The 104,680-nt window shown below is 39.8% G+C and overlaps 9 protein-coding genes and 1 long non-coding RNA gene across 12 annotated transcripts; 7 read left to right on the forward strand and 3 right to left on the reverse strand.

Moving 5' to 3' along the window:
• Nucleotides 1–3,085: 3,085 nt before the first annotated feature.
• On the forward strand, nucleotides 3,086–5,179 carry LOC113029730 (cystatin-B-like). Its single transcript, XM_026180722.1, has 3 exons — nucleotides 3,086–3,757; nucleotides 3,836–3,937; nucleotides 4,733–5,179. Exons 1-3 carry the CDS (start codon nucleotides 3,617–3,619, stop codon nucleotides 4,859–4,861), a joined length of 372 nt encoding a protein of 123 aa, XP_026036507.1. The 5' UTR covers nucleotides 3,086–3,616; the 3' UTR covers nucleotides 4,862–5,179.
• Nucleotides 5,180–13,491: 8,312 nt separating this feature from the next.
• Nucleotides 13,492–14,932, forward strand: LOC113029732 (cystatin-B-like). The gene is made up of 3 exons (XM_026180723.1): nucleotides 13,492–13,633; nucleotides 13,723–13,824; nucleotides 14,359–14,932. Exons 1-3 carry the CDS (start codon nucleotides 13,565–13,567, stop codon nucleotides 14,485–14,487), a joined length of 300 nt encoding a protein of 99 aa, XP_026036508.1. The 5' UTR covers nucleotides 13,492–13,564; the 3' UTR covers nucleotides 14,488–14,932.
• Nucleotides 14,933–19,732: 4,800 nt separating this feature from the next.
• LOC113029733 (uncharacterized) lies at nucleotides 19,733–20,673 on the reverse strand. The gene is made up of 2 exons (XR_003273485.1): nucleotides 20,405–20,673; nucleotides 19,733–20,284 (listed from the first exon to the last, which is right to left on the reverse strand). It is a non-coding gene; the product is annotated as an uncharacterized LOC113029733 (long non-coding RNA).
• A 5,700-nt stretch (nucleotides 20,674–26,373) lies between these two features.
• mix23 (mitochondrial matrix import factor 23) lies at nucleotides 26,374–30,216 on the reverse strand. Of its 2 annotated transcripts, none has more exons than XM_026179599.1 (5): nucleotides 29,956–30,216; nucleotides 28,444–28,569; nucleotides 27,346–27,492; nucleotides 26,779–26,838; nucleotides 26,374–26,678 (listed from the first exon to the last, which is right to left on the reverse strand). In XM_026179599.1, the coding sequence occupies exons 1-5, from the start codon at nucleotides 30,004–30,006 to the stop codon at nucleotides 26,628–26,630; spliced, it is 435 nt and encodes a 144-aa protein (XP_026035384.1). In that variant the 5' UTR covers nucleotides 30,007–30,216; the 3' UTR covers nucleotides 26,374–26,627. The 2 variants fall into 2 exon arrangements, with proteins under 2 accessions (XP_026035384.1, XP_026035385.1); XM_026179600.1 differs by lacking the exon at nucleotides 29,956–30,216 and adding an exon at nucleotides 28,969–29,209.
• Nucleotides 30,217–30,382: 166 nt separating this feature from the next.
• Nucleotides 30,383–33,773, forward strand: fam162a (family with sequence similarity 162 member A). The gene is made up of 5 exons (XM_026179598.1): nucleotides 30,383–30,587; nucleotides 31,479–31,577; nucleotides 31,952–32,063; nucleotides 32,580–32,688; nucleotides 33,112–33,773. The coding sequence occupies exons 1-5, from the start codon at nucleotides 30,545–30,547 to the stop codon at nucleotides 33,226–33,228; spliced, it is 480 nt and encodes a 159-aa protein (XP_026035383.1). The 5' UTR covers nucleotides 30,383–30,544; the 3' UTR covers nucleotides 33,229–33,773.
• Nucleotides 33,774–37,374: 3,601 nt separating this feature from the next.
• kpna1 (karyopherin alpha 1 (importin alpha 5)) lies at nucleotides 37,375–42,857 on the reverse strand. Its single transcript, XM_026179596.1, has 14 exons — nucleotides 42,781–42,857; nucleotides 42,027–42,160; nucleotides 41,765–41,878; nucleotides 41,041–41,140; nucleotides 40,661–40,755; nucleotides 40,347–40,478; nucleotides 40,120–40,208; nucleotides 39,920–40,019; nucleotides 39,591–39,754; nucleotides 39,136–39,214; nucleotides 38,917–39,042; nucleotides 38,673–38,800; nucleotides 38,071–38,246; nucleotides 37,375–37,934 (listed from the first exon to the last, which is right to left on the reverse strand). The coding sequence occupies exons 2-14, from the start codon at nucleotides 42,150–42,152 to the stop codon at nucleotides 37,747–37,749; spliced, it is 1,617 nt and encodes a 538-aa protein (XP_026035381.1). The 5' UTR covers nucleotides 42,153–42,160; nucleotides 42,781–42,857; the 3' UTR covers nucleotides 37,375–37,746.
• An 824-nt stretch (nucleotides 42,858–43,681) lies between these two features.
• Nucleotides 43,682–44,902, forward strand: nanos2 (nanos homolog 2). Its single transcript, XM_026179597.1, has one exon. The coding sequence runs from the start codon at nucleotides 44,140–44,142 to the stop codon at nucleotides 44,743–44,745; it is 606 nt and encodes a 201-aa protein (XP_026035382.1). The 5' UTR covers nucleotides 43,682–44,139; the 3' UTR covers nucleotides 44,746–44,902.
• A 3,135-nt stretch (nucleotides 44,903–48,037) lies between these two features.
• LOC113028810 (uncharacterized) lies at nucleotides 48,038–49,579 on the forward strand. Its single transcript, XM_026179261.1, has 6 exons — nucleotides 48,038–48,194; nucleotides 48,308–48,424; nucleotides 48,514–48,658; nucleotides 48,739–48,852; nucleotides 49,189–49,333; nucleotides 49,427–49,579. The coding sequence occupies exons 2-6, from the start codon at nucleotides 48,325–48,327 to the stop codon at nucleotides 49,577–49,579; spliced, it is 657 nt and encodes a 218-aa protein (XP_026035046.1). The 5' UTR covers nucleotides 48,038–48,194; nucleotides 48,308–48,324.
• A 4,091-nt stretch (nucleotides 49,580–53,670) lies between these two features.
• Nucleotides 53,671–55,811, forward strand: LOC113028811 (uncharacterized). Its single transcript, XM_026179262.1, has 7 exons — nucleotides 53,671–53,770; nucleotides 54,011–54,158; nucleotides 54,309–54,422; nucleotides 54,549–54,693; nucleotides 54,823–54,971; nucleotides 55,396–55,535; nucleotides 55,660–55,811. The coding sequence occupies exons 1-7, from the start codon at nucleotides 53,671–53,673 to the stop codon at nucleotides 55,809–55,811; spliced, it is 948 nt and encodes a 315-aa protein (XP_026035047.1).
• Nucleotides 55,812–58,153: 2,342 nt separating this feature from the next.
• LOC113029721 (histone acetyltransferase KAT6A) lies at nucleotides 58,154–70,224 on the forward strand. 2 transcript variants are annotated; one of them, XM_026180712.1, is made up of 16 exons: nucleotides 58,154–58,664; nucleotides 59,596–59,639; nucleotides 59,876–59,940; nucleotides 60,054–60,196; nucleotides 60,402–60,450; nucleotides 60,650–60,860; nucleotides 60,967–61,053; nucleotides 61,438–61,581; nucleotides 62,589–63,286; nucleotides 63,506–64,030; nucleotides 64,693–65,257; nucleotides 65,362–65,432; nucleotides 67,475–67,615; nucleotides 69,372–69,532; nucleotides 69,638–69,728; nucleotides 69,871–70,224. In XM_026180712.1, exons 1-16 carry the CDS (start codon nucleotides 58,641–58,643, stop codon nucleotides 69,951–69,953), a joined length of 3,102 nt encoding a protein of 1,033 aa, XP_026036497.1. In that variant the 5' UTR covers nucleotides 58,154–58,640; the 3' UTR covers nucleotides 69,954–70,224. The 2 variants fall into 2 exon arrangements, with proteins under 2 accessions (XP_026036497.1, XP_026036498.1); XM_026180713.1 differs by having other exon boundaries at nucleotides 59,876–59,895.
• The last annotated feature ends 34,456 nt before the right edge of the window (nucleotides 70,225–104,680 follow it).

The raw sequence follows: 104,680 nt of genomic DNA on the forward strand, positions 1-104,680 counted from the left end.
CGCACAACACGCTGCAGTCTCTGTTTGTCCCTGATAGTGGCTCCAGCGTACCACACGGTGATGGAGGAGGTGAGGATGGACTCGATGATTGCAGTGTAGAATTGCATCATCGTCCGTGTTGGCAGGTTGAATTTCTTCAGCTGCCTCAGGAAGTACATCCTCTGCTGGGCTTTCTTGATGACGGAGGTGATGGTGGGCTCCCACTTCAGGTCCTGAGTGATGGTGGTACCCAGGAAGCGGAATGAGTGATGGGGGTGTCAGATGATGGGGGGGGGGGGGGGGGGGACTGTGTGCTTCTGGGCATTCAGAAGCACACACACACACACACACACACACACACACACACACACACACACACACACACACATATACATATATATATATATATATATATATATATATATATATACACATATATATATATATACATATATATAAATATATATACACATATATATATATACATATATATACATATATATATATATACATATATATACATGATATAAATATATTATATATAAATAAATAATATATATATTAATAATAAATATTTATATATTATATATATTTATTAATATTATATATTACTAAATACACATATATATATATACATTATATGTATTTTATATATATATATATCTACATATATATATACATATATTATTAATATATATTTATATATTATATATATATATTATATTATTATATATATATATATATACACATACTATATACATATAATAACACTTTATATATATATTATATATATATCATATATTATAATATATAAATATGTGATATATATATATAGTATATATATATATTTATATATTTATTATATATATATATTATAACATACTTACATATATATATATATATATATATATATATATATATATACACACACAACACACATACAATATTATATATACCATAATAATATACACACATATTAACATATATATACATATATATATTATAAACATATATATATTACATACATTAATAGGTAAATTAATATTATATTATATATGATGTATATACGTGTGGTCAAAAGTACATACACTTGTAAATGGCTCTATAATGGCTCTACGAGTGTCCGTTATTTAAAACTCTAATTTTTCTCTTGACTATAGTATCTTTATGGCAGTACCTGTATATATAACATTTCATTATATATGTAGCCATTTTTTGGGGTTGGTTAGCCATCCACAAGCTTCTGGTGAATCTTGACCACTCCTCTTGACAGAAATTAGTGCAGTTCAGTTAAATTTGATGGCTTTCTGACATGGACTTGTTTTCTTCAGCATTGTCCACATGTTTCAATGGGGTTTAAGTCAGGACTTTGGAAGGCCATTCTAAAACCCTTATTCTAGCCTGACTTAGCCATTCCTTTACCACTTTTGATGTGTGTTTGGGATCATTGTTCCTGTTGGAACACCCAACTGTGCCCAAGACCCAACCTTCGTGCGTGATGATTTTAGTTATGTTGAAGAATGTGAAGGTAATCCTCCTTCTTCATTGTCCCATTTACTCTCTGTAAAGCACCAGTTCCATTGGCAGCAAAACAGCCCCACAGCATAATACTCCCACCACCATGCTTGATTGTAGGCATGGTGTTCTTGGGGTTAAAGGCCTCACCTTTTCTCCTCCAAACATATCGCTGGGCATTGTGGCCAAAAAGCTCGATTTTTGTTTCGTCTGACCACAGAACTTTCCTCCAGAAGGTCTTATCTTTGTCCATGTGATCAGCAGCAAACTTCAGTCGAACCTTAAGGTGCCGCTTTTGGAGCAAGGGCTTCCTTCTTGCACGGCAGCCTCTCAGTCCATGGAGATGCAAAACACGTATGACTGTGGACAATAACACCTGTGTTCCAGCAGCTTCTAATTCTTGGCAGATCTGCTTTTTGGTGATTCTTGGTTGCTCTTCACCCTCCTGACCAATTTTCTCTCAGCAGCAGGTGATAGCTTGCGTTTCTTCCTGATTCTTGGCAGTGGACGAAACAGTGCCATGCACTTTATACTTACAAACAATTGTTTGCACTGTTGCTCTTGGACATGCAGCTGCTTTTGAAATGGCCCCAAGTGACTTTCCTGACTTGTTCAAGTTAATAATTCGCTTTTTCAGATCCATGCTAAGCTCCTTGACTTTCCCATTGTAGCGTTTTGTGGGCGTTTGTATCCAATTGAGCCCTATTTTAACTGGCCTAAGAGAAGTCAGCAGCTGTAGTCACTCATAATCACTCATAAGAAGTTAAGAGGCCATGCTATGAAGCTCAGTTCACTGACAACTTTGTAAGTCACCAAAATTGCTAATTCATGTTGCTGTATGTATATTTTTGACCCAGCAGATGTGATCACTTTTTTCTGTTAAACCCATAATAAAGTCATAAAAGAACCAAACTTCATGAATGTTTTTTGTGACAAAGAAGTATCTGTTCCAATCACTCTATCAGAGAAAAATTAGAGTTTTAGAAATAACGGGACACTCGGTAGAGCCATTATATTATATTCTTTACAAGTGTATGTAAACTTTTGACCACAACTGTGTATATATATATATATATATATATACACATATATATATATATACACACATATATATATATATATACACACACATATATATACACACACACATATATACACACACACATATATATACACACACACATATATATACACACACACACATATATATATGTTTTACGACACCCAGTGATCTCACATTACTTCATCCAGCTGTACTAATCCTCAACAGCAGGTGTGTTCGGGGAACCGGAATAGCGAGCTCAGAGTTAGCGCGATGATTTGGTCTTGGATGTACATATGGATGTGTCATTTGATCTTGGATGTAGTAAGCGACGTACGAAGAACGGACCCCTGGTGTCCTGCAAGATTTAAATATCATCCTGGATCAACACACCTGAAACAAATGAATAGTTCATTACCAGGCTTCTGGAGAACGTCAAGACATGTTGAGGAGGTAATTCAGCCATTTAAATCAGCTGTGATGGATCAAGGACACATCAAAAACCTGCAGGACACCGGCCCTTGAGGCCTGGAGTTTGACACCTGTGCACTAGAGGTAGTTGGATCAATACCAACTCTAGTATTGGTATCTGATCGATACTAGCTCATTAGAATCAATACTTTGTTTCTATCTCCTTAAGCTCAGTTGGTATAATTGTATTAAATAAATAAAATTTTTGGAGATTTGGAAAGGCTGAGGTTCAGGTATCAGAAGTAGGATAACCGGAAAGGAAGAGCTAAAAGCAGTACTCAGGCTGTGATTCATGTGTGATCCTTTCCAATATTTCAATCACAGCTCACACCCTGTATTTTCACTTCCCGGCAGACTCAAGAGTATTTTGTCATACGCCCCGACAAACCCACACATGCGGTAAAAATGTGGGCAAAAGTTATTATTTTCTTGTGCTAGTCTAAGTGTGCTTGTTTTGTTTTTGATTTTTACCACCCCCTTGTTCTTGAGCTGATGGTACGGTTCAAAATGCGAAGTCATATGACTGGCTGTTGTGTTATTTGGTTTTTCACATGATCGTTTACAAATACTGTACCAACAAACACCCATCTTCCTCTGCGCTGGTCCACAATGCAGAGTCTTGTGAATTGGCGTGTGTTTATTAGCTTTTTGGTCATTTTTTACCAACAAAATGTTGTCGAAGTGGAAATGTGCGGAGGGCTGACCGAGGTGGAGCAGGCTGATGAAGCAGTTCAGAAGATCTGTGATGCAGTGAGTAGAAACGGGAGATTTTTACACTCACACACAGGGCCTGTCATTCATATTGATTTTGCTGTCATTGTTATTCAGATGAAGCCTCTCGCAGAGCAGAAAACCGGGAGAAACTTCGAGGTTTTCACTGCAGAGAACTACAAAACACAGGTCGTAGCTGGGACCAACTACTTCATTAAGGTAATGTTTGTAATGCAAGCAGTGAGCAGTGGCAACACTGCAAAGCTCTGAGGTCTTGCATGCAATAAAATATAATTAAAAAGAGCATTGATTGATAATGTGATCTGTCAGGTGAAAACTAAAGCAATGATCAGTGGGGGGGGTTTCAGTTACTATCTCTTCACATATGTAGTGATTTTAAAAGAAGGTGTGTGCAAACCTTTAACTGTTATTGATTTTCTAGCTTCATAGCTGAGGCTTTCAATCATTGTTTCCACACAAATTTCACAAATTCCACACAAAGTGCACCTCACACTCCTGGTGTGGCACAGGACGAGCATTTCCGGTTTTTCCAGTTCTTGTGAATGATCGCTTGTCACACACAACGCACACTAGGGGCGGGGGTGTTGAACTGCAGGCCTCGAGGGCTGGTGTCCTGCAGGTTTTAGATATCACCCTGTTTCAACATACCTGAATCAAATGATTAGTTCATTACCAGGCTTCTGGAGAACTTCAGGACATGTTGAGGAGGTAATTTAGACCCTCGAGGCCTGGAGTTCAACACCTGTGCACTAGGGCTTAAATAAAGAAGCATAAGCACATATTTACTTCATAAACTCTGTCAGCCATGAACAGAGCTCAACAAATGTTCTGTTTGTGAACACTACAACAATCAGGCACTCTATATATGAAGATGTGGATTCTCCTTTTCCATGCATGTTGTTTGGCCCACAGCTGTGGCTTACATTGATAAAATAAAATGATCAGGATTACTTCTATGTGCACATCAAGCATCTCCTTTAACTTTCCTTGCAGGTCTATGTGGGAGGAAACGAATATGTTCACCTCCGTGTTTATGAGAAACTCCCGGCTTATGGAGGAACGCTTGAGCTGACTGATCTGCAGCACCCCAAGACTCAGAATGACAGTATTGAGTACTTCTAATGGGACAATGAACCAGTGAAAGCATCAGTGCCTACAGCCTGTCCTCTCAATGTAATCCATTAATAACTTGCCTCTTCATGAGGGGAAAGCTTTCCTTGTTTACATATAATAACCAACTACAGATAATGGAAGGCAAAGGGAATCAGTTAAATACGAGGTGGGTGGAAAAGAATATAGCCGATTATTCAAATCACAGCAGAAAAATAGTCCTTTCATGTTTGTCTGTTTTTTGTTTTTTGTTTTTTTTTTTGGAAGACTTATTTCTGGAATGTTTTACAAAAATTAAAAACTCTGCAATTTGCAGACTTTGTATATTAATGTGGTTCAAGTCTGCTTACTTATCAAAGAGGAGTGAAACGAGTGTGACTGTGTATGTGGGACGCATATGTGAACAGTGTATTTAAAGTGTAATTTATGTCGCATAGCTGTATAAATTTGGTCAGTTTTGGACGATGTAACAGAATTAATCATGAAGGTCTGATAACCTGATTTTGAGTTCTTTTAATATCATTTCAAAGGGTGTAATTTAAAAAAACAAACAAACAAAACAGTATTTCATTTGCTAAGGTATTTGTGACCAGATTTGAATTAAAAGTTGTGCTATGTACAGGGTGGGCCATTTATATGGATACACTGTAATAAAATGGGAATGGTTGGTGATATTAAAGTCCTGTTTGTGGCACATTAGTATATGTGATGGGGCAAATTCCTAAAGATGGGTGGTGACCATAGTGGCCATTTAGAAGTCGGCCATCTTGGATACAACTTTTGTTTCATCAATAAGAAGAGGGCCATGTGACACATCAAACTTATTGGTAATGTCACAAGGAAAACAATGGTGTGCTTGGGTTCAACATAACTTTATTCTTTCATGAGACTGCAACACCAGACTGCAGATGAGCTGCATACAGGGCTGGTTTGGGACAAAAAAAATCAGCCTTTTCCATTATAGGAAAAATCATAAAGCCTTTGAATGAAAAACTGTTGTGACAGTGATGTACACGGTTTTGATGGTATATATGTATCCATCAATCGTTTGTAAGATTGATAATTATTTTTTAAAAGCTAGATATTTTAAATGTGAATAAGGAAGAAAAGTATTTCTTTGTGCCCCCCTCTCCCTGTTAATGCCCTACCTGGCCCCCCTGGCCAAACTTTGCTAGACCGCCCCTGCACAGTTACCAGCTGTCAGATACGTAGAAAAAGGATCCTGGCAAAGTGAACGATAAACAAACAAGAGATAAACGCCGATCAGCTGATCATTGATCCGTTTCATGATTGAAGTAGCAAGGGGGGGGGGGGGGGGGGGGGGGGGGGGGGGGGGGGAGAAGAGGCAGGTGTGCCGCTCCAGCAGAAGCAGACGAGGAACAGGACACCGTGGAACACAGACCAACAGGCAGGAGAACACACAGGGCTTAAATACACACACCAGTAATCAGGGGATGAGAGACAGGAGGGCAACACACCTGGGAGAAATCAGAGCTGACGGGACAGGGGAAACGTAAATTGAACACACTCACATGAGTCGGGGACCTTCAGAATAAAACAGGAAACTCAGACACGGGGAACCAGACAAGACACTAAACTAAACAGACAGATTCAGAAGCAGACAGTGTGACGCCATAGACAGACAGAGGGAACACGGAAGTGGGACCAGGGCAGGCACAGAACAGAAACCTAATAAATGGCAAATCATAACGGAATACATAATCAGAATAAACAAAAGCATAAAGAAACACAAAACACTGAGTCGGCAGACTCAGGACCATGACATAATCATTCAGTGATTTAAAGAATGTGAACTTTTAATATTCATTTTTCTAATTTACATTTTAAACGTTTTCAGCTATTTTCCAACTTCTGCTGTGTGAACATCAGCTTTCAAAAGTTCTGCACTTTGGTTTTCAGGTTAAAAAGTCTGTATTTTCCAACTCATTCAACATTTTTAGCTTAATATTCATTAATTATTTCATTTCAGTGCATACATTCAGATTTCAGCATTCACACTGCAGTTTCTTCAGAAAATGCACTTTCTAGTTGGAATATGTTTCAGTAAACAGTTAAGAGAATTATTTGAACCAAAAACTTCAAATTTGGATTCATCTCTCCATAAGAGCTGTGGCCACTGATATTCAGTGCAGTTCTTGTGTAACTTGACAAATCTCAGCCTTGCTTAAAAATGATAGAGTAGTTGGACCGACTGTGTCAGAGTTTTTTCTGGATATTTTTTTTTCTTTTCTGAAGAACATGACTTTCAGATACAGTTAATCTGTTGTAGGCTGTTCTTTTTTGTTTTGTTGTGTTGTTTGTGTTCTTTAGGTCTGCCACTTTATTTCTGTCCTTCACTTGTTGTTCAGTTTCCTAATCGTTTTAATAACTGCAGATCATACCAAGTTATACCAGCATCTTGGCTAACAGCTCATTAGAAATCACCTTCTGGTGCAAAAATACTATTTTATATTTGTCAAACGGTGCTTTTCTTGTCATTTTTCATACATTTAACAAAAGAAATGGGAACAATTTTTTTTATTTTATTTCTGGAACAGGCTGCAAGTAACAAAGTACCTACAGATAAATTAACTAGTTCCTCTCTTGGGTTAGGTGGGGTTTTTTTATGCTCGAATGATTAATATGTCAGCGTTAATTGCCCTAACAAACAAAACCATTCCTCTGAAACTGCTCAGGCACAAGGACTGGTCTGAAAATTTGTTGAAAAAACAGCCAGAGTTCAAAGAAAAACTTTAAAAGAAGGAAGACTTGAAGTAAGTCTGGAAGCAAAATATAAAGAAATGAGGATAGTCTGAGACTTTTGCACAGTACTGTACTTCTACATGACAGGTAACCAAGTGTTGACCAGCATGGGTGTAATTGGCTTCATATTAAAAAGCCTGAGCTGTGAACAGGAACACTTTCCCCTCACACACAATTCAGTCAATGCCTGATTCATCTCTGAGTCAAACTGGGCCGGTTTGAACATTTTCTGTAACCAGACAGTGGTCATTCTTTCTCTCTCCCTGCTTTTCATTCTTGTTATCCATGTCTGAGACTGAGAGCTCGTTAGAGAACTTTTTCCACCCCGTGCCCGTCCACTCCAATGAACCCACTGTGTTTGAAAACATTCAGCCCAGCAGAGGGGAGCAATGGGGAAAAAGCTCTGAAGAATTTGGCTTTGGCTACAGCAGTTTGTCACTTAAATGTCATACAGTATATTAACCTGTGTGTGTGTGTGTGTGTGTGTGTGTGTGTGTGTGTGTGTGTGTGTGTGTGTGTGTGTGTGTGTGTGCGCTCAATCCTATAGCCGCAACACTCCATGAGATTTTTCCTGCCCCAGCCTCTCAAATTCTTGTTATATGAAGTTGGAAACCAGACAATGACAATAATATTATCCAGTTCAATAGTTTTCCTCTTTTGCAGGCACATATAGTACCTTAACCTTTCCTCACATCTATGCAGTATCCCACAAATTCCTTTATAATAATATATCATCACACTACCTTCTTTACGTCTAAATCACTCCCCCCAACATACAGGGAGTGCAGAATTATTAGGCAAATGAGTATTTTGTCCACATCATCCTCTTCATGCATGTTGTTTTACTCCAAGCTGTATAGGCTCGAAAGCCTACTACCAATTAAGCATATTAGATGATGTGCATCTCTGTAATGAGAAGGGGTGTGGTCTAATGACATCAACACCCTATATCAGGTGTGCATAATTATTAGGCAACGTCAAAATGGGTCAAAAGAAGGACTTGACAGGCTCAGAAAAGTCAAAAATAGTGAGATATCTTGCAGAGGGATGCAGCAGTCTCAAAATTGCAAAGCTTCTGAAGCGCGATCATCGAACAATCAAGCGTTTCATTCAAAAGAGTCAACAGGGTCGCAAGAAGCGTGTGGAAAAACCAAGGCGCAAAATAACTGCCCATGAACTGAGAAAAGTCAAGCGTGCAGCTGCCAAGATGCCACTTACCACCAGTTTGGCCATATTTCAGAGCTGCAACATCACTGGAGTGCCCAAAAGCACAAGGTGTGCAATACTCAGAGACATGGCCAAGGTAAGAAAGGCTGAAAGACGACCACCACTGAACAAGACACACAAGCTGAAACGTCACGACTGGGCCAAGAAATATCTCAAGACTGGTTTTTCTAAGGTTTTATGGACTGATGAAATGAGAGTGAGTCTTGATGGGCCAGATGGATGGGCCCGTGGCTGGATTGGTAAAGGGCAGAGAGCTCCAGTCCGACTCAGACGCCAGCAAGGTGGAGGTGGAGTACTGGTTTGGGCTGGTATCATCAAAGATGAGCTTGTGGGGCCTTTTCGGGTTGAGGATGGAGTCAAGCTCAACTCCCAGTCCTACTGCCAGTTTCTGGAAGACACCTTCTTCAAGCAGTGGTACAGGAAGAAGTCTGCATCCTTCAAGAAAAACATGATTTTCATGCAGGACAATGCTCCATCACACGCGTCCAAGTACTCCACAGCGTGGCTGGCAAGAAAGGGTATAAAAGAAGAAAAACTAATGACATGGCCTCCTTGTTCACCTGATCTGAACCCCATTGAGAACCTGTGGTCCATCATCAAATGTGAGATTTACAAGGAGGGAAAACAGTGTCTGGGAGGCTGTGGTTGCTGCTGCACGCAATGTTGATGGAGAACAGATCAAAACACTGACAGAATCCATGGATGGCAGGCTTTTGAGTGTCCTTGCAAAGAAAGGTGGCTATATTGGTCGCTGATTTGTTTTTGTTTTGTTTTTGAATGTCAGAAATGTATATTTGTGAATGTGGAGATGTTATATTGGTGTCACTGGTAAAAATAAATAATTGAAATGGGTATATATTTGTTGTTTGTTAAGTTGCCTAATAATTATGCACAGTAATAGTCACCTGCACACACAGATATCCCCCTAAAATAGCTAAAACTAAAAACAAACTAAAAACTACTTCCAAAAACATTCAGCTTTGATATTAATGAGTTTTTCGGGTTCATTGAGAACATGGTTGTTGTTTAATAATAAAATTATTCCTCAAAAATACAACTTGCCTAATAATTCTGCACTCCCTGTATGCCCTACTTCGCCAAATTAAATTTACTGTATTTGGAATATTTGCTCCAAGTATGGGTTGATATTTAATCTTGTTAAGGGAAGCACAGCTACAACACAATCAGATTTACTTTCTGAATGAAAGTGAATCTGATTGTGTTAACAATTTATTCAAAAGACTGAATCTTTAGTTTGAAGAAATTGAGATGATCTATTAAATTCGTAGGTGAACGTGCAGGACAACGATTCTTCACTAAGCGATTGATTACATCATTGATGTGTTCAGAGAAATGAGGGAGTGAGGGAGTATCCCTGTGAATGTGATAATGTCAGCAAGTGGCTCAAGTCATGCATCTGCAGAGATAAGGTCATACAGAAGACATCTGTTCCCCTGAGACTAAACGTAATATAGACACACAAGTGCACAAATCAGGTCATGTGCACATGTCAATTCTTTGACTTCCCTTATTCACAACCTTAAACTGTTAGTCTTTCTATATGAGAGTGGGAGTGACTTAAACAACTTAAGTAAAACAGTATTTTTTTTTTTGTTAAAAGCATTCGGCTCCAGTGTTCATTGAATTCAAGACATCTGAATTGAGTCAACAGCAAAAGAACTTTGGACTCATTTGTCTCGTTTGCTCATTTTGTTCTGCAGTGTTTCTGTTCAGTGAATGGGACCATAGCCTTCATGCTGAGATGCGTGCGAAGACGGAAAATGAAGTAACTGCCGAGAAATATAAACTGTTGTAAACGTAACACACCACATCTCATCTGAAAATGCTTTTAACAGTGACATAGGAAATCCACAAGTCATGGCTAAAGCATAAGGTGTTCAACAAAATGAAGAAGATCAGATCAGGTGACACTAGTCATGTACAAAAGAGAAAAATGTGTTACATTTCAGGGAGGGCATGTGCTCGCAATGCATCTGCGCTTGTTAGTATTGTAAATGCCTGGGAGTTGCAGCACAGCTGGGCTCCTTTAAAAAAGAACATTTTAGATTCCTGCTGACCCTGAACTACTTTATATAGCCTGGCTCAGTCAATTCTGATATTAATTTGTCTTCCATTATCGAGTGTTGAATCATGGGACGAAGCTGCTGATACGCAAGGTATGCGGTAGGTTTCTCTGTGGATTAAAAACATGAACCGGCCTGTCTGCCTTTTTCAGCCACAGCTCAGGTTGAGAGGGTGCTGCCTGGTTAGCATTTATGGACAACCCATAACATTTGTCTCTTTTAATTCTATGTTGTTGTACTTTTTCAACACGTTTTTCAAGATTCAATCAATCAATCAACCCTTGAAAGTCAAAGATATTCCCCCATGTTCACTTTTCCCGGCAGCCTCGGACTCGCCCTGCCTGGAACATCGTGGTGCTTTTAAATGTTTTATAGAGACTCTCAGGGAGCCACAAGCTTTCAGAGAAGAAGCTTCACGTGCACCCTGCCTCACTGATAAGAAAGACAGTAAAAGTCAGCTGATTCACTGGAGTTGATATTCAAATTATGTTACTCAGACAAAGGGAGAAATGCTTAAAATATTTAGCAACTTATCTAATAGACCAGCATGTAGATCTGTTTAAAGACTTCAGTGTTAAATATAATCCAATATTTTATCCTTCTTATATACGCATGCTGTCTATTTGTTTGAGACATCTGTTGTCGTTGTGAAAATCAGGCTAACATGCAGTGGCTAATGTTATATAAATGCTTGAGCTAACTGAATGTAACTAATTTATACCTCATGGTAATGTTAGAAGGCTGCTCAGTGATCACCCTAACATTTCATTGTGTTTCCCTTCTGTTTCATTTTGTTATTTAAAATGACTTTCAAGAATAATAATTTTGTTTTACTGTCGAAATGATTATTGATGATTGTTTAATTTCTAGTATCTGTAGAACACAGAGAAAATAGTGTATCAACACTCAATCAAGCATCTAAGACATTAAGAAAAACAAAAAAGCAAAACAAAAAGAAGAATCCTTAAAATCTCAAAATATATGCAGTAATTAAAGTTACAAAGTATAAAGTTACCTTAAAAAGGGTTTAAATATGAGTTTTTAGCTGCTTTTTAACAGACCATCGAGTCCACATATCTAAAGCTCAGTGGGAGAGAGTTCCACAGTGTGGTGAAAAAGAAAAGTGCTACTGAAAACTAAAGATCTACAGTCTGTGGGCCCACTGTTGCAAAAGCTCTGTTTCCTTCAGTTCTCAGCTTTGTATGCTGCACAGCCAGCATGACCTGATCACATGACCTTGGGAAATGTGTGGATGTAAAACTTTATTGATGCTCTTCAATGCAGAGCTCTGAAAGTCAAAATCAGAATCTTAGGTTAAAGTTAATGGGGAATCAGTTGAATTAGCAACTGAATTAGCAACAGCGTGTTGTGAGTACTTAGAAGACTTAGTCAGAAGCCTGCAGACATCCCAATGTTTTGTTTTTTTAAGAAAAGTGAGCAATGAATTACAATAATTCAGACATGATGAAATAAAGGCATGAATAACAGTAATTCTGAGCATGACACACTAAAGTGTGACTTGGAAATATTTCTTAAGTTATAAAAGCACGATAGCTCAGAGATTTAACATCAACATCCACAGTAACAGCAGAAGGGGTTTAATGTTAGAGTTGCCCTGATTCCTGTACGCACCAGAACCATTGTGGTACCTGTTCAATAAGGAACCCAACACCTGACCTAGCTGGATAGAACACAAGCAAGTGGACACAACATAGATCATGTGCAATTACAAGACAAAGAGTAATTTTACGAGCAAATGCAGTGATGTCATGTGAGTGAGCTTGTTTGATCTATGTGTGCACTGGTTTTGCTTTTCTGTGTTATTTGTGTCTCTTTGATGTCTGTCCTCATCTTTAGGTGGCCATTGCCCATTTTGTCTGTTTGGGGTTTTTTTTTAGCTTGTGTCCAGTTTTTCATCTCTCTGTTTTATTTTGCTGCTCAAGTCTCCTTTTAGTTTTTTTTTATTTTTGCATCTAACATTAACAGCTCTAAATTTGAACTTTAAAAGAGTACTAATCAGGCAGAGGCCCTCTAAATTTTCATTGAAAGTATGTGACAAGAAGAGACCCCCAGTTTTAAAAAAAAAGTAGGTAACTGGGTAAAATCTAATTCTACTGCCATAAACAACAAATAACAGCAATAAAATAATGTCTGAACCACAGAGAGCAGTCTCCACTCGGTACTCTGGGGAACTGTGGTTTACTGAGGTTTAGGTGTCAGATGTACGATAACTAGAAAGGAAGAGCTGAAAGCAGTTTTTTAGGCCGTGATTCATGTGTGACCCTCTCCAAACATTGCAGCTCACACCCTGTATTTTCACATCCTGGCAGACTCGAGAGCACGCAGGAAAAAGGGAAGGGCCTAAATATTTGTGTATGAATATTTAAGAGATACTTAAGAGATGTATCCTATAAACACAAAATGAGTCTCTCTCTCTCTCTCTCTCTCTCTCTCTCTCTCTCTCTCTCTCTCTCTCTCTCTCTCTCTCCCTCTCTTACACTTTTTTTACATGACCTTTTACAAATACCGCCCCTCTAATCGCCCCATGACTCACTGACTCACTGAACACCCCATAAAAGCAGGCTCTGTGTACGTTTTTTCACTTTTCAGTCGTTTTCCACCACCAAAAAAACTTGTCAAAATGCTGATGTGCGGAGGGCTGACCGAGGAAAAGGAGGCTGATGAAGAAGTTCAGAAGATCTGTGATGCAGTGAGTAGAAAAGAGAGATTTTACACTCACAACTTTATGCACACACGGGGCCTGTGCTTCTTGTTGATGTTATTGTAATTTTTATTCAGATGAAACCTCACGCAGAGCAGAAAGCCGAGAGAAACTTCAAGGTTTTCATTGCACAGAGCTACAAAACACAGGTCGTAGCTGGGACCAACTACTTCATTAAGGTAATGTTTGTAATACAAGCAGTGAGCACAGTGGCAACACTACAATGCTCTTCAATATAATAAAATATCATCGATAAGAGTATTGATGGTAGATAATCTGATCTCTCAAGTGAAAACTAAAGCAATGATCAGTGATTTTTTTTCATTCTGTAGTTATGTGGTTTTATATTTATATGGAGGTTCATACAAAAGTTTTTGACTTTCTAGCCTGAAGTGTTACTCATCACTGCTGCTTCCAGCCAAATTTTGCTGAAATGTATTTAAAATTTGAGAGAAACCTATAAAAGAAAATGAAAATCCGTGTGCACTTCATACTGTCTCAGCCATGAAAAGAAATCAACAAATGTTCTGTTTGTGAACATTAGAGCCATCATGCACTCTCTATATATGAAGACATTGATTCTCCTTTTCCACATGTTAGCATGTTGTTTGGCTAGTGTGACTTACATTAATTACCACAGCTGTGTTAAAATGATCAGCACTTCTATGTGCACATTAAGCATCTCCTTTAACTTTCCATGTACTTCCTTGCAGGTCTATGTGGGAGATGAAGAATATGTTCACCTCCGTGTTTACGAGAAACTCCCATGTGATGTAGAAGAGCTCGAGCTGACCGATCTGCAGCACCCCAAGAGTCAATGGGACAGTATTGAGTACTTCTAATGGGAAGATGAACCAGCCAAAGCATCAGTGCCTACAGCCTGTGCTCTCATTGTAATCCATTAATAACCTGCTGCTTCATGTGGGGAAAGTTTTCCTTACTTATATATAATAACATACTGCAGATAATAGAAGGCAAATTACATCAGTTAAATACGAGGTGGGTAAATAAATGAAGCCGATAATTTTTCTGTTATTGTTTCTGATCTGTGAAATGCCTGCAGTTTCAGGAGCAGACTCTATTTCTTCATTTGTCACAATGAAGCCAAACGCATATCTCTTTCCTGATATGGACAATGTTTGCAGTAAAACTCAACTGCAAGCATGTCTCCAGGCTCTGAATTGATTCATGGATTTTAGCACACAATGTTATGTCTTTTCAAACTCCCAAAATAATATTTACATTCTTTATATTCAGGTTTATATGGTTTGAATACTCCTTTCATGTTTTTTTAAGACATGTTTCTGGAGTGTTTTACAAAAATTTAAGTTTCTCCAATCATGCACTTTTTCCCCCTTCAGCTAAAAAATTTGCAGACCTGTCATATTGATTTGGTTCAGGTTTGATTGCTTATCAAACATATTTTACATTCTTGTAGCAATAACCATGTGAGACTGAACTGTAAGTAATAATATAAATGATAAATTTCAATCGGCCTTCAAACAACATCACAGCACAGAATCAGCATTGCTTCGTGTTTTCAATGATCTCCTACTAATGGCTGACAACGGACGCCCCTCAGTCTTAGTGCTTTTGGATCTATCATCGGCATTTGACATGGTTGACCATAATATCTTATTAGCGAGACTTGAGCACACTGTAGGCATCAAGGGCACTGCCCTGGATTGGTTTAAATCCTATCTCTCCAATCGGCTCTCTACGGTACATCTGGCTACATCCTCTTCCTCGGCTGTACCTGTTTGCTGTGGTGTCCCCCAGGGATCTGTGCTGGGCCCTACCCTTTTCTCATTATACTTGCTTCCTTTAAGTGCCATCTTTGAGAAATACCATATTGCTTATCACTATTATGCAGATGATATCCAGCTCTATTTTGAGCTAAACGACGATCTTGCTCTGTCTCTGAATAGCCTCCGAGAATGCATGTCTGAGGCCAAGAAGTGGTTGTTGTCGAATTCTCTTATCCTTAATGAGAAGAAAACCGAGATTATGATTTTTGGTAGTAATGCCCTTCGTGCCAAACTCCGGGATGCCTTTGGTTTTCTTAGTTGTTCTCTCTCTGATACTGTCAGGAATCTGGGTGTCTTATTTGACAGCTCCTTTTCATTTGACAAACAAGTGTCTGCTGTTGTCAGATCTAGTTTTTACCAGCTTCGTCTTATCTCTAAGGCTAGGCGCTATATCCCGCATAAAGATCTCGAAAAGCTCATCCACGCCTTTGTAACGTCGAGGCTAGACTATTGTAATTCACTTTATTGTGGTCTCCACTCTTCCCTTTTACTGAGATTACAGACAGTTCAGAATGCTGCAGCTCGCATTCTAACTAAAACCAGCAAGTTTGCCCACATTACTCCTGTCCTTGCCGATCTGCACTGGTTGCCTGTCAAATATCGTATTCAATTTAAAATTTTGTTGTTTACTTTTAAAATTACTAACAACACTGCACCCAGCTACCTTAAGGACCTTTTAAACCCTTATGCTCCTGCCAGGGCTTTAAGGTCATCGTCACAGTTACTGCTGGCTCAGCCCAGATCTCGACTTAAGACTAGAGGTGATCGATCGTTTGCTCTTGTTGCACCTGTGCTGTGGAACAATCTCCCGATTGGCATCCGGGCATCTGATTCTATTCATTCTTTTAAATCACAGCTTAAAACATATCTTTTTAAACTTGCCTTCTCCACCTTTTAATTGCTGGTTTGTTTGTTTGTTTGTTTGTTTGGTTGCTGTGACCTATTGACCTCTTGTATTAATTCCCTCCCATCTTTCTATTGGTGTCTTTTATTATGGTGGTACAGCTTTTATCTTGCTATTACCCATGTGCTGTAGTCATTCTTATTGGTAGCTTTTATCTATGAACATAACTCGTTATTTTTATTTATCCGTTATCAATGTTTGAACCTTTTATTGTTTTATGTAAAGCACTTTGGTATGCCCAAGGCTTTTAAATGTGCTCTATAAATAAAGATTGTTGTTGTTGTTGTTTACCCCCCACATCCCATGTTCTTTAATGTTGGAGAGTTTATTGTAGCATCATTTGGAGAGTTATATTTCATTTAGCATGGTATCCTTTTCTGAAAGTGACCTAAAATAAAGCACAGTTCAGTCTGACCTGAGTCGAGAGTCCCTTATTGATTGAATTCAACTTTTTCGATTTTTAAGAGATGACAGAATTTCATTCCTCATCTCAAAACAATCAAAATTTATAATTTTATCTCCTGTGCTGAAACATTTCTGCCCTGAAGGGAGTTGTCCAGTGCAGCACTGCCTCCATCCACAGGGCACAAAGGGAATATTTATTGTAAGAATGGTGCTGTCCATCCAGTGGAGCTCTGCAGGCTTTCAGTGGCTAAAAGTACACATGAAAGGTGGTCAATAGGTTGTCAGCAGTATTTTATTAGCAGACTTTACCATTAGTCAGTGTTTGTTTGATCTTGTGACTGACACTTCTCTTTGTTAATCATGTGCAATTTGATTTTTGTTGTTTGTTTTTTTTTTTTCAATTTACTGAGTGAGGCGTCGTACTTAATAAATCAATGGATATGGAGGATTAAGTAATTTATTAATTAATAATTTATTTAATTCTTATTTTCATGTGGGTGACTCTACTGGTCCTGCAAAGAGTCTATGTCATACTTTATGTCATAAAGTACATGTTACTGATTATTACTTAAAGAAAATAAAGAAAGTGTTTATGGACTGAGTTACTTGTGAGATCCACTGTTGAACACCTTACTGAAGATCTTCAGTGTTCAGCAAGTACAAGTTTCCTCTGATTTGACTCATGTGGGAGGATGCAGCTACCTTCATCTGAGGGTCTGTAAGAAGCTTCCATGTTATGGAGGAGAAGCCGTAGTTACTGGTGTGGAAGACCATCATGACAAAGATCCCATCCAACCTTTTTCTTTTTTCCTTTCCTTTCCTTTCCTTTCCTTTCCTTTTTGCCTGTCCCGTTTTGGTTCTTTAGCCATCAGAATTATTGTCTGAAGGCCAAGACAGATGCCCAACAGATTTATGTTACCAAGTGGATCATCACGGCCTTGCCATATTGGTCTATTTGATTGACCTTCGTTATTACTATTTATTTATTTATTTTATTTTATTTTCAGTTGTTACAGATGGGACAGGCATGACTTCAGGATAGGAAAGGGAGAAATAAAGAAAGAGAGCGAGGGAAAGAGGGACAGTGAGAAAGGGCACTTAAAAAAATCACATGGATCACCTGTTGAGAAAAGAAAAAAGAGAGCAACAGAATAAACACAACACCGTCGCAATAATCTAGCTTAGTGTAAATAACAGTAAATACTAAATATTGAATGTTATCGTGCAGCACGCAAGACCGACAGCGCCAAGAAAGGTGTAATTTGTGTCTGTGAACAGAAAGTTCACTTTGGTAGCACTGAAGTGTTACCAAAGTACAGAGACAAAGTAACTGAACCTTCAGATGTTTTTACTCTCACAACCATCAAACAAATCTACTCAATTATCATTTTTCCACGTGTGTTTTAATGTATGTCGGTCTTTTCATGTTCCATTTAAAACCTGATAACATTTAACTGTCAGTATTCTTAAAATGTCACTAGATGGCACTGTCATTTTATTTTTCACGTTTTGTTTGGAGATGTGTTAATGACAGACATTAAAATACTCTGGTCAACCAACCAGCAGTCTGCCTGCTGTGTCGTATGAAATGCGTGGAAGGAGAGGAACCGACTGTCTGTTACATATAGATAAAAAACAAAGCTCTGACGTGACCTCGGTTCAGCCAGCCTGACGGTCAGAGAAACAGAAACGTGCTGGATTGTGGATCTCTGAGCTGCACATCAAAGATGCACATATGCACAGATCAAGTCTCAAAAGTGCCTCATATACACGTTGATGCGAAGCGCCGCCGGAGCAAACGTTTCCACTTCATTTGCAGAGGTGTTTTTAGTTTGGATTGTGTATTTATTGTTTGCAGTGTATATATATATTAGTTTGCAGCTCTTTGCACATATTAATAAAAGGTTCAACTAACTGGTCAAATAAAGTCTGTGCGGTTTAGTTGTTCCACTCATATTAAACCAAATGATGGTGTGGCGGCCTGTTCTAGTGTGAACTAAGAGAGGGTTTGAATGTAAGAGAGAGGGGGGGGGGGGGAGGAAAAGGAGACCTAAAATGTAACCCCCTGCACCTCGACTGAGGAGGTGAGTTACATTAGTGCTTCCTCTTTATTAAAAAGCGGTTCGAGTGAATTAGAAGTCTGTTTTTTTTTTTTTTTTTTTGGGGGGGGGGGTTATCTACTCATTAGTCATGCTAGGCATCCATCTGAACTCTATCAAAATAAAGGTGTATTTTAACTCATTTTAATTTTTTCTAATATCAGGGATATAGGACTATACAAAGTAGCTTGTGACATTTAAAACGACAGCACACTTAATGTGTCTTTCTTCACCTCATCACTTTTTTCTGTGTGTTTGTTTTTCCGCTGATGCCTTTCAAACAAAACTAGCCATGATATTTTCCCCCTCTGACAATTAATATCAGTTAACCCCGCCCCCTTTCAGATCTGTTCACCAAAAGAAAAGGAGAAAAAACCCGTCATTAACGCTGTACATCACTTGTCAGACCGGTTTCATTTTCATACTTTGTAAATATCTATGTTGTATGGAGCTTGAACTAAAATGTAAATATGTTTACTGTATTTGTAATAATTATAATCCATTCGCTGTATAGCATAGATGTGTCATGCAGATATCCTAATTCTCTGTATGGTAATCTTGCACCATTGAGCTGTTAGTGAATGAGACAACAATAAAAGTGCAAAACGTGCATTAGCAGATGAAGTGCTGCCTGCTTATTTCCTGCTTTGTGTGAGCTTCTGATGTAGTTTATTATGTGCTTTTAATCCCAAGAAACCACCCTTTTACTGTGGCGCACGATAACATCTTCTGATGTTTGGTGTCATCTTCCTGTGATCTCCTGTGAACAGGTGGATTCACAGCAGTCGCTGAACACTGTAAAGACTCTAGAATAATTATGGAGGAACATTTAAAGGACTAACACAGACAAAGAATTAATCATACAATGAAGTAATGTCATTTTTAAGTGTTTATTTATAAACAGGATAAAACCATTCAAGTATGGAGTGACAAATAAAACAGCAACCTCTGATCTGCTGATTGGGAAACAGAGGATGTCAGTGTATCTTTTAGTGCTAGTTGTCCAAATTGAGTGAGATGACTTTACATTTGAATAGATTTGATTACAAGTTATATTTGGCTTTAATTGAATGCAGTTCAATTTGATTTAAATCAAGCCAATTCACAACAACATTTTTCTCAATATGCTAAAATTCCCACCGAGACTAGAAAAGATTATTCTAAAACTGGTAAAAATACAATTCTCTTCATGCACAAAATCCTACCCAGTCCCACAACCCAGGATGAATATTCCTTGTGTGTTCTTGAGCTGGACAGAAATTCCTCTTGCTGAGCGGGCTCCACGCCAGCCTCATGCCAGGCAGACGAGGAGCCTCCTGTCCCAGTCTCGTCCGTCCACTGGACCCATCACATCCCAGCCCAGTTCGCATTCTGCATTGGAGTCCATCGCTCGATACCACCGCGGCTCCCCTCACGCCATCACCTGCAAGTTAAAACAAATAGGAGCCAGAACCATCATCCCAGAAGCTGCCCTGGCTTAAAGCCATGGTGACCCTCTCCCAACACGGCTGCACCCAGTGAACAACAGTGAGATGCTACTCACAAATGCAGGCAGTGGTATACATCTGCCCTGATGTCAATCACACACGTTGTCTCCTACTGCTGCCGTTCCTGCTGTCGGGACTGGGTGACCACATCACGCTGACGGGTCTCCAGATGAGGCGTCGCACCCCCACGATCACACAGCGGCTCCCTCTTTTCCACCTGGCCTTCATGCGTTCCTCTTCCAATCTAGGGCCTCTCTCCTTCCAGTGCTCAGCTTGCTTCCTTTTAATAAGGCCTTTAAACAGCTGAAAGGACACCACTGGACACACCCATGCCTCAGCAGGTGAGCACTATCAGCTCATTTGTCCCATGCCCAGCCAATCCACAGTGGATTAAAACAATGTAAAAATAAAAGACTAAAAACATGTGATACAAACAGAGTAAAATCGTGCAAATAAAAACAACGCTCACAAATAAACACTAAACTCAGATTACAACCAAAATAAATGATAAACACAGATTTCTAATGTGTGAAACTTAAATACATCACCAAATGAAATTTTTATATTAAAAGTTCAAGTTCCAACATAAATTCATTTAATTTTGCTTAGCAAAGTACTTTTCAACTCTAATAATTAGTAAGAGTATATTTCTTATCATCTATTGGTCATCTCACCTGATGAACTTCAATTAAGATTATAACACAGGAGTGATTGTCTCTAAAAGTGGGCTCCTGCACGCTTGCAGACATTTTTCCATCACAACTTATGGATGATGAATGATTTGATTAAAGCTGTGAAAACATTACTGATAACCTTCATGTGATATTACATTAAAGCCAATTTTTTATTTTCTTTAAAGTCTGTCTTTAAATACAAATGAAGTTCAACTTTAGCAAGGCTGATGGTAAACTGGCCCTAACAAGTCCACTTTATTGCGTGCTCATTGACTTTCTCCTATCAGAGCTGTTTAACAAGCCCACTTGATACATGCTGATTAATCTATCACGCGTATCAGTGGCTCATGGTTGCTTAAAGCCTATGTCTGAACTTGAGCACAGAGCCAGAGCATCATTCAATCCATTTAATCCCATCATTCAAGGATGACAAACTCCACTTTCTCTGCATCAAGACAGCTCATAACTTTTTAACAGTGTCTCTCTGTCCTTATAATTTTATGTATTCTTCTGTAATAGATAACTATACGCTATCATTGCAATCTACACTACAGCTCAAAATTTTGAAGTCAATTTTCACCTGGTTTATAACCATGTGATCAGTTCACACATCAGTGTCCAAAAGACGCTCATTTTTTAGCTGTGTCTATCATCAAAAATTGAGTTGATTGCAAACTCTCCCTAACAAGTTCACTTTATTGCGCGCTCATCAATCTCCTCTACAGCTCAAAAGTTTGAAGTCAGTTAGAAACGTCTTTTTTTCTTAAAAAAACAAGATTCTTTTTATATTTTGTAAATTAGTTGTGAATGCAAATAAATATTATTGCTTAAAACTTGCATCGATCACCAATTATGATTGATGTTTGATAAAATATTACCTGGTGTATGGATTACAACAATAATAGCGAGTGTGTAGATTATATTACCTATCCTCAGTTTATCACATTAAATCTCAGCCTACTGGTGACCCAGCATTTTTCAAAATACAGCCGCGCTAACCAACATCATTTTTTTCAAGTAAAATAAAAATCAATTTTATTTATTACCTTTTTAAACACCTGATTTTTCTTTCTAATGTCATTAAAACAAGTTTGCACATTTGTATAACAACAGTTGGACTTCCAGATCTTTTAAGCTTTCAGTTTTATTCTCAGTGAGACACATAGATTTGTTTTCGTCTCTTTCAATAAGAAAGTCAAATCTTCAAACCCTAAAGCAATCTTTGTTTCTTTCAATCATTCCAATATTTTTCATCTCCTGTTAATTGCAGTTAACCAGGGCTTAGCTACTCTGATCTACAGTGATTTTGGGGGTGTGGATACCTAATTTTTTCACAGGTGCAGAGTCTTTTTCTACAAAATTATGAACAAACTGCATTTTTTTTTAAATTACCATTAACATTAACGTAGACTGACAAGTAACTCAACATGTGACACAGTGATCAGTAGAGAAGAAAGAAAATAACCCATTTCAAAATTTCTAGTTCAGATCAAAATTATTGTTCTGATTAAGGAAACAGTAAATTTGGCCACATTATTGTTCTGATCCTCCAATTTTCCCTTTCCAATGTGAATAAATAAAATTCAACTTTTGTTGTTGTTTTTTAAATAAAAGCAGTTGCACACCCGGATATTTCTTACAGTAAAAATCCTCCAACAACCTTTCAAAAGAAACATTTTTTGTCTTTCCTCAATTTTGAGACCAACTGAACCCACAAACCTGAAGCTGCAGACCCCAAACTAACCAAATGTAATGTTTCCTTTATCAGCACAGTCATTTTTACCTCTTTGTGTGTTATGTTTACTCACAGTTTTGATGCTTGCTTCTTCGACTTGACCCACGATTAGCCCTGCACCATCGCTCTGCTGTTTCCTCTCTCCTCATGCTTCTCCTTCGTGCGTCCTGTCCTCAAATATAATCCAACCTGCCTCCTTGTTTCCTCCTTGACTTGTATTCGCAAAATTTCCAGTTAAATTAAGAGAAATCCATAAAAAGTTTTCCTGCTTCAAAAGCTCTTCCAGTTGCCTGTCTTCTTGTCCTCTTTTAAATGTGCATTTTTCTACATTTGTATTTAATTGACTTCATATTGCCATGATAACATAGCACAGAGCATCATGGTAGATTAAGGCAGGTGGTTCTGTCCTCTGCAGAAATGCTGGTGTTCCATAGTGATGTAAAAGTATGTTAATAATCTTTAAACAGACACTCACTGATCCTGTAAGAGCAGGAATTTAACTACAAACCCTCACAGTCCCCATCAGTATCATTCATTCTGCTCTGCAGCAATGGTCACAGTGGCTGCTTTAAGTACGTTTGCCCCATAGAAATCCACTGATGTTCAGTGAGTCCCTTTGACACATATTTAGACCTTCATAATTTTCGGGGTGCATGAGTGTTATATCTCCATCTCATCCTAAACATTGCACCAACATGTAAAATACAATTAATTTTAATTTAAACTTGCTTTATTCTGAATAAATGTGTGAGATGGCCCTCAGGCCTCTAAATCCACGTCCAGGTTTGGGTGACTACTTGGATTAGGGGAGTATTATTTAGAGCAATGTTTGTCACTTTGGTTAATTGCTCAACTCGGGCCGTTTTTGTTCAGTCTTTTTCTGACTGAACTTTCACATTTAACATGCTAACTGAAGCCTGTAGAGTCTGAGATGTAGCTCTTTTGTTTTCTGTATCTTACAGTCTGACTTAAGGGTGAATTTGCTGGGATTGGTGACTGTGTTGCATGTTTTGAATAATCTTCTTCAGAATAGACTTTTGGTGTAAGCTGATAGTGAATGAAAAATACTATAAAAAGCTGCTGTGGTTTTAATTTTCCAAGAGAGGTAATGCACATAATGCAGAGACGAGCGCACGGGGGATATCCAAATTCTAGGAAGGCAGCCTGCTGCTGTACACGGGCGGATTCTTCTCAGTCATAGTTCTTAACAACTTGACTGTTTTCTCAAACCACACAGAGAGTGCTGTTTCCATTCTGGGAAGTCTACTCATTCGTGTAGGCAGCTCTTCAAATTCCTGAACATCCTCAGTCTTCAACACACTACAAGCATTTCATCTCTCTTGACTCCAGGTTCATGTTGGTGGACCCAGTTACCTTCATCTGGACCTCTTTCAAAGCCTTCCAAATAACGGAGAAGAGATTAAGCTGATTAAAGTGGAGGAAAACCGCACCAAAGATGATCCAATCAACACTTTCTGATCTGATCACACTTCAGCTGCTCAATGTGACCAAATAGCTGTTCATGGGGGAAAAAAAGAAGTACTATTCCGTTAACATCAAATAATTCAATGCAATAACATATAAACAGTGTATTACTTTAAATCCACAATTATTGAGCGCAATAAGCACTGTACAGTTGAGTGAACAATTTTTTAAATGACAAATAAAGCATCGTAAAATATTTTGTTGATTGTTGATTCCTTGAGTCATGAAGTCGTATTTCTCATAGACAATGTGAATTCATGGTTTTATTGACATGAAGTAAATGTCATTGGTGGGAGAAAAAGTTGATATTTAATTAAACCTGAAAAGTGCAGAAAAACTCTTGGTGGATTTTACATCAAAAACATTGATTCTTCAAAGTTTATATTTTCATATTAGGTCATAAATAATCTGAAAAAGAGAAGACGCCCATGCCTCTCCTTACAGAAGCATAAACATGACACGGAGAAAAAATATAATGAGACAAAATAATCACAGCAGCAGGTGACTGTGCTGGATCTCACTGAAAAAAGCTGAACCGACAAATCGAACTGTAGGTAGAGATGTATGCAGACAATACTGACAGCAGCAACATGACACAGACAAAAACAGCACATGTAGCATATTTTTATTCATGGTGCAATGTTGCAGAGTGCAAAGATGTTGAAAGATGGGCTCCTCCTGAAGTCTGCTGTCATCTGTACTGTTTTGCACATATTCTGCTCTAGTTATCAAATTGTCATGGATGCATTTATTGATTCAGTTTCTTTATACACTCGTAAACAATTTCCACCTGCTTACACACGTGATATAAAATACATGGAAGCATTGCTGTTTGCAGAGTTTTCCATGCACTGTTTTATCTGAGAGAACAAATAATAAGGGTGTTGTTTCCAATGTTTCACTGGAAAGTTTCATCACACTCTGTTGTTATTTGGAAGTGTGAAAGTACTGCTCTCCCACAACTTCCTTACACATGGAAATTCACCATAAATGACTTTAGTTGTTCTGCAGTTACAGGACTTGAATACATCTGCGAGACAGAGTGTGAGAGCATGTAAAGGAGGGTAACAATAATTTACTGCAAGTTTGATTTTGATTGATTATATTCTTGTTCGTGGAATGACAATCCCAGTACCTTCAGTAAATGTTTATGACTTCTCTGCAAGTCTTTTAACATACAGCACAATGTTTTTATTTTTAACTGGCTGTGTTCATCATCTGTGTGGTTTGGTCCAAGAAATTTGAGAATTTATGTTCATAAAAGTAAGAAAAGTTTCAAGAAATATCTGCATCAGCCTAAAAATGTTTGAAAACACAGCTCACAGGAGTAAATATATTTGCTTGCTTTATTTCTGATGGTGGAAATTTTAGAAAGAAAATCTACTCAAGTGTTTTAAGAGGAGGAAGACTCAGCTTTTATTAAACCACCAATAATTAATACCATTAATACCCGTTTGTGATCAGGTGGGGCCCTCCAGTGGAAATGAAACAAACTGCAAGTACTGGACTGCTGGAGCTTGTGTGATCACTCTGCTGACAGGAGGCTGCGACAGACCGCTGCAGTGCTTCTGTTTATTCAGTCGGGAAACATTATAGTAATAGAACGTGTCATCCATGACACTACGATCAGTCACACGTCCTCCGTGAAATAGAAGTTTTAGTCCTTTCCTTGTTGAGAGATCTTTACATCTCTGATAATCAGAGAAAATGATCAGATCAAGGCAGAAGCACTAAAAACTAAAATACCAACGTACGTAGTGAATACAGCTCCTGTTGTTGAGCAAGTACAACAGATCACGTTTAACAAAGACAGCTTAGTTTGGAGGATTGGCGATTTCTTATAAGGTACACTTGAGGCTGATGGAAGTGTCGTTCTTTTTGCTGGTGCTTGGTACCAAATCAAATTTTTGGACAGATTTTTGACACTGTATGAAAACTTAAGGAATGATCAAAGCTTGTAGATCCCATCCTGAGGGATGGACTGATGAAGACTCGTCCAAAATGTCACAGTAATCCATCAACCCAGCAGTTGTTGAACCAATTCCTGATGAAGACAGTGCATAGTAAACATTTGAATTCAATACATGTAAAAAGGATGTCTAAGGTCAACAAATGATTTCAAACTCAGACAAACATTTGACTCAATTTTTAAAAAACTCTTTTTTTGTACAATAATTTTGTCTTGGAAGAAGCACACGGGCGACTGTTTTACAATGATGGTAAATTAATACAGTAATGACGCTGGAATATATTTGTGTGTCGGGGAAGAGGTCAGAGATGTCTGGGTGGTGAACAGCCTGCAGCGAGGACTCAGCAGCAGTTCAGTTTCAGCTCCAGCCTGGATTTAAACCTCGAGTGAAAGAGCTCCTTTCATGAAGCAGGACTTCATTTCACCTTTGGAGGCGTGTAGTGGATTCTGCACCTTTCGTTGAAAACCTGAACCGAGGAAACGTCAGTAAGTAACACACGATAACGACGGCTCATTTATGTGTGACTGTAGGACGAGTCAGTGATGAGAACAGCGAGCAAACTGTACCTTCAGACTTCTGTCATTTACAACTTCTTCAACGTTCAGCTCTGACTGCATCAGCTTTAACTGGGGACAGGAAAAAAAAACAAAGTACTTCTATTATTATTTTGCTCTAATAAGATAACAGGGTCTGTTTATTCAAAAAAAATTTTAAAAAGAGAAGGATTATATTTCCTCAGTGGTTACTTGATGCATTTAGCCCTGCAGGTTCAGTCAGCTGCAGCAGGTTTCCTCTATATTTTCAAATTTCAAGCTTTTTTCAAGTTTAAGATATTTGTTTACATTTCATTTATGATCCTCACAGCACAGAAAAACTAAATTAAACGCATCCACAGTGGATTCAGTGGAGATAGCTGCTAAACCTACAACAACAATGAAGCAACAGAAAGCAACATATCCTTATTTGTATTTGTTTTAATGGGCAAAAACTGCAGAAACACAGAATCCTACATCTCCCATAATGCAACTGAACAGCTATAGACAGATTTAAAGAAAAAATGACAAGAAAACTACATTAAGAATGTAAAAAAAAAACAAAAAAAAAAACATGGAATTTTTATAGACAGGACTTACTTTGGTTTGCTCCTTCCTGAGCTGTTTGATTAGTGCCATGTTTTCATTGTCTTTTGCTCTTTGCTCACGCAGCTGTCCCACCACCTCTGATGTTTGAGCTATACAAGCCTTGATAGCTTTGTCTCTGCTAAGATGAGCCTCCATCATCTGTGAGAAAACAGAAATACACACGCACACATGAGATTAATATTTCTGCATGCCTTCACAGACTTCATGCCAGCTTTCTTGTCTGTTCAGACTCTTATGGCTCCTGCAGCGAAGACTTTGGAGGACAACAGCTGATTCTCACACAAGACAATTATTCAGATATGGATGACGCTGCGAAACATGGACCAATTCTGAAACAGGGATGCTTCACACACATATACCCGGCAGCACAGCATTTCCAAAGTAAGCAACTATGACTAGTTCAGCATGCGACCAGATGTGGATTATGACATCAAGCTCTCTTCCTGAGTTTTATGGCACTGAACGCTGGTCTGTGTAGACCCTTATTTTGCCATATTGTTTGTGATCTTTTACTTCTTTGAATACAAAAATGTCATTAGTTGACCAAAATTTGGAAACTGTCATAATTAGAGTATGAATTCTTGAGTTTTGTTAAGCCACAGTAACCTTTGGCTTATCACCACATGTGCATTAGAGGGCCACACCTCCCTCAGCGTCATTTTACTTCACTGGAGTTCTTCAGGTGCTTGCTCACAGGGGATCGTCTGATTACTGAGGTTTTCCCTAATATTGTGGTGTCTTTACCTTGAGGTGAACGCTGTTTTTTGAAATGAAACTGAACTTAAATGAAAGACTGAATTTGAATCAGTTCATCCCTGACTCTATGTGAAGATTTAAGGCAAGTTTAAAGAGGCTGCTTGAAATTGTTTCTCAGACACTTGATGTTAGACTGACTTCTTAACAGGTCCCCTCTGCACCTCTCCCTGCCATTGCGTTACATAACCAAACTCCCAGGTGTTATGTTCACTGTTTAAAATATGCCATTTATTTATTCTTTATTGTTGTGGTAACGTTTTTGTTGTTTGTGTGGCAATGACAACAATGGGAATTTGAATTCACAACGTGGTGAGACCTGGTGGTCACACTCACAGATTCATAGAGCTGTTTGCAGGTTTGTGTGGCATCCACTTTGCCTGAGAAGGAGACTGTGGGCACGGTGGTGTTCAGGGCATGGACAATGCGGTCGTCTATAGTGCGCATCACCTTCAGTACCTCCTGAAATAACACACAGAAGTACACAAAAAGAGTCAGCAGTTTTACTTCAACTAAAACTAAATACATTTGTAACACGATATGCTGTCTTTTGTCTCATTAAGATGGAATCAGATTTAAATCTGATACAACTGTACCCCCCACCCAAAAATGGTGGTTCGAAACACGTTGCTTCCTTAAGGAAATAAGTTTATGTATCGTGTTTATAACAGAGGGCAAGATGGCAGGCAAGATTAACAAGGCTCATTTAGCAGCTGATATACTTTTAAGGAGGGATCCAAACATCTTTAGCCTTCTACCATGAGAGAAATACATGTTTAATATAAATTTGAACCTGTTGAACTGAATTTACATATTTGTTCAGCAAAAAGGTAAAGGGTTAATGTAATATTCTGTGCTCACAATGCTCTGTTTCCACCGCTTTCCTTATATGGTCATCTGCTATAGGAACAGCATGGCAAAGTGTAGACAGTGGGGTGGGGGGATTGCATCAGCTCTAGGAACACACTAATAGGCTGCTATTGGTTGTTGTTTATTTTCTTAACTGTGGTTTCGATGCTTTGCTCGCCAAACAAACAAACTGACAGCATGAATGATCATCTCCAAAACCACCAAGAAAAAGAAGCCAAACTTCTAAATCTTCAAATTTAATGTTAGAATAAGAGGCAAGCTTACATGTAACTAAGAACAGGGCTTTCCCCCCTTAATTTCTACAAGCTAACTCTACTTCTACATATGGTTTACTCATAAAAAGTAAAATAGCTTTGGTCTGTACCCTCCGTACTCTGAGAGGACTTCTGAGTGAAAGAATCTGAAATATGTACTTTTTTTTGTCAGCAGTAATGCATGAGGCTCTTTTTTAATCAGATACAGCTGTGTGTATTCTGGCATCCGCACATAAAAAGATAAGCGCTGCCCTTCTGCTGGCTTGCAAAAGCTGACCAATCAGAAGAAAGAGTGCTTTTGCCGCCTGGAGATAGGCGCTAAAATGACTTTCCAAAGCCTCATAAACAGCCTATATGGAATAAATAAATGTACGTGTGTTAGTTATGAATTATGCAAAGCGAGTTCAGTGAGGTTCTAGCATAAAAATATAAATCTACAAAATAAAACAATATACCAAACCATGACATCTATAAGTAGATTATGCCAGTTTAAAGAGTCAGTTATTAAAGGCTGCATGGGTATGTTGATCCACATACTGAAAGCTCTGAGTACTGTGCCTCCTTGAACTCGTGCAGGTCTTTAGTAATCAGGAGGGTCACCAATTCATTGGCTCTCGCACAAAATAAACAGCGCGGCAAATGAATTGCGGGGGAGGCGGTGATTCGACTGGCCGTCGGTGCGTGATCGGCCTGCACGGATCAATTAATCAGTCGTTAACGTTACCTGAAACATTGAATAGTCCTCACAGTTTAAACTTCCACCGGGCGCCGCCATAGTGGACTGCACGGGTCCTTCACCAGGATCACTGGTGGTGGAGGTGGCTGTCCAAGAAAGTGCCTGCACGGAAAGGCTTTAATAATGCCTAAATGCTATTTATTTGTTTTTGCCGCATTCACAAATTAACATCTGCCGCACGTATTAACGCAAAGTGAATATATTAAAATAGATAAAAGTGCAACTATAGTGAATAGCGCCATTTATACTAATACATTTTCCACTTGTTCTTCTCAACTTTAGCTTAACTCCCAGCAGCCCTGCTTGAGACTCCTAATAATTCAACCACAACCTAGCGAAAGCAAAGACCCAACCACAGCCACAGGGCTGTCACTACCCGATCCGTATGGACGCTGTCCAAATGGCATAAATACGGGCCCTAGCTTGTTTCTTTTGATCAGTCACAGGACACAGCGTCCTATCTGACGGTCCTGTTAGCTGTTTGACTTTCAGCAGCTGAGGAGGGACTGACAGATTTCCAGCGCACTTAAATGGCTTTTTAGAAACACTGGACTTTGTGTATTCAATCAGCAAAAGCATGAATTTCATCAGATCCCGCCTTTCCATCGGCAGCCTCCTCGGTTCGTATAGCTAACTTGAATTTCTGTGTTTTCGTTGCGTAATAAGTCGCTTGAATACTCTCTAATCCGATGCTTGTTGATGTTATTTGTTTTTAAATCAGCTGTGAGTGAGTTCTGTACTCGGTTATAAATACATGTTTGATGCTTTTTCGACGTCTTGCATTTATTGAAATGGTGTTTGTGCTTGTGGCAGTAAAGGCAGTTTGTGTAAATTGGTGCGTGGTGTCTCGGTAAATTAACACTTGGCCTAGTTAACTTGTTTTATTATCATTATACGCTATTCAGGCCTGGTTAACCAGGCACTCCTGCTTGGTATGAACAGTGTCTATAATTGAAGATATTCGTAGTCGTGGTTTGTTTCTTTGTTTGTAAGTAAAATTAAACAGTTGTCAGTTTTAGTCCCTTCAGGTGTGATGATTTCTGTTTTTGTCATGTAGTACTCACTTGTGTCCAATTTAGGGCTTTAGATATAGATACTTTATTGAGCCCACAAGGAAAATTGTTTTTGTATCAGGAGGATAAAGAATAACGGTATATAATAAATACACAACTTAAAGTGCTATTGTGTGTGTGTGTGTGTGTGTGTGTGTGTGTATAAATACAATTGTGTGATTGATTGATAGCTATCACGCGATTGTAAAAAATAAATGAATAAAATGAGATTAAGTTGGGGTAAACGGTAATCCTTTGATTTCGCATGAAGAGATTTTCCCCAGCGTAATTTTATTTTGAGCCTTTTAAGGGCTGTTCTAAAATTTGTAATGTTAATGTAAACGTTACTAATTTTCTTGTTTAACGTTTAATTTCTTTTTTTCAGTAGCATCAGCTAGTTCTATCGTCACTGTGACTTCCTGCTTTACTCGATGTGATACTAGTTCTGTATCTAAACAGGTCAGAGGAGACATGTCATTCAGACATGGAGCCACAGAGGGATGTGCAATAAACTGCAGGGGACCAAAGCGGAGTCCCCACCTGCAGCACCAGCACATGGTAGGGTTTGAACAACAGATGAGCTCAAAAGTCATCATAAGACAATGCACAATATTTACTGATAAACCTGAAAAAACTAAATACCAGCTTCTAAATTTGAATTTGAACTTCTAGGTTTTCATATAAATGTGTGGCATGACTTTAATGTGGAAAATGCTACACTCATAGTGATGTAAGAGTATTCTAAAAATGTTGACTTTGTGCATTACAGGGTATTTGTGATGGCTAAGTATGTGACTTTTTTTAAATCCCAAAAGACTAAGAGGGACACAGGAAGTGAGGTCGCAGTCTGCAGGTCATGATGTGAATCTCTGGCTTTTTGTTCAGGAAGCACGCAGGATTCATTATAATGCATGCTTTGTTAATTCACACAGAGCCGCGTCCCGCATTCAGACTCCCAGGCTACAGGCCCTCAGATATGGACAAGAAGATGCTGATCTGGTCAGGGCGCTTCAAGTCAGCAGACCAGATACCAGAGACTGTGTCGTAAGTAGCCTTTTCCTGTTTATACCAGACCTTCCGGCACACCGCAGTCCCACTGCCTCTGTCACATTCAGTTAAGTTACATCACAAGAACAGGGCTAACTAACAGGATGAGCGGCGGCACAGCGTGTAGCTGGTCCTCAGACAGCTGCAGTTCAAACAAGCCTTCTATTGGTGACTGGAGAGGATTATCTTGGCATCGGGGTGGAGATCACATCTGATCTGCTGCTGCGATGTAAAAACCTGCATGGCAAGCTTATAAACAGAAGCCCTCCTATGTCATGTACTCAAAAGCCCCAGTATCCAAAACAAAGCAAAATGTGTGAAGGACCCAAGAGACTATCTGCTGACAGTCACCAATGCTGCTATAACAAAAGGCCCCGTAAATATCATGCTGCTGCGCTGATCTTCAATAACAATAACAAGATTAAATGCTGAAGTCTTATGTTTCAAGCCTTCTTTTGAGCCAAGAAAACATTTCCTAATGAGTGTTCATGTGTACATGTGCTTCTTCTACAGGTTTGAGATGATTGACGCTGCCAGAAACAAAATCAGAGTAAAGGCTGCCTACGTGATGATGGCTGCCACGATAGGAGCCTGTATGATTATGGTGTTTCTGGGCAAAAGGGTAAGAATAATGAATGAGTCTTGCATGAAACTTTTTTTTTTCTCTTTTCAACGCCAGTAACTGTCAACAAGGACAGACATGTCATCACTGCTATCCAGTAATGTAAAAGAGCAGGTTTAAACCTGCCTGTTCACATAAACTCATCTACGTCATGTTATGAATAAACAGAGCAATGACTTGCAATTAAAAGTTTGGTCACAAAATGTCCCAAAGTTCCCAATGTGACATTTCAACCTATGTTTTTAAAAAAAAAAAAAAAAAAAAAAAGGATATCGAAGCGGAAAATGTATCACAACTAAGTCCCCTGCAAGAATTTTAATAATTAGTGAGTAATTCAATTCTCACTGCTTTGATTCATGCATTGCCTCTGTATTTTCATTCACATTTAAATAATGCCACATGTATTCTCCTGTTTTTCTGCAGGCTCTTGCCAGGAATGAGACCCTGACGGCACTAAACATCGAGAAGAAAGCCAGATGGAGAGAAGAACACCAGAAACCACGCGAAAGTGCCATTGCCCTGTCTGACAAGGCTCAGTGATGGAAGATGACTCATTCAGACACGCTCATTCTCGAACCCAAGTCAATAGCATCCCACTTTCTGTGTATACCACAACTTCTCCAGTCCCAACCTTTGGAGGTGTAGTGCAACCAAAAAAAAATCAGCAGTAAATTCTGAGTAGTGCTTTTGCAACAAGGAAATTGGCCTTAACAATAGTTTTGCAATAATTGAGTACCTGATGCAAAATGTATCTACTTAGTGAATGTATATAAATAACAGGGTTACAAAGTGGCACTTGATTAATGGCACAAGCCATTATTTTGGTAGTGGCATTTCATCGTCTCAGACCAGTGGAGGGTTTATTGCAGGAATGTGCAATTATGCCTTGTAAAAACATTGTCTTTCCCCTTTTTGTGGAACATTAAGTAGCTGATTGGATGTGACTTGTTCACCTGTGCAGTGGGCTGTCTGTCCTGATACCCCTCTAACTGGGCTTCTTATTTCACGGCCACTATGATGTGCTATCTGTGTTTGTATTTGGTGAGCACCAAAACTAGTTCAATAAAGCAGTGCTTCTATAAAAATGTGCAGTGTAATTTAATGACCCCTGGTTTGGGCACATGTGGGCACCTTCCAAGGCTTTTGGAAGGCTTATTTCAGGAAATATTCACCATTTGTGACCAATACCGCTTTTAATTTTCTTTTTTTTTCTTTTTTCTTTTTTCTTTTTTTTGCAGCTATCTTTACTAAAGTTTTGGAGGGTAATTTGGATACTATGGTATATTTTCCCTGCAATATCGTCACGAACTATACTGCTCAAAACTTAAAGGACCACTTTTTAATCAGCGTATCGCTTGGTGAGAAAGATTTGATTGATCTCTCCTGGCTTACCTCTCATTATATCGGCTGGGTGGTAAAAGGTCTTATCTATCATCATGGGTGAAATGATACAGAGTCCTATAATATAGTTTAGCTGTATGTGCTTTCGCCAATAGTAAATCTTTGATTAACAAAAGTTGGAGCAATGAAATTATTCTACCACCTGCCTTTATCTTTTACTGCTGTGTGTGTGTGTGTGCGTGCTGTGGTGGTTCTTACACATGCAGGGTATGTAAACATGGCACACAGCTAGGATGACTAAGCACTGAGTGAGGTTAAGTGTTTTGTTTTTGTTGTTTTGTTTTGGATAATTTTTGACTGTTTCTCTGCTTATTTTCCTGTGTTAGATCATAAATTCAACAGGATTTTGGCCTCTGCTTCTCTCCCATTGGGTTACATATCTACACAGAAGAGAAGTGCGTCAGTGGCCAAGGTGTGGTCATTCTCTCCAATCTCGGTCAAAGATTAGAACTAGATCAACATTAGCTCAGAATAGGTCATTAAGATAGGTCGTGCTTGGCTTTGCTTCTGCTAAATTGCTTTAATAAAATATCCTACATTCAAAAACCCTAAATTGTGGACATTCCCTTTTTAATAATTGTGAGTAATGGTAAAAACCCGAGTTTTAATGTTCATTGTCAGTACTGTTAGCATGAGGTGATACCTGGACCTTAGAGGGGCTGCACAGGTAGTCCAACTCCAGGATGCTGTCAGCGCCTACACTGGTACCGTGGATCCTGGTTTCACCCTGGTGCATAACAACACCTGGATTCATGAGGCGAGAGCATACAGGCAGTTCCTAGTGGATGAACGTTCAACCTTAAGAGTATTTAAAACAGATTTACAACCAAAAACTACTGTCACTCAGCACAAATTAGGAAATGTCTGTGATGCACCCATCCAGTGTAAAGTCCTTAAACAACTTTGTACTCCACTTGCATCCAAACGTAATCCTTCCTGGCTCTGAAAACACATGGAAGCAGCCAAAATATTAATAAAAGTAAAGCTTTACAAAATAGCTGCTTTCCGAAGCTGCATCCTTTAGGGGTTACCACAGCAGATCATCTGCCTACATCTCACCCCATCGATTAGCATCCTTTTTGGTCCTCCTTCATTACAACCATAAATCTTTCTATGGTCTTCCTCTTTTGCCTGTCAGCTCCATATCCATTCACCATCCCTGCTCTGCACATGTCCAAACCATCTCAGCCTTGCCTCCAAAACCCTTGACCCTTCTGATGTACTAATTTTTAATTTTGTCTATTCTGGTCCTAGCATCCTCAGCTCAACCACCTCCAGCTCAGTCTTCTGTCTATTGTCAGTACTACCATTTTCAAACCATACACAAGAGCAGGGTCTACTATTATCTTGTAGATCTTCTTTTTTACTCTCATCAAACGCTCATCTCCACCCACTCAACCCCGCCTGCACTGTCTTCTGTTTTGAATGGTTGAATCCACCTTCACTACCTTTCCACCCATCGCCCTCTCACAGCCACAGATGCATGGATTCTGTGTGGCTCCTACTGACTTTAACCGTGCAATCAGAGTGATGTCACGGTGGCTTCAGCTATCTTTTAGCAGTTATGATTCTAACATGCTTTGATATAATGACACGGAAAATAATTAGTTGCTACCTTAAACTGAAGGAAGCAAGTTAATAAAAATCTAATGAAAAAAAAACCAAAAAGACTCAGTGACTATAATGAAACCGATTAAACGTTGTAGTTCATGAAACGACTTTTATGCAAATGGCATAACAGGGGACAGATGCACAAACCCAGTACAACAAACAATAATGAACACGTAGAGCTGGTCATCTTTTGCTAAGATTTTGACAAAAATAAGCAATGTAAAGAGGACTTGGTAAACAAACATTCAGTTTTGCTAACTAAGGTGATCACCGGGGTTTTCAAGTTTTAATCTGGATTTTTCTTGAAATTATGTGGAAGGATTTCTGTAGAATAAGGATTATGGCACCATCAGCTACATGGCAGATGCTAAACCCCAAATTAAAAAAAACAAAATAAAACACTTTATTGAAAATAAGACCAACTGTGGGCCTAATAGCTGGCATACTGTATGTTTCTGATTTGGCATGATCAAATTAAAAAAAATACTACCTGAACACGTATTTGAACGTTATGTTTTACACAGCTAACAGCTAAACGGCCAATTTTCAAAATGCTGTCTGATTGGTAGAGGTTGCTTTGTTAGAATAAAAGTTCTTCTAGCTTTGCTGAGGCACCATGATCCTCGAAAGTGTGTGCTAACATTTTCAGTCCACAAACTGCTCGAGTCTCTCTGGTTAAGGGCAAAACAGTGTAAATCCTTGTCATACCAGGAGGGTGGGGGGGACAATGATAAAGACCACCTCTTTGCACCTCGCATTTTTAGGAGGGAAGAGCCGTGTCATTAACCAATTACATAGCTAATGTATAAACGGTGGTCTATTGTCAATGAGCAGGCATCAGTCCTGAACTAAAGTGCTGCAAAAGAAATGAAATTATGGTAATTAAAAAAAAAAAAAAGAAAAAAAATCCCCACTGGTCTGCTGCTGGACAGAAACCAGGGTTAAATAGTCTTTTTTGTCTTGTCCAAGTCTGTCCAGTTGTCTCAGTGCGTGGGAAGACTCAGGTTCCCATGATTCCATGGGGTTAATTCACGTCACACCAGAAGGCAGCAGGCAGTCTAAACTCTTCGGGATGGAGCCTGTGCAGGTGGAATAGTCCCATTACTGGAAAGAGGAATGCGTGATATGAGATCCAGGTGGGAATGCAAGCAGCCTGATTTGTCACCGAGGAGCTCCAACCTTCAGCAATTTCTAAAATTGTCCATCTGCGATCGGAGAGCAACCTTCACTCTTGAGTCGTGCCTTTCGTAGTGGTCAGATCAGTCTTTATTTTGGAACTAGCCATGTGGCCCAGTGTGGGCATTTCAGTCCAGTGACCACAGTCGAGTGTGCGGTCAACGTCTCATGGTCAGTCCAGTGTTTAGGTTCATTATTCTCAATGTGGAGGGGGGGGGGGGGGTTGGCTGTATGTATGTGTGTGTGTGTGTGTATATATGTGTATGTATATATATATATATATATATATATATATATATATATATATAGAAAGAAATTGAAATCATGTCCATGTTTGTCTGTCTCGAGACTCATTAATGCTTCAATCAGACAAGCAGTGCAGCCCAATACTACCACTGACTCAAGAGCTAGCAAAAGCCAATCCTACAGGACCACAAAGAGGTTCTTTTATTGGGGATAAGCTGAGGAAGAATTCCCCCCCCCCAAAAAAAAAAAAAAAAAAAAAAAGCAATAATGTGGGGATGGAGTTATAGGAAAAGTTTATAGCTGGAAATGTTGGGGCTTAACCACACAGGAGAGGTCCAGGTGCTGAGGGAAAAAATTAATTCAGCAAAAGACAGAATGAGTGAAACCTTGAACTGGCTGACAAGACTGCAGAATTCACCCGTGCTGGATGCATGAACAGAGTGTGCCCCTTTAATGGTATGCTTTTAATAATCATGATGATGATTAAACCTCTCAGACAATGAGAAGGGGAACGGGAGGGGGAGGCCGAGGTATGTCACCCTGGATCATGGCTGTAGGGATAGAGTGAGACGGGAGCAAAGGTGAGGATGAACGTGGAGCTCTGGGAAAAGGGAGGAATTAGCATTATAGCTGGAAGCCCTCCATCGGGGCCTCGCACTGCTGGAAGAGGAACTGCTGCTGCTGCAGGTCGACGGCTGGAGCCAAAGATGGATCCTCATCTTCAGTGTTGAAGTAGCGCTCAATCAGGTCAAAGGCTTTCTGGTAGATTTCCTGGTTCTCATGGCTCTGCAGGAACTCCAGTTTGTCCAGACCTGTAAAGATAAAAGGTGGAGAGTAGTGCTAAAATAGAGGAGGCACACTCCAGAAAATAAAAGATTAGCCAGTGACCAGGGTTGCTGACTAGTACCGTTACTTTCCTATTTCCTTCGTCCGGATTTAATTACTTACCATAGGCTTCCTCAATGAGTGCACAGTAGGGGTTGATGCCTCCTCCCCTCTTGGCCTCCAATTCTCCCAGTCGCAGGATGTTCTCCAGGCCATTTAGAGCCACCTGAACTATTTTGGAGTCCATGAGTGTGAGCAAGTCACACAGAGGTTTTATACACCCAAGTTCCACTAAGTGCCTGCAGATGGCAGCACACACACAGAGTAGACATTAATAGTCATCGAAGAAAAATACCTTTTTAAGACGCAACATATTAATCAGTGAACAACACAGTGCACTGAAAGAAATGCAGACATGCAAGGCTACAAGCTGAATGGCAACTTCCCTAATCCCTCTCCAAGTCACTGTCTTGAAAAATGATTCAAATAAACCTGTTTGAAGTCACATTTGCTACATATAATATTTAGATTTTATGCACTTTAAAGTATGAAAACAAAATAATAGTTTCGAGTCTTGAATGATACAACAATGAAAAACAGAAGTAGGTTTGTTTATAATAGAAGAGTCTGTATAATTTAAAATCAGTGGCATCAGTTGACTTCTTCACTCAAGACAAGTGTGACTATTATGGGTATACTGGCTGTATACTGTGCACAGTTTGTACCTGATTTGCTCTGCAGAACCCCCTGAGGTGGCATTGGTAATGGCCCACGCTGCCTCCTTCCTTGTGCGAAACTCTGCTACTTGCAGGATATTGATGAGCGGAGGCAGCAGACCTGCATCTATCACCATCTACAAGAAGTGGGAAACAATTTGTTAGCAGCTCCAATAGTTAGCTTTTCAATCTCAGGGAACAAAAAAAAGGAAGCTTTTTTTTCTAGCTTAGTCTGTAAGAATGCGCAGCACACCTGTATTTGTGCTCTGTTCCCTGCGGTGATGTTGGAGATTGTCCAACACGCTTCCTTCTTGATAGACTCCTTGGGACTGCTCAGAAGCTGAAGTAGAGACTGCAGTGCTGAACAGTTCAGAATCACCTAGAAAAATACCAAATGTTCACAGAGTCACAAAGAGCCATTGCCTTCTGCTTAAACTTTTATCACATCTGTCTGTTGTGATGCAGCTACCACCTGTGTCTGTAAATCATCTCCAGTGACTATGTTTCCAACAGCCCGCAGTGCAGGAGAGACCACCTTATAATCCACGTGTCTGGAACAAAAAGCAAAGTCTTAGTGTGAGATGATACAGTTTTTTCATCAAGTTTTAGAAATGTTAACCCTCCAGTTTTAGGATGGTAGCAATAATGTTAAACCACTATTTGTTGTTACTAGGTGACAAATTAAAAGGGAAAAAAAATGCAGTCTTACTAAGGTCAACATGTGCTGTCAGACCCGCTTAAATGCACCTTTGCACCCTTCCTCTACAACATAACCTAATTCTTCCAGATGTTTCAGTCCTGTTAATTTATAGCACCCATGTGTTACTTGTCACTTTATAGGTATTTAACTAGAGTCCCAAGTGTTTCGCATACACTTTGTAGAACGCCTCTGAAAATATCTGTGTGTGTGTTTGTTTTGGCTCTCACATCAGCAGTTCGACGAGCCTGCGACAGACTCCCGAGTCAATAACAGCCTGAATTTTGTCATTTGGGCCATCTGATAGGTAGGAGAGCGCCCAGCATGCGTCAGCTAGGATGTCCGTATCGTTTACAAACAGCAGCCAAGACAGCACGCTGAGACACGGAGACACCTGCAAGAAACAAAGGGACACATTCAGCAGGTGTAACTGTTATCCAGTTTAGCATATTAGTATCTTCATATAGCCTGTGACCTTGAAATCTGAGATACGATGTGCCTTTAAGCAGTCTAAGAGGTGTGCAGTTACCATAGTGATGTGTTTATCTTGGCAAATTACCTTAGTGAAATCTGGAGGTGGGTTCTTTCCTCTGCACAGGTTTGAGAGCGCCCACACTGCGTTCCTCATCATTGTTAGACGATTCTGTTTGGCCAATAACCTGCAAGAGGAAAATTTGACGATCGCAATCAAAGTTGCTCTTTGTTTCCCCGTAGAGGAAACTTCAAAAGCAGAGAATGTAAGACTGAAGGGATACTTACTGCACCAGTGAGGGCAGTATGTTGCAGTCTATGACAAAGTCTCTGCATTCTGTGCTGTCTCCTGCTATGTTTCCCAAGGCCCACACCGCCTGAGGGGTGAAGGAATTATTCAAGTCAAACAATAAAAACAACATGAAAAACTACAATTTTAATCAGTTTAAATTTGACCTCAACAAGCTGCCAGAGGTCAGTAGACACCAGGAAAGGTAAAAATGAAGCCTCCTCACCTGTTCCTGTACGTCCTCAAAATCCGAGCTGAGCATCTCTATGAATATAGGCACAGCTCCTGCCTGGATGACCACCCGTGTCTGGTGAGACGTACCTGAAGCAATGTTGGTCAATACCCACGCAGCCTCAAACTACAATCATATTCAAAATATATGAAGAAAGTTAGTGCACTGAACTCACAACACATGCAACTTTTTAGATACGATGGTGAAACAGGAAGAGAGCACATTACAAACAAACATGAGGGGGGGAAAAAAACAAAAATCTACAAGCTTCAAATATAATCTAAAATTAGTTTTCTAGGAAAACGTACCTGCAATGTGCAGTTTTCTCTTCTTTTCAGGAACTCAACAAAGCGCTCCACCACCCCTTGAGTGGCAATGACTTCATCAATAGGTGGGTTGGGTTCTGCGTGTGAGGGAGGGTGAGGTGACGTAGAAACAATTAATACAGGCACACTTATAACAGCATCACACCCCATGTAACGTTCACTCCAGCCACACTGATATTGTGTAGTTATGAATTTTAGGCAGTAGTTAACTGTGAGACAGAGTGGCAGATTATGCAGCTCAAAACAATGCTTTTGTCCTTGCACTGGGCCTCAACCAGTCATTATCCTTCCCTTGTAAGACATACTGAAACAAATGCAAAGACAGGAGTGGCTGTAATGGGCAAAGTTAGAGTCCTGCTTACCTTTAGAAAGTAGTTTCCTAAAGCGCTGAGTACCTATTAGCTGCTGCTCAGGAGAGCTGGAGAAAATCATTTGAATCATGTCTTCAGAGATCACCCCACCCTGTGTGCACAACAATGGGGATTTTTTTAAAAACACATGAATTGCTGTCACAGCCGACTTGATATGTGCAGTGAGTGATGACATCTCATACGCCTGGATATCAGGAATCTTTTTGGTACAATGAATTTTGTCAGTTGACAAGAGGGAAGCGTATCTACACTTTTGAATGTTTCACTTTTATTTTTGCCACTTGGAGCAGGGAGTCTGCTCAGTGGTGCTGAGAAAGCTGTAACTCACTCCTCTTAAACATGCTTAGAGACAGTGCTCTTACTGATTAGAACTAAATGCATCACATAGGAATTTATGCAAATTACAGTTTGTGTGATAAAATGTAACTTTGCACACATCATTGTGGTCTGGTGAGGCGACAAACACACTGCACGGTGTGTGAAAGATTCAACATGCTATTTGTGTGGCTCACTACGTGTCAATGTCACTGCATGCATCAAAACTTGTGCTGTTTAGAACATGATACAGAAAAGCTCCTCTACAGCCTCCAGCCTGAGTTTTACAGAAGAATGACCCAAATATTAATTTAAACATAAAGCCAAGATTTTTAGATGCCATCTGATTACCAGAAATGAGTGTATGTGTGACAGAGCAGACATATGAATGCCTTCTCACCATGAGTGGGTCCATGTTGTTGGCCTGGGACTCCAGATAGCCGCTATCAGCCATCCCATCCTCATCCAGGATGCCATCATCCTCCACAGTGGCAACATTTCTTCTCTTAAAAAGCTGCAACAGAAGGACAAATATGCATTTCCCTTCCAAAACTAAATTGCTACAAACAAAGCATGGCCTCAAGTTTACTCCAAACACTGTCAGCATGTAATTTCAGGATCATTACGACGGTTTTAGTTGTACAGTATAACACATTGCTTACTTGCTCATCCTTCTTCTGTTTACGGAGCTGCAGGCCTTCCTCTTCCCTCCTCCTTCTCATCTCATCTGTGTTGAGAGACTTATTCTTGTAGCTTTTGAGGCGTGCATTGTCCTTACCCTGACTCATTGTGCAGCCTGAGAAGAGTAGGAAGTCTATTATTTGGATATGCTTTGGAGCAAATCTTTCAAAGTTCCCAACTGAGAAACAAACCCTCTGTTTTTTTCTTTTTTATTAAAACACCTCCAACTGTACTGCAAAGACTAGCAAGACAGACACCAACTAACGTAGCCAACGCTGGCATAGCTACCGGTGTGTATCATTCCTCTCAAAAAAGAATGTTCAACAAACAGGGTCATGTAAGGATAGCAGCTAGCCTATTAGCTTCCCGTGGCTTGATGCTGCGTGGAAAGAAAGCATCATTTTACCATCTACTGATCGGGGTCCAGTATTTCCGTTGTCAACTCACAACTCGGACAAGCACAAGGAAAACCTAAAAGCACAAGTCCCCCGGGAGGGTACACTTGATCAGCTGGCTAATGTCAACGCCGCTCTTAGCCTCCTCTACTATCGAAAGCTAGCTGGCAGCCAGCGGCTAACTGCTGTAGCTAACGTTAGCTTAGTACCAAAATCCAACATTAACGTTAGCGCAAACGACAGACCACCGTCTCAGACAGTAAGAATTCATTTAACTTTTCATTATGAATCGCTGCCACACGTACACAGCTAAAAATGTAAACGTTTTTCGTTATCTAACCTGTCAGATTGGGCTCCGTAATCCCCTTATTCGCTAGGCCACCGTTTGAACAGCCGTCGCCGGTATGCTAGTGCGCACGCGTCCAACTAAACGCAAATGACCCACAACTCCCCCGCACGTATCTAAGCTCCACCCCCTCCTACGCCTCTTTCCCCCCCTTCTTTTTGCTTTGTGAATAAACAGAAATGTGACTTTTGCTTCATAAACAGTTTGACAAACAAGTGGTGCCTGCAGGGTGTATATTCATGGTATAACCGGCATAAACACAGCCTCACTTCGTGTGTGATTGTGCAGGAAATACAACTGTGCGCTCAGCTTCGAAAAAGGACCGCATCTATCCATTTATCCTCATCTCACCTCTATGTATGTGCTCTCTTTGAGCGCAGGTGCGGCTCTTTGCTGTGACACATCTCTAATGTAGTCTAGACGCTCCGGCGCCAGGGGTCATCGGGTGACACACACACACACACACAAACAACAAGTAACACAACATGGACCATCATCATCCTCAGACACACACGCACACACATACACGGCCCATTGTCAGACACAAGCACATTAGAAGTACGAATAATAATAAAACTGTAAACAAGTGACAAAATAAGAAAAGACAAAGAAAAAAAAAACGCAAACACATGCAAAACTAAGGGAAAGAATGGAGATTTGAACTTAACAGATTAAATCACATAATTCACTTTGAATTTAGTCTATCTATCTATCTATCTAACTATCTATCTATCTATTAAACACTGTGTGTGTGTGTGTGTGTGTGTGTGTGTGTGTGTGTGTGTGTGTGTGTGTGTGTGTGTGTGTGTGTGTGAGTGAGTGAGAGAGAGAGAGAGAGAGAGAGGGGATGAGAGGATAAAGGCCAACGCACTACGATAGAAAAAAAATGCATGAACTCTGCGTGACTCAACTATACCAAGACAGTTCACCTATTACGAGCCTTTAAAGTAAGCTTATTGCTAAATAGTCTTGATATTTAATCAACAGGTAAGGTAACACCTGATTCTGTTCACATGGACGGAGTTTTTTCAGTGCTAAATAGTCTGCACATCCCGGCTCTTATTATTTATTTTGCTGCGTTATTTTGCAAAATTATCTAATCTAAAAATAAACTACATAAATGAGTGCGATGCAATATTTTGCTCTTGGTGTTTTCAGTCCTTTATGTCCATCTTATGTGTCCTTTTTTTCTGTTATCAATCAACCAACCGATCATTCGATTAAAGGCCTGTCAACGGGCTTCGTAAAGGTTCTTTTAAGGTCACCAGAAAGCTACATAAAAGACTGCACCTGCACCTGCACCAAAGTTCTTTTTTTTTCTCTCTCTGCCTCCAAAAAACGTCGCCAGGCTGCATGCAATCTATAGGCTCCGAACATTGTTGCATTTTAAAACCTTCTTCAGTGAGCTATAAATATGAGGCGCTCCAAACACACTCTCAGTTTTACTTCTGCCAAAAAATGACCACAATGCCGAGACAACTGGAGGTCCAGAACTCGATCCTCACTGGTGGGGACAGCTTTAACATGTGGCACGACTACCTGAATCTGAGCCAAGTGTTCGAGAAACTGTGCAGCAACCGTGAGGTTGATAACCGAGACACCGAGCGTCCAAAGAAGGGACAAGCGCCCCCTTGGAGTAAGGTCCACACTTCCACTCGGGGGAAGAAATCCTCCAAAAACTCATCACAGTCCAGTCCGACCAGCAGCGCGTCGGACACCAGCAGCAGCGCCTCATCCTCGGACTACTGCCGCTTATGCAAGCAGAACGGGGAGACTCCGAGGGTGTACCTATCTCACAAGCTCAAATCAGACGACGGGATAGTTTTCTGCCCCGTCCTCCGGAACTACACTTGCCCGATCTGCGAAGCCACCGGTGACAGCGCTCACACACGCAAGTACTGCCCGCAGATGAAGGGGAAGGCTGCTGGGAGGATGCAGACGGTAGGCAAGTTCTGGTAGCTGCTGAAAACTGAAGCTGCGAGAAACTGTACATATTTACCGAACTGTTTGGGGTATGTGTTCGTGTTGGCAGAGACCGTTTCAGTTCCAAAGACTGTTTCAAGTTTGACTGTCAAACACTCCGCTGCAGTCTGCAGCAAGGAGCTCTCATCCAGCACATCTGCGCTCGCCAGTACGCGCAGGCTCAACGGGAGAAATCTGCGCCAGCTTTGAGGGTGTCCCAAGTTCTGCCAGCAACTGAAAACTGAAGCTGCGAGAAACTGTACATATTTACCGAACTGTTTGGGGTATGTGTTCGTGTTGGCAGAGACCGTTTCAGTTCCAAAGACTGTTTCAAGTTTGACTGTCAAACACTCCGCTGCAGTCTGCAGCAAGGAGCTCTCATCCAGCACATCTGTGGAGCCCCGAGCCGGGGTGAGCGCTCTCAAACCTCGGAAATTTTTTTTTAACTCTTTAAAGTCCTCGAGTGTTTATTGTTGTTGTTATTGTTGTTGTTGTTGTTGTTGTTGTTTAATATGTGGAATTAAATAGATTTCTAAAAATGTGCCCATAGTGTCAGTGCGCGAGTCTTTTAGTTAAAATGCAAATGCTATATTATCCCTCATGTCAGACAGATTATTCGACAAAAACGTCAGTATTTTGTCTTTTTTTTGGTATTATAGAAAATTTTTAACTCACATGCAACTCTTCCACTTGAAGTTACAGATGTACCTGAACTCACCAGAGAACATGCGTCATAAAAAAATAATTAAATTAAATTAAAAGTAACACTTCAAGGCAAAAGTGAAACGATTATGTGAAGTGAGAAATTGAATTAAGGTTCAATAGTTTTAGTTTCAAAATAGAGGGGCTGGGGAAATACAGTATACAAGGTCAAAACAGAGTTTGTACAATTCTAATGAGCGTCAAAGTTATAATTTATGACCACCTTCATTCTTGAGTTTTCTTTGAAGAATAGGCGGTCATTCTTCTAGGGTTTTGCTGTTATGTGTGGACACAACACTGGTTCAGCACTTGTGTTTCGTACTTTCAAAACATGCGTAAATGATTCATAGGTCAGAGTTAAGTGGCTTAATAAAAAACAAAAGAGTCCTTTGAAAATGTTCAGGTACAAGAACTGGACTGAAAATGAATGAAAGAGCAGCAAATGTCCAAAGAAAAACTTTCCTTTAGAAAGTAGTTTCCTAAAGCGCTGAGTACCTATTAGCTGCTGCTCAGGAGAGCTGGAGAAAATCATTTGAATCATGTCTTCAGAGATCACCCCACCCTGTGTGCACAACAATGGGGATTGTCGGCTGTGAATTGCTGTCACAGCCGACTTGATGTGTGCAGTGAGTGATGACATCTCATACACCTGGATATCAGGAATCTTTTTGGTACAATGAATTTTGTCAGTTGACAAGAGGGAAGCGTATCTACACTTTTGAATGTTTCACTTTCATTTTTGCCACTTGGAGCAGGGAGTCTGCTCAGTGGTGCTGAGAAAGCTGTAACTCACTCCTCTTAAACATGCTTAGAGACAGTGCTCTTACTGATTAGAACTAAATGCCTCACATAGGAATTTATGCAAATTACAGTTTGTGTGATAAAATGTAACTTTGCACACATCATTGTGGTCTGGTGAGGCGACAAACACACTGCACGGTGTGTGAAAGATTCAACATGCTATTTGTGTGGCTCACTACGTGTCAATGTCACTGCATGCATCAAAACTTGTGCTGTTTAGAACATGATACAGAAAAGCTCCTCTACAGCCTCCAGCCTGAGTTTTACAGAAGAATGACCCAAATATTCATTCAGACATAGAGCCAAGATTTTTAGATGCCATCTGATTACCAGAAATGAGTGTATGTGTGACAGAGCAGACATATGAATATATATTAAGTTGATAAAATACAACAAAATCTGGCTCCTTGGAAGCGAAATATTAAGAAATGAGTCACTCAAGATGCTTGCACAGTGTTGTATATCAAGACAATTTAATTTCCTAATACAAGTTCTTAAAAATGTACATTTAAATACTTTTGCATACATTTAAAAATGCATTATAAAGCCTACATTTCTAAATATAAGCTTATCTGAATACAAATCCAGCACATAAATCTGAACATTATCGCAGGTTTTGAATCGATAACATGCAAACAAGCTTTTTTGTAAAAACTGTAAAACCCCCTGTTACGACCCGGCTCAAAAGCCGCAACATAAAAAAAGGAGATGAATAACAGAGTGTGGGTGAGAAGAGGTTTCATCCTAAAATGGAAAACCAGGTTGGCTAAAATGGCTGGTGCCACCAAGGCAAAGACTAGTGCACTGCCGGAAAGCTTGCCTCAGGTATGCTTTTATCCACACCTGACTAGGTGTGGCCAATTAGCACCAGCTGAAAACACTGAGATGATTAGAAGCTGCAGAGGGACGTAACACCCCACAACAAACTGCCTTTAAATACGACATTACATACTTATTGAAATGTTAACATCATCAGAATCAGAATACTTTATTGATCCCTAACGGAAATTATTTCCTGTGTCGTTCAGTGGTGCTTTTTAGTAAGCTCAGTCTCAGTCTCGTCTGTTTTTTTCCCCTTAAGAATCCTCCAAAAAACAATGTTGGATATTAATTTCCAGATGGAAATGTATGAAAAAAGTGCAGTTAACCTACTTCCACTATCTTTAAATGCTCCACAGATGTATAAAAATATGTCCTAAAGACCAGAACTTTATATATTACAGATATCTTTTGTTGGATCACGTGATTCAAATAAGAAACAAAACAGCTGAAAGAAACGAAAATTGACCAAACAGGTGATCATAAACTTTTAACTCAGTGCAGCATTTTACATGTGTTTCTAGTAAAGTCTTGCTCTGATGTGGAGTGTGTGTGGCCTTCTGTGTATGTGCGTGATCATACATGACCTTCTGTTTTCATGTGCACTCCAGCTCTATATAATCCTAGCTGATTTATTTTGCCTGTCATTAGCAAACATATCATTGGCTCTTCTCATTTACCCGTAGAAGTTTTAGAATTGGGATACATAGATCTCCAGCTGGCAGCTACCCAACATTTCATAACTGTGAGGGTTAAGTTGCTTAAAGCTGATATAATCCTTTGGCTCTTCATTCCCTGGTCTCACCTGCTGCTGATACGAGTCTGCGATAAAAACTTGTTACTAAACACGACTGCTGGGGCAAAGTCCAGCTCTTATGTATGTTTAAAGTTATGGAAGATGGTTATAAAGCTGAGTGAGTTCGGCAACAGGATTGTTTTACCCCTTTTTTGTTCAGTTAATCAGCCGAAAACAGAGGACACGTGGAGGATGTCAAACGTGTACACGTGCTACAGGGCTATAAAAGCTCCACTGTTACAAAACCAGCTTCGTTTTATGTAAAAAAGAAAAGCCCACCCCACACAGCAGTCTTCCAGTGCTTTCAGTCAAGAAAAGACATTAAACGGTACGTCATGGCTTCTTCTGATTAGTGACATGTAATACTGATGGCAACTTGTTAATATGAAATTTAGAAACTTGTTATAATTTGTCTTCAATTATAATTCTTCTGTTTTATAGAAACTGGCTTACTAAAAATGGCAAAACACCACATCACTCTTGCCATTGCCATAGTGCTGGCAGTGATTTTCTACATCGTCACCATTGTGTTGTCTGCTCTGGCAGCGTTAGGAAAACGTAAGTCTGGCTTTTAATACTTTTAGAATTACGTTGTAACCTTTGAGCACTCTGTCTCTCTCTCTGATTTCTGTGTTTCTGCGCCACAGATCCATTTTTATCCACCACCGCGAACATTTCAGATGAGTTTGTGACCCAGATCACGCCTTCAGGGTGGACTTTTACCATCTGGTCCATCATTTACATCTTTATGGGTTCAGGGGTGCTCTATGTCTTTGCAGGCATCTTTAGGAAGTAAGTTTTTTATTCTTGAGACAAATTTTTTCTTCTCCTATATGATGTTTGTTGAAGTCTACATTTACCTCTTTCTGCAGGAATGCCTATGGTTATGTCTACTGCAGCCCTGCAGTTTTGCCACACGGATTTTTTGTAACTTTTTGCTTAAATCTGGGCGTCAATATTGGATGGTTGCTCCTGTGGGACAGAAAGTGAGTGTGATGAGAGTTTTAAATGATATCATTAAAAAGCCATAGTATTGATTAATGTTTTTCCTTGCTGCATTAGAAAAGAGGGCGTATAAATGAGGGCTGGATATAGTGCTGATTAGTTAGGTTAGTCCACCTAAGCTGAGTAACCAAATGAAGCTGTGTTGAATCACATTGTCAGGCCCTCTTGGCCTAAATATGCAGATAAGATTGACCTGAAATCATGCAATAAATGGGAAAAATAAGTATGTCCATGCAAGAAGCATGTAAACACAGCTTCTAACATGCAGGTTAATTGTTTTCATTGTGGTCAAATTCTGTTTTTCATCCCTGCTCAAGGTACACACCTGCTGCGCTGGCTTTCCTCATCCTAATCGCTTTGACTAACTACGCTGTAATATACTTCTCCTGCCACGGTCTGCATAACTATGGAGCTTGGCTCAACAAATACCACAGAACAGACCTGTTGCTCCATCATCTGCTGGTTAGTATGGCACCTGATGTTTGCGTTTCTTTTTTTTTCATGTACATGGTTATAATCTCAGCATCTCTGTCTTTTGCTTTGTCTTCATTGCAGATTCAGAACGGCATTGCCATCTATGCAACGTGGACAACTATTGCCTCCCTGCTTAACCTGACCATTGTGCTGACGTATGATGCAAGCATGTCCCACGCTGACGGCGCCACTCTTGCTCTTTCTGTTTTGTCCATTGTGCTGATAGCGTGGTAAGTTGACAAACAGAGGAAACAACAAGGGCGACTTCTTTAGAAAAAATGGATCAATAAAAGGTGCCGTCTCTCTCACAGGTTCATCCTGGAAAACTCCATTCTTGAAAAATATGTGAGATTCATCTTCAGCATTTACCCCACTGTGATTTGGGCGCTGACAGGGGTGTTCACCAAAAACTACAACACCGCAGCTCCTACCCGCAACAACATCTTTATCGGTGAGGATAAACCATCAACCGGTCTCAATGACACTATAGCACTGACTATAAATGATAACTTCATATGTGGATGCACACTGATGCCACGCTCTGATATTTTCTTTCCACTATAGCTGCCCTGCTGGGTGTAGCCTGTGCCCTGTGTGCCACTCGGATATGTTTGGTCATTTGGAGGCAAATGAAAAAGCCGCTTTACGAAGACGTAAACCCTGACAAAATGTCTCCGATGGAGATTTTAGAGAAGCAGAAAAAGATATTTAAGTGAGAGAGCGAGGAAAAGATTTGCAGTATGATTTCTGTATGATACCAGGGCTGTATTGTAAATGACTCCAGCCTCAGCTGAATATCATCAAGCCTCATAAAGTGATATATAAAGCTGAAGGTTCACACCTGTCAAAAAGTATAAACTGCAATAAAGTGTGTATTTCTGATTTCACCACATAAACATGAAAAATGTAGTTATGCTTTCATTTACTTTTCTTTCATAAGCTGTAAAAATAAACGTTAACACTGACTTTAATGGTGTCTTTTTTGAGTTATTTAACAGACAGCACATCTGTTCAATAAGAGAGAAGACAAAGCAATTCAGATTCATTAATAATGACAAGGATGGATGATAAGATTTAAAAAATGTCATTTTAACACATATGGTTATGTTTAATAAACACACACACACACGCACACACACACACACACACACACACACACACACACACACACACACACACACACACACACACACACACACACACACACACACACACACAATGGAGCTCTCGAGCTGATTGTTGATCAGCCTCATAAAAAAATCATCTTTATTGCATAAACTAAGAGCACACTGCACTTGTAAGTAAATGCATTACTATTTAGAGCGCTGTGGGAATAAAACCATTTAAGCGAATAAAAACGTGAACGGAGTCAACAAATGCACAAAGGTAACAAATCTCAGTTGTGTTCAAAGTTTACGATTATGCGTGTTTTCTGCTCCAGTCTGAGTCCGCTGGTTTTGTCACGTCAGTCTTAAGTCTTCAGAGCCAGCCTCTGTTGGTTGTACACCTTAATAATCTTTTAATGTATATTTTTAAACAAATTCCACTAAACAGCACAAGTTGCTGGTGGCAGACTGCATCTATATCTAGTTGCTGGGTGGATTTGTGTGGCTGCCTCCAAGATCTGTTGTTGTCTACTTACACAGATATGTGGATTATGCTCTTTACTTAGATTTAAAAAGCTGTACAATTTCATCAAATCTATCTTTTTATCTTGGCTTTGCTCTTTTTTTTTGTTTTTGCAGATCAATAAAAAGCTTTGATTAAAAAAAAACCACAGACCTCCACCCACTGATTTCCTTATGCAAGCAATTACCTGTATATTCCACAAACCCTGTTTTCAAGAGTGTGTTCATCATCAGATATGACCTTATACATAACCAGGGATTACTATCATGCCACGCCACCCGATGAAGGACCTTCAAACTCCGAGTTATACAGTATAAAAGTAATTTTTGTAATGAAGGAGGGCTGAGACAAATAGGAAGTAATAACATAATAAAATCATGCTGTAAACTGTAATTCATTAAACACATACTTGTATATAAGTGCTTTCAAAATGATTTAATATATGAGTAGATATATTTATCAGCGTTTTATGATTGATTGTTTCAGAAATGTAAAGAGGATAAGAGATGCACGTGATGTCTTGAAGAGTCATAAACCTTCTTGCACAACTAGTCGCTCTATATAAAAGTTGGTCCCGTGTCCTCTGCAGTTACTCTTGATCTTCACACGGCTTACACAACATGGAGCAAAGCCAGGTAAGTCTTATTAATCTCATCATGTGGACGCTGTTTTAGTAGACCGGACTAAACATGTATGTCGTGTGGATAATGCACACAGGAATTAAAAAAATTTATTTAAAAATTACTATCTGGCCCTCTCTTAAGAAGAGTCAATTTTGTTGGTGTAGTTTTGTTTTTTATGGTGGCAAACTTTGATAAAAGTTGTAAAAAGAGCTTCTGATAAATGTCTAAAGATATATTAAGTGGCTTCTGTGTTACAGTTTTTGCCCGTTGCTTGAACACTATAAACCCATGCTCAGACTAAAGTAACACAACGTGAAGCTTTTGTTACCATACCTCAAACACATGTACCCATACCTTAAACAAAAGCGCTGCTTTGCACCCCAGTACCAATTATGCAACACTCCTACTCCTTTATGCAACACACCTACCCCTTTATGCAACACACATGGTCCTGCATGCTACACTCTATTTCATACATAAGACACTTCGCTCACAAAATGAAATCTCAGGGTGCCATTCGGAAAACACATGTATCCAAAATACAAAACACATCGGATAATTGCAACCACTCAAATACACACCTGAAGGCACGTACTTGCAAAACCGAACACCAATTAGCCAACTACAAAAAGCCCTCAGCGTAGCCATTTCAAGAACTTTGCAAGCATGGATGGAGGGAGAGCAAGAGGAAGAGGTAGAGGAGGAGGAGGAAGAGGAGGAGAAGGCCGAAGAGGCCATGAACGGACCCATATTTCTGATGAAATAAGAGCAACTTTGGTGGACCATGTCATCAACCATGGCCTGACTATGAGGGAAGCTGGGCAGAGAGTCCACCCACATCTAAGCCGCTTCACAGTGGCATCTGTAATACGAACATTCCGACTAGAAAACAGGTATGTCTTCACCTCCATACCTTCTGCTCTACTCAGATGGTTTCATAGCACTGTTCTACAGTATATCACATTACCATATCAAGTGTACGGGGTGCTAATGCTCCTTTTGCAGCCAAAGTGGCTGATTCCTCATATTGAAGTACAGTGTTGTACAGTGGATGACACAGTACATACAGTAAAGTACTGTAAGAAAAATAAGCAAACCGATGACAATATGTGGTTGTATTCCTCCAGAATGACCCGAAGACCTTCTGGGGGAGGACGGCAACGCCTGTTCACACAACAGCAGGAACTTGCCGTTGTGGACCTAGTGAGGGCAGACAATGCCATCCGTCTCCACCAGCTACGACGGAAAATACTTGCAGACAGGCGAGTGTTCAGCAACATAAACCATGTGAGCATCACCACCATCAGACGCATCTTGGGTAAACTCAGCATCACCATGAAGCAGCTCTACAGAGTCCCATTCGAGAGGAACAGTGACAGGGTTTCGACATGCAAGAGGATATTTTCCCCGGTGCCCAGCGGGAGAGGACACTGCTTGCGATGTTGATGAGGTCCTGTGGCCAGACCCCAACAGACGGCGGGATCCATGAGCCCACTTATGCACAATTGTCATGGTTTTTTGTGTTTACAGTATAGTGTTTTTTCTATTGCAGTATTATTGTGTTGTGGTTTTTTTTTTTTTTGCTTTATCTGAATTCATGGTACTGCGATGTACACTATTGAGTAGGTCTATTTGCGTTTTTGGTTGTTTGGAAATGTGTCTCCTGTAAATGTGCCTTCTGAATACACAATGGAAATCAAGGACTGCAGTGTTTTATGTAAAGAAGACTAGTGTGTTCCCCCTGATCTGTAAGTGTTTGCATATGATGCAAGTATGTGTCATTTTGTCAACAGAGTTACATTTTGACAGAGGAATGTTAGGTTTTGACAGCAGAGTTTAGGTTTTGGGAGTGGAGTTTCATTTTGGCACAGATGTGTATGGTATATTTCCCAGTGTTGTGTCGTGTTTACTTGTGTTTAGAGTTTTGGCACAATGAGCGACGTTTTGCCAAATGTGTTCAAGCAACGGGCAAAAACTGTAACTGTGTGAAAGTGATCGATTGCCACTTCTTCCTGTTCCTGCTTTTGTTTTATAAAATGTTTTTTCTTCCCATCTTAGAATAAGAGGACCGTGATGGGAAAACACAACCCAGGACGTATCGCTGCAGTACTCATGTCTTTAGCTGCCTTTGTAGTGAGCTTGGTGTTTAATGGGCTGGCTGTAGTTGGAGTTAGTAAGTTGAAACTTTGTTAGCCGTTTGTCAGTTGTGTTCAGCATCTTTGATATTCGTGTAGAGGATGGTAAATGGCCTGTATTTGTATAGCGCTTTACTAGTCCCTAAGGACCCCAAAGCACTTTACACATCCAGTCATCCACCCATTCACACACACATTCACACACTGGATGTGAAGGATGTGAAAACACACCGCGAACAGTCAACTTTCCCTAAAATTGAACCTTTTTCTCCACAAAGGTCCTTTTCACACCACCCAAGCCAATGTCTCAGCTTTGTTTGACACCCAGCTTACGCCTTCAGGATGGACATTTTTCATCTGGACCCTCATCTACATCTGGCTGATCTTCATGATCATCTACATTGTTGCGGGTCTTTTCAGAAAGTTGTGTCCACTTCTTTTTATTTTCTTCTTTAAAACTACAGTGTTATTTTTAAAGCACAGATATAAGCTATAATCCAGGTCTCTTCAGTCTATTTTTAAAACCCACTGAAAAACTGTTCCCACAGATTTGTTGATCAACTTTTTATCTTCTAGGAATGGATATGGATATGTTTACTGCACTCCTGCAGTACTGCCTTATGGATTCTTTATTAGCTGGTGTCTCAACATGGGCGTCAATATTGGTTGGCTGCTGGTTTGGGACAGAGAGTAAGAGTCTTTGAGTGTCGTGTGTGAGTTAAGCCTGCAGTGATGCATGGCTGTGAAAGATGTAAATGAAAGCTGTTCAACAGATTCATTAAATGTGTTTTTCTGCTGTATCTATCCTTAAAAAAGACTGATGATTCCTGCACTGGTGTTTCTCATCCTCATCATCTGCACTAACTACTCCATGATATGCTTCATCTGCCATGGGATTCACGTTTATGGAGCTTGGCTCAACAAATACCACAAAGCAGACCTGTGGCTCCTCCGGGTGTTGGTAAGTGTGCATTATTAACTGTAAGCTAAGCTTTTAATCTTGCATGTAGATCAAGTTACATTAGCCTGTTGTGGTCAGACATTATTAATATAATGTTTGCTTGGACTCCATGAAAAAATCTGTTTGCAGGTCCAGAATGGTGTCATGATATACACGACTTGGACAACTGTTGCAACCCTCCTCAACCTGACCATTGTACTGGCTTATGAAACAGACATGTCCCAAGACGATGCTGCCACACTCTCATACTCTCTTTTGACTATTTTGTTGCTTGGATGGTGAGTGTGCTTCTTAAAAACCCCAAAAAACCCAAACGAGAGCATTGAGAGAGCTCAGTTCCCTCCAATTCCCTTTGAAGGGCAACGGCTACACTAAAACTCAGATGCTTTATGCATCAGTATGGAAAGCTAATGTAGTATATTAATCTTTTTGTAATATTTGTCAAATAATGTTTGTTTAAAACAATAATGTTTGAAAGAGTTCAAATAAAGACCGCATTTATTTCCCCCAATGATTAGTATATTTAAAATTTGGAGATGATCCAATGAAAGCTAAAACTTATGGCCTTTGACCTTGTATGATCTTTATCCATATGACTGGAGTAGAATTGGCTGAACTCTTAGGCTTCTAACATATTAATATATGTTAGAATCTAACATATTAAAATTGAGATGCTAAAGCAACGCGTTTTGTGTTTCATAGGTTTGTTTTAGAGAATCTTGTCCTCGACAAGCATGTGCGGTACGTCTGCATTACCTACCCCGTTGTGATCTGGGCGCTGTCTGGAAACCTTGACAAAAACTATGATGCTGAATCACCCAGTCGCAATGGCGTCTTCATTGGTAAGACTTCACATAAATCCCTGCATCCACACTAAACTTTTTAGATAAATACACCCACAAAATGAGCTCTGTGTCACTGTGTGTCACGTGCAAAAGCTGTACTGATTTGATTTTCTTCTCTCAGCTGTGCTGCTGGCTGCAGCCTGTGTGCTGTTTGTGATTCGGGTTAGTTTGGTGGTCTGGAGACACATCAAACAGCCACTCTATGAAGGTGTCGATCCTGAAGCCATGGAACCGATGGAGATCGCTAAGAAGCAGAAAAAGATATTTCGCTGAGCAGCATAAGACTATTATGTATAACAAATGACTGAATATATATTTATGTTTGTTTTGTATTAGTGCAAACTTACACTCCAAAGCCAAATGTAGTTTTCTTAATATTGACATATTTATTGTGAAATAGACCATACATGATCACAGCTGTTTGTTCAGTGTTAACACCATATAAATGTTGCTACTCCAAAATCAAGGTTTTATAAAATATTATTTCTGATTTAAGATATGAGCTAAAAATTCGTTTATTTTATTTTAAGCATCCTTTTTTTTTTACATTTAAAAAATACAAGGCTTGTAACGTTAGAGAACATACTTTTACTATATCACTATATCATTTACATTTCTATCAGTGTAAAGAAATGTAAATACACACAAAATCCCTGAGATATGTTAATAAAAGAAAAGAAGGAAAATATCAGCTGTAGATCTCAGTTTTTCTACATGATAAATAAATGTTCCTGAAAGCAAATGAAAAAAATCTGTCAGCATGACTCTTTTGGGCTTAAATTGTAAAAATAAATGTGTAAATTTTGCAAAAAGGTTCTGGCTGCAGATTGCCCAGACTGCCCTGCAATTATAAAACATAAAAAAGTTTTTGTTACTTAACAAAAACTGTGGACCTATTGTAAAAAAACAAACTTCTATAGCAGAAAGTGAAAAAACTGTTATCTTTATGCCGTGTAATTGTTTATCTATTATTTAAATACCTTAGTGTATGGCCATGGGAGAGGCCTTTATCAGTAGGAAATGCTGTAAAATTTATGAAAATACAGTTAAAAGTCCAGACTTTACACCCTCTTTTATCTTTTCCAAAGCCATTCAGTGGGCTGCATTTGAAATTTGGCCCACGGGCCTTATGTTTGACACCCCTGATTTAGAGCATATACTCTATACAGTGCATACTTTACAGCACTTAATTATTTTTAACTTCTTTATATCCCATGCAGATCATATATGGGTGTGTTATGTTACTGCTCTAGGGATGAGTTCTGTGCAGGCTGTGGTTTCATAGCAAATGACATACACCATAGAGCTTATATGCAACACATTAATATACATGAAGGAGAAACATTTTGATATGTTTTAATCAGTTATATGTCATATTTAAAAAGTACAAATAAACTTTAAGTTTCATATATCAGTGTGCACTTGTTTTCAGTGAAATGTTACACATTTGAACATGACGATCATTTCCATTTTCTCAAGATAGCGTCCAAATTTTTGCCGTTACTTAACATTTATCTGTATATATGAAAACGAAGATATTTACCCAGTTTACCAAAAGAAAAGAAGTTTGTAGGAGTAAACGGCAACAGCTGGTAATTGTAACAACCATTTAACTCTTTCATGCATGAATTATGACAACCTCAGTATTTTTATTCATCTTTAGGCATGAAAAAAAGATTTTTTTTTAACTTCTAAGCAGTTAGAGAAATTTCAATTTTAATTAAATAAGAAATGGTTTGTGCACTTACACTGCCTGAAAAGTGGGTGGCAGGGTATGGAGTGGCACATGAGTGTCCAACGTAGTAGTTTATGTGCAAGTACACCATCAACACTGACACAAATACGAGAAAACAGCCTTTGAATAGCTGTCCACTGTAGTAACCACTATGCTTGAAAGGGTTAAAGGCCTCATTCAAAGCTGTGTAGCTTGTTAATTAACAAATCACAAAATAATACAACGTATTTCACCAGATAAATACATTGAGGAAACAGCTAATATAAACAGCAGCTAACAGCCATATTTTTTTGCCATTAATGCACAGCTTTTGGCTGTTTGACTGCGGCTGATCCATTAAGCCTAGAAATTAAGTCAGTTAAGTCATGTTCATGGTTCTGTTGTGAAATAGTGAAACAGCTACACCCTTTTGCACAACCTCTACAATGACCTACAATGACCAACCTAACAAATAACAAAGTTTTAAATTTTAGACTAATATGTCAATATGTGTATTTCACCTCTGTAATATGCTATTTATAATTAAGTAAATATAAGTATTTGTATATATTAAGATAAGATAGCTCTTTATTGTCATTGCACAGTCATACTTACCATATGAAATTGGAAAGCTATTTATTAGAGCTATTTCCTATATTTTGTAAACTTAGTAATAAATTGTAATATTGTAATAGTATTTAGTTCAGTCTTTTACTGTTATTTTCTTGGAGCAACTGTAACCACATAATTTCCTTAGGAAAGTACTGTATTCTGATTTTGATTTTGTTATCCAGTATATGGTGCAGGATGCTGGTTCCGACTTTAAACTGTAGAGGGCAGTAGGCAAAGCGCCAACTTTAATCTGCCGGAAACTAATATGTAGAAGAAGAAAAGAGTGAACACTGATTCCCTGTGCTTTGTTCTTCAGGCTGCAAGTCCGCTGCCAGCCAAAACTTTGTTAAAAATCAGTAGGCCCTACCAATTAGACAGTTATTTTCAAGTCATTACTTAATTAACACACTCACAGCGATGTTATAGAAGACATGGACTGTGAATTACAGCGTGCCAATTTCGCGACACTCCAGCCTTTGAGTCAGTACTCGGGGCATAATGTCGCTTTAGTTTTCTAGAGTGCGCGGGTGAAGTACAAACTGTAAACAGCGCCATTGTTGTGCTAACGGAGGATATTGGCTAGAAGAAAACGTTATATTTGGTCTTTGTATGGCTAAATAGTTATTTTTTACATGATTTTTTAAGGTGTTCACGTGAGGGCTAACAAACTAGAGAGTAAACGAACACGAAATGATTATTACCTGTTAACTCGGGTCTCGCGGTCGGAAACAGTCGGCTAACCATACTGTTGAAAGAACGACAGCCAGCTAACACAAATGGAGATGGAGTACCCAGTCCTAGTAAGTTCTATTCGTGCTTTTGCACAAACTTATTACAAACATTACCCTAGCCCAGGACATTTTCCCGGTGACAAGTTTTTAAACTTCCGAGTCTGGCTGCAGACTACCGTCTTTATTTACACACACCGATCGCCTTTTGTATCCATTTGAACATGACTTGTCATTTAACTCGTCCTCTAAACTTAATATTAGGACTGCATTCTTTAATCTCTGCAGCACCTGTGTGCATGCAAGGTGGAGTGGATGGAGACAAATGTTAGGGGTGATTTGTGACAGAAGGATAGCAACAACAGTGAAAAAATGTTGATGGTAGTAATACCTGCTATGATGCATGGCTTGGAGAAGGTGGCACTAAAAACAAAACAAAACAAAAAAAAAAAACAGGAGGCAGGCCTAGATGCTAAGATTTTCACTGGAGAGACCAAAATGCACAGGATTAGAAATGAGTACATGTGAGGGACAGCTCAGGTTAAGTGTTTTGGAAACTGAGTTAGAGAGGCAAGGCTGGGATGGTTTGGAAATGTGCAGAACCTCAAAAATGGGTTAACTGAAAAGATCAATCCTTTCTCATTTAAACCAGGGTCAAACAAATGTGGGATTGCCAGTTACCAAGCATTTGCTCTGTTTGTTTAAGTTCTCTTTAATATTGTAGGATTTATTTTTACCATCTGGACAGAGACTCTTATGAGATACTTGTTGTTATTGTAATTGGGAAGTCACAGTATATATAAACAAAACTGAAGTGAACTTGACTACATCCATGAATGTTATGATTCTTGTAAAGTTTTAGAGAGTTGATCATTTAGCCTTACATCTGTTGTCTCTTTAGACAATAGACTTTGTATCTATTAGAACAGGGGCTGTGTTTGCTAAGTCAACATAGTTATTCATTTAATCCTGGAGTGGTTTCTAAGCTGGTTTCTCTTCACAGAAGAGACCCAAGAGGAAGCTCTGTTACATTACTGACAATGAAAGGTAAGTTTAAACACGTTTCTAAAATGTAGCTGTTTTATTTTAGTTAAACGTTTGTGTGTGTGTGTGTGTGTGTGTGTGTGTGTGTGTGTGTGTGTGTGTGTTTTAATATCTATGAGCTTCATAAATTCATTTTCTGGATTTATTCATGCTATTGCAGATTTATTTGTATTTGATATCACAGAACCGAAATTACAAAAGTTTGGAATTACCCTTTAATTCTTACCTTTGTTTTTCAGCCCAGCTAAGCACTGGGAAGGTACGTTGACACTGCAAGATATTGATAAGATTTTTGATGACATGGGTGAGTGATATTCATCCGATTGGTGTAATTCTTTGTTATAAATTAGGTATTTCCATTTTATTAACCTCTTCTCGACTGTTGTTTTTTTTTGTTGTTGTTGTTGTTTTTTCCAGATTCAGCCTCACATGCAAATCTACAGCCCCCCTCTCCTCTGCTCCAGACTTCTGATTCAGAAATACACCAGAATAAGAGTGAGGACTCGGTCCCCCCAGAGCGACAGCTGATAAAAAAACCTCCAGGACACCAATTAGTAATGGTACAGTCAGTTGATACTTCTGCTTATATTGCATGCATGTCCTAAGCTCTAGTGTTAAACATCTGTTGCAGTCCAGCTATTAAAACAAACACACTTTCTAATGAATTCTTGTTTACTGGCTCAGCCGTGAGTCCTTTTTTGAACAAGACAATATTTTTGGTAATTTGTGTTCATTATTTTAATTCACAATTTTGAATTTCTTCAGGGAGATGATGGAGATGTCTTGCATCCTGCAAGTACTGAACTGGATATCGGTAAGACACTCAAATTTGTGTTCATAATGAAAATATATGCCTTGAGTGTGTGTTTTTTTTTGTTGTTGTTTGTTTCTTTGTTTGTTTGTGTTTTTTTTTTTTTTTTTTAATTAAGATAAGATAAGGTAAGATGACCTTTATTAGTCCCACAGGTGGGAAATAAATGAATTGTTTAGGACTGGGCTTTTTCTTGTTGCAGATTTGGACATCCCCTTTAAAGGACATCACCCAGTAAAGACTTCCAGTCCAGCAGAACAAAGTTTGGCTGCTGAAGAAGAAAAGCAGGACGATGAAAAAGCACAAGTTGTGTCCCCAATTCTTTTTATGTGTGAATATGAAGGAATAGAAGAGGTGAAGAAAGACTCTCTACCCACCCAGAATCCCCAGTGTAATGGACAAGTCACAGAGGAGTACGGAAATTCATACTTAGTTCCTAGCAGGAAATGTTGCCTCTACAATTTTTCATGTTTTTATTTTTTTATTTTCCACAAATCTTTCACTAATCCTGTTCTCTAGGAACGGCGAGTCTGGATTGGAGTCTCCCCCAAGCAAGATTGATTTAACAAAGATATCTGGCCACAAGAAGGAGATTGAATTACAAGGGTAAGGTTGCTTTTCATTTAAATACCTCGTTGGGTGTTTTTTCAGGAGGAAGAGACTTTGATGCTATAAATGTGACCATATGAGACCATTAATTGTACAAGATATTTTAGTTTTTTGCCATCTGCCATTTGCCCTTTTCTACTTAAAAAAAATTCCCCAATTAAACGAACATACACAGCAATACTGCACAACAGTAATCAAAGATGAACAATATTTATAGGCTACGGGATTATATAGCACATCAAACATACTGTATTGGTGATACGCTTCATTTTGATCAGTGGAGGCAGGAACAACGATTCAAAAAGATAGGGAAGTGTTTCTGGTCGCTCTTGAAAACGTTTTGATTATTTCAGTCACATTTTATGTCTTCTTTGTTTACAGGAGTCAAGAAAGCACACAGCCAGCTGTTCAAACAGTGAGCCGGAAGCCTGAAGTCGCAGCTCCTGTGGCATCCACACGAGCGGGAAAAGATATGACAGCTTTTCTGCAGAAACTGAAACATGCAGCACAGTCAAAACCTTTCAGGTGAGTTGAGATCAGAGGACACCTTTATAACTTGTCTACGTAAACATGTCTGCATGACATACAGTGCTGGGAACGTTGCTTTTAAAATGTATTCCACTACAGATTACATGCCCCAAAATGTATTTTGTAACGTTTTCCATTATGTCTCTCAATGACAGTAACGTATTCTGAATACTTTGGAATACTTAATATATTATCATGCTTTTTGCAACTACATGAATGTACTATTGCTGTGGGATTTGTTACTTTTACTGAAGGTTATTCATCATACTAATACCAACTAGATTTTTAAATCTTAATATAAATAAGTAACAGTAGGTGGACATTAGGTAAGGCTGCACTTTTTGCAGTGATCTCGTATTAAAACTGTTTCACGCGTATAGAAAACAGGTCTGCGGCTCCAAACCATAGTAAAGGGACCTCTGGTTAATACGTCGGGTTCTGTGTCGGGCTCGTAACTGAAAACTAGCTTTACTTTGTTGTCTGGGTCAACTTTGCTAGCGAGAGACAGAGAGAGGCATTGAAAGCCTGCTCCAACGGAACTTATTGTTTCAGAGGAAAACACGAACACGGTGTACAGTCGAGTCTTAATAGCTTACTCACAGCTGGGCTCGTCAGGCACTCTTTTTGGCTGCAGTGGTTATTATTATATTTACATGCTTCCAGCTCCCGTTTCTGCTCGGTGACACAGAGCCTCTTAATGCGTGTTTTGTTTGGGTTTCCACTGGCGTGGAATTACCAAAAATAGAGAGGGCATAGCCTAACATATGAAACAGGAAAAGACTGCCATGTAATCCATTTATTTCAACAAAGTAACTGTATTCTGAATACCACCTTTTTAAACAGTAACTGTAACGGAATACAGTTACTCATATTTTGTATTTTAAATATGTAACATTGTTAAATGTATTCCATTACTCCCCAACACTGATCACATAATACCACGTGGCCTCAGTCACATTCTTTCCTAAAAAAATTAATTATATGTATTTATCTTTTTTTTTAAGTTCTGGGAAGAAACAAGTCAAAGTACCCACTCCTCCCCCTGAACCAGAGGATGATTTTATGATCCTAGAAGATGATACACCTCTGTGGTTTTCCATCCCAAGTAAAAGTGCTGCCAGTAAGAAACAAAGTCACAGCAGAATTCCCAGCACAGACAAAGACAGCTCAGATAAGAGGACAAAGGATAGATCACTGGAGATGCCAGAGCCACAGCAGGAAAAAGAAAAGTCAAAAAGTAAATTGGAAGATCAGCCTGTTGATCAGAAAATTAAGAAGAAAACGAAGAAAGAGAAGAACAGTGAGGAGACTGGGCCTAGAAATGAGGAAAATAAGCTTCCTGCTCCTCAAGATGCTCCTGCGGGTGACTTATTGGTTCAAGAAGAGCCAGTAAAAAAGAAGAAGCAGCTCAAGAAAACTTTGTCAAAGGAGAGTGATGAAGCAGAAGATCAGCCTGAAGACACAACGAGTCGCAAAACAGAAAAAGCGAAACCCTCTAAGAAAACAGAAAGGAAAGCAAGTAAGTCTGCTGAAACAAAGCAACAAAAGTCTTCAAAAGATGGTAAAGAAAATACCAAGACACAGAAGGCTGACTCGTTAAAGGCGAGCAGGAAAGAGCTGCAGGGAGAACCTACTGTTAAGGATGTTGATGAGCAGACCAGTGACAAGCACAGAGATACTGAAGACATAGTTTCTACTGTTGGTGAGTCCTTTGTACTTCCTAAAAACTCTTCTATAATTGGTTGTTGAATATTTGTGCTAGCTATTGTCATCTTATGTGATCTTAACCTTTGAAGTTTGATTAAAGTTTTGATCTTTATCATCAAAACATGTTAATTTTTGGAATTGCAACAATTTTTTCCTTCATTCACTTAAAATTACTTTGCTTACTTTATATATGTTTTTCCTTTGATCCCTTTAGACAAAGAAGCTATGAATTGTGAAACAGACGGACAGGTGAAACAAAACAACCAGTCAGTTGTTTCTAAAGGGACTTCATCTGAAGACTGTCAGGTTCTCGGGAAAAGGAAAAGGAAATCGACAGGAGAGTGGTGGTTGAGTTGCCCTCAGAGCACAGAGGAAGCGGACAACAGCCAGCAGGCCACGCAAAAGAAGTCCAAACAGAAACCTAAAGACTCCAGCGAAGCAGTTCCTTCACCTGCAAAAGCAAAGAAAGACAAAGCCTCAAAGAAAAGAAATCAGAAACGGCTTAAAGTGTTGCCCAGTCAGGAGACGAGTGAGTTTAAAAAAAGGAAAACAAAACAGAGCGAAAAAGGAAATAAACAAGGAGAAAAGTTAGACAAGATGAAAGCAATTGATAAAGATTTAGTAACGGCTGAGCCGGAGCTTGCCGACGAGCCGGAGCAGCAGGAGGTCCCGGATCAAGAATTGGACCAGGAGTCTAGCCCTTTGGTCTTTACTCAGAGGGACCACAGCCTTAACTCAGGTAAGGTCAAGGTAAAAGTGCCAGTACTACAGAGGAGTTTCTGTGACTGATGTTTTATATATTGTGCTATTGGACTCTTAGTACTGATGCATGTGTAGATAAAGAGAATTTGGCCTTTTGTGTTGGATCGACTTTTAACAGATGTCTTGACAGGTAGTTTAGCCTTCCAAAGTAAAATAGGTAAATCTTGTTGGCTATGAGTTAATACTGTGATAGTGTTAACAAGTCATTAAAATTTGGCTTAGATCCACCAAGCTCTTCAAGGTCAACTCAATGATTTATTTGTCTAGAATTGGCAAAATAAGGAGACACGATAAACTTGGGATCAGAAACTTTTCTTTTTATTGCTTAAAACTTAACACAAATGTAACTTACTAAACAGTGAAATGAATGCTACACATAAAGAAAAAAAAATTGTGTCCGGTATATTAAAATGAGGTTCACCAGGGCAAATGAAAAAAGGCTGTACTTTGCACTTGCTTTTATTGTACTCATAAAGCACAAACAAAATAAAAGTGCGATATATAAAACTGTTAACTTAAAAGTAAAACTAAAGTATTCTCTTAAATGTTTGCGCTCTCAGAGTGCTCCTTGTTTGCCTCCTAGTTGGTGTGAAATATTAAGTAGCAAAGAATGGAAAGGAAATGTGCTTTTTGTTACAGGAAATAAGATATTTCAGAAAGTATATCAGCACGATTCTACTGGAAAACTGTCAGCCACACCAAAAGCGCCCGTGTCGCAAAGTCGACCTAAGGAGCGGCTCACGGAAGCAGATTCAGCCAAACGGAGAAGGAGAGCCCCGGGCGATTGGTGGCTTGTCAACAACGTAGCTGAAGATTTGGAGAACGTGTCCTCAAAGCCTCAGCAGCTTCATCCCAAGAGGCCCGAACCTAAAAAAGAAAGGAAGAAACAGTCTAAACAGAGCAAATCTCCCAGACTCGGTGTTCCCAAAAATGGCAACACGGCAGTCTCATTAAAACCTCTAGGAGGAGCTCCAGTGCCTCCTTTGACAGCAAAGTCACCGATCACTCCTAAGACTGTCAAACGCTCTCTGGCAACATTTAGAGACATTTTTGCTTCAGTCATAGAGTCTTCGACTGTGGACAGACGTCAGACTAACAGATGTAATGTCAGATCACGTCCGTCTGAGGAAATCTGTGTAGCAGGCAGTAACACTCATGCAGCTGACAACAGCCCAGACAACCAGGAGACCACACGAGACAGCAGGTATCAGCTACATGACATGCAAGGAAAAGCCTGAATTACTCTTAACCTCTGTCTTTATTATATTTTCAGTATATTTCTGACTGTCGTTCATCTTTTATCGGCAGGTCACAAGTCCACAGGAGTGGACCGTCCTCCATGATTGAGCTGGAAGACTATGAAGACGCTGACAGCATAAGTGGGTTTTAAATTACCGTATTTCCCGGACTACAAAGCGCACCTGAATATTAGCCGCACAAGCTAAAATCAGGGGAAAACCCTGTTTTGTACATACATTAGCCGCACCTGACTAAAAGCCGCAGGTGTTTCAATGTTGACTTATCATATGTAAGAGAATATGCACAAAGCGAATTGTCAGGAAAGAGATGGCTGTTTGGAGACACACCCCTTTTATTAATATTTTGAAAAACAAGGTATGGGTACATATTTGCACATGTAGTACATAACAGTAACCTACAGCACACCAGAAAAATAGATTCGGACTACCTTTTAGGCTCAGGTGCAGTGACACAGCTTTAACAAGAAGAAAAGTCAGTCATTCACCATCTTTCTCTTCTTCCTGCCCACTAAAACCACCAAAGTCCTCTTCTCCAATGTCGGATACAAACAGGCTCAGGATGGCTTCGTCATCCACTCTCCGCTTCTCTCCTTCGTTATCACTTTCAAAACCAAAGAAATCCTCGTTGTCAGTGTCAGAGTCGAACACCCTCAGAAGGGCCGTGGCGGTGTCCTCCTCTCCATCATGCAGCAGTCCAGCCCTTCAAAATCCGTTGGTGATCGTGGATGTTTTCGCACTTTTCCACGCTGTCAGAATCCACCGGTGGAGTTGGGCATAACTTGCTTTTCGCAAGTTTATCGCCGCTCGTCATCCACGCCTCCCGCTGAATGCGTAGCGCTACTTTGAAGTTTGTTTTTCGCGCTACTTCGTACGGCACTACGTTGCCTGGCGGACGGACATGTGACTAACATACCACTCTTGAACCCCGATCCTTCCGCCAGGCAACGTAGTGCCGTACAACAGCGGAACAAACAAAACAAATCGTCTTACGATATCACAAAAATCATGGAAAATCCATAGAAAAGCCGCACCTGACTAAAAGCCGCAGGGTTCAAAGCTTGTGCAAAAAGTAGCGGCTTATAGCCCGACAATTACGGTACATTAAAACATTTTCCAACAGTTTCATCTTTCAAAGAACATTTTACACAATTCTCTGAAAAGAAAGCTTCACTATAACATTTAATAAAGTGTAAAGAAAAGTATAAAGTGTCAAACACTGGCTGCTTCACTCGTAGTAAAAACGAGACGGGATGAGCTGAAGTCATTAAAATGCTTTTACTTTACATGAGAAAGAAATCTAATCAACAAGGATTTAATGTTATTGGCTTGTTTTGAAATCAAAACCCCTTTAAGTATTTTGCTAATTTAAAAAAAGGCAGTTTATTGTTTTTTATAAGTCTCAAGGCCCTGAAATTCTTTCCATTTTGGGTCAGACTTCAAGCTGGTGACATGCCCAGAACCATTAAGCTCTGTGATCATCTGATATTTCATTCATAATCTCTCCTAGCCTCTCAGTGTTTCTGATACTGCAGGCATCTGCAGACAGTCAGATAAACCACTATAAAGTGCAGTGTTTGTGGACGGTCCTTTTCTACAAATATTATAGTATCAGTAATTGAAGCGGGAACTTGGGGCACTGGCACGTTTTAAAACCTGGATGAATAAGTAAATAACTGAGAGCAGAATTGTTTTTCACAATGATTTTCAATGTCAGACCAACTAGGAAAAAAACTGTCAGTCCCACAAACTACCAAACAGATAAAGAGACTCAGAAATGGTTTTGAAAGGATTCAGAATCATTAGAGGAGGAATTTAAAAGTGCTGAAGCTTTTCCTTTGTTGTTAAATAGTAGTATAGCCGGCTGAAGCCTAATCTAGTGTTTGTTGTGGATGAATCAGTGTGTGTCACTGTGAGTTCAGTCTTGAATTAATGAAATGAATTCGTCACATTTGACATTTTCGTCTGTCAGGCTGGCAATACGAGCATTCATACTGCAATATTTACAGCCCTAAAATGGTCGTCCTTGTTAACCTCAGTTGGCTTGAATATAAATGATAAATATCTGAAAGTGTGATTACTGTTTGGGTGCGTGCCCGAATGGTTTAAAAAAAACCTTATTTTTTCATTATAAATATCTGCGTTTTATTTTTATTATGTTCCAGTTTTGCCGTCATCCAGGAGCACAGTTCTGCTCTCTGCTTCAGATCTTTGTGCCCCTCCCCTCAAGCCGCTGATCTTACAGCGGAAGGATATGGCCAACCTGGCTGAGTGGTTTAGGAGCCTCTGGTTGGCTACACCAGAAGGTAAGAAAATTCTAAGAAAGAAAAGAGAAAAAATAAGAAAAAATAATTTCCAAATGTTGTTTTTGCACTGACTTCACAGATACAGGTGTTTAAATGTCTGTTGTCTTTTACACTGTTAAATAAAATAAACTGTTTGGTCATAAATGTGGTTTGTGCTGTTTGTAAAGCAGATTGGCTACAGTGTCTGCAGTCCATTCAGGTTGCACAGGTAGTCCAACTCCTCCAGGACAGCGTATCACAAGACGGTTTGCTAGGTTTCCCAGCACAGTCTCAAGACTGTGGAGAAGATGCCGTGACAGGGGTCATTAACCGAGGACTCCTGAACAAGCACGTAGAAGGGGATCAACAGAGCAGGAGCAGCATCTGCTCCTTTGTTTTAGGAAGAACATGAGGAGCGCTGCCAGAGGTCTACAAAATGGCCTTGAGTGGGCGATTCATGTGCATGTTTCTGACCAAGCTGTCAGCAGCAGACTGCATGAGCATGCCATGAGGGCCTAACTTCCTTTCGTGGGACTCCTGCTCACAGCTCAACACTGCGCAGCTCAATTGGCATTCGCCAGAGGACGCCAGAACAGGCAGAACCGCCACTGGCCTCTCTTTTCACAGATGAGCACATGAGCACAGGGCCACACTGAGTACATGTGACAGATGTGAAAGAGTCTCAAGACAACCGTTTGTAGCAAATGTTATGCTGCCTTCAAAATCACCCTGCATGACTGGTTTGACCGTGGGTCAGCGATGGTATATGGGGAGATATATCACTGGCAAATGCCAGTTGAGCTGCACGGTGCAGTGCTATGAGCAAAGGTCCCACTAAAGGACCCTCAGCTATGCTCATGGAGTCTTTTTCTGACAGTTTGGTCATTTTGTGGGGACATTTGCAGCCATCCGTCTCCCTGCACAAAGGAGTCAATATCCGTTCTGCTGCAGGGCTGATGACCTTCTATGGCCCTATTCGGCTCTTCTCCTGTAACGGCCCATCTGTTATCTCGTCCACGCTCTTTAGACTCTGCTGGGAGACACGACAAGCCTTCTTGTAACGACACATATGAATGTGCCATCCTGGAGGAGCTGAACTACAGTACTTGTGCAAACAGAATGGGCTAGAGCAGGGGTGGGCAATCTCAGTCCACGAGGGCCGGTGTCCCTGCAGGTTTTAGATCTCACCTTGGGTCAACACACCTGAATCACATGATTAGTTCGTTACCAGGCCTCTGGAGAACTTCAGGACATGTTGAGGAGCTAATTTAGCCATTTAAATCAGCTGTATTGGTTCGAGAACACATCTAAAACCTGCAGGGACACCAGCCCTCGTGGACTGAGATTGCCCACCCCTGGGCTAGAGGCATCATCTCATGTTACCAGCAGGAACAAAAACACAAGCAAAAAGCCAAACTGAGAACAATCAGTCAGCAGGGATAAGGAGAAAGCAGTGGTCCATGGCAAACACCTGTTAAAACCATGTTGTGGCCGCTCCAGTGCACCTGTTGTTACTTTCACTTGCACCAAAACAGCTGAAAAGGATTCACAGTAGTTTATCCTTCCTAACTGGACAGATCGATCATCACGTCTTTTATTAATTTTCTCTTTATTGTCAGTTAGGATCAAAATAAAATACTTAAAATGCCTGCATCAAAAAACTCAAAGCATTTATGTGTCTAATTTGGTTTGCTTTCTTTTTAATGTAGACAAGACATTTTCAATAAATAAAGTTATGTCATCTAATGATCCTTATGTCTTCTTTGTATTACTGTAGGCGATCCTGGTGTCACTCCAGACCAGTTTGACTGGTACTTCTATCAAGACAGAGCTATGGGCCTCCAAGAGGACGTGAGCACCAACTCCTTCTGTAGTGGAAAGCTGCTGCTGGGATCCCTCATGAAGAAGCCTCTCTGGGTGGACCACAGTGCTACAACAGTGAGTACTACTTTATTCTGTTTCTTGCATATAATTATGCAGTAACTAGGCCTCTTATACAACAGTCCTAAAGTATTTCCATTATTTATTTCTGTCTTTTTAAAGGTTTTTAACTTACTAACCAGCTCAGTGTGTGTGACCATCGATGGCTGTGAGTCATGCTTCAGTCCTGGAAAATCTTTTGTGGTGGAGTCTGGTAAGAATATTTACATTTACTGTAAGATCTCATCATAAAAACGTTTGCAAATACATAATAGATCTTTAACATGGTTTAGTGATAAAGGCACATATTTTTGATGCTTTTTTTGTTTCTTACAGTTACTGTTCTCTTCTTACAGGACATGCATACGCCATCAAGAATCTGACTGTGCAGCCTGCGGTTCTGTACTTCACCAGAATGTTAGTTGAAACTGTAAACTGATGCATTGTGAAAATGTAAATAGAAAATTGGCTGTAATTTTTTTTTCCTAAGACTTACTTCAGTTTATGATTCTAGGAAATAAAACTGAAAGAAAATGTTGGTAAAAATGTAAAATATTTGAATAAAGTTTGCTTTTAAATACTGTATTTGCCATTTCCAAAGCCTGCGTTAAACTGCGTCTTTATCAGAGCGTGACTATCGAGAAATTCGGATATAATTTTAGTTCAAGATGTTTGGAGGTGGTTTTGTTTCCCCCTCTGAAGAAAAAGGTGTGTTTGTTAGCTGTCTGGCATTCACAGTTCTCAAGATATGTTGTTCAAATTTTGTGTTACGGTAGATGCCAATAACAGTTTGACCTGATTTCATTTTTGTGAAAATTGGGTCAAGGTCACAATAAATGTGAAAATCAGTAAAACTTTATATGATTCTCTTCAAACTTCTAAACAATATACCAGGCCTTGGAGGACGAGAGTACAAAGGCTGGCTAAGCATTTAACCTTGACCTTCATTTCTGGAGCCATATCTGGCTGTAATCTAAGTAGAAGAGGCAATTTATTTTTAATAATGTTGAAATTATGTTTTAGTTTCAGTCTCCAGCACTTGGATATATGCAGTGAAAGGTGGAGGTAGACATGTAAGCATCATTAAAACCTTTCTTGTCACATTCTCAGATTTTCACTGAAACACAGCATTCAGTGAAATCCTGACTTGTGAATGCACTCAGAGTTACGGGTCCACAGGTGTGCACAGACGGTTTGTCATTAGAGAAACTGCCCTTCAGAAGTCATGTCATGTTAGAGGCATTGCCAGAAATGTTTGCCTCTTCCTCTGTTCTGAGTTTCTTTTCACGTCAAGTTTGAAAGAATTGTGATCTTTCAAAAAGATAAAGAGATGAGAAATACCACACGTAAACACATTATACGTGCTACCAGTGATCTTTCACATCCTTAAAGACTACCTTTGAATATTACTATATTTAAAAGATACAGTATTGTATCTTTTTGCAGAAAAAATTAAAATTACTTAGCACTGTGTGTGACTCATCTGACATGCGACACGAGCTTGGACTCCACTGGAAGCGTTTCTCTTCTCCCCACACTACTCCCCTCACCTGAACGCACCTTTCTGTCTTTCCTTTGGCAAGAATCCACAGAATAATGGATTATAGAAGTTTTGGTACACTCAAGGCTTTTGCTGTGAAATGCAATATAAAGGATGTGTAAGAAATAAAAAAGATTTAAACCAGCTGAAATTTCTGACCAAGTAACGATCACGTAACGCACGGAAGAAATAAAAAGCACATCACTGACAGCAGTGCAGTAAAGTCATACCAAAAGTAACTGATGATAAACGGGCGTTTGTCATATGTTTGTTTTAAAGCAAAGCTCACACATCTGCTGGCAGGCACTAAGTCACACCCACAGCTCTGCTCTGTCATTAAATATTTACCGAACTACCTCAGGAGCCAAAATCATGTTTCCGTAAGTGAATATGGTATTTTCTCCCCCACTATACTGTTGAATAGTTTATGAGACAATGATACCAACATGTTTCTTAAACAAGAACTTTGGGGTTAAGCCTTGAAGCTTCTCCTTCATAATGTATCACACACACAAGTGGCTTTGGAAATCTTTCGCTGTGCAGCGAAGCGACTTCCATTAAGACGTCTGTTTCTGCAGGCTACAAAACGTCCATCACTGGTGCAGGCATGCTGATAGTCGCTAATTAACTGATCACCACCCATGACTTGAATGTAAAATAAAGGAGAAATGAATCTTCTCCACGGTGAGGATCCAACCACCTGCCGGTTTGATAATTCATCACTTCTGAACGTCTGGTTTTTGCATAGTGCACCCACGGACTGACTCTCCTCGGGGCAGGAACTCTCACTCAGGATGTGTGTGGACCTCCAGAGTATTCACGGGAATAGCCTCCCAAGGTCTTTAATTATAAACTACTGTAATATGCCGCCCGTAACGCAACATCTGTGCAAGGAAGTGAGCGAAATACATCGAGCCTGATCTGGTGTTGTGAAGGAAAAGCAGGGCGCAGAGAATAACGTCAAAGTGAATTTTTGCTCACTAACCGTCTCCTCGTGTTTCTCACGTTTTAAAAAAGAGAATGCAGGTGAGGTTGGTGGAAATGCAAAGGATGCAAGGATCAGAGATAGTAAAGGTGGATGCCTTTAAATGGCTGGGTTCAACCATCCAAAGCAACGGACAGTTCATGAGAGAGGTGAAGAGGAGAGTGCGGGCAGGGTGGAGTGGGTGGAGACGACTGTCAGGGGCGATTTGTGACAGAAGGATAGCGGCAAGAGTGAAAAGGGAGGTTTACAAGATGATGGCAAGACCAGCTATGATGGATGGTTTGGAGACACTGGCACTGACAAAAAGACACGAGGCTGAATTGGAATCGAAGATGTTAAGATTTTTGATGCAAGTGACCAAAATTGTAGAATTAGAAATGAGAGAGGCAAGGCTGAGGTGGTTTGGATATGTGCAGAGGAGGGATAGTGGATATATTGGACAAAGGATGTTGAAGCTAAAGCTGCCCAGCAGCAGGAAAAGACCACAGCGGAGGTTTATGGATGCTGCAGGGAGAGCTGTTGTTACAGTTGACAGGGATAGGGTGAGATGGAGGCAGATCACCCGAAAGAGAAGCGGAAGACAATGTGAGAGGATGCAGTGTTTGATTTGAACTTTTAATCCTAATTTGAGCCTAAACGCTCAAATCACATGGATCCCTTAGGAACTTGTGGCTTGAGCTCTAACATAGACACTCAGAAATGATTAGGCCTCGGTCTTGCCGATTTTTCAAACGCACAGATTCATGTGCTAAATTTCCTTTAGAAGTCTAACGATATTTCAGTCACCAAAATTAAGAACAAAGCTGCAAGCCAGTTTGAAAAACCCTCGGCTAATGAGTGACAGAGTGAAAGAAGTGTGCTGTCTTAGTTTGCGCTAAAGTGCAAATGTGGACTCCCATTCTCAGATAAGTTGGTTTAAGTGGTAAGACAGACACTGAATAATGTATCCAGAGTCTGCCTAACACAGAGCTTAACCTCAGCCTCTGCCAACGAAATGCACTCTCTTACTCACAGTTCTACTCCTTAATGCATCTGACATAAGTGTATCTAAAACCGCATAATGACTCATTTAACCGCCACAGATACGGCGCTTAGTTCGCCGGTCTAATACCTCGTGGGGATCAGCATGTATTTTATTAAAGTTTCACCTAAGATGTCAACATGAGAAAATGAAAAGAAGTATTTTATGTTTTGCACCCAGGGCTTGCAATGTAATCAGATGCAAATAAATATATATTTAAAAGCTGATTTCAATCAAACTCCATGTGATTCAGCTCAAAGTGCAAAGCAGAGGTGTGTGGCTTCAGGCGTGCTCGGGAGAGATGAATGACCTTTTGTGTTTATCTCTTTCTGCCGAGAAACGTTTGATGCAGGAAGTTGTTGCTCAGATGTTTGATTTCTTTCGCAAAAACAGGTCCTTTGTGAGTAAAGTGCTTATCAGCAGACAACTTCTGGAGAGCCAGTGTTTACATTTCTGAGATAGTTTAAGCAGAGTTTAAGCTACGATGAGTCGGGATAGCAATCACAGCTTTCTAATCTTGAATTAAAGCAACTGGGATAAACCATGGACAGCATTTATAATGAGAAACCTGGCTGCCAGTGAGTATATTTAACAGTCTGAGCCTACAGACATCACACAGGGCTTGCATTCACTGAGCCTGCCATGAATTCATTTGTCCAAACAAAGCCTATTCAAGTTTTCAGTCATTAATCTTAGTCTCAGTTCTTGGACCCGACTTCAGGCACTGATCATTTTCCTTGCCTTTGTTCGAACTGGCTCCAAGTAACTGTTTGGGGCACTTGCTAATGGGCGCGTGAGTGTATGATAAACCAATTTGCAACAAAGCTGTTGTGTTGTTTCATGAATCACCCTTTATTAATCAGTGAGCGCTTTCATGTTCAGGCAAATAACAGGAAATCGTTTTTTTAATGCTCATTTGAAATTTTAACACAAAGACTCGTTGAGAGGGAAAATAAAGCCTTTTAATTAATCCTTAAACACATGTTTGTGTTCCTGATGTGTACCCTGAGTCGAACAGCTGAAAGAGCCAGTCTCCTACCCCTGTCTCCCATGTCACTGAACTCCAGTGTGTTGTTTTACATCCTGTTTACACCCCTGCTAACAGAGGATACTGACACTTTTGGCACAAACAGAATTTGAATATCTCTCATTGAAAAATTATCCACAGGAGTTGCACTGAGGAGTACGCCCCTGCAAACAGACGCAGTGTTTTAGTTATTAGAGAAGTAAATCATATGCACATCCATTATGCAGTGCGGGTGTACACAGAAGACATGCAGAGATGTCCAAACAGTTTAGTTTTATCACAGGATCGATATCCTGAAAAAAAACCACTTCATTTTGACTTATTGATGTTCTCGGATTAAGAAATAGGGATTAGCAGACTTTCGTAAAACTCTAAACACTCACTGGCCACTTTTTACAGCTGTTCAGCTGTTTGTTCAGAAAATTATCCAATGAATCACCTGCTGAAGTTCAAACCGAGCATCAGAATGGGGAAGAAAGTTGATTTAAGTCGCTTTGAAATTGGCGTGGTTGTTGGTTCCAGGCGGGCTGGTTTGAGTATTTCAGAAACTGCTGATCTTCCCACACAACAATCTCTAGTGTTTACAAAGAACAGCCTGAAAACACGAAAATGTCCAGTGAGCACCAGGTCTCTGGATAAAAATGATCCTACAGGTCAGAGGAGAATAGTCAGACTGCTTTGAGCTGATAGCAAAGCAACATTAGCTCAAATGACCACTCATTACAACCAGTATATGCAGAAGAGCATCCCTGAATGCACCACAAATTGAATCCTGAAACAGATGAACTACAGCGGCAGAAGACCACACCAGGTGCCACTCCTGTCAGCTAAGTCAGGAAACTGAAGCTAGAGTTCACAGCCTCACCAACACTGGACAACGGAAGACTAGAAAATGTTGCCTCATTTGATCTGCCTCAATTTCTGCTGCAACATTCGCATGGTAGGGTCATTCGGCATAAACAACAAGCAAGGATTCATCCAGGCTGCTGGCGTTGCAGTGGTGTGATAGTTTCTTGTCACACTTCGGGTTCCTCTGTACCAACTGAGCATCATTTAATCACCATAGCTTACCTGAGTATTGTTGCTGACCACAGTGTTTCCATCTTCTGATGGCTTCTTCCAGCAGGATAACGCACCACGTCACAAAGCTCATGTAATCTCAGACTGTTTTATTTATCATGACTGTTTCCAACCTGGTACTAATAAAGTTGACCTAGCAAAGTGGCCGGTGAGTGTAAATTTTGATTAAAATTGTAATTTTAAAACGTTTGTCTTGCCCCTGCTACAGTCCTGTATGAGAGGGACAAATATAGTCGCTCAGGTTGGCGGACTTGGCTTTATAGACTGCGCACACTTTACTGGGCAAACAGACTGGAGTAAAAACTAACAGTGAAATAATTATCTTCAGCTGTGTAGGAGTCACTCTCAGCAGCAGCAGGAAGACATATTATTTGATTTCAATAACAACAACAACAAAGAAAAAGAAAAAGGGAGACTGGATTGAGTTTATTAATCCAAGCCTGTGTTAGGAAAAGAATACATTCTGAACACACACAAAAACCTTTTCAGTAAAACTCAAAGAGGTGGTTTGAACAGTCAGCCTTGTTCGTTTAGTCTAACTATGTTGTAAATAGTTTGCAGTGGAGCATTCATCAAAATGAACATTGATTAAGTAGATTTAATAAATCTGGTGATGCACTGCACCAGTGTTTTATTCGAGCTAATATAATATATAATAAAGCACTGATAAAGAATATTTTACGTGCCATGTGTTGTCAAAAGTCAGTAATCAAAAATTAGACGTAAATAAGAAAAGGTTTCCTCTGACGTCACTTCTTGTGACATTAACCTTTTCTACAAATATCATTATGATGCAATAATATGGAAGCAGTCTGAAAAATGTAAACATTTCACCCTGATGACCTGATTCACCTGCGGTTACAGAAAGAGGGGGCTCTCAGACCATGATGGACCAGCGTTTCTCTTTATAAAGAAGTACAGTAGAGAGATGTGTTCAGGGTTACTGTCTTGATGAGGGAGCCGAAGCAGCCTTTGAATCTAAAATTCCCAATTATCTTTTGTCAGCAGGTTTGGCTGCTTCAGCCAAGTATGTTCGCTTGTCAGCGTAATACATATATTGAGAGCTTCTTGTTTTTTCTTTTTTTTAAAGAAGAAATCAAGGGGCACAGTCATTATCTTCCCTGTGTTAAATGATAAAAGGTCATTTTAGTGGAAAATGGTTTTCCATCTGTGTGCTGTAATGACACACATACGCTTCAAGAATCCTCCCTGAACAGCTCGTTCAGGCCTCTCTAACCTTGGATTCAATCTGTTCCCGCTGAACTCTTCTACAGCTGTAGATGGATGCTGAGAGAAGCACCTTCAGCCAGGTACACTAGCTGTAACTGGCCAGATATAATTTAAAAGAGAACAAGACGAAAAGCAGACCTGCAAATTCCAGTGTTAGTGTTTAAAAAATGGCCACGTGTGTTTTGAGTATCAGATATATTCGGTTACTAAGCCCATTTAATTACATTTGTGAAAAACAAATAAATATACAGTCCAGTGAAAATTATTCAGCAGCTTGCAAGTTGAGGTAATCATCTTTTGTTTGCTTTCTCGGTGTCGCACATGGTTGTGGAGGATTTGTTTGGCCCACTCTTCTTTTAGGCGTTGCTTCAGTTCATTGAGGTTTGCGAGAATTGATTTATGCACAGCTCTTTAAGCCCCGTCACAGTATTTCAGTCAGGTTGAGGTCTGGACTGACTGGGCCATTGCAGCATGTCGATTCTTTCATTTTTGAGTCACTCCGTTGTAGATTTGCTGCTGTGCTTGGGATCATTGTCTTTAGGTGTCAGAGAGATGGACTCTAAAACAGAGTTCATGCTCGGCTCAATGACTGGAAGGCCGTCATGTCAAAACAAACCCCTCCACCACAATACTTGACCTTTGGTATGACGTGTTTGTGGTGATAAGCTGTGTTTGGTTTTCACCAAATATGGTGTTGAGCATCTCATCTGTCCAAAGGACATTGTTTCAGAAGTATCATGGTTTGTTCCTGGCAACAATCCTCCGTTCTTTTCTAATTGCACTCTAATGAACACACTAATGAGGCCTGTCGAGTCTCAGATGTAGTTCTTATGTCCTTTCCCTGCACAATCTAACCTTCGGCTAAACAGTTTACCCAAGTATCCTTGATCCCATTTCTTCGCTGTGAGAAACTTTTGGGATGGTTTGGAGGATGCTTTGGGTCATTAATTATCATTATCTGATCGGTTTTCTAGCATTTGGCTGAATTAGCTAAAAATTCAGCCAAATGAATTTTCTGCACCAGTCCGTCGTGGTGAAGAGGGAGCTGAGTGTAAAAGCGAAGCTCTCAATTTACCGGTCGATCTACGCCCCTACCCTCACCTATGGCCACGAGCTGTGGGTAGTGGCCGAAAGAACGAGATCGCGGATACAAGCGGCAGAAATGAGCTTCCTCCGAAGGGTGGCTGGCCTCTCCCTTAGAGATAGGGTGAGAAGTTCGGCCATCTGGGAGGGGCTCAGAGTAGAGCCGCTGCTCCTCCACATCGAAAGGAGCCAGCTGAGGTGGTTCGGGCATCTGACAAGGATGCCTCCTGGGTGAGGTGTTCCGGGCATGTCCCACCGGGAGGAGGCCCCGGGGCAGACCCAGGACACGCTGGAGAGATTATATCTCTCGGCTGACCTGGGAACTCCTTGGTGTTCCCCCGGATAAGCTGGAGGAGGTGGCTGGGTAGAGGGAGACTCAAAGATTGAAACAATTAAAAGAAACCTGTTTAATTAAGACTTAAATAATAAATCACATTTTATGGAAAATTGATTTAAAACAGATAAACACTGGAATAAAATTTGTGTGTCAAAATAAACTGCTTAATCAGTATGAATCACAACCCATCTGAGACATGACAAGTGGTGTCAGCGAAGGCTGTAGGAGTATACCTGACAAGATAAGGTGATAAACCACTACAGCAGGACTGAAGGCGCTCTCAGCAGCTGCATCCTCAGCGAAATCTTGCGTAATATTTGAAAGTGTTTCCATTCTGTTGCCAATCTTTATTAAATTTCAATCAGTCCAATGTCGTCCCATCATCTTCATCAAATGTAATCCACACGGGCCTTTTACTTTCCCTGCGTCGTCTCAGATGGTTGAAAATCAGTTGCTGATTCCCATCAGAAGTGGCAGTTTACATTTTCCATTTTTCCACTTTACAACCTTGCAGTCAGATTCATAGCAGCTGAAATCCACAAACAAGCTTTTTCCGTCTGCACCTTTCGAGGCGTATCAAATGAAAGATTCTCTCAAAAAAGTGTCCCGGCTTTAGAAAAGCAGAGCGAGAGCTTTAGTCACAGATACAGGCACGAACGACTCACGGATTAATCAGTGTTTTTCTGCTACAGCTCTTCTCAACTGAAAGCTGCTGAGAAATGGATTTCAGGGAAAGTCTCTTTTATTTTTATATGATTACTTCTGCATTATTTTTAAAATATAGTTTATTGTTTTAACTGTTACGGTAATTGTTTTGCAATTACTATAACTAAATTGTTTCTAATGTTTTTTTATTCAGGTGTGACATGCATCCAGGATTCACACAAGTCTTAGCACATCAGCTGCCTTATTTCAATTACAATAAACTTAAACCCTTTGAATGTTTAATAGTTATTTACAGCGTATCAGAGCTGTGAATTTTTGTGACGCTGCGGTTTGTGGTGTTGTGATTAAGCTGTGTGGTATTTGTATTACGGACTGTATTACGGAGACTTTTTACAATACAGGTCACACCACATACATTAGCCACAAACGCCCCAAACACCCACCCAACCTTTCAGTTCTGAATTTAGCTTAGAATATGTACTTAAAATGTTCAGAGCATTAAAAAAAACACAGCGAGGCGAGAGATAACAGCTCATTTGTGTTTAGTTACAAAACAGAACAAAAAGACCATAAAAAAGGAGGATTTGGCGCATGATAGATTCAACATTTATTTGATAATGAATGCTGTGGAAACCCTTTTAAACTCTCCAGACTCACAATACAGCTTTCACATACTATACCCACCTGTCAATTTGTTGCTCAAACATGATGTCGGCTCATTAATCGCTTTTCCATTGCATTGAAAATCAGAAAGCTCTGATAAAGGGTATTTTAATAATTGTATCCTTGTTATGGCTTGGCCGTTCCATCTCCTTCCTCTGAGTCGCTTGTCTCTGCTGGGTGTGCCAGGCACCCCTCTCCAGGAAACTCCACCTGGAGACCTGGCATCAACACTCTACTTCCATTTTCTCATTACCTGCTGTGGATTTAAGAACCTTAGCAGCAACAATCGGGCTCTCTTTTCTTGTGTTTTACTTCCTGTGTACTAACCTTGCACTCTCATCCCCCTCCCTAGTTTGCTCCTGCAGGACCCCGGCTGTTTGACCCCCTGCTACATGAAGCTGCTGAAGTTTTGGATTGAGACTCTTCTGAAAAGAGGCTCTTACTTAAAAGTAACCACCTGTCCTGGAGTAGTTTTATCGCTCCCCTCCAAAGAAAATAGACTCTTGCCTTGAGTACCTGCCTATTTGCCCACTCTCCATGGCCCTCGCAGTAATACTTACCCATCAGGCCTTGCCCTCCTGCTTACCTGCTCATTCATTATTATACACCTATGTATGTGTTGGTATTAGAAGAGAAATACTGATTACTAATACACAATAAGAGCAAAATCTGCTTCCTTCCTGTTTGTTTGTCACAAGTTTACCAAGAGGCAGTTTATAAGATTGTCAGTGTCTGCTTTGCTCTGAGATGTGTGTCTATATCCAGGAAGTATTTGATAAAAGGAGGTGCTTGGGGTTTGGGTTTTTAAAAAAAAAAAAAAAACCTCTTAACAGTCCTGACTTTAAACAGCTTCCCAAATGTTTTGATATCATTAGCACCTCAATTTTGTTATGTCCTCTCTGGGGCTTTAGCCAAGGAGGTGTTTATCTGAGTGGATTTGTCACATAGATTGAACACAACCTGGCCATGTCTTAGTGCGAGCAATGATTGAGTTAGTTTCCAGAACCAGAACAGATTTAAAAAGCCGATAGGAGGTAGCGATTCTAATTTCACATGTTTAGATTCATATCCATCATGCAGCACCAGCAGAGAGCTTTGTAACTCACTCCAAATTTAGTCTGCAGCATAAGAACATAAAGGAGAAGTCATCCAGCAGCAAGAAAACAATGGCTTAGTGTGCACACTTAATTGTAACAGTGGCATGACTGGCCTAAGAGCAATGGTCCTTTCTCAAAGTAGCTATCAGGTCTAGATTGTTTTTCGGTCTTTGAAAATAAATAAAATTTTTAGTCTGGAGAAAACGAATGTTGGGCAAATGTAAGCTGTAATATGTATAATTAAAATAAAGGATTAGATTCACAACTTTTTCCATTAACTTGCGAATTTAAATAAAAATGATCTAAATCAGCCTGCCACTTACATTGTAATCAACCAACATAAAGCATGCAATTCTTCTGAATTTAGGTTGTAATTTTCAGTATCTGTAATTTTCATCATTGGTTTCAACTACTTCACATTTAGAATAGCGCAGTATCATTTTGCAGTTTTAAATGAAAGCACAAGCTGATTATACTGTTTTGTTTTGTTTTGTTTTTTTAATTAACGTGCAACTTTGGAAAAGTACTGAATGCATTTACTTTAAAAATCCACTTGTTAGCATCTTCTTCTGCTGTATCTATATATCATGTTTACATGGAAGGGTGATTATTCAATTTCTGATGGTTATTATTGCATTATTTAAATGTTATGACTTTATGAAAACTTTATTGATCACGTCTGCGGTCAGTATCTTGCTGTTTTTCACAGATCTCAAGTGAAAAGCGTAATATGCTGATAGCACAAGAAAGCATGCTGGACATTCAGACATCATACACCGTGGTCATAAAAGGATGGACATCATTAGCAACAATACTCAGGTAGGTAGGATACCAAGAAAATATCTGCCACACAGTAATGATTGATACCAGGATGGGTGGATCCATGCTTTCATGCTGTCAGAATGATCAGAACTCTGATCCTAACATCTGAATGGAGTAGCAGAAATCGAGACTCATTAGACCAGGTAACATTTTCCCAATCTTCCATTGTTCAGTTTTGGTGAGTCTGTGTGAATTAAAGCCTTGGTTTCCTGTTCTTAGCTGACAGGGGTGACACTCAGCAGCCCCGTCTGCTGCTTCTACATGACGTGGTTGTAATGAGTGGTTATTTGAGTCACTGTTGCTGTCCTATCAACTCAAAGATGACCTCTGACATCAACAACATATTTTCAACCAGAGAGCTGACACTCACTGGATATTTTATTTTTTATTTTTGGCCGACTATCTCTGTAAACTTAGAGATAGTTATGTGGGAAAAATCCCAGAACATCAGTTTCTGATATACTCAGATCAGCCTGTTTGCTACCAACAACAATTCCTCCATGAAAGTCACTTAAATAACCTTTCTTCTCCATTCTCCTGCTCAGTTTGAACTTCAGCACATTGTGTTGAATATATGCGTGAATGCAGTTAGTTGCTGCCACGTGATTGGCTGATTAGGTATTTGTAGATATATGTGAACACGTGTGCCTAACAAAGCGGCTGATGAGAGCAGAATCACAAACTGATATTCTCTGAAAGTGTCAGAAAAAACACATCTGAGAGTTGCGTTGCTTCTGTCATCCCAAAGCTCTGCTTAAAACCTTCCTACACTCGCGATCGTGGCTCAAGACTTGGAAGTTCGTCTTGTAACTGGAAGGCTGCCGGTTCGAGCCCCGGCCCGGACTATGCTACAGACTGTGGCTACAACTGTAGCTGCCTCCACCAGTGTGTGAATGTGAGAGTGAATGAATAGTGGAATTGAAAAGCGCTTTGAGGGCCCCGAAAAGCGCTATATAAATGCAATCCATTATTACACTCAAGAACAGAATAAACTTCTATCAAGTTCAAAAAACTTGGTAGATGCACCAATACAGGCTCTGACCCATCACTGCAAAACTGGATCCATACAAACACACTTCCTTCTTCTATTTCTGTGGGATGGCTTCCTCTAACCCTAACATCCACCTCTGTCACACCAACCATTCACCACATCCACATCTGTGGATATTTAACCATGTTTGTCCAGTATATCCATCACCCCTCCCCTGCATGCACGTGCCCAAACTATCTCAGCCTTGCCTCTAACTTTGCCTGTAAACAGCACAACCTGAGTTTTTAGCAATAAAGATGTCCTCTTGGGAATCTTGGGAAGAAAGGAGCCCGATTAAGCAGATTTCAAGCAGATCAAGATTGAGAAATCACAGTAAGGGATTCAGCAGGGTTTTATACACAATCTCCTCAAGCTATTAATAATGCTCTCCTAACCTCACAACTATCCACTCTTTCCTAGAAAACTCAAAGTTAGAGATAACGAGAATATTCTTTATTCCTAAAAAGATTCCCATTCCAACAGTAGGATCCAGTCCTTTATATAGCCTGTCTCTGATGCATATTAGGGGGAAAAATCAGCTACTGGGGATCTTAAAGTGGGATTACACCATATTGATGTTCAGATTAACTAGTAATGAGAAATGAGGAGTCATTATTACATCATTACACGCTCTACTTATTGGACAGGCAACACTCATCATCTCGGTTCAACCTTCACTTTCACCTTTACAGTTTTGCGACTGTTGCTCAAAGATGTTGTTTTCGGCTTCTTGCTTTTTACTTCATCACATTAGGAACAGTGAGAAGGGCTTTGCATGTAACATGTCAAACTAAATCTAAAACTTTCATTCAGTTTATTTTCAGCTCCAGTGCTCCCAGTCGTTGCTCTCGTGTAGCCTCCAATCACTTAAAAACTGAAACTGTCATTGCACAGAGTTTTAGTGCGTGATCATGAGAGCAGTGTGGGTGACCCCCCTCCCCACGTGACTCCTTCCTGCGTCCCACTGTTCATTGTGAAGTGAGAGAGGCTTGAAATGTCACTGAGCTCACGGTTGGGGGGAAGCGGACGGATAAAGGATCCTGCCAGAGAATAGATCCCAGCAGGGCGACACACATGTGGCTATAAATTCAAAACTGCAATCTTTCATGCTGCAGAGCTCAACATTTTCCAAATATCCTGTTGTACGCTGCCAATAGAAATTTCTGTGTGAGAAACATGACACGTCAGTCATATCAACGGCACATAAAAGGACAAAAGCCGTAATTGAAAAGAGAAACAGATGTTTTGCTGCAAAATTCATCCACAGGGGGGAAAAAATGAATAAAAAGCTTTTTGTATTCATCTCCTATTTATAATAAAGATCCAAGGTTAGACTCAGTTCAGGTTTTTACAATCAGGTTCATAAGCTGAACGTCACAAACTTTTTCGCTTTAAATGATGCGGTTTGGATTATTTTTTTATTTTTGTTATTATGAACAAATCTGAGGAAAAGAAAAACACACAAACAAACAATAATAATAATGATGATCAGCTGTGTACAGCTCACAAACACATGAGTGAGCCACACTCTCACATCTGCTCTACTATTCTTTGAGTACCTTTAACAGAAGGACTGTATTTTATTTTATTTTTTTATCATATAGTGTGAGATGTAACATCTGGCTACTGTTAAGCCACTCTAATAATTCATCTCGTCATTCTGCATTTAGTGCCAATAATCAGCACTATTATAAAGTGAATTCATTATAAAGAGAGCTGAATGCGAGACGTTGGCATTTGCCTTGATCGTTATCGGGCTCAAGAGGTGGAGGTGGAGGAAGGTTGTGATTCCTGCAGTCCGCATGCCGAAGTATGTCGAGTTACCCTCAGTGTATCTGAGTGTGAGTGTAAGGTACTTTTATGAATGAGTGCTTAGTTAGATCATAAAAGCACTAGTCCCATGTATTTAACATAATCTGTGATAATGCTTAATGGTAGAGACAGATTGTTTGCTATAACAATCATCTTTTTCTACATTTATCTACACTCACTGGTCAATTAATTAAGTACACCTTTTAAATCCTTGTTTACAGAGAAAAGGTCAAAAAAGAGACGCTCTCTGGACAAAAATGTGTTATTTATGTCAATGGTCATTGCTTTAAGCTGGTATAAATGAAACGGTTACTAAAATAACCGCTTTTAAAAAGAGCATCTCTGAATGCACAGCTTGTGAAACCATGAAGCAGATGCACTACAGCAGCAGAAGAGCACCCTGGGTGGTATTCAGTGTGAATTGGGAAAAGACACTGGGGCTGCAATTTGCAAGGGCTGACAAAAAGAAGCAAGAGAAGAAGAAGAGAACGCTTTAACAACATGGCAGCATTGATCTATTGAGGCTTCACACTGGTTGTGGTGTAATGTAATACTGGACTGCTCAGAAGGACTCGTGCATACGCACTCAAGCATTAAATATGTGTTATTAAATAAAAGTTTCAAAATCCTCATCACATGTGCTAATTGCTAATTGTGCTAAATGTTTTGTTTTTTTAAACGAATGCATACATCTGTGATCTCAAGTTGAAATTTATAGTTTCATGAGGGAATGAGGAGCTTGGTGCCACAGATCAGACAGAGAGAGATTAACTAAGAGTCTTCTTTGTTGAAAATTTTTTAATCATATATTCACATTTTCTTTGTGATTTCTGTATTTTTTTCAGCCCATCCCATTTGTACCTCTGGACAGGATGTTCAGTCGAAAACCGATGACACGAGCAGTCACGGCTAAGTTTATTTCTGGCCACAATCAAAGTTGGCCAGCTGGCTCCCTGCAGAGGGATGTTGTGTCAGGAGACTCGTCACAGGCTGTGCAAAGGAGGACTCCCCCCTCTGTCTGTTGCACTTATACAGCTACCAATTAGAGTAAAAGCTCTGTGGATCTTCCCTTTCTTCACCTTGTGAATGTGACATTTGGAGCCAGATATAATGGTGTTGAAAAGCAGCCAGTAACCTCTGAAATCCATCTGTGGTCTGACGGAGTAAATTAATCTCCAGCAGACGTTGAGTCAGCCTTCTCAGTTACCTTCTGCTTAGTGATTTAACAGCTCAAGACATCAACAATAAATTAAGGATGTGTAAGTGTTTCAAAGAAAGAAAGGAAAAGAAAAAAAGCACCGGCCGCTGCTTGACGATCGAGAAATTTTTAAGAAAACTGACACAATTGCATTCCCCATTTCCCATCAGAAATCTATATATAGTGTATTCATTTATCCTTATCTTCATCTTCTTCATGTAGTGATTTCCAACATGCCCCCGAAAATGATTTTTGCAGTCTGTGATAAAGGCTGTCGGCTTGTGTGCAATATGGATTTTAGCTCGGTGGACAGGAGCAGAAGAGAAAGATTTTCCGCCTCATAGCTGCAGTTCTCACTGGATGCGCCGTGACTTCTGGCTCTGCTGCATTTAGTAGTCTGTTAATGGTGCTGCCACATAAGAGTTTTTAAAACGACGAAAATCAGATTGAAACTTTCTTTTTTTGTTGGATATTCATGAGAAGAACATAATTTCTTTTTTTCTGATTTATACCATTGAGATGTAGATTCTACAGTTTCAGATAATTGGGCAGGAAATTGCACCAGTTGTGTGACGTTGCTCAAAATGAAACTTCAGTGATTGCATGACACTTTTCCAGCCACCTTTTTACCACTTTAGAGGTTTACTCATTTTCCCTCAGTGCAATTGTCTGACCCTCCCTGTTCGGTGGGCCTTTAATGACTCATGTGCAGTGTGAGTGTGTCAGCATAAAGGCTAATTGACACTCTTAGCAGTAATTCTATGGGAGGTTTCCTCTCGTGGGACCCTCCAAGATGAGTAATATAAGAGCTTGTGTTTGCATTACTTCAGTCTGCTGTGAAGCATGGCCAGACGTAAATGCACATACTTGTGGTTCTTAGTTTGTTGGAAATCACTGGTGTAATGGATGCTGTCAGTGGATGCTCTTTAAAAAATATCAGCTGGAATAAGACAATGCAGAGCAATATATTTGGATTTTACAAACATTTCTGGTTGCCAGTCTTTGTGCAGGACTTGTGCAGGACTTAATGGTTTTTGATCTCTCACCTCTGTGGTTGATATTAACTGACTTTCCTTTTATTTGAGAGCATTTACAGAGCATCTTGAAGGCAACAACACTCCACAACAATACAGTTCAGTGTGGGCTAGACTTTCCGCCGCTTGAGAATTTAAATGTAATATTCTCTCTCATTTGTTCTGTTTTCAATCAGCTCTCATGGGAAATATCTGGCTATTTAGCTGCTAAGCGCTCTACTTTAGGGACACGTAGAGAGGACAGGTATTAAATGGGCACCGCTTCCAGATCAAAGTATTGATAAGTACCTAGACAAGCAGCGCCAAATTTAGCTGACGTTTTCAAACTGCCAGTAAGTAGCTGCATGAAAAATATGCAACACAAGCAAACTCAGGAACTTTACAAAAAACAAAAAATCCATCATGCATAATGACTGAAGCTGTGACACATCTCGGCCTCTTCAGTGCAGCTTCCTGCCTCGGATGCAAGTCAACATCACACTCAGTTATTTAACTGAGATTGATTTGTTTAAGACACACTTTTAAGACTGTTTTTGTTTGTTTGTTTGTTTGTTTTAAGAACTGCTTTAAATGTGCTGAAGTAGTGCTTAAATACAGAGGTGGAAAAACGTGGTTCCTCTTTTGGCCACTTGAGGCTGGTAATAAAAAGGGAGTCAATCCCTATAGACTCCTATCTTATGTATTTAAATTTAAAATATTCACAGATGAGGTTTGGGGCTCGATGGATAGTTTACTCCTTCATAGTTCTGAAGGGTGTGAATTGTTGGGCGATCGTAGCTCAAGAGTTGGCAGTTCGTCTTGTAATCGGAAGATTGCCGGTTTAAGCCCCGGTTTGGACAGTCTCGGTCGTTGTGTCCTTGGGCAAGACACTTCACCTACTGGTGATGGCCAGAGAGGCCGATGGCGCGATATGGCAGCCTCGCTTCTGTCAGTCTGCCCCAGGGCAGCTGTGGCTACAACTGTAGCTTGCCTCCACCAGTGTGTGAATGTGAGAGTGAATGAATAGTGGAATTGTAAAGCGCTTTGAGGGTCTTGAAAAGCGCTATATAAGATGCAATCCATTATTATTATTATAATTCAGGGGAGTGGCCTCTTGATTGACATCGTCCTGTGACCAGCTAGGGCCAGGTAGTGCCTGCTACCCTTAATCCAGTATTTCAAGTGATCAAAGTGGCCTTTTAGAGCGTTTTTAATGTTATAGTGTTAATAATATTATGGCTGGCTCTGTGGTACAGATCATCATAGATTTTCAGTTAGCGAAGTTGGTGTTAGATTTACAAAATACTAATCAGTTAGCATACATGTCTGTACTTTGTACTCCTAGGGATTTGCATTTGTATTTGAAACAAAAATATGAATACATACCACACAATGCACCACACAAATACACTGTGGACAGCTTTTTAGGTTCACCTTTCTAGTATTGGGTTGGACCCTCTTTTGTCCTCAGATCTGCTTTAATTCTTCATGGCACAGATTCAATAAGTTGCTGGAAACATTTTTCAGAGATTTTGTTCAATTTTGGCATGATAGCATGACACAGTTGCTGCAGATACATGATGTGAATCTCCTGTCCACCACACACCAAAGATGCTTTATTTAATTGAGCTCACCATTACACCAGCAGCAGTCTGAACTGGTGGTGAACAGAAGACTGTAAAAACGTTTTTGTTTTTTGTTTAAAACACATAAATCTTCATAGCAAAAGATGAAATGAGGTGGACATCAAGTTTAATTAAGCCGTGTTAAAGATCAGATTTTCTAGAATTAACAAACTGGGGGAAGATGGACTGGTACTGATATAGCACATTTCTTCTCTATTTGAGCACTCAAAGGACTTTCTTACTACAAGCCTCATTCACACACAAAAAAAAATTTCTATGCACTTTTAACCAAACATTCATGCACACACTTTGACACATGCATCAGTGGCCACTCAGGGTTCAGTGTCGCCCAATAATGCTTCAACGTGCAGATTAGCAAGAGCCAGGAATCGAATCACTGACCTTTCTATTGACCTCTTGAACAAAGACTCTAACCCTTGAGTTTAGAGTCAAAGGTTGAAACTTAATGAGCTTAAACTTGTTGACAAAAAAATACTACCTCTTATTATCCATCTTTTACACACTCAAACAGACTGTATGGAGGAACTGAACAGTCAAAAAAACCCCAAACTAACGGTATTCACATTTGGCAGGTCCTTGCAAATGTAGTAGGCTTCACCCCGCCCCCCCCCCCAAGTTAGTTAATTAAAGAGCATAGCGGGAGATGTTCTGACAACCAGAGATAACCACACTTCCTTATTGCTCAGTGTTATTAATATTTTTTATCATACCACATTATCCCAGAGGCACATTGCTTGCCACCTGAAGTTGAGATGAACAAACACCATGGGGTATTTCTCAGCAGTAGTCATGGTATTTGCTTATTTTAAATCAAAATATAAAGAGCAGTATCAGTAATGATAAAAGTCTTACCATACCCATCTGTAGTGTTAATTGGCTAGTTGCCCCTCTAGCTGTTGGTAAACGATGAGCTACAGCAATTAAGTCTCAACATTTATACGATGTGTCCTTGTTGTGCACTTTTGCAAAGTCACATTACTCCTGCCTCTGCTCCTGACAACAGCCATTACTCAGACAATACTTCAGTAGAGGGACGCTTGGCAGAGAAATGTAATTATGTAAGTATGTTACTTAAAGCATTTGACCTTACCTCTACTGCTCTCATATTTTTGCTGAAAACAATGACGAATGAAACTGGGCGTTTACCCCTCATCCACTCCCACAGAGGCATTAATCCCCCTTCAGATGGTAGATTATCGTGGGCATTTCCTTTCTTTTTGAACCCTTAAATTCTCACTGAATGCAAATCGCCATATAAATCTTGTAAAGAGGCCAATATACTATAGAGTACAGTGTTCCAACAACACCCACCTATAAATTCAGCAAGTGCAAATGTGTTTGTGCAACTACAATTAACTTGACAGGAAGCTGCAGCAGAGAAAAAGGGCCTTGAGATGGCTTACAGTGACGCATGAGGACTGGAAGGTTGTTGTGCCAATCCAGCAGCCAGGTCTACTCTTTTGCACATGCACAATGGGAAATGTCCACAATGTATTTGAATCCCTCACATTCTTAAGTAACCCCAACTTTGCTGGTCACTTATTGTCTAAGCAGGAGCTTCTGAAAAAATGTTAAGGCAGTTTGCTTCACAGTCTTAATTGAGTGGAGCAAAAGTGTGCATACATACTGTGTTATAAATTCTGCTGGCAGTGATAAAGGATTTCACAGGGATCTAGCATCAAAAGGTGCTCAAAGTTAATATTCTGTCCCTCTCTGTAAGCTCTGCTATGTAACGAGTTGATTTTGTACACTAACTAAATGGACAAGAAGAGAAATACATCTACATAATCTGACAGATCCCAGATTTCATGTCTGGTGTTGTAAAAGGCCTGCATTTGTATAGCTCTTTACTTAGTCCCTAATGACCCCAAAGCGCTTTACACTACATTCAGTCATCCACACACTGGTGATGGCAAGCTACATTGTAGCCACAGCTGCCCTGGGGCGCACTGACAGAGGCGAGGCTGCATGATACTGGCGCAACCGGGCCCCCTGACCACCACCAGTAGGCAACAGGTGAAGTGCCTTGCCCAAGGACACAACGACCGAGACTGTCGGAGCCAGGGCTCGAACCAGCAACTCTTGAACCACCCAATATGGAAAAGAAATAGTAAAAAATTATAAAAGACTTGCATAAGATGTGGCCTACTTCATATAGTGAATCATATAAGGCTCATATGATTTACTCATGAAAGTGGCCACTTTTTCATTACTTTCATATATTGTTTTAGTAAGTATCCAAAACATACAAGTTTCATTTAAATAATTTTTCAAGGGATCTTATATCTGTTTTCACTCTTGTATGCTTTTCAAACCAGTCTCGCACAAGACAGATACAAACTTTATAAGATTTATATATATCTTTTCCATATGGGACATCGCCCCACAAATATACGTTGGTGTTCTGCTTGGCTGTCAGTAAAGCAGCACCTCTGAATTAACTGAGCTCACAGAGGGTTTTGTTGTATTAAAATTCAGCTGAAATTGTCCTACCCTGGCATTTTTAGCCACGTTTAACACGTAATGATATGAAATTCAACATAATGAATGAGTATGACGCATGCAGGAGAAAGAAAATGAATGACCTAAAAGTAGCACACTAATTGTCCTAACGTGTGACAGAAGGACAACATTACTGTAGGGCTGTTTTCTGAGTTTTTTCAGGGCAATATTCAGCTGTGTCGTAATCAGGCTAATCAAATGGGTTGGAAGATGAACGAGCACTCTGCAGCTGCACTACACTATATGATGTCCTTCCATTAGTGAGGATATTGGTGGAGAGGCAGTGGATATCCTAATTCTTAGCTTTCTGCACAAACCTGCTCTCAAACTGTCTGGAAAGCACATAAATGTCAAAAAGTCGGTAAATTGAGCCAAGTGCTCTAATCATGTAATTGATTTTCTTTAAAAAAAAACAAACATTGATTTTCTCTTTTCAAATAAGGGCAGAGAGTGCAGTTTTTGGGTCTTCTTTTGTTCCTTTTTGGTTATTCTAGAGGAGTTCAGAGGTGAGTTTGTTCACTGGATCATTCAAATCCTTGAATCCAGTCTCTGTATGTAAGTTAACACTCTGTCAAGGAATCACCGAGTCATTAACACAATAAATGACCAACATATGTGAGATGAAATCTTGACCAGTGCCAAGCATGAATGAGCTAAAAACAGCGATCCAGTTTCCCCCCCAAAAATTGAGTCTGCAGTTAAAGACTGAATTGGTGCAGTGAAGGTCGTGCACTGCATATGATGCACAGTAAACACCAAATACTGTAGCTCGCTGGCATGGACCATGGAGATGACCACAGTGCAGCTTCTGAAACACCTGCACTGCAGTTACAGAAATGTGAAGTGTTATGAGCGGATGATTATGGATTCAGACAAAAAAAATAAATGTAACATTTTAAAGAACAACACAAAATGTCATCGATGTCGGCGACAAATTTGAAACACCATATTGACTTGAGTCCTGGGAATATCTGATGAGAGAGCTTAACAAGAAATCGTTAATCATTAATATGAAGCAAAGGCCACAAAGTTCCAATAGAGATGAATTATATGCTTTCTTGCTTCATGACTCACTGAGTGATGAAACGCATACTTGTACTGCTTTTTCCTCCCCTTTAAAAGCAATCTGTCTGTGATTGTAATGTATTAATAATTGATTCATTTAGTCTGGGCAGTGGCAATGGCTGGGGACTGCATAGATTGTAGGAAGTATGTCGATCCATTTTCTTCCACTTAACTGAAGTTTGGGCACATCGACAGCAGGATAAGCCGGGTATTCCAGACATCTTTCTCCAATGCAGAGCTTTCCAGTTCCTCCTGGGGGATCCTGAGTTATTCCCTGGCTAGAGGGGATATCTAATCTCTCCAGTGGGTTCTGGGTGCATCCTAATTAGATGCACCAACCACCTCACCCGACTCCTTTTTAACAGGAATGAAAAGCAGTTCTTCTCAGAGTTCCCTCCAGGAGAAATGAACATGAACTCATTTATTCTCAGACTGTGAACTGTAACATTTTCCTCGTCAGACGAGGGAGGTTTACATGCTCCAAACTCTATATTTTGGGAGTTTGAAGCAACACAAAACAAAAAATCAACACATGGGTCACACAGCTGTACTTCACATTTTCTCAATAGTTGTAAATCTTTTTCTAAACAATCAAGTGCCTGTGAACACCAAGCAAACACAGGCCAAGTTTATTTTTTTGTTTCAGAGTATGATTGTGTGGTTGTTTGTGTCCTGGACTTTACATCCCTGCAGTCAAAACTGTTTCTCTGAACAGACAGCCTGCAATGCCCCCTGCTTCTAGCAGTGACATAATTACCTCAGACAAGTCTCAAAAGCAAGCTGTGAAATCTCTATTCATAACAAAAAACATTGGACTTCATATTTAGGGAATATCATGAGGTATGATGTAACATGTCATGCTATTCATGCTGCTCTCATGCAATCTCAGATACACAGCACTGGAGGTAGTATCTAACAGTAGATAGGCAGCAAGGCAGCAGCAAACTGAGTCACAAACATGTCCTGTGGTGCAAATTTAAGCTAACCACACACAAAAATAGAGGTTCTACTTCTGACCACCATACAGTACCTTCTGTTAGGACACCGGACTGTTATGATATCATCATTTCACGAAGAAAAACATGAGTCCGATTTGCTTCTGGAGGCTGTGCACGACCGATGAAAGGCCTATTGAGAGAAAGAGGAAAACACTTCTTTGGATATATTAGAATTCATTGCTTTTCATCACGTCTTGAAGCAAAATGTGATGCTGTATTGCTGCAGCAGGTAATTGGGTGAATCAAAGGCTGATTCTGTAGGTTATTAAAATGTAGGGGATCATCACAATAGAACAAAAGATGGGTAGGTGGATGAATTCGAAGATCCCATCTTTATCCCGCTGGGACCATAAAGACGTGCACCAAATTACATTGCAATCCATCACAGGTTCATTATATTGCCACCTCGTGATAACACTGAAGGTGATTGCCAGTCATGCATAGGAAGGGCAAGATTTGGCTTCTTTGCCCTGCTAGTGATGCAATAGGAAAATTCAGGATATTAAAGTCATAAGGATGAGACCATGAAATAAGTGGCCTGACTGAGACATCGAGAGAAACACTTTATCCAGCCTGGTGGTGGATCTTGTGGCGGTATGTATTCCAGGCAGCATGCTGAGCACACCCAATTAAGAGAGGAAAAGCTTGGGGGGGGGGAACAACTTTGTGATTCTTCTGGAGTGGAGGAGGACGTGTTTTTCCATACACCCAACACAGCCGAACCAGAACACGACCAGAAAAGTTGGTGTGTAAAATATCACCACTGGATGTCAGTATCCCAGAAGGTTGATCCTTTTCATCTACATGTTGTGCAGAAAGTGGGAGGAATGTTATGTCACTCACTTTGCAAATTGTAACGCCCATCAATCAACAATGCTGTCATTTCGTTGTTTACCTCATGTGTCAACATCTGTTCACTCTGGAGGAGGCTAAAACTTTGTGACTTTGTGTGAGCTTCAACATGTTCTCCGACTTTCCTTTGGCCTCTCACTCCTACATTCATATGACTCCTGAGCAGGCTGAGTGGTTGCTGTTGTTTACCATTGTGAGACAACATTGTTTTTGCCTGAATCTCACTTGCTTTGTCTTGTTTGCCAGTTTTATTAAGTATGTTTAATTAGACGCTTTGTAGAGGTCAGATTCCTCTGATTCTGTGGCTCAATAAGAAGCTTATCATTTTTATTTTTAATTTCATGATTGATTCAGCTTTTAATTTCCAGGCAGTGTTGGGATCATTGTTTACAACTTGAAATCCATGATCCTTATCTGCTTCCTTTTCATTTTGTAAAATATTAATTGGTTCAAGTCTGTTAATTATTAGACTCCAAATAGAAGCCATCCCCCCCCCCATCATGTTTGTTTGGAGTCATTTTGCAAAGGGCTACAGTAAACTTGTTATGATGCTCCTTGTGTGGTATGAGAGGCCAATAAAAGTAAAAAAAAATACAGAATAGGTTCTGAGGTTTACTGCACTTTGTAGCCAGTTGTATTCAACAGCATATATGAAAATGTTACAGTAGCCATCATGGCTGTCCAAACCCTAGCCAATATGAAAATGTTACTTTAATTGGGAAAAACAAACAAACAAAAAAAAAACTTAAATTTAAGCAACCTGTTATTCAGCAGCCACACTAAAGTGCTTCAGTGGCCAAACAGGTACAAAAAGTACACAGGATATCAGATGAACGTTGATTTTTCTCTCTTCCAAAAAACAAAATAAAAAAATCTTCCTGCCCTTCCATCTCTCCAAGTTTTCATTTCTGAAGTATTAAAAAAAAAAAAAGAAACTCGTGGGATTTTTTTCTTTCTGAAAAACACATAACAGTTCTTTAGTGCCAGTCTACAGAGAAACTGTGTGTTTGCTGATATTTGTTGAGCTTTTCCAAATACCTCCCACTGCTCTCCTCTTCTCTAGCACTAGCAAGACACTTAAATTGCAACCCCAACTTTATTGGCATCTGCACCATTAATCCAGGACAGGGATGAGAAGGAAAAACAACCAAAAACACCACCTGGCTGCAGCACATGAAAAGTTAGCTTGATGGTAAGCTACCAGATTTAATTACTCATCAAATAAAGGTGCTGCAGTGAACTGTCCAAGCCTGCTTAAGCCATTTTCATACTTTATAAGAGGCCAATTCTTTCAATTATACCGTGGAGGCAGCGTCAAGAGAACTGGAAGGAAGAAGAACAACACAACACACCTGGGGAATTGGACACGATGAAATATAACTCTAATGAAATATATACGTATCTCCAGTTAGTGGAGGTACGTATTCGGTTTAGTTTAAACTCCAAAACCCCACAAAATACATTATTTTATTATAATCTGCCTACCTAAAAGGAAAAGCTAAAAATCAAGCAATAATTAAAATAGATTAATAACTAAAAAATAAAAAATAAACCAAACAACACAGGATACAATACTATTTAAAATAAAGATGCTTGTGTGGTTAATACATTGAATATACAATTATGCTAAAATACAATAAGAAGGCTTAAACAAGACAGCAGCAGGGTAGTAATATAAACAGGGGGAAAAAACACTGAAGGCTTAATGGTGTGAAACTTACCATCATCATTGGACAGCCAAACAATCACCAACAGAACTAACAACCATCAGGATCAGACTGTAACAGAAAGACAGTCATTAAATGTGCTCTAACAGTTAGTATAAACGCACTAAATCCCCTTTCCACACAACTGCAACTAGAATGACAACAACAAATGTCAAGAGAAATACACTGAATGATGGGCTGCAGGTGCCCCTCATAATCAAGCCCTGATTGGAGAGCTGGAGGAGGAATCAGAGTTAATGCTGCATTTAAAATCACTACTCAGATGAGGAAAAAGTGTCACTAGGAATTCCCCACTACGTATACAGTGTGTCTGGAGGTTATAACCATTTTACTCTCTTGAAGCAATACATTTGGGATAAAAATAAGAATGCAGTGTAAGTTTATAGCTTACCGCTGATGTAATTTCCTCTCTGGGAGCTGTGATTGAGGAGCAGCTCTCTGACACACATGATCACACCTCTTCTCTGCCACAGCTTTGTAGCACACAGGCAGTGTCCAGACAGAAGACAATACTCTGTGCTTTGTGCAGTCACATTGCTCCCACTATCTAAGCACCATTTCAAACACCTTCATCCAAGTGGCAGTCACTATCCCACAACCTGCATCTTGTACTGATTACCGCTCAATTGCATACTCGCTTTCTATTGGCTCAACTGTCAACAGCTTTCTCTGCAGCATCAGCACACTGTTTATTATAACAGTGTCATAATTGCCAAGTGCATAATTGTGTGCTCTCAGAGTGCAAGCTACAGGTGAGATGCACTTTAATGGTTGTCCTTGGAAGAAATGCTGCAGTCATGCCCATTGAGGATCAGATTAGACTCTCACTGCTGATTGTTTGTGAGGTGATTGTACGACTGTGCCGGTCATGCAAAATAAAAGAAGGACGCTCTGACGAGAGTGGAAGCATTCAGATTATTCAGTATTCAAATAGTTTTATAGTTTTTAGAGTTCATTGTAGAGCAGGGCGATATGGCCAAAAATATTTATCACAATATATATTTGAAAATTTGCGATAACGATATAACTGACGATATAATGGATGCGAGACAAAATACAACTCCACAACATTACTAGCGCAAAAAGACAACCTTCCATTTATTTTCACTTAAACAAGAAGCTGGTTTTTATGTACATTAAAGCTTTATAAAAATGCAACAGTGCAAATGCAAATTCCTTGCTGAAAGTTTAACCAAAAGGCATTTCCAGTACAAATGGGCTGACATGTCCTGAGCATAACCATGTATAATATCCACTGAAGTTAAAAAGAGGTGCTTTGCAACATTAAACTGCAGTGTGCAGTACGTATTTTTCGGACCATAAGGTGCACGGGATTATAAGGCACATTAAGCGAAACAAAGCAGTCAGATAAATCAAACTTTATTAAACTCATTCTTCTTGCTTCCTCCACTTCTGTACCATTGATTCATTAATGTTGAATTCTCTGGCAGCTGCTCTATTCCCATGTTGTTGCAGTATATTAATGACTAACCTCGTATTGTGGATGGATTATCTCAGTTGTTCTCCTGACTGAAGTTTGGTCCGTTTACAGCATCCTGCCATGCGATTGCATTTGTCTCTAACCATGAGGAACCTTCACGTTAACTTTTATAAGTGGAAAAGTGTTAGTGTTCGTCCTCCAGCTTCACTGTTTATGTTATGCTAACATAGCTGTGTCGCTAGCGATCACGTAGCACATCATTATATACCAGCTAGCCCAACTTCAGTAACCCTACAAACGTCACTGCTGTTTAGTTTCCTGTCTTCATTTATGTTGGAAGTGATAGCAGAGCTGTACGTTTGAATTTTTTCAGAAATCTCTCAGTCAGAACATGCAATATCATGCTTAGGTAACTAGCGAAACTAGCGAGCTAACTTCCGCTAGCTTCCTGCTAACTTCTAACTCCGTTAAATGTAATAACTTTTGTTTTCATGGATGCCTGGAAGTTAAACTTTATAGTTACACCTGGTAAAGCAGCAATGCTGATCGTTTTATTAAAGATGAAAGAATTTAGACAGGTTTTAACTCTCAGTGATGCTGCAGTGTTGTTTGACCTGAAGCATACGGAATTTAGGACCCAGATTACTCCCAGATTTAAGAGCATCTTAGTCTGACAAATATGACAATAACAACGGCCGCTTGCATGTTCTGCAAAAAAATGTGCTTTGTTGTGTATCTGACGGACAAACACCAAACCAGTTCCACACCACTGAAGTTGCACCATTTTTACAAACCAATTCTGGTTAATCTGTTTCACTCAACAATCGGCCATGTGTGTATGAAAACAAAGGCACTGCGCATGCGCGTTTTACTCCCATTCTATCGCGATATTTCATTTTCCTATCGTTGCCTAACATTATACCGGTATTACCGTGAACGGTATAATATGGCCCAGCCCTAGTTCATTGTCTTGTGCAGGTTTGTGTGGAAGCATGTAGTTGTATAGAAAATATAAAAGATAAAAATCCATTATGATGCACCATGTGTATCACGTTTTCACCTTTCACTTTCACTGCCAGCAGCAGCATTTAGCACACCTCTGTTCTACATTTTTGAGGCATGAGAAGCCTTTAAACAACAAGAGCTCTTAAACCGTCTGACCATGGGGAACACTGGTAACTGAAGTCTGGCACAAATAGCCATAAATAGATGCTTCCGTTACTGACATGAAAAACCTTCTGCTCTAACCAAAAGGCTAGTTCAAGTGAAAGGAAATCTATCTTTGAACCTTTTAAAGTTAATCAAATTAAGCAATTGATTAATTTGTGTCACATTACAGAAAGTACAGTTTTATCACTGATCTGTTCAATATACAGTCGTGAGACTGTATGAATGCAGTCCTGTGAAAAACTAACTACACCCATTAGAATTAAGAGGGTAAGTAGCAGCCAGGTGCTGTTAACAAATGCACTTGATTAATTGATAATCTGCAAGTGTGAGCACCTCTATACTAAAACAGACATTTTGGCAGTTTGTGGGTCTAAAGCATTCAGGTGTGTTAAGACAATACCAAAGGGGAAAGATATAAACAAAGATATTATAAAAAAAAAATCAATTGTGGCTGCCCATTAATCTGGGACGGGTTATAAGGCCATTTTCATACAATCTGAAGTCCATCATTCTACAGTGTAAAAGACAGCTGCCAATGCTCCCTGGAGTCGACACACAAGTTAATTAAATCCGAGGTGAGACTGTGAAATGCTCAGAAAAACTGCAAAAATCTAAGAGCTGCATATCTGTACAGGCCTGAGTTAGCATGTTAAATGTTAATGCTCATAAGAGTACAATTAGAAAAACACTGAATAAGTATGGTTTCCTCAGTTTTTTTTTTTTTACTGAAAAAAAGGTCATAGCAACATAGTTTAGGTTTGCAAAGTCTGAATCTGAACAAATCAAAGACTTGTGGAACAACGACAAAGAAGCCAAAGTGGAGATATCTGCCCATAATCTATAGCACCACAGTTGGTAACAACCCACCATGCTGTGGTACTGTCAAGCATGGTGAGGGAGGGGTGATGATTTGGGCTTGTTTTGCAACTTTGTACTCGTCTGAGTATCAAAGTATTCCAGAGTCAACTGTGAGGACGTCTGTGCAACAGCCAAAGGTTGGCACAAGCTGGGGGATGCAGCATGACGAGGAGTCCAAACACAGCAGCAGATCTGCAACAGGATCACTGAAAAGGAAAAACATCAAGGTGTTGCGGTGGCTGCACCTCAACCCGACTCAATGCTGTAATTAGACCCTAAGAGAGCTGTGCATAAACAAATGGTCAGATGCCTCAATGAGATGAAACAATATTCATTGTAAAGAGGACTGAGCAGAAATGCCTCCCCAATGAGAGACTGATAAGCTCATACCAAAAGGATTTTCTTTGAATTATTGCTGCCAAAGGTGATCCTACAAACTTGAATCATGGAGTGTACTTAGTTTTTCACACACTGCTTCCACACTGTGGCTCAGTTTTTGTAAAATAAATAATGACACTGTGTCACATCACATGTGTTTTTGTTCTTCTGACATGTTGCTTATGTAATTTTAAAACCTGATGATTTTTTTTTATTATGTTCTGATAGGTAAAACCAAAGAATTAACAGAAGATGTATTTGCTTTTACCATAACTGTATAAAACCTGATAGATATAACAATTGGCCTGAAACTGTGAGCAACACTTTCCTGATGCTTGAATTGATAGCCTGTGAGCTCCACATGAATCTTTTTCCTCAATATTTTCCTTGCCTACAGGAAGCTTTTAGCTTCTCAGGAAGAGACAACGCCTGCAGTCTCTATCGGACGTCAGTCAGATGAAAAGGGATGTGACTGCAATATTTACAATTTATCACAATGCAGAGACAGCACATAATGGAACAAAAAAACCTCAATGAAAGATTCCTGAGATATAGCTCCTATCTCAAGCATGTTATTGAGAATATTTCTGATTTCCTCCCACTTTGTTTTATATCATTGAAACTCATTTGAACCCATTATACTTCCGACTCAGAATTAATTGCTGTGCACTTGATTTGAATAAACAAGGACATACTTATTATTTTTCCCGTGTCCACAATTAACAAAGAGATGTTCCAAATTGTAAAATGTCTTTGTGTTTAACAAAAAAAAAACAACCCCCCAAAAACACAGGTATACAAATTATCTTCCAATTTCCTCTTGTTCTATTCACTCATAACAGGCTCAGCTGGCTGAAGTCCTGCATGCTGTGTGCTTGAATCACAGGCTGACAATGACACTCACAAACACTAATGGTCTCACCTTCACCTTGGGTTAAGGCTCTTTTTTAGAAAATGCAGGCAGGAAAGAAATGCTTGGTGCTTTGATGAACAGCAGCTGCAGCAATGGAAGAATGAATAGGAAAAATGCTGTGTGGGATTATAATGATGGTGCTTGAATTTACCGTGTTTATTGTTTCCCATGCAAACAAATGAAATGTGGACCGACTTGGGGGCAAAACTGTACATGCATTTATTAGCGTGACTGACTTGCTAAACACTCTGCATTAATATTTAAAAACAAGCTCACTGAGCATTAATTAAAACTGAAAGAGATTATCATAAAAGCATTCTAGATATATCCCATTTATTAAGTTTTACAGTTTTAGAGAGAGAACCCCCAAAATTTGATGATTTCCGGTGATTGAGTGCTTGGCAACTGTGGGGAGAGAGAACTCCTTTTTAACAGGAAGTCTATGTAGGTCACAGGTGTCGAACTCCAGGCCTCGAGGGCCAGTGTCCTGCAGGTTTTAGATGTGTTCTTAAAGGCTAAATTACCTCCTCAACATGTCTTGAAGTTCTCTAGAGGCCTGGTAATGAACTAATCATTTGATTTAGGTGTGCTGACCCAGGGTGAGATCTAAAACCTGCAGGACACCGGCCCTTGAGGCCTGGAGTTCAACACCCCTGGCGTAGGTCCTCAATCATCCACATCATTGTGGTCTTAATCACTTTAGTTGAAAGAAACCGTTTCACCTCTCATCCAAGAGCCTTTTTCAGGTCAAAAACTGATGGATTAAAGATTTAACCCCTAGTGAGACTATCACCTTGGAGGTGGTGCCACGAGTCATTGGCCCCACCTTGTTACCATGTCAGTCAACCACAATTCATAAGACAGATGTGAGTGGGGGTTGAATTGACTGGAAGGGTTCTCCAGATTGAGTTGTAGGGGGCTGATAGTTGGTGTCGTATGTTGTAAAAGAGGGCACCACCTTTGTTTTCACTCCTCACTCAAACCATTTTGGTCAAAAAATGTGAACATTCACACTCATAAAATCGTCTTTTCTTCATTAATTGCGGATGCACAGCTTAGTCCTTTTCACTTGTGTCTTACATTTGTGGTGCATGCACTTGGCCTCTCCTATGTTCTGTATGTCCAAACTCTACTCACTGCATTGCGCAGCTTACACAACACTGTCCATCTAGTGTTCAGGTGTTTTTGTCCTCTGGGATGAACTGGGATGGAGTTTCTCTGACAAACCCGCTAAATAAAAAGTATTACTCTACCTGTTGTTCTGTTTCCTCTGGTTAATGTCTCAGATTTTTGTCATGCTTAATAAAGACCCAGTTGGGATAATAGCATGCTTTGAGCACTCTCTTAATGATTGTGCTAATTTTCTTTCCGTTCTGCCTTGCAGGGAACGTTTTCTGCCAAATGGCATAAGGTCCTGATAACCTCAAGTCTGTGTTCAAGTTAGTGGTGGGAGTCAAAGAGTAGGTGCTGGCCTGTATTTGGGTTTCTGGCAAACTTCAAAGTCCAGGCTATCGTCCTCCCAAAAGTACACAGCACAGTCCAGGAGTGATAACCTGTTTTCTTTGGTATCCTCCCTGGTGAGCACATTAACTCAGTGAACAGAAACAAGTTCTGCAGGGAGGATACCGAAGAATCATGATTAGGGAACAAGAAGTCCGCTAAGCTACTGAAACTCAGGATTTAGGTGAGGACAAAGGCAAAAGCTTTGACACTGAGCTCACAGCTTTGACAAAACCCAACCACACTCACTCTGACTTATTCTGTGTTAAATGTGACTCAGTACAATATCTGCCACAAACTTTAATAAACCTCTTTCTGAGATTCTGCAGTATGAATAGTAAATTCCTATAAATGCGAAAGGCCAGCTGCAAAATTAACTGGATAGTAAATATCGGCTGTAGGCACAAGAGGGAATTGTCTGGAACCAACTATTAGTAAATCTGGGACTTTGAATAATAACATAAAACCCATTTTATGTCGCATTCATTTTGTTTAACTTAAAATCACATTAAGTCTGAGTAACCCTTGGATGCAGGGTAAAGCACCACCTACCTATAAAGCATTTCCCTTGTTAGCTTTGTAGCTGACAGATAGTAATGGGTATTATCGGCTCTGGTAACCCTCTTGTATACTTCCTACCCCTGCTGTATGCCAGTCGGCTGTAGCCTTCGCTCCCACTGACAGCTCCGTTAAAATCTCCTCTCACAATCAGTTCAACACACCCTGTTATTTTATCCGTCACTGCAACATTTTATTGACAATTCACAGATGTAGTTGCCACATCGCCGTGAATCTCTTCGCATATGCATGGCCCATCAGGCATAGAAAAACTAGAGAAGCTGCTAAAATCACAGGTAATGTAACTTACTTAAACCTGCAAATTGAACCCAACAGAATTCACCTTACTTCTTACTGAAAATGTGCTGAAGCATTTGAGATGATTAAAGGAAATGTCAAAATTAGAGTCTATCTACCTAATCCTTAATATTTTCGGAGGCTTCAAGGAGCAATTTATCCTACTTGAGCTATAATTTGGAGAATTTATTTTTTGCCATCCTTTGCCTGTTCATTGTGAAACCATCCCTACACATGGAGGTGGCCTAAGATGAATTCGGTAGCCTGAAAGACTCTTGACTTTACTCACAGAGAAGTCTGTTAATTTTCCATGGTCTGGTGGTCTAATATATCACTCTCTGGATCTAAAGGTCAGATGTGATTCAAATCCAACCAAATAAGAGAAACTATATTTTAACCTAATGACTTAAAAAATTGTCTCTTTCAGCACAAAGGCTGCTCTTTGTTACCCATTTGAAGGGAACGCAAAGAGGTTTGTGCAGTCATATATACTTTGTAACAGCATCAGCTCTTTTCAGTAACTCAAAAAATAAGTTTTATAAAACCATGCCTACTGTATATAAGAAAAAGATTTATCCACCTGACAGGGATCACAGCTTTTCAGTACAGTAGCAGCAAAATGTAAGCCCTGATTCATAAACATTTGCCTGACAGTGGTGCTAAAAATGTTTTAACTCGATGAAAACTGCATTTATATTTTATCTTTGCATACGATCCTACGTTTATTTGCATATTCATTAGTGGTTATATGGCAAATATACTGCAGTGTGCTTTAAAACTACCAAGGCAGCATGCTTAAATGAAACACAAACCAGGGAGTGATGCCATAAGATAGAAATAACCTGTGATGTCACACAAAGCAAGGATTAAGTAAAACAAGAACGCTCTATGTGTTGGTATGTGTTCTGTTGTGTTACGATGGCCTGAGCCAACCACACTATCTATCAATATTCATGGGAGAGCTCAGGCAGAGAAGTCCTTACTGTGCTGTGAGGTCTAGTCAGCTGTGAGTGGAGCCACCGTGACACAGACGGCATGTGGGTACCGCTGTGACTTAAGAAGATGGAGGGGTCGCCCGATGCTGCAGCCAGGATGGATGATGAGTGTATTTGTGTGACTGCAGGGGGACGAGACAATTTTAGAGGCTCTGCGAGAACTTATAGGCAATTTTGTGTCTCTCACTTGGTGCGGCATGTTATTTTTAATCACATTGTGCTCATCTTTGTGAATTAGCAATTACAAAGGGATTGCCCACTTCAATTTGGGTAATGGACTTTTTGTCATTGAAGGAAGTAGCTGTTCAGTGCATCCCTCTTTATAGATTTCTTACCCTTGTGTCAGATCAGGCTTTTACCCCAACATTAGGGTAACGAGCTGCTGGCCACCTGCACTAGACGCGTCTCCTCCTTCCTGCCGCCACAACCACAGAGTGCATCTTCAACCTCATAACTTTTGTTTTCAGAAAACTTTCAGAAACCTTTATCTTATTATCATGCCTTCAAGGATTATTGTATTAATTTATACTGTTGTAAGAGTGGATATACAGTAATGGTTTCCAAACAAAGATGCCTTCAGGCAGCTTTTTTTTTTTGTATTTGCAGGTACATTAAATTACTGTGAGTGATTATTCAAGTTACCTTTGTGCTATTTTATGTGTCAGATGTCAGTAATTTTTTGCAGGAGTTTGATTCAGTCTTGCCTAAGTTCAGAGATATAAGTGCGATCCCCACGCAGGGAACAGGGAAGCTGGGTTCCCTGTTCCTAGCTCCCAGCTAAAATGTCCAGGCTTAGTGGCTTAAAGTTACATGGTCACTTTATTTGGTAGGCTGATGTTAACACAGGCTGCTAGACATTTGCTAGGTCTAACATCACCTAATTCAAGCATTTCATCTCTGTTTTTGGAGCGTTTTCAGTGCAATTACCCAGCAAACGATACGTCTTCTTGTAGTTAATTGTTAACAGAGTACATTCAAGAAGTCTGCACTGATTTTTGTGTGAGTGAAATTCCATCCATCCATTTTTTTTCATCTAAATCAGGAGGGCGGACTGGAGCCTGTCTCAACTATCATTGGCAGTTACTTGCAGGGTACACCCTGGACAGGTCCAATCCATCACAGAGCTATCACATTAAGTGTGCCCTAAGCATCCTTCGAAGGACGTGGCCTATCACGAGGAGCCGAAGTGAGTGGTTAAATGGGATGGTCTAGCCTACGATGCGCCGCTTCTGTTGCCTAGCAGCTACAGACCTTATCATTGCTCAACTTAGATATAGGAGAAAATCTTCATTTTGCCTCATTTGTTTTTACTTTTACTAGAGGAAATTAAGATGTCTGTGATCTGTCTGAGGCTGAGAGACTATAGTCACATAAAAACAAGACTGTTAGCCAAATGTAAAACGTTAGCTTGTAAACAACAGCTAGCTAATGTCATTTATGCGACTGGTGTCATTACAATATAATTTGAATAATATAAAGGGGCCTACATTGACAATGTTATATATATTTTTAATCAAAAATGACAAGTGGTGCAGTTTAACTCAGATGACTCATACTGAGCTTCAGTAAAAGTTTAAGATACATTTCCATTTCATATCATTGAATATCATCACTGCTCTATCTCAGCGATAAAAAATATTGTTAATATAGCGCAACCTACAT

Source organism: Astatotilapia calliptera, chromosome 9 (genome assembly GCF_900246225.1).
Source record: "Astatotilapia calliptera chromosome 9, fAstCal1.2, whole genome shotgun sequence".
NCBI lineage: Eukaryota > Metazoa > Chordata > Actinopteri > Cichliformes > Cichlidae > Astatotilapia > Astatotilapia calliptera.

Excerpts from the sequence above, each read along its gene's own strand:
- LOC113029730 (XM_026180722.1), top strand. The coding sequence starts at position 3,617 with ATGCAGAGTCTTGTGAATTGGCGTGTGTTTATTAGCTTTTTGGTCATT. Across the intron at positions 3,758-3,835 it reads TTCAGAAGATCTGTGATGCA|ATGAAGCCTCTCGCAGAGCA; the intron begins GTGAGTAGAAAC and ends ATTGTTATTCAG. Across the intron at positions 3,938-4,732 it reads GGACCAACTACTTCATTAAG|GTCTATGTGGGAGGAAACGA; the intron begins GTAATGTTTGTA and ends CTTTCCTTGCAG.
- LOC113029732 (XM_026180723.1), top strand. The coding sequence starts at position 13,565 with ATGCTGATGTGCGGAGGGCTGACCGAGGAAAAGGAGGCTGATGAAGAA. Across the intron at positions 13,634-13,722 it reads TTCAGAAGATCTGTGATGCA|ATGAAACCTCACGCAGAGCA; the intron begins GTGAGTAGAAAA and ends ATTTTTATTCAG. Across the intron at positions 13,825-14,358 it reads GGACCAACTACTTCATTAAG|GTCTATGTGGGAGATGAAGA; the intron begins GTAATGTTTGTA and ends ACTTCCTTGCAG.
- mix23 (XM_026179599.1), bottom strand. The coding sequence starts at position 30,006 with ATGGCGGCGCCCGGTGGAAGTTTAAACTGTGAGGACTATTCAATGTTT. Across the intron at positions 26,839-27,345 it reads TCAGGAAGGAGCAAACCAAA|TTAAAGCTGATGCAGTCAGA; the intron begins GTAAGTCCTGTC and ends TCCTGTCCCCAG. Across the intron at positions 26,679-26,778 it reads TAAATGACAGAAGTCTGAAG|GTTTTCAACGAAAGGTGCAG; the intron begins GTACAGTTTGCT and ends TCCTCGGTTCAG.
- fam162a (XM_026179598.1), top strand. The coding sequence starts at position 30,545 with ATGAATTTCATCAGATCCCGCCTTTCCATCGGCAGCCTCCTCG. Across the intron at positions 31,578-31,951 it reads ACCTGCAGCACCAGCACATG|AGCCGCGTCCCGCATTCAGA; the intron begins GTAGGGTTTGAA and ends TAATTCACACAG. Across the intron at positions 32,689-33,111 it reads TGGTGTTTCTGGGCAAAAGG|GCTCTTGCCAGGAATGAGAC; the intron begins GTAAGAATAATG and ends GTTTTTCTGCAG.
- kpna1 (XM_026179596.1), bottom strand. The coding sequence starts at position 42,152 with ATGAGTCAGGGTAAGGACAATGCACGCCTCAAAAGCTACAAGAATAAG. Across the intron at positions 39,043-39,135 it reads GAGATGATTTACAGACACAG|GTGATTCTGAACTGTTCAGC; the intron begins GTGGTAGCTGCA and ends GTATTTTTCTAG. Across the intron at positions 38,801-38,916 it reads GGAACAGAGCACAAATACAG|ATGGTGATAGATGCAGGTCT; the intron begins GTGTGCTGCGCA and ends CACTTCTTGTAG.
- nanos2 (XM_026179597.1), top strand. The coding sequence starts at position 44,140 with ATGCAATCTATAGGCTCCGAACATTGTTGCATTTTAAAACCTTCTTCA.
- LOC113028810 (XM_026179261.1), top strand. The coding sequence starts at position 48,325 with ATGGCAAAACACCACATCACTCTTGCCATTGCCATAGTGCTGGCAGTG. Across the intron at positions 48,425-48,513 it reads TCTGGCAGCGTTAGGAAAAC|ATCCATTTTTATCCACCACC; the intron begins GTAAGTCTGGCT and ends TCTGCGCCACAG. Across the intron at positions 49,334-49,426 it reads TGTTGCTCCATCATCTGCTG|ATTCAGAACGGCATTGCCAT; the intron begins GTTAGTATGGCA and ends TCTTCATTGCAG.
- LOC113028811 (XM_026179262.1), top strand. The coding sequence starts at position 53,671 with ATGGGAAAACACAACCCAGGACGTATCGCTGCAGTACTCATGTCTTTA. Across the intron at positions 54,423-54,548 it reads CTGCTGGTTTGGGACAGAGA|ACTGATGATTCCTGCACTGG; the intron begins GTAAGAGTCTTT and ends TCCTTAAAAAAG. Across the intron at positions 55,536-55,659 it reads TCGCAATGGCGTCTTCATTG|CTGTGCTGCTGGCTGCAGCC; the intron begins GTAAGACTTCAC and ends TTCTTCTCTCAG.
- LOC113029721 (XM_026180712.1), top strand. The coding sequence starts at position 58,641 with ATGGAGATGGAGTACCCAGTCCTA. Across the intron at positions 61,582-62,588 it reads GCACAGTCAAAACCTTTCAG|TTCTGGGAAGAAACAAGTCA; the intron begins GTGAGTTGAGAT and ends TTTTTTTTTAAG. Across the intron at positions 67,616-69,371 it reads CTGGTTGGCTACACCAGAAG|GCGATCCTGGTGTCACTCCA; the intron begins GTAAGAAAATTC and ends GTATTACTGTAG.